This window comes from Diabrotica undecimpunctata, chromosome 7, assembly GCF_040954645.1.
Source record: "Diabrotica undecimpunctata isolate CICGRU chromosome 7, icDiaUnde3, whole genome shotgun sequence".
NCBI classification, from domain to species: domain Eukaryota; kingdom Metazoa; phylum Arthropoda; class Insecta; order Coleoptera; family Chrysomelidae; genus Diabrotica; species Diabrotica undecimpunctata.
The window spans coordinates 99281552-99425730 of record NC_092809.1 but is presented as its reverse complement, the minus strand read 5'-3'; the positions used below and the strand labels follow the sequence as shown (position 1 = coordinate 99425730).

General features: G+C 33.6%; 4 protein-coding genes across 6 annotated transcripts; 2 read left to right on the top strand and 2 right to left on the bottom strand.

The window, feature by feature from the left end:
- The first annotated feature begins 2667 nt into the window (after positions 1–2667).
- Positions 2668–9491, top strand: LOC140446896 (sepiapterin reductase-like). The gene is made up of 3 exons (XM_072539483.1): positions 2668–2967; positions 3030–3279; positions 9123–9491. The coding sequence occupies exons 1-3, from the start codon at positions 2701–2703 to the stop codon at positions 9404–9406; spliced, it is 801 nt and encodes a 266-aa protein (XP_072395584.1). The 5' UTR covers positions 2668–2700; the 3' UTR covers positions 9407–9491.
- A 5996-nt stretch (positions 9492–15487) lies between these two features.
- On the bottom strand, positions 15488–32134 carry LOC140446895 (uncharacterized). 2 transcript variants are annotated; one of them, XM_072539482.1, is made up of 3 exons: positions 31614–31756; positions 28433–28651; positions 15488–16051 (listed from the first exon to the last, which is right to left on the bottom strand). In XM_072539482.1, the coding sequence occupies exons 2-3, from the start codon at positions 28635–28637 to the stop codon at positions 15996–15998; spliced, it is 261 nt and encodes an 86-aa protein (XP_072395583.1). In that variant the 5' UTR covers positions 28638–28651; positions 31614–31756; the 3' UTR covers positions 15488–15995. The 2 variants fall into 2 exon arrangements, with proteins under 2 accessions (XP_072395583.1, XP_072395582.1); XM_072539481.1 differs by lacking the exon at positions 15488–16051 and adding an exon at positions 31971–32134 and having other exon boundaries at positions 28515–28651; positions 31614–31915.
- A 4556-nt stretch (positions 32135–36690) lies between these two features.
- SamDC (S-adenosylmethionine decarboxylase) lies at positions 36691–138775 on the top strand. 2 transcript variants are annotated; one of them, XM_072537859.1, is made up of 8 exons: positions 36691–36885; positions 47380–47466; positions 81891–82092; positions 85771–86001; positions 103916–104008; positions 109027–109047; positions 114373–114528; positions 134094–138775. In XM_072537859.1, the coding sequence occupies exons 1-8, from the start codon at positions 36764–36766 to the stop codon at positions 134229–134231; spliced, it is 1050 nt and encodes a 349-aa protein (XP_072393960.1). In that variant the 5' UTR covers positions 36691–36763; the 3' UTR covers positions 134232–138775. The 2 variants fall into 2 exon arrangements, with proteins under 2 accessions (XP_072393960.1, XP_072393961.1); XM_072537860.1 differs by lacking the exon at positions 109027–109047 and having other exon boundaries at positions 36698–36885.
- Positions 67438–70300, bottom strand: LOC140446894 (uncharacterized). The gene is made up of 2 exons (XM_072539479.1): positions 69979–70300; positions 67438–68415 (listed from the first exon to the last, which is right to left on the bottom strand). The coding sequence occupies exons 1-2, from the start codon at positions 70130–70132 to the stop codon at positions 67616–67618; spliced, it is 954 nt and encodes a 317-aa protein (XP_072395580.1). The 5' UTR covers positions 70133–70300; the 3' UTR covers positions 67438–67615.
- Positions 138776–144179: the final 5404 nt, after the last annotated feature.

Sequence of the window (144179 nt, the reverse complement as noted above, 5' to 3'; positions counted from 1 at the left end):
TCCCCTTTTCCCCTTTTCTACGCCTCTATAGAAATGCAGGTATTCGTTTATCTTTTCATTTCCTCTTCCTTTTTTCTTTACTTTAGTTAATACACAGATGTCTAGTTTCATTTTACTCAGTTCACGGAAGACCTCCTCCTGTTTTGTCCTTATTCCTTGTATGTTCCAAGCACCCAAATTCATAATCCATTTTCTTTGCGAATTTCGTTTATAGTTTAATCCGTCCTTATTCCAAGGCTTTTTGCTGAAATTTTTAACAATTGATTATTTTTTCCGAGTATCGAGGAGTTGGCCCGACGCCTCAACCCCCAACTTGGAGGACCAGGGTTTTAAATCAGAGTATCCTTCTCTTAGATAAGTTGCCTTCTCTACGGCTTAGGAGTCCTATCTACCCCACCTGTTGGTCCGCGGGTGGTATTTTATTTCCCACCTACCCGCCGGCCTAGCTGCAAACAGGCCGGTGAGGGCATTCCCCTATCCGCCACCTGGGGACGCGCTCTCTAGGGTTACAGGTTCCCCCGAGAGACATTCCTATCAATCTAGGTTAAATATACTCAAAATTCTGTTTAATAAAATTTGGGGCGCAGATACGAAAATATGAATAAACTTATATAAATAACTCATTAGGAGTAAACTAGAATACGGTTGCATTTGTTATAACGCCGCAAGCAAAACTACCTTAAAAAAGCTTAACAATATTCAATCTACAGCTTTGAGATTGGCATTTAGTGCAACTAGTCCCATTAGTAGTCTACAAGTTCTAGCTAAAGAGTCACCTCTAAACATAAGGCGGCAACAATTATCACTAAATTACATTGTCAAAATTTCAATTCAAAAAGAACATCCTCTTTTCTCTCAAATTTTCCTCCTCTCTTTTAAAAAGACAACAAACTGTATACTTCTTATAGAAAGAATAAAAGTCACAAATTTTAAAATGGATCTACTTAGTCTATTGCTATATACAAATGCAATCTCTCCTCTATGGACAACCCACCTACTGACCACTGACCTAACACTAAGAAAGTACCCCAAATCAAATACAAACTTCTCGATAATTAAACATCTTTTTGCAGAAATCATATCCCATTACCCCAACTACCTACAAATCTTTACCGACGCCTCTAAAACCCGAGATGGACATGCTGCTGCTTACTATTCTGATGAAGAAAACTCATACAGCATACACTTACCTACAAATTGTAGTATACTCACAGGCGAGACCAGAGCTATATTAAAAGCCTTTTTTCAAAACGAGTAACTCGATGAAATGCGTTATCATTACAGATTTACTTAATGCGTTATTGAAATTAAAGCAAATTTATAAAACAAATCCCATTATACAAGCAATAAAAAATGAATTAGAAATACTTCATTCTATGGGAAAAGACACAGCTTTTATTTGGGTACCATCGCACACTGGAATTTGGGGAAATGAAAAGCAGATCAACTAGCAGCTACAAGCCGTATAAACTTAGAAGATACTACTTCTTCTTAAAGTGCCCTCTCCTCAATGAAGGTTGGCTACTACAATTTTAAAATCTTCTCTATCTTCAGCTGTTCTTATTAGCTGTTCAAAATTTAGCCCTGTCCATTGTCGGATGTTTCTGAGCCACGATAGTCTTTTCCTTCCTAGGCCTCTCTTTCCCTCGATTTTTCCTTTCACTATAAGTTGGGCATATTGGTACTTATTATTTCTCAGTATGTGGCCTAAGTATGATGTTTTTCTAACTTTTACTGTGTTAAAAAGTTCTCTTTCCTTGCCTATTTTATGCAGCACTTCTTCGTTTGAGGTATGCGATGATACTACAAAAGATACTACAAAAATTATAAAATATCCATATAGTGACATGGAACATATGATTAAAGTTCATTGCAATAACATTTGGGAAAATTCAGCAACCAAATTAAACCCAATATTCCCAAAGGTGAACAGCTCCTTGAATACCCCCACAAGTAGACGAGATCAAGTAATTATAAACCGTTTAAAAATTGGTCATACTGCTGTCACACACAATTTTTTTATCAGTAAAGATCCACCACCAATTTGCAACAACTGCTCCACTTTATTGACAGTGAAACACTTCCTGCTTGACTGCCCATGTTTCCAAAATCAAAGAAGAATGCATGGAATTTCAGACGACCTCAAATCCATCCTGACATATAAAAATTTAAATGTATTAAATTATTTAAGAGATATAAAATTGTATTATACTATTTAATGTACATAATCATATTAAAACTATTATTGTGTTTGTCTTTCCACTAATAACCCTGCATGGTTGATATGGAATAAGTGTTTTAAGTAATAAAAAAAGTATTCTTTGTTTAGTTTCAGTTTAGTTTTATTGATATAATTAAAATGTATTGTTAAAGACAATATATTACTTTACTACTACCCAAATTTGTTTTCATTTATTAATAAAAGTGTAGGTTTTATTTAGAACCAAACGTTAAGGCGGAAATATTTGGCTCACTTACCTTAGTAAAATACTGTGGAGTTTAATAAATTGGAGAAAGTTATCTAAAAATATTAAATGGTGCGTTAATTTCTTGGAGCAGTGTATATCCTTATACAACTATGTATATCAAATATTTGTTATCATTACAGGTCATATGCTAAGGAAGATATCAAAATAGCAACACTTATTTTTAAATACTTTTATTACACTAGTTTTTTTACCTACTCGTTTGTTTTTAATTATGACTTCTAATACTACGATAGATTTTTCCAAAAAGTCTCTAGTCTTCATCACAGGTGCTTCTAAAGGTATTGGTAGAACAATTGCCATTGAAATATCCAGAAAATTGAAACCAAGTTCTATATTAGTTTTAATAGCACGATCTCGAGCTGGACTCGATGAAACTAAATTTCATATTGGTGAAATAAATAAATCACTTCATGTGGAAATCGTTACATTAGATCTCTCTAAACCAGACAGTAACAAATACAATGATATTTTCAAAAAGGTAATACTTATTATTTCTTTAAATGAAAAATATATAAATAATTTTATGGTTTATACTTTTAGGTACTAAGCAAAACAAATAGCAACGATGTAAACACTGGAATAATTTTTCATAATGCAGGGCATGTTGCAACTGTTAAACAAACAACAGATTTAACAGAATTGGCGGTTTGGAGAGAGTTTTATGATATGAATTTCTTCTCGTGTGTTTTATTAAACAATGTATTTATTAAAAGCCTTAGACTCGTTGTACCAAAATTAGTAGTTACTAATATTACTTCTCTTACTGGGCATGTTCCGCTAAAGAATCTAAGTAAGTTTATATTTGTTTCTTTATCATTGTATTTTTCATTCACAATATCTGATGTTTAGAGGTTGTTAAGGGTCTTGGAGGCAATAGGGTGTGTTAACATTCAAACTTTGATTGAAGCTTTAGGAGGGGAATGTAGAAATGGAATTTAAAATCGCTTACAAGAAAATTTGAAATCATTCTAAAAGAAGTCCGAAATATTAATCTAGGCATTGTTGCACTGACGGAGACAAAGAAAAAAGTAATTGATACAGAATGAAAAGGTGAATACGTATACCAAGTGAGTTTTAAGTATGGAGCGCCTTAATTATCTCTGAAACGGTTTGCACGAATTTTATAGATTTTGGTAGATCGATTCAAACTAAAACACATCAGTCACGTCATAGTTCCGACGCCTAACCGGCACCGTCTCGTCACAGAACTATTCGTTTCGTCTGTCCTTACACACCCAGAATGCATCATTTTTCGGCGACCAATCTATTAAAAAGAAGGCTAGATTTTCGGATGAAGAATTAGTAATAATTGCTATATATTTGGACGAAGAAGAAGAAGCGAAACCAAACCAAACTCTGAATGCAAAATTTTCTTTTGCAAGGTGGAAATTCTTTTTAAGTAGATATATTTTAAGTAGATTTAGTAGAGACATATTTAAAAAATATTTTAATTCTCCAAGGGTGTCTTTGCCGTGACAACTTGAAAAATTTTTACCCTGCGTTAGTGTGCCTTCATAAATAAGCACGAGAGGTGTTCCGGGGTATGTCATACCCCAAACTAAACTAAAGCAGGAAGTTAAAATTTTTAAATTTAATAAGTTAAAATGGTGAATCTTAGTTTTTTGCTTATTTATGATTCAAATAAATTAAATATGGTCCTGTAAAAGTCTTATATTTAAATGGTAAACATCATTTATCCAACATATTGCAATTATGCTAGTCAAAAAACTCGAGGGAACAATAATACACTCAGATATTATAAAAAATTTTATTGATCACCCAACTCTAAATAAACTTATAGTCTAAGACTCTACAAAAAAATTGTTGCAATTTGAACACGTCATTATTCCGTGTTCCAAACAAATTGGAGTATCACATCGCATGCATATGTAAAAAGTCTTCCTATCTTTATTTCTTGCACAAACAGAACATCTACTGCTTGTCCTACGTCGCTTAGGTCCCAATTAATGTACCTCTGGTTGCTGATTATCAGGTAGTGGTCGACGCAAGGAAGGGTTTATTCTTCGTTGGTTTCGAAACTCAGAAATCAGCTGCAAACCCAGTTCTTTCAAAAAAATTCGTCTTTTTAATTTATCCAACATAAGCTTAAACCACTTTGATTTGTCTTTATCTAAAAAGTATCTCTTACCATTACCATTACCTACTACCACTATCTGAACCACTTGAATATTCACTTTCTTCTTCAGCCTCCACTTCTTGAGAATCCTCCCTTTTGTGTGCTGTCTCTCCTTGAGCCCCTTCTTCCAATATGATTACCTCTTGACTTTCTAATGCGATTTGTTCTTCCTCAGATTCACTATCAATGAACGATTTATCATTGTCAGAAATACTGCCAAACTTTGCCCATAAACGTTTTAATCTTTCCTGTTCTTGTTCGTAAGACATATTTATTCTATAATTCAGTATCGGTGAAAGAAAAATAAAAATCATAGTACCTAGATCTCGAAAAAATATCAAAGATATCATGTAAATTTACCTCTGGAACACAAAACAACTAAAAGTTACAACAGTAGTGTACCGGGGTATCACACACCCCAACCGTCTTTGACTAACTCCTAATTCAAACTGAAATTGTATGTACATCTCGTAACAAGGTCATCGTGAGAAAACATGTATAAACTACAGCTACTAGTCGCTAGAAAGCGCTATTTCATCTACTTTTGATTTTATAGAAATAAAAGGAGTACCTGGAGTATGGTATACCCCAGAACACTAACCGAGGGTTAAAAACTATGTACAGCAAGGTTTATTTTTATGCGATTTTAAAGTTGTGCGGTTTGTATTTCATCCAAAAATTTCTATTATTAACTATTATAATATTAACTATTCACATCCAGATGTCAGTAAAGTGAGCCTTTGCAATTCGAGGATTCCCTTGTTATATGACGTCATTGACGTCCCTTTTACATCATTGCGAGTTTCGCATTGAAAGGTATAACCTGTTAATGTTTTAAAATAATTTTTCTCTTAGCGGTGCTTCGTTTTATAATATTTTATAAATTTTTCTGATTCCAAGTTGCAGTATAGTAAGCAGCACGGTTTTCGGATTACAAAATTTTAAGTAAGTGTCGTAAAGTTTTATTTTTCATTAGAAGAGGTTTTTGCCATCTCAAGATCGTAAGTCTATTTTTTTTTTATTTCTTTTTTTAATTTTATTTGGCCCAATGGAGAAAAAAAATATCAAAGACAATCAATTTCGTTGGAAACGAAAATTGCAATTTTAGATCGCTTAGGAAAAGGAGAAGGATCTACGGCAATTGGAAAACATTTTAATTTAGGCGAATCAACTGTAAGAGCAATTAAGAAGAATGAAGTTACTATAAGAACATCTTTAATTTCTGGTACAAAATTAAGCGCCAAACTTTCATCTTACTCAAGGGATGTATTATTAGAAAGAACAGAAAGAGCCATCGCAATTTGGTTTGGGGAACTAATTCAAAGAAGAATACCGGTAAGTGGTTATTTAATCCAGGAAAAAGCTCTTCAGTTTTATGAGTTAATGAAACAGTCAGAGCCACCAACTTCCATTTCCCAACTTGCTAAAATATTTTCAGCTAGCAAAGGCTATCGGCTTTATAAAAAAAGAAATGCATTTCATAATATCAAGGATCACAGGAGAGAGTGCTACAGCAGATAAAGCAGTAGCAAAAATATTTCCACGGAAGCTAGCGAAAATTATTGAAGATGGGGACTATTGTGCCGATCAAGATTTAACGCTGATGAAACGGGACTGTATTGGAAAAAATGTCTAACCGTACTTACATCGCAAAGGATGAAAAACTGCAAGTGAACATAAAGCAAGTAAAGATCGAGTAACATTATTACATACTTTGTAGCAATACATCAGAAGATAGGATGTTGAAACCGCTCTTAATAAATAAATCTCTTAGACCACGTGCTTTAAAAGGCAAAGATTTACTTTACAAGTAAAACAAGAAAAAGCAGTTGATGTTAGAAACTTGATAGGAAAACATTACGATTTCAACTGGAAGAGTATTGAAGAATTAAGCTATTTTAAACACGTTTTAGAACGAGACAACTCAGGAAAACATTCACCTGCAGACAAAGTTCATAAATAATTAGTTTCCTTTCAACAACAATACTAGTAAAATAAACAGGTTCCCCTGTTTTCCTGTTTATCGACACGATATGAATAAATATAAATGGTCACAAAAACGAATAGAAATATGGACCAGTCTTGTCATAGAAAATACCAAAATATACTTTACAAGTAAAACAAGAAAAAGCAGTTGATGTTTGAAAATTGATTGTTGAAAATTAATATCACAAAAACGAATAGAAATATGGACCAGTTTTTTTAAAACTTTTGTATAAATTTCTTTCAGATATTCGAAGTAATTTATCATGCAGCCTATTTATTTTAATTTCTGAGAACTTTTTTGTTTTTGTCTTGGTTTTATGTAATTTTAGAAGGAAATAGGACGTATCCCTACTTTTTCAAGGCAAGTAATGTCTTTTTTTATGTAATTTTTTTATATGCGCTTTTCTGTGGCACGTATCCACTGCATAAAACGAGACCTTACTGTATTTTTTTTTGTTACAGTGAAATAAAAACAATAAAGTGAGTTTCTGCTCTGATTTCTTATCAAATATTTTAAACTAATGTCAATGTGTTTAGCATGCGGCAATAATCATATAAAACTTATTTTCTCACACATTCTATTAAATGTTCGTCGTTAATTTTATTTTGTTCAGTTGTACCGTCCGCGTCCGTCATGTTTCCGACAAAATCAAAAAATTTCGTCGCGGAGATTATACAATCGGTCGGACATTAGACGGGTCGCAACCTGCTTTCTTGGAAACTGTTCGGCAACGAATGAATGTGAACGCCGGCGGAATATTTCTATAAAGAAAATTTTTTATGACGGATTATTCCGTTCGGCGCCGGAACTGTGACGTGACGGGACTGATGATGATGTGTTTGAATCGACCTGAGGGTCTTGTGATGCAGCCGATATTATGGTGGTATTTACATTGTTGTTAGATCTTCCGATTGTCTGGAAATCTAACGAACTTTCTTATTTCAGATGGATCACCATGTATTTTTTTGTCTTCTGAAGTCCGTAAGAAATACTGATTATTTTTCAAATGAACCAAAGGTAGAAAATATAGTTAGATTTATTAAAGCGCAAAAACTGAGAAGGCTGGGACACATAGAGAGAAGGAAAAACGACCTAATGATTAAGAAGGTCACCAGATGTAAGCCAGAAACTAAAAGACCACGAGGGAAGACCCAGAGAAAGATGGAAGGACTAGGTCATGAGAGATATCAAAATCCTGAAAGTGAGAAACTGGAGGGAACTATGCACATATCGAAATGAGTGGAAGAAAATTGTAACGAAAGCCAAGTTACTCAACAAACTTTGACAAGTTTGATTACTATTACGAAATGAACCCTTATTTCTCGAGAATCCCACTCCCAACCTAACATCACCTTATAAAGTTATTTTAAAAGGAATCATATGGTTAGTAATATCTGATTTGAAAACGCATTTTAGTCCGTAAACTTAACCTACATGATTAAAATTCTGGTCACGATTTTTTAGTTCTATTCAAAATTATCTGATTATGTTGTTCTTTTCATCAAGATATTGACTTGTAAATTTCTATTTCACATGTAAATTAAATCTGATACTTTCATAGCCATTACCTAATCGTCTTCAGATTTGGACTGAACTACTACTTGTTTTTGAACTACCGTGTGTTTCGACCCGTTTGAATGTTGAGTGAATTCAGGAATGGGTCATACAGTGTCCAAACAGTAAAGACGATCAGTTAATTCTAACTTCGTTTTCTTGCGGGAATGTAGTATTCAGTAAAACTTTTTTCAAACTACATTTCTCTCTCTACATCTCTTCTTTTCTGTCTCTTCTTCCTCTTAAGTTCGTGATACTGTTAAGGATTTCTACAGGTTTCACTGTATTCGTTGTCTCAAACGTTTCTCTAGCCAATCTACATCTTGAATATTTCATATTTCCATTGCCTCACATACTTTATCTGTAAAGGATCTTTTAGGTATTTATATTTACTTTTTTATATCAGACTGCATGGTTATTTTAAGTTTACAATTTAAAAGATTACTCATTTACATTTACATTCTCCTACACACCCGTATGAATATAAGTTTAATACTACTTCTTTTACATCACCTTCCTTCCATTTATTCACTTCATCGCAAGCAGGATAAGTAAGATTCTTGGCGAAGAAATAAATTTCCAAATTCATCCAGGTAACTTTCTAAGATTTCTTTTTAAATTTCTCGATCCAGATCAATCGATCCGTCAAAAACCAAATCCAAGAGTATCAGAGATGTATTCCGAATCCTAATATCAATTACCGCCATTTATCCTTACTATCTTTGTTGTATTCTATTGGATATGGATAATAAGATTAATTTCAGGGTAGGTCTATCTATCTATACAGCCCTTGCTGTCCAATTTTGGACATAGGCCTCCTCTCCCTTCTTCCACGTCTCTCTATTGTAGGCAGTTTGTATCCACTTCGGGCCTGAGTGTTTCAGGGTAGGTATGTATCAGACGTAATATAAAAATAATTCGAACCTTATAAAATATTATCAAATTGTTTTTGTAGGTATGTATGGATCAGGAAAAGCTGCACGCGAAATATTCTTTAAAGTATTGGCTCTGGAGGAGCCAAATATAATTGTTCTTAATTATAGTCCCGGCCCTGTAGAGACAGATATGTTTAATTGTATTGCTGAAACAGCTCAGTCTGAAGACCTTCGCCAGTCTTTCAATGATATTAAGAACTCAACCATTTTAACTACAACCAAGACTGTTAATAGGATGTTAGATTTATTAGAAAAAGGTGATTATAAGACTCTAGATACCGTCGATTTTTACGGCAGACTTTAATTTAATAGTAGAATAATAAACCTATTAATGTAAATATTATAAATAAAAATGACAATCGTACACAATACATATGCAACACACAATACACGAATACTCACATACACAAACGCATAAAGCACAATGTGCTTTATGTGTATGTCATAAAAATAATGCAGAAACACAAAGAATAATCAGAATTTGAAGTTCCATTGGACAAACAATCCACCCCCACATCTCTTCAGTCAGCTAACGCATGGCTGTTGCTTAGAACACCGCGGTAAAGCAAGTCAACTTTTTAACCTATTTAACAACTTTGGCGGATATAACATAGACGTATATATATATATATATATATATATATATATATATATATATATATATATATATATATATAAATATATATATATATATATATTTATATATATACATATATATATATATATATATATATATATATATATATATATATATATTTATATATTTATATATATACATATATACATATATATATACATATATATATATATATATATATATATATATATATATATATATATATATATATATATATATATATATATACGACTATAGACTATTATAGTAAGTTTATTAACTAGTATAAGATCCGTTCTTATACTAGTTCAGTAAAGAAAACCATTCAGGGTCAGTCAAGGACTGGTGTAACAAATGTACTATTTGTGCTACGAGTAAAGAGCCTCACCGAAAAAGGAGAGCTCCTATGAGACAATATAATGTTGGAATCCCGTTTGAAAGAATAGCTTTGGATATCGCAGTGCCATTTCCAGAAAGTGACAATGGAGGCAAGTACATGTTGGTAGTAATGGATTATTTCACTAAGTGGGTCGAGATTTACGCACTTCCAGACCAGAAGGCCGCCACCGTTGCAGATAAGTTGATCCAAGAATATATCAGCCGATTTGGAGTGCCTTTGGAGATCCATAGTGATCAAGGAAGGAACTTCGAAAGCGATCTATTCCAAGGAATATGTGATAGACTAGGCATGAAGAAAACAAGAACTACAGCGTATCATCCGCAATCGGATGGTATGGTAGAACGGATGAATAGGACAGTTGGCAAGTATTTGATAAAGATGGTGTCCGATCATCAGCGAGACTGGGACCAATATCTTTCGTTCTTCACAATGGCCTACAGATCTGCTGTAAACGAATCAACAGGCCAGACACTAGCCAGAGTCCTATTCGGACGCGAGATGCGACTACCTTGTGATCTAGAGTTTGGGTGTCGACCTGGAGAAGATGTAGCAGGTGAAGATTATGTGATCGAACTACGAAGACGAATGGACGATGTACACAACTTAGTCCGTTCCCACCTTCAGATCGCTAGCGACCGAATGAAGAAACGGTACGGTACACAAGCCAAAAAGGGTTGCTTTAAGAAGAACGACAAAGTCTGGCTCTATAATCCCAAGAAGCGAAAAGGTTATTCTTCCAAGTTGCAGCAGTTTTGGGAAGGTCCATACCTCATTATGGAGAAGATCAACGATGTCATCTACCGAATAAGCAAGATTCCGAGGGGAAAGCCGATGATAGTACATCATAACCGGCTGGCGTCTTTCGAAGGTGACCATGACGTAGATGACGAAGTGGAAGTAAACCAAGTCCTAGATCTGTCTGACCTCATTTTTGAGGAATTCATGGGTTCCTATGGAGGTACTGGTAAAGCAAGATATGGTGTTACCACTGAAGAAAGGCAAGATCTGCTCGCGCTTCCCGATGACTACTCACTGGCCCTTTCCATCCCGGCTAGTATCAAAGACGCACCCGGGTTGGTATCCGTCTTTCGAACGAAGTTCGGTCGAGTTGTAGAACTTCAATGCCAAGTTCCAGCTCCCGGGAAAGTCTTGAAACTCCAAGCTGCATCACGCTACCTTTTCTACCTGGTAACAAAAGACACTGCCCGTGACCAACCTACCTACCGAGATGTATGGGAAGCCACGTACTAGAGTTCGACGTGCAAAAGTTAGCCATGCCAAAGTTAGAGTGCCGCCAATTAGATTAGAGGGTTATCCGAAGTATGGTGGAGATCTTTAAAGACACCGAAGTCCAGGTGTTAGTCTGTTGCAATCCGCATAGTTACCGGTCGGAGAGAAAACTGTCCCTTGTCATTTCTATACAACTGGAAGTTGTAAAAGAGGGTCCAGTTGCCGATACCAGCATACCGTTCCAGTTCCAGTCCCGACAAGGTTCTAGCAGGAACCATCTTTTAAGAGGGCGCAATGTTACGATAAATATTATGACGCATAAAACTGTTAATATATTATTTCTAATTCTATTCTATTCTAGTAATTTCGCCACTCAGCTGAAAGCCTGTTTTGCCAGCCTGAATGGTCGAGAGGGTCGCCGTCCGATTTCGAAGGCATTCTCGATTAACGGCATTTTATATTTAAAGAGGGAATTTTGTTGGGGACAGTTAGTCTGAAAAATAACATCGTGTCGAGTTTTTTAAATGTAACGCACGTATTGTAATAAATGTAAATAAATTATATAATTATTAGTGTGAAATAAATTAGTTATATTGTACAAATAAAGACTTTAAATAAACTTGTAAGTGTTATAAATGTAGAACCTTTGATAATAAATAAAGACAATAAATTAGATTAATAAAAATATTACAATAGATTTCCAGATATATCTGTTTCTCCACGTATCTTCTTCACTTACTCTCCCATATTTTCATGACGTTACTAAGAATTTGATGGGACTTAATGAAATTCCTTCAGAACTGCTGAAGCTATTAGACGCAGAACAAATAAAAATATTAACTGAAATATTTAATGAAATATATAAGGCAGGAAAAATACTAGTAGAGTGGCTCAAATCGGAGTTCGTTCCATTGCCCAAAAAACCAAGACAAAAGTCTGTGAAGACTATAGGACCATAAACCTAATGAGCCGTCTGCTGAAGCTGTTTTTAAAAGTCATCCACAAAAGAATGTACCGGAAAGGCGAGGAACAAATTGCGCCTAATCAGTTTGCATTTGTGAACGCTGTTGGTACGAGGGAAGCTTTATTTAGCGTGCAGGTAATGTTTCAGAAATAAAGAGATATCAGCTGTGATGTTTTTGCATGCCTGATTGACTACAAGAGGCTTTCGATAGAGTCAGGCATGAACAAATGACGGAAGTGCTGAAGAGGACAGGGATTGACGCAATAGACCTAAAAATAATAGCTAACCTGTATTGGAATCAATCAGCGGTGCTCCGAATAGATGGAGAATATACAGATCAGGTCAAAATCTTAAAGGGAGTCAGACAGGGGTGCATAATTTTACCACTGATATTCAATCTGTACACGGAGCACATTTTTGAAGAGGCTCTAAAAGATATTGATGACGGCATCTCAATAAATGGAGTCAAGCTCAATAACCTGCGCTATGAAAATACTACAATAGTGTTTTGCAATACCACAGAAAGGCTACAAAACTGAATGAACAAAATAACGGAAACAAGTAGAATATATGGACTGGATAGTCCATATATTCATAAGGAAAACATAACTGGAGCAAATCTGTATGCGAACCAAATGAGAATTGAACGTGTCTCAGAATACAACTACTTGGGAACTATAATCAATGAGTCGTGGGACAATACCTAAGAGATTAAACGTCGCATTGGAAAGGCAAACAGTGCATTCTTGACTATGAGCTCTGTGTTCAAGAGCCATGACCTCACCCTAGAAACAAAAATAAGCCTCCTTAAATGTTACTTGTACTCAGTGCTTCTCTACGGAGTAGAAACGTAAACATTGAAGGCGGAAACTCTATCAAAACTTAAGGCTTTTGAGCTATGGTTATTCAGAAGGATCCTGAAGATACCATGGATAGATAAAGTCACCAATGAAGAAATACTACGGAGGATGAACCCAACCGCGGATATGATCAAAATCGTAAAGAGCCGTAAGCTGCAGTACTTGGGACATATAATGAGAAATCAAGGCAGATATGAGCTACCCCCATGCATTTTGGAAGATAAAATTGAAGGGAAAAGGGCCTCAGAACGAAGAAGAATATCATGGCTTGCTAACCTGAGAGCGTGGTATAGAAAGACCTCAACACAGCTATTCCGTATAGCAACCAACAAAGTCATCATAGCCAGAATGATCGCCAACGTTCGGATCGGACAGGCACCCTAAGAAGAAGTCCAAGAAAATTTATGGCGCTGTAGTTTTTTCACTGTTGTATATCTCCTTTTGTTTTTATAAACACTTGCTAATATACTGCTTCTTCATTCGTCTGGCGATTACCCCACTTCCATATTTCTATTAAACCAACCTGTTACAGCCCTATAACATTTTTTTATTAATAGTAGAGAGTACGCCTCTGTAATATTTCTGTGCAATATATTTACTGTATCACAAAAATTCGAGTTTTGTTAAATATCTCTAATGTACATATCTGACGCGTCTGTAAAACGAGATCAGACCGCCTTTTATCAGTATAAAACACATTTTAAACCAAATCTTTATACACCTGCATTTTTTTATTGTTCTATTCTCACTTAAAGCGATTTTAAAATATGTTATTGCTTTTGAATTTACAAAACTATGCCATAAAAAGATCGTAAAAATCTCCCCTGGCTTAAAATCTCTATAAGAAATTCGTTCACCTGCAAAATTAGAATTATCTCATTCTCAGTAGAACAATCATACTTTGACGCTCTCTACGCATATTATCTTTTCATTCCCAATTAACAATTATCTCGTCCTAAGTAGGGAAATCGTTCACTCTCTCTATGAATAATTTCTCACCTTCATTGCCTAACTGCCAAACCGCACAATGGTATGAACTCCACCATCACTTTTGTAATTGGTTTCTTTTTGCTCATTAGGAGGGTGTTATCAATAAAGGTATGGATAAAATTTTAAATATTTATATTTCTTCTTAACATTCTCATTTTTTCTTTTTTTCCTCTTTATAAGCTTGTTCTTGCTTGCTTTTAATCTGCTTGTTCATTTGGGGATTAATACCTCTATGGAAGGTTGTCACTCCATCTTTTGCGCGGTCGTCAGATACTTCTTTTGCCGATTGGTGACTTATCTCTTGCTATTTTGACGACATGGGTCTCCATTCTGCTTATGTGGTTATTCCATTCTTTATTTCTATTTTGTGTCCATTCAATCATACACTGTACGTTACATTTTCTTCTAATGTCTTCACTTCTCTTTCGATCTCTCAGCTTGTTTCTCTGCCTCTTGTTTCTGAGGCATATTTTATTATTGGACTTACACTGGCTTTAAAAATTCTTGACTTCATCTCAGTGTTAATGTGTCTGTTTCGCCATATAGTGTTATTAAGGCATCCTGCCAGTATATTTGCGTTTTGTACTTGATCTCCCACTTCTTTGTCCAGGTCTCCATAGCTAGACAATGTAATTCCCAGGTATTTTATTTCCATTACTTGTTGAATACTGATGCCATCAATTTCTATTTTAGATCTGGTTGGTTCTTTGCTGACTACTATTGTTTTAGTTTTCTAAGATGAGATTCTCATATTAAATTCTTAAATATTTTTAATTTCTTTGTTTCCCATTATGTATCCTCTTACTTTGTTAACGCTTTTGATGATTTCATCCATGATCAAATTGAAGAGCATGGGGCTCAATGAATCTCCTTGTCTTATTCCGCTGCCTATTTCTATAGGTTGTGTAAGTTGTCCATCTATTTATTCTGACTTCCATCTTGTTGTTTTGGTAGATACATATTTTCGATAGTTTTTCTAATATTTAGATGAACTTCTCTATTATATAAAAGATGGATTACATATTTGAGTCTTGCTCTGTCAAATGCTTTCTTTAGGTCAATCAGATACAGAAATGCTGGTATATTATAATCTAATGATTTCTCAGTAATGTTCTCTGTTGTTCATCTGCTAAACTTATCCTCTGATTTATTAGCGCTTGTAAAATTTTAGTTGTAAGTTTTAGCGTAGTATTTAACAAGTTTCTACCTCTGTAGTTTTCTGGCTGTTTTTTATCTCCTTTTTTAAATACATAGTAGAATTAGTTCGCTAGTTCTCCATTCTTCTATAACATTCTTTATACGATAAAATTAAAATGATAAAACCCTTATAGGTAGTTAATTTATATTTATTAATATAAAACAGAGAGTAGGTATTTATTGATTCTTTCAACATAGACTGACAAAAAAATGTTTGGATTAAGGCATGTCTTCAGTCAAATTGAATTGACCAAGAATCGCATTGCTGGTAACCTACTAATGCTCCAAAGTTGTTTTGGTGAGGCTATGCTGAAAGTAATTCGAAATTACAATACGAAATGTTTTTATACATAGTTTTAAAATATACATGTCATTACAAATACAAAATCCAATCATGAACCATCATTGAAATCACAATATTGAATTTCGTATTAACAATATACTTATATATTATGAAACAAAAAATTGAGTTGTAAATATTTTTTAGTAAAATAAGTGCATAGGGTAGGAGCGATAATCTAGTAAAATAATATTTGCTATACTGTTGCTCAAGTTACATTATTATACCTGCATGTATATACAGATAAATAAAACCTAAATATAAAATAAATCACTTCTTTTAACAGCAGTCTTGCATTATGAATATAGGTCAACATCTGAGACGTCGAATTCTTCAACTGTACTCCAAGATTCTAAAACAAACAGAAAATATAAATTAATATAGAATCTAGCCTAATTTGTCAAAGATTAACCGTCAGTAAAGAAATCAAAATACTCGTAAGTTAAACGTTTAAACTAAATATAAATTTGGTGTCAATTTAAAGCTAATTTTTGTGGTATTTCAAGCGTTCAAAGTTTCTTTAATTTGATTGCGTAATAATTGGTTAATCCAGGGGTTCCCAATTTTTTTTTTGTCTCGGGACCCTAATTAACGATAATTTTTTTGGAGGAACCCTAATTGACAATATTTTTTTTTGGCGGAAGCCTATTTTGATAAATAAAGAAATTATCTTGTATTTTGAATATTTTTCATGTAAGACTGTAAAAGAAGGAAGAAATTATGAATGAAAAATAATATTATAAGAAATACAAAATATTTATTACACAAAGATAAATACAATTAAGTAAGTAGCTGTAACTATTTCAATGCGAAGAATTAAATTTTTTCACACATTTTCTTATAATAATATTAAAATTGGGCTTAAAATTAAAATTAAATTTAAATTAAAAAAAATTAAAATTAAATTAAATTAAAATTAAGATTAAAATGTCTGACAATTGAATACGAAGATCCGGAACTGCATCCAGACGATTTCTGAACTTGTTTTTGGTATAAGCGTAAGCCGAAAAACCAGTCTCGCATCGGTAAGTCGTCACAAAAGGAAGTAGAACCATGATAGCTTTCTCAACGATTGCGGGGTATTCATCTTTAAGTGCAATCCAAAAGTCATTCAGATTAGAATCTTCTGATTCAAATTTTTGTTTTAGAAGGGATGAACACTTAATGTCGATCAAATTCTCATACTCTGGCATAGTTAGCATCGATGGCTTGGTATGTTTTGTGAATGGATTCTGAACCCACTTGATGTCCTGTAACTTCTCCGGGAAATAATCTTTCAAGGATTTTTCGAGGTTAATTAAATGTTTTATGTCTCTTTCCACACCTGAGGTTACTCCTAACTCATTCTCTTTCAGAAAGTTATTTAAAAGATTGTTTACATTGGTAATTTTTTTGTTGCACACATTCTATCCAGAAGCAAATTTTGTTTTTAAGGGACGATATTTTGTCTTTTACTACAAATGTGGTTACTGTTCTTCCTTGTAGGAACTGGCAGAAGACGTTGAGTTTATCGAATATATCAGCTAAATAAGCCAATATCATCAACCATTGCTCATCATGCAATAGTTCAACAAGCGTACTAACAGATACAGAAATGGGTTGTTCAGCAAAGAATATCGTAAGCTCGTTGTGCAATTCAAATAATCTTGATAAAACATATCTGTTTCTGTAATAAATTGTTAATGATCAGCAAACAACATTGATAAATAACCAGCAACAACAATAAATAAACTTTATAAATAATAAACAACAAAAATATTAAATGAAAAGTAAAAGTGGTCATTGGTAAGACTGTATTAAATAGGTTAGATAAATAAAACTTCCTTACAGAACAACCAGCAATGGCTTCTTATGAAATATTTTCTCTAGACTCTGCTGGTATACTTTTTCCAATGTCACGTTTCCAAGCGTCGGCTTTTAAGATTCTTTGAAGCCAATGCCGACCATTGGCGTGGAAATTAAGAAAAGGGATCAGTTCATCAAACGCATATTTTAAGAAAAATCATATAATTTTTATTAATTTTTACATAATTATATTCAGGAAAATTCAATTTTTGGCAGAAATTGTTTAAACAATTTTTTAAACAAATTCAAAATATCACCTTTTGTGCTCCAAAAAATATTTTTTAGGTTTTTGGGTGACTCTAAATAAGATCTATGTCATTTTTCTGAAAAGTTAATAGTTTTGGAGATATAGGCGATTTAAAATCCGAAAAATGCGATACCTAATATGCATTTTCGAGGGTTGAAAAATATGTAAATGAGTATTTTTGAGATTCAAGAGTATCTAAACTAAAGTCTCAACATTGATTTTGGTGAGAAATCGGGGCAATATTTTCCGTAGCAGAAAAAGGTGATCTTTTGAATTTAAATTGTTTCCGGCAAAAATGTCCGGCACCCTTCAACCTTCGATTTGTTTAAACAGGGCATTTTTGAATAGGACTCTTCAAAGGACAGAATCAGTTTTTTTTCAAATGGGAGCGGGCTCACAACATCGAATAAATAACAAATTAATTCTTTCAAATTAAAGCTTGTTAATTTTAGTGATTTATAAGAATATTGGACTTATTATTTAGTTTTTACATAAACCATAATATTTTTTTACAATTATCTGTAAATAATGGCTCATTGTGTCAGAAAATTTTAAAAGATTGTCTATCCAGCAATTAAGATAGTCAACTGAAATTTAATTTTTAAACACGGCCTACTGTTAATGCACAAACAGGGTGAATCTTCAATATTTTGCTTCGAGTTAGAGATTTCGGAAAAAGTTATTTGGAAAAGATGTTCCAAATATTATTATAACCCCACATAACAAAGTTTTATGTCAAAATTCGCACTTTTACTTTTTTCATTAATTGAAGAGCTTATTTCCAAAGTAGACTTATTAAACTTTATAGATTTCTTCAAGTCTAGAATAAAGTTATATGTACCAAAACAACTTCTTATTTACCATTTAAAAGTGCATATGAAAATTGTAAAATTGTATAATTTGTATGTTAAATTTGTATGAAAATCTGTAGTTTCGTGGATTTCATTATATGGATTTAAGACACTTTGGAAATAAGCTCTTCAATTGTAGTCAGGATTCTAAAACGGACAGTTGGCTGTCCCGAGATGCATCTTTAGACAGCCAATTGTAGATTTAGGATCGAGATTACAAATAATACTGAAAAACTAAAATTGCGAATTTTGTCATGAAATTTGGTATGTGCGGTTACAATAAGTGGAACAACTTTTCCAAATAAGTTTTTCCGATTTCTCTAACGCGAAGCAAAATATCGAAAATTTACCCTGTTTGTGGATTCGCAGTAAGCCGCGTTTAAAATTTAAATTTCAGATGACTATCTTAAAAAATGTGCACTATCAACATGTATGGCTGTGCAAAATTTCAAATCTGTATGTATTTTTATAGCTGATATATAGAGGTGTCTTCATCTTAAATGCGACACACTGTATAATAATGAATACTAGTGTTCAAGATGCATCGCGATAGCAGTAAAGAAATTAATTAGAAGGACTAAAAAGAATCGTCAGAGTCTTCTGAAGTCGAATCGTTCCCAGGTTGGATAACTATTGGTGCTATTGCCGGTAAAACAGGATATTCGTTTTCTATTTTTACAACATGAGCTTCGCAATTTTTCCACACATCGCTATTAATGCCACTAATTATTTCTCGAATATCTCAATGGTCACTGCGCTTAATGTTGGTGACTGATTATATTTTCGCAATCGTTTTTTACGGTACCCCAAACCATTTCAATTGGATTAAAAATGCAATAGTATGAGGGTAATCGCAAAAGAGTATGGCCGTGCCTGCTGCAAATGGTGTCAATAACGTATTCGTTTTTAAAATTCCGACTTTTGATCATTCTAATTAATTCTTTCTTTACTGGAATCTTTTTAGGAACAGTGATGTTTTAAGTTGAATAAATTTTAAAATTTCGTCCTTTTTCGTGTTATTATTAGGTATTTTATTTAATATGCGGGAATGATACGACGCATTATCCATAACAATCACTGAATTCGGCGGAATATTGGGCAAGAGTTGTTCAACAAACCACTTTTCAAATAAATCGGCTGTCATATCTTCGTGATAATCGGCAGAAGACTTTGTTATATTTTTGGCCGACAATGGCAATGCATTAGATACAAAACCATCTTTGCTTCCGGCATGAAGAATAATAACACGTTTTCCTCGTGAACACGGTGTATTTAACGCACACTTGTTTGTGTTGTCAACCCAGCCGTACTTGACAACATCATGCGTATCGAACCAGGTTTCGTCTAAATAGATTATGTTTCTGTTTGAATTACGATACTGTTTTATTTTACTCAAATACTCTCGTCGAAGTTCAATAATACGCCGAGATTCCATTATTACCATTCGATTATCTAATTTCTTATATTTAAATCCACAACTTATCAAAATCTCGCGCAGTGTTTCCAAAGATGTATAATTATATTCAGGGAAATCTCTCAATTTTTCACGAATCAGTTCTAAAGTAGGCACTCTATTTTCTTTGTAAAAATTGTAAACTGTTCGCTGAATAACGTCTTTTGCAGCAGTGTCAATCCTACCCAATTTTTTATTTGGTCGCTTTCGTTTTAAGGAATGATCTGTAACAGTGCCTAATTTAATAATTGTATATATCGTCTTATACCCGATTTTTGTTAATACATGAATTCTCGAAACAATTGCATTATCAGCCATCCCAATATTTTCTTTTTTCAAACACTCATACATATTTAAAACTATTCTTTGGGATTTTACGTGCAAATCTTTATTTTTTAATTCGGGGCTGTCATTAACATAATTGTCATTATTTATTGATAACACAGAAGTTGATGCATCTTGATCATTCGTATCAAATGGTCTCCAAAACGCAATCCTAGAAAAATATAAGAAATCGTGAATACAATTAAACAAAGAAAGCTTGAATATCTAGGCCACATATTGAGACACGATAAGTACCGTCTACTGCAATTGATTGTCCAGGGAAAAATAGACAGTAAGCGAGGGCCAGGCAGGAGAAGACACTCGTGGCTCCAAAATCTGAGGAAGTGGTTCGGGCTCACATCGGTCGAACTATTCAGAAGCGCCGCAAATAAGATCAGAATTGCCATGTTAATAGCCAACGTTCGCAACGGACAGGGCACTTGAAGAAGAAGAAGAAAAATATAATATTACTTACCTTATAATAAGCCTCCGCCTCTGATAGCTGGTTGCAAAATGTAATATTTTAGGGTGTCACATAGCGAGACAAACAGGTGTTCATTACGATTTATGGCTTTGCGCTTCGCTGTTGCCATAATGCATGAGTTTAAAATTAGTGAATATAACTTTAATACCATATTAATATATCTGCAATTTTTCATGTTTCCAGGTAAGGTATAAAATCAATGATATTTGGAAAAAAATAATACAATTCTTGAAACCGTTTTTGAGAACTTGGATTCTTAAAAGTTGTCTGATTTCCTAAAAGTCGATCATTATATCTATAAAAGTATTACCTCTAAATTCACTAACATGGCAACGTCGATATAGACGGAACGTTCAAATTCTCTCCAGACTACAATGTTGCCGATATTCGAAAATTACTTAGAGTATAAGTTCACGGTATAATATACAAAGTTCACGGTTGCTTTAATTCATTAGTGAAGAGTTCATGGAAATATTAGTACCTAGTTAATTAATTTATAGATATATTTTTTGAGAATATGTTCATGTTATTTTTTAAGAGTGTTGTTCGTTGACTAGCAATTGAATAATAACGAATAGAGAATATTTTTTAAATATAACCTTAGGAATTTTAGGAAATATGTCTGACAACCTTGATTTGAAAGGCGGTCTCTTTGATACCAGAATGAGGAATGTTTATGTTGGAAAATTATTAGTGTATGTACTATAAAAGTGATTGAACAATTTTGCTACTTGCAAGACGTCCCGTTTTGAGCCAATTATTCATTATTATAAACTGAAACAAAAAAGAAAACCTTAATTTAATAAAATATGCATATGATATATGCACATGACAGTTATTTTAATCGGTTCCTAAATCTTGATTAGTTACAAAATGTATACAATCGGTTCTTGATAAAAATAAGTAAGAACATCAAATTAAATCATTTGCATTTGATTTCGAACAATGTCCTTAAAAAATATTTACGAATAAGCAAAAACTTACCTGCAAAGATCGAAAATTCTAGTTTAAGACAAGAAAAATTAATATCCCTGTAACCTCTTTTCTTTACATTTCACCAATAACATGAACACATCTCGTCTTGTGTCGCGGTGATGAATTAAATAAGTAGTGGATAGGTTTTACAAGAGATACACATCTCATGTAAAACCTATCCACTACTTATTTAATTTATCATTAAGTAAGGTGGGTACACATATGTTCCGAATACCGTCTCGAACCCCGTCGCGTACAGCGACGCGATCAACAGAAGTTCGCGACGTTGTTACAGGGGGCATTGAAATATGTAACGAACCGAACATCCTGCATGTGCAAGATGCAAGATTTTCTCTCCGTAATCCAGATAGAAGATTGGTCATTTTTTTTACACTCATCCACTGTAATTTGAATTTTAGAAGCAATCTCTTCCCATGCATCGTTTTTTTTATCTTATTGTAGTATCTGGGATTATTTGTATCCCATAATATCTCTTTTTCCCGATAATTTTCGATTAAGAGTAAACTATTCTCTTCCGTCCATTCCATCTTGATGCACTCAACTTTAAAAACACCTTCAACCTTCAAAATAGTAGACTGACTATTTTGAATGACTGGAGATTCGATAAAAGATTCGCAAGCTAGTCCAAACATGAATTCGCGGTGTACATTGTCGCGCTCAAATTTCTTTTGATGCGAAGGCATTTTACCGACAACCGATGGATCGCTTCGGATGAATCGCACTTGAGAACGCGACGGGGTTCGAGACGGCATTCGTAGCATATGTGTACCCACCTCAAGGCCGCGTGATCACTGAGTGTTGGAGAGTTGCAGGGTTGTGATTGGCTGTCTGCAGACTTACATGCATTTGTAAAGGTGGGTACACATATGCTCCGAATACCGTCTCGAATCCCGTCGCGTACAGCGACGCGATCAACAGAAGTTCGCGACGTTGTTACAGGGGGCATTGAAATAAGTAACGAACCGAACACCGCTCCGTACCTTGTACCAAACATTTTAGCGTTCCAGCAGTAATTGAGTTGAATTTGCATGTTCAAGATGCAAGATTTTCTCTCCGTAATCCAGATAGAAGATTGGTCATTTTTTTTACACTCATCCACTGTAATTTGCATTTTAGAAGCAATCTCTTCCCATGCATCGTTTTTTTTTTATTGTATTGTAGTATCTGGGATTATTTGTATCCCATAATATCTCGTTTTCCGATAATTTTCGATTAAGAGTAAACTATTCTCTTCCGTCCATTCCATCTTGATGCACTCAACTTTAAAAACACCTTCAACCTTCAAAATAGTAGACTGACTATTTTGAATGACTAGAGATTCGATAAAAGATTCGCAAGCTAGTCCAAACATGAATTCGCGGTGTACATTGTCGCGCTCAAATTTCTTTTGATGCGAAGGCATTTTACCGACAACCGATGGATCGCTTCGATGTACGTTGTTGACGCGTCGAGGTAAGGTACGCGGTTGCATGACTCCGTCCACACTTGAGAACGCGACGGGGTTCGAGACGGCATTCGGAGCATATGTGTACCCACCTTAACCGAACGGGAGAAGTCGTGTACACAACGCACCGTATTAAATAAAATCAGTTTGTGTTAGATTATCGTTTGTTTTAAATATGGATGGAAATACTCTTTCGCCTCCAAGAAAACGGGCAAAAAAACAAACAAAATTTACTGTTGAAGAAAAATGTGTAATTTTAAATACATATAAAAAAGCATCTGAGGAGTTAAACGCATAGAAGGGCTGCGAAGGTTTTATTAAATTTACTGCTGAAGCTACAGGTAAATTGTTAATATTGTTATGTTATTATTAATAATAAATAAAAATAATTTTAGGTATTAACAAATCATCTGTTAATATTTTAAAAGAACATCAAAAGAAGAAGCAAAAATAATGGTGAATTTAAACCTCCAAAACCTTACCAAAGATCTAAAAAAGTGCTGAAATTACCGATGAATATAAGAGCATGATTCGACGAATTGTTCACAGTTTCTTTTTACTAAATGAGCTTCCAACGGTTCAGAAAATTATGCAAAAAATTTAAGAAAACCCAAAAATTCCAAATTTAAAAAAAAACAACTTTGAAAAAGTTTTGAAATTAATTAATTTTCGATGAGTACAATTTTAGTACCAACTAACTAATATTAAATCTCATATAAATAATAATAAACTGACTCAAAGACTTCGGTCGATAGTCTTTTGGTACATAGTACCAATAAAGTATAATTCTCTCTCTAATAAACCTTTTATCTGGACTGATTCATTCTGTCATTCATTCATTCATTTCATGTCGAAATAGTGTTTTAAAGTAAAAAAATGAAATTATATCATGGAGGCGACGATACTTGCGATCCATAAGACAATATATGCAGGAAGACCGTACTATTTATTATTTGGATGAAACTTGGGTGAATGCTGGTCATACTGTTGACAGAGTCTAGACTGACATGTCAATGATCAGTGCTCGACAAGCATATATTGAAGGCCTTTCTACAGGATTGAAACATCCTTCTGGGAAAGACAAACGAATTATTGTTTTACATATCGGATCTAAAAATGGATTTGTTTGAATCCAAAAAAAAAATGGTGACTACCATGAAGACATGAACTCCCACCTTTTTGAAAAGTGGCTGCACAGGGTTTTGCCAACTTTAGCTAAAACGGCAGTTATTGTCCTAGATAATGCGTCCTACCATAGCAAAAAATATGAAAAGATACCAACTAGTGCTAAGCGAAAAGCTATAACAAAAGTATGTGGTAGATGAAATTATGAAGTCTTCAGGCAGATGGACACGAGTAAAGGGTGAAGTTGTAAGAAAAAATACCACATATAAATTAAATGACGTAAAAGTACTTTTTAGCGAAGCACTGAATAAAGTTAGATCGGATTCCTAGAAAAATGCTATCAACCATATAGATGGCATCATATCCAAGATGTGGGAACTAGATTTTATTGTAGAACGGCAGTTAGAACCACTGATTATTAAATTAGGTGATGACGAATCTTCATCCAAGGACACCGATAGTAATTAATTTATTAATTAAGAATAAAGGTAACCTCTTTTTGTCATATTTTATTTGTTTACTTAAAATGGTTGATAAAACCGAAAAAAAAAAAACATTGATCAGCAATCATTACATCGTTGTATGCAGCATCCCTTCATAACTCAATTATTACAGTGAAAAATAGAATTAAGTTTTCAATATGTATATTATGGGTTTTACCGCATTCACTGCGATAATTGTATCTCTCTTCTTGACCTAGTGTAAATCGAACTTGTGACGTTGGGAACTGCAACTCGTAACCAGCTCATGGCGTTCACGTGATAATTCTATCTATTCTTCGGCGTCCCAACCAATAGTCCCAACTGGCCGGTAATAAACATGATATTGAAAATTATAGGACTGCTTGTAAACAATTAGTATTACCTAAACTATTTAAATGTCTTATAAATAATTTGTTAACATGGGATTGTAAAGATTTAATTCATGTTTTATGACTAATTCAATTGAACATAAGGGTTGACGCTATCTACGCAGACTTCTCTAAAGCCTTTGATAGAGTTAACCATGATCTGCTTATTGCTAAATTACAAGGCTATGGATTTGCATGTAAACTACTTAAATGGATAAGAAGTTATCTGTCTGGTAGGCGTGGGTAAAATACGGAAATTGCTTATCTCAGCGAGTATCTGTAACCTCAGGAGTTCATCAGGAGTCTCATACTGGGCCTCCCTTATTTAATATATTTGTTAATGATATATCAGTCATTCAAAGTAGTAACATTCTAAAGTTTGCTGACGAGCTTGAAATATTTCAAATACTTAATAACCTAGTTGATGCCTCTTTGTTACAAAATGATCTTAAAAGCTTAGCTAGTTGGAGTGAGGTAAATATGATATGCTTAAATATAAAAAAATGTTTTAAAATTACTTTTGGTAGATCAAGGGAGTTGGTAAATTATTGTTATTGTATAAATAATGTACAGTTCGTTCGCTGTATCTTTGCACATGTATGAAATTATTCACGAATTATTTTTAAATTTTGTCTCAATTCTACCCACAGAATATAAAATGTTGAAATTAAGCCGCTTATTATATTAAAGGCAGTGATAAATTCTCATCATTGAACCTGCTTATTGTCAACTTTACAGCGTTGTGGTGTTTACAAAAATTATATTCATATTGTTTAATTTTCCATTACATTTTCTTGCCTTGAGTTTATAAATTTTCTCAAAAAGAGTTGTTATAACGACTAACTGTTCACTTAGTGTTGGATTCTTTGATGTAAGTATAAATTTTGCAGTTAAATTTTCTTACCTTTAATTTGACGTATCATTTTTGAATCTGGCTAAAACTCAGTCTAACGAATCGATATAAAATATTATTTGTTGTCATAAAATATCAAACAAATATAAAACAGAATATTTTTTCAAGGTTTTTATTTTTAGAATATGCCTGGAAATACATTAAATTCTCAATCCCAGCAACTCGTGCTGAATATTTTGAGTTGAACAAAAGGAATGGAGGACCCTTATTGGCACCTTTGGCTTGTGTTCAAGAGGTATTGTAATGAATTGTATGTTGTTTAATAATTTACGTATCATGAAATTGTTTTTAATTTAAGAGAGTAGCTGCTGCCTTGAAAATATCACGGTGTACAGTATGTACAATTAAAAAACGAAAAGAAAGCAATCCTGTCCTTTCAAGTCTAGGCAAAAGTAGACGTCGTCGTAAAAGCAAGACAACAGACAACAGTATTTCAAATAGAGCATTTCTTCCAATAATCATAATAACGTTGAATATGTAGAAAACTCAAAATTACGTTCAAAACAATTCTATAATGAGTTTTTAACATCCAGTACAATAAATAAACAAAAACAATCACTATAAATACGTTTAACGGGATATTAAACATTTCCTAATTATTTCATGAATCTAGAAAAGACTTACGTTTGATTTAAATGCTTTGATTTAATTCGTACAACTATGATGTGCAAAGATACAGCGAACGGAGTGTATCTTTAGAGGCACGTAATAATATTAAAGATTTGGTTCTATTCTTCTATTCATTTTGATTCTAAATTAACTTTGGAATATCATATTACTGAAACTTCAAGTAAAGCTTTAAAGATGTTGGAATTTATTGTTAAAAACTGTAAATAGTTTTCAGTACAAACTTTAAAAATGTTATACTTTAGTTTAGTTCGATCGGTTTCGGAGTATGGTTCTCTCATTTGGCCCCCTTCATATAATATTGATATCTACAGTATCAGGAGAGTTCAAAATAAATTTTTGAAGGTATGTGCTTACAAGATTGGTTTTATTAAACAACAATACACATATGGTGATATATGTTTAATACTTAATATTTCATACTACATCATAGAAGGTTTGAAGCAGATTTATGTTTCCTTCCTAAGATTATGAATGGATATGTTGAAGATCGAGAGTTACTCAGTTTAATAAGTTTTTATGTTAATATGTACTAGAAGAACAGGTAATACTGAGATTTTCAACATTTAGTTTCACACTACAAACTATGGTCAAAATGAACCCAATATAAGAATTCTAAGAACAGCCAATGAGCACAACAATAGTTTCGAGTTATTTGGAATACCTATAACAACATTTATGAAATCAATTTAGGTTTTAAGTATGATTACCTAATAAGTTAAGTTCCTAATTTAATTTAGTTTATTTTAATTTTAGTTTGTTTGTTGTAACGCAACTTATGCTTTGTACAGGTTAAAGTTATATTTTTGTAAAAATGGTATATCCGTAAATAAATAAATAAAAATATAAGTATTTAAAATTGTCATGCAAACTATTTTTCTTTATTATATTTTTTGGAAATAATTGTTTTGTTCTTTTTTTAATATTTGTTTTGTTTTATTATTTTTTTGTTATTAATAATACAAAGACCATGACAGTCTAATAAACATAGAATGTATTTGCTGGTGATCAAATAATTTCAGCAGAAGATAAACAAGACATTGTCTACATGATAAAAAAACTGGAAGAAGAATTTGGAAGATGGTATTTGGAAATTAATTATGATATAAAATGCAATACATCATCATTGGAAACACTGACGAAGATCTGGAGAGAAATAACAACTTGATAAAACAAACAAATGAATATAAATACTTGGGGGTAACTTTAACAAATACTGGATCAGGTGAAATGGATATAATGAATAAAATAAAGAAAGGAAGGACAATAACACTACAATTATAATTACACTAGATTATATGGAGCGACGATATTAGAAGCAAAAAAAATCATATTTTTAAAATAATAGTGGAAAGCTGCTCACTTTTTGGCTCATAAATGTGGGTGACAAATAAAAAAAGGACAGTTATCCTGGTATTCTAATATGGACATATGTGAAGGATGGATAAGACAAGTTTTTTAGAAGTAATGTTTCAGGCTAACCCTAATTAGGATTTTTTGATAGCTCTATTATTTATTGATCATGATTATTTCTAAAATTACACATACTACTATATTAAATACAATATCCTTACCATTTGACGCATTATCATTGTCACCTAAATCATTTTCCTGAACGGCGTTCAATCGAGGAGGAGGATGTCTAGGCATCCTTCTTGTTTGAACATTGATATCTAATTGCATTCTGACATCTAACACCATAAAACCTACTGTTATGAGAAGTGGAAGACGATACCTACAGTCCCAAGCTAGTTTCAAAAGAAACAGCAAAGGTTTCATGTTTTCCTGTAAAACTAAATAAAAAGGTGTTTGGTTATGTATTGAATATTATAAATGGTTGTTAACGAAAACATTAAAAAGATATTGTTCAAATATGGGAATGTAAACTTTAAGTAAAATATTATAGTGCAAAAAAACAATATTCAAAAATGTTGAGACTATCTGTTTAGAATTTAAGAACAGTTTATTATGCTTTCGTCATATCTAAAGTGTATCTATTAATATTCCTTCTTTAAAATGGCCTTCAAACAGTCATTGTCAAAATGTTTTGGCATCAGATGAAAAAAGCACAGTATCTTTTATCTTTGTTCATTTTATAATTATCATAGTAAATAAAAAACTATTATATATTGCTATAATAGTTAAATAAATTCTAATTTAGAAAAATAAAAGTGTGATGCACAATTATTTTTTCATTTAAGGATGAGAATTAACCCATTAGCGCCTACAGTCACCATATGGACCCAACTGTAAAGGTATTGTTTAATACAATAAAATTATAATAAAACAGGCAGCCAACATTACATTTACCGCATGAATACTTTATTTAGACTTGTCTGAACCTGCGTTGATGAATACTCATCAGTGTTTTATTATATTTCACAAGCTAAGGAAGTTAGAAAATCATGTTATAGTAAAAAGTGTTTGATAATGGATATCTGATTTATGTAAGTAAATTTTCAGTACCGTTTTTTTGGAATACTAGCATCAAATCAATTTTACTTATTTTAAAAGATCTTAAAATATAACGTAGTGTGCATATTTTTGTATCAAAATTACAAGGGGCAGTTAAAAATTCATGTAAATATTGCTGTACCCATATGGACCCACTAGGCGGTTATGTAGTCAAAACATATATCTTTTTATAATTTCAGTGGAATTGCACTACAGGAAGCTCTAGATATCGCATATGAAGAAAATGATGTAACAGACATTTTTATTAAGCCGCCTGAATCAAATTTTCTTACGGATGAGGATTCAGGTGACGAAGACAAAGGTGGTGACCTGGATAACTTGAATCCTCGTCAACTTCGTGTAGGTGCGGAAGTTGTATTTGCAGACTCTGAACGTCTAGGAGGTGTACAATCAGACCTAGAAGCAAGCTATGATAAGGATTTACCTGAATGGTAATTTATCTGCCAGAACCTACAACTTAGAGAAGCCCTGACATGCAAAATATTCTGGTGTCTGATGCTATGAAACGTGACAGGTTTTTACAAATTTGTCGTTTACTTCATTTTGCAGACAATAATAATATAGTTAAAAATGAGAAAATGTACAAACTAAGATCACTTACAGATATGTTAAAAAAATCGTTCATAGAGCATTTTGTCCCAGAAAAAAATATAGCTTATGATGAATCGATGATACGCTCTACTTTGGGCGTCACGGATGCAAACAGTTTATCAGAGGAAAGCCTGTAAGGTTTGGCTATAAGGTGTGGTGTATGAATACACCTAGCGCATATTTGATAAACTTTGGGAAATGGGATTAAACATCAGGGAAAAAATCCTAGATCTAATGAAGAATATCAAAAATATTTCGGAAAAGCTGCAGCTCCCATGGTACAGATGATCGAAGAATTGGGTGACAAAGGATCTCTGAGATACAAGGTTTTCGTTGATAATTTATTTACCAGTACAAACTTGTTAAGTACTCTAAAAGCTAATGGGTATGAGGTTACAGGTACTGTAAGGGATAATAGAATTCCTAGGAATTCTCCACTTGTTTCCAAAAAGACGATGGAAAAGAGGGCATGAGGGGAATATTTTTTAACATTGAATAAGGAGACTGGTATTCAATATGTTCGCTGGAGGAACAACAAAGTTGTAACAGCTGCAAGCACATGTTTTGGTGTTCAGCCGGTCAAAAAATGTGGAAAGATATTCCAAAAAGGATAGCAAGACAATACAAGTACCTAGGCCATATCTTCTTTCGCAGTATAATACCAGCACGGGAGGAACTGATCTCATGGACAGTAATATATCTTGGTAAGATATAAAGAGCAATATTTATATAAATGAAAATATATGGGTAATTTTTTTTTTCAGCTACCAAGCCGGCATACGTTCCAAAAAATGGTACTGGCCAATATTTACGTACCTCATAGACGCAGCTCTTCAAAATGCTTAGACGATATGTAGAAAATCCGGGAAGAATATTCCCGGATTTAGTCTCTTAGAGTTTAGAAGAAGTATTTGTCAGGTAAAAGTATTTTTATACAAAACTCAGAAAATGTTTACGATTCATTCAATTTTTGGACCTACTTAACGACATATAAAGTCCCCGCTAAAATAACTGGAAAAATAGGTAGAGCAGCAGGAAGTGATTTCCGAGTGTCTGACTGCGTCAGGTTTGACTGCAAGGATCATTGGATTATCTCTGTACCTGAGGGAAAAAGAAAGTGGTGCGCCATGCCAGTTTGTAGTTCAAAAGGGCATACAATGTGTAAAAATGCAACGTTGGGCTTTGCATTTCATGTTTTAAACCATTTCATACAAATGGGACAAATTAAAGAATTGTTTCAATATTTGATCTTGTCGAACGCCTAGTGGTCCCGTACGGGACCACCTTTTTTTTCCAAAAAAAAAAGAATTTTTTTTATTTCGGTTTAAATTTAACAAAAATAAGTTGTTTTTACGTAGTTTTAAATAAAATTATTTCATATAAAAAGAATTTTCTTTTCTCGGTGCTAATGGGTTAAGTGACAAGTTTAACTGTAATGAATGTTGAAATACTTTCCATTATCAACACTACAAAAAGAACTAAGAAAATAGTGTAAAGGAATTTAAGCTATGAATACTTATACAGAATGTTATTGATTAATTATAATAATAGAAGCTTCCTAGAAGTTCTTCAAATAAATATACAATCCAATATAGAATCTTCAAAATACAGCTTGGGACATAACAATTGTAAAACTAATAAATACACTAATTGTAAATTAGATTAAATAAACAACAAAATAAACTTTACCTATTAGTTGTTAATAGAGTCTGTACTCCTGTTTATAGGTGAATCACCCTCTTCATTATCTAGCTGGTCGTACTTTATGAATTCTACAATCTCTCCTCGGTTTAAAGCCTGTCTTTGAGGGGCTATGGCTCTAAGTACTTGAGAATTAGCTGTAGGTTCATCTAAATCCAGAATGTCTTCATCAAAATGATCAATACCGTTACCATTAACACCGTTAAGCAGTTGCTCCATACACGCCTCTCTCTTTGCTGCCAATTGAGTTAATATGTTTGGGTCGTTTTTTATTTTTCTTAGTTTTTCTTCTGCAAAATCGATTATATTGTCAACATATTTTGCGATAATATTGCGCCAACTTACCTAATAATGCGAGATATTCTTCAGAATCGGGTAATTTGTTACTTAATGAGGGCGTGAAATTATCTTCAAATTCAAATTTTGTAATGTTATTTTCCGAAATTGTAATGTCTGTTTGACAACACATCCAAGGGTCCATATTGCTTATTAATTGACCTTGGCCGCATATACAAATACCTCCTGTTTCCTGCAGGAACTATTAGACTTGATTGTATTAGTAATCTAGTCATGTCTGATGTTTTTATTTTGTCTGTTAAATTAAATTGAATAAAGGAAAATTAAAATTGTTTCAGTAGAAGGAAGGCAAAGGCACACGAACACGATTCAATTAAATTCAAAACAAGAGTTCATTTGTGGTTATGTTTACAAGTAATGAAGCTTTAATAAATGACAAGTTAGACGTTAAATAAATTCAGTTTAATTGCAAACAATTAAAGAAAATTTTTTGTATATCATAATATATCGTAATCATACTTATATATTAATAAAGTGTATAGGTATAGGAAGATGTAACTTCATCTGAATGTATGCAACCAATAAACCATGTTTGTGGAAAATTTTTCAAGGAGAGGATTTTTGAAATATTTCTGAAAAATCCTATTAAAAAACATTATTTACTATTTAAATTTTGACGTGACAACGTCTTAAATTAGGTTGTGGCTCGGAGTCATTTAAGAAAAAGTGTAACGCCCGCTCACGTCTGTTACAGTGAGTCACCGAACGAGAGAGAGGCCCGCCGGACCGGCGAATGCCTTGCGTCTCTCTCCCACTCAAACATGATCGGTCCGCTGCGCGCGGCACTAGAGAATTAGGCGCGTTGAATCGCTAAAGTTGAAAATCGTTGAAAGTATCGTCAGCTGTGTCTGTAGTGAAAATGTGGAGTGCTTACAGTGTCCTATTTTAGGGGGAACCACCAGTATCAGATATAATTTTAGGAAATTACCTAGGGACCTATATTCTTTTATAATATTGCTATGGATTTATCCATTTAATATTGGGCAATGATTGTAAACATTCTTTATAGTTCAAACTTCAATGAAAATTATTAACTGTGTCTAAAGACATATATGATATGAGGTATTTTACCCAAGAGTATTAAGTATAATGAATATACATAAAAACATAATTTTGTTTTCTTAGGATTTAACATTTTGTCAGCACATTATCTCAAATTCACACTTAAATCAATATGTTTTTACTATTAGGTCTGTTGAGTGTTTGTTCTTTACACAAAATTTAGTCTATACTTCATATTTATTAAAGGCGGTAAAATATACATTACAATTCAGTTGTTTATAAACCACTTTCAAAGCATAAAGAACCTTTTAAGCTTTGTTTATATTATTTTGTGTATATTAATTGAGTTAATTGGAGTAGCCCACTTTGATACAAAAATACAGTCAATTTATGGATATTTCAAGGTGACAATCTAAAAAAAGCTGATTTCCTCCCATGAATTTTATTAGAAACACTTGAAATTTAAAAAAAAATTTAAAAATCGTAAGATGTAAGACCTTAATCGTGAGATCGTGAGATTTGTCTTCAATTCGTGAGTAGATTCGTCATTTACAACAACTACAACAATAAAGGTAAATAATTGTACACTAATATTTCATTATCGTAAACTATGATTGATTGATTAATTGTTAGATTGACACAAAAGTTGAGAAACTGAGTTTATAGCGGCAATTCCTTGTTCCTATTGTGCAATTTAATAATATTCATATCAATAAATATTCTACCGAGAAAAAGACGTTGTCACGTAAAATCTTCGCCCGTAAAACCGACTTTACAGGCAACCGATTTTTTTTTAGACTTTTTTTATATAAAGCAAAAAGTGATTTATTCTGTTTAAATTTCATACATTGCGAAATACATTAAAAGTAGAGATCTCCATACACTTTTGATTCCTACAGTTTTTTTTATTTGAAAGAACACTCTTGCATTAATGTTGTTAATGTTTCATTATCTTCTATCAGTTGCTTTGGTTTCTCCGGTTCAGAAAGTGTTTCCATTAATTATTCTTGTCATTTTCTTTTTATTGTAACTCATTGAGGTTTCATTGTTTCACCCATTTGCGATCACTATTACATTTTCTAGCCGTTGTATATTATTTATTTTATTCACTGATCAGAGCATTTGCTTCAATTCTTAATAAGTTTACCATAAAGTATAATATGAATAATATACATATTATTCATTAATCGTCTTTGTTTCTGGACTTTTGTTCTTGGATGATCGTATTCGTTCATTCGTAAACTATTCGACTAATCTTTGAAATTATTTCTGTATGGGAATGTATTTTTACCAATGATGTAAAATATTTTTCTTCAAACGTCAAATAATGATGACATTACTTATCTAACTTGATCCTGACAAAGTTTGATGTCTCCGCCGGCAGCAGTTTTTTTTCCCATTTCTTTACGTTGTCACAAACAAACATGTCACAAAGCAACAATACAAATGTCATTAACAACAATTAAACATCATTTTTATTTATAGTAATATTAAAAGTACAATTAGTTAATGAGGCATTTTCAAAATTGAAACCGTGCAAAAATGTTCCCGACTCTTGATACGCATTGGTAATTGTTGATGATACTGATGGTCGAGAACAACTTTCAGCAATCATTCCCGATGTTGGCGGCTTGCGAACAACAATAAGCTGTCTTTAATAATTGCAAACAACTGTCAAACAACTGTAACCAGGGAGACGCAAATCCCACCGACGACTTAATTATTTTAATTTCTAACATCTAGACGACTTTGATAGTTGTCACAGTTAATTTCGAGTAAAAATAGCGTATGAATTGTACTATTTATGGTTGAAAATTGCTACGTTTGAAGAAAAAATAGTATACTTTATTCGGCAAAGAAGCGACTTTTCTTGACTTGCCCTCTATTACGGGTCTCACTTCGTTCGGCGCGTAATATCGGGCGCGTCAAGAAAAGTCATGGTTCTCCGCCTCATAAAGTAATATACTATTATTATACGTCATTGATTTTTACACTATTTTAGGTTATCTTAACTCACCTTTTTTCACATTATTACTTGTTATTACTCTAATTGTTCATTAATATTTTCATACTTTTTTATGACCCTCATTCTATAAAATAAAATATCAATCTCATAACAGTAAAATATAAAATATTTTTTGCCACTTTTAGAAAACCTTCATCGAAAAATGTGTATTTATAACTGTTAATTATAGTAAATGTAACATAAGAAATGTTAAAAAATAGGTCTTAATTTACGAATCCCTACTTAGCCAAGGTTTTATTAGACCATTACGAAGGTGAAGGTGAAGGTCGTCAAGTTCTTTTCTTTGGCAAGCAGATTGATAAGTACTTAGTTATTCAAAATAAATTGATGGATTTAAGAACCAACAAAGGAAATATTATTTAGGCGTCATATGGATATTAATTCCTGCTTTAAATTTTTATTTGATAATTCACCCAAAAATCATTTTTACATTGTAAAGGATCTGGCACTAAATTCGCGCGTTTTATTTAAGGCTATGTTGCCAAACTTATGGCAAAGAAATATATATGTCAAGGCAGTGCACCAGAATTTTGAAAACAAACTTTTCTCCCGATTTCTCTTTTCTATCTTTACTTATAAGAAGATTCTTTAAATAACACTGCTAAAGGTAATTAAAAAATGGATAAGGTTTTAAAAAAGGGTAAACAAATAAAAAGAAATAGACCAACGAATACATGGTAGAAATAGAAAAGTTACAAAAAGCAAAATATCGGAATAAAATTTCAATGAATATTAATAAATACAATTGGGATATCTAAGTATTTTTTCAAGATATTTTTAGAAAGATAATTAAATCTCAATAGATTTGAAGCTTCAAGTTGAGGTGTTACCGTCGCATGTTGAATATCTTCGGTGACAGTACACATAGGTCATTTAATGAGAATGTTTAAATATTGCTTACTGCGGGTAATTATTAAGACAAAATACAAGGAAAACGCTGAGATGAAAATGATGAGATAAAGACATAAACAGCGAAATAAATTCACACCACAATCCAATAGTCGGCAGCTATAAGAATAAAAATAAAAACCAGAAATTTTGAATTAATACTGAAAATAAAATGGTGCTAACCAAATATGTATAATAAAAGTTATATTTTTATATAAGGAACCGATAGACATCCGTAATTACGTAATGCATGCGCTAAGTACATGGATATTGAAGCAAGATTATATCAACAGACTGAATATATTCGAAATGTGGATATTCTAAGGGATATAGCGAATATATTGGACAAGCAAAACCATTAACGAAGAAGTAATAAATAGGTAGGATCGAAGAAGAGAGTTAATTTCCAGCCAGTTCCAGTTGAACTGAAAATTTGACCAACAGTACAAAATTAATTACTAAATTTATTAAACAGTTGGGAGTGAATTCAGGAATAGAGTGGATCTAAGGTATCCTTCCCGTAGTTTATTGCTTATATAAAAAAATAGAAGGCTGAAGGTGACCTAGTACACAGTTAATAAACAATTTTTAAAATTTAATTTAATAAATCCTTTATTTTTTCTCTTTATTTGCTAAAAAATCTTGACACGACTCACCACGAATGTAAGTTTGATATCCACAATTCTTTTAAAATTGATATTTTATTCATGCTTTGGCAACAACGAGATGTTTTGTTTACATATGCGCGTTCGTCCAATGTGGTAAGCCGGCGTTCTACCAGCAAGAAAATACCGATCTGCACATTGCTGACTTGATTCTGAAAATTCATTATTCCGTGAGCGTTTTAAACGAGTGGAGGTGCGCAATGGCAGCTACTGAAGTGTTAAACGGTTTGCAATTTTTCGAAGGAGTTGAAAAACTTCTTGAAATTTGGTTTACTACAAGTGATGGTAATCATAAAACAGCTGACTTAAGAAAAATACCCAGGTAATTTAGTCACATTTTAAGTTTAAATATGAGTTATTCAAAATTGTCTTACAACCGGTGTTCTACATTGATTTTTCAATGCATTTTTAATTTTGATTAATAATGACACTTTGGCCGTCAGCTGATTTTTGCATTGTTATTGTTCGTCATTTTCTAGATATCAAGGAATGTCTGGTCACCAATTTTCCATTTCAGTAAACATTTTAACTATAAGATGCGAAATGACCTACGTTGCTATAAATTTCATCACAAAAATATAAACCATTTTAAATATTTTCTTTTTTTTTTATTTAAAAAAGTAAACAAAATTGGAGAATCTAAAATTTTTACTTGTAATACTCGTTAGATTGGGTTCTATCGTGGTCTAGCTGGTAAAGTGCTAAAGCTGGACTTAGATTTTATCTGAGATCTAATGTATGATAAATGGCTAACACTAGGGTGAAGTTCATAATATTAAATATTGCATTTATATATTTTTACAATCTTTATGAGAAACGTTCAATGACCATGCATGTTCCATTATTTTCTTTTACCAATGTTTAATAATTTTTAGGGACAACATTGCAAAAAATCCATTCAGAATGGTTTTTATGAATAAGCTTAAAATGATTTGTAATTATAGCAAATTATTTCTAGGTCCACAAAGTCTTAAGCAATGGATGTATGCAGTCTGCATTATGTTTCTCGCTAAGACTTTTCGTCTAACCTTTAATTCAATTAATCTTTGTAAATCTTTATCCTTGATAGAAAGCTCATGCAATTATATTTTCTGGAGTTCTTTTTCCACAATTCATAAAATAACTTGACCTTTATATCAATAAAATACTTTTACTTATACTTTATTTTTTTGCAACTGGCAGCTTATTACAAATGCAAATATTCATTAATCTGCAAAACCCGTGGATTATATACCTAAAAGGTATGAAAATCATGGGCCAGTGTTGGAAATCAAAAAGGGACAGATTTATATGTTAAGTAAAATAAATGTTAAAGCGGATACATCGTCTGAACATTTAAGAAATGTGCATAAATTAAACACTTATTAATTTACTTATAAATTATGGATTTCCATCTCTTCCTCTTCTTCTGTGTCAGATTCGTTGTCCGCCCCGATCGGAATGATTATAGATTGACAATGTTATCAAAGGTCCACAATCTTTGTTCCTATTTTTTACGTGGTTTACGGCATTGGTCCAGTTATCTTTCGTTGCGTTTTTTTATGGAATTTTATAAATGTTGTTTTGACATCCTTCAATTTAAAATTTGTATTTTGTCTGGACAATTCACCTTTTACCTGAGCCCATATTACCTTTTATCACATTTTGTCATATCGTCAATGACATATATTTTATAGTACGATTTGTGTTGCCTTGCAATTGGTAATAATTCCGTTTTAAGCATAGTCTCATCATACGGTATTGTTTTGCGTTGGGGCCAGTCAAATATATCTACTTTTTTCCATGAGACCGTTGGTAACTTTTCCACTAATTTTGAGCGATAGCCGGAGTTATTGAAAACGACAGCATTATTTAGTAGAATATTCAATACTCGAGAAAAGTAATCCTCAAAAACCTCGAAGTTCATTTTTTCGTGGTAATCTTGACATTAACCCTTAACCTCTATTTGAAGATATACTTTAATAATACCTAATACCAGTTCTGTCTCAGGTTGTATCCATATTAAATTTTCTTACTCTTAGAAAATTCATATAGGAAGTCTCTTTTGAGTCCTTTTGATTCCTATTTTGAGTCAAATAATTACTTTTTTTTTACAACTCACAATATGGATTCAGAAGTGCTCGTTCTACTACGAACGCGGTATTTAATGTTGTGAGCGAGGTGATTGAGGGGTTTGAACGTGGCAATCGCATAGCAATTTCTCTTTGCGACTTGTCGAAGGCTTTTGACTGCATTTCACACGACATTTTGGTCCACAAATTAAATTACTATGGAATCAGAGATATCCCTCTTAAGCTTATAACTTCTTATCTATGTGGCAGACACCAGGCGGTAGTGTCCAAAAGTCATCTCTCCGATTTTCTATCCGTAAAACATGGAGTCACACAACATTCGGTCTTAGGACCTCTTTTGTTTAGTATTTATGTCAACGATTTGCCTAAATTCACATCTCTGTACAAATCCGTACAATTCGCAGATGATACGACATACGTCATGATACTACATATAACTAACAAGATAAGTCAACGCGCATGTTCTTGCATCTCTCTCGCACACGTGTGACGTAAGCCCGAGACAACTAAAATGATGCCAAGTTAAATGCTCTATCTGTTGCTATCCTGTGTGCTTCAAAACGTAGTGAATGATATTTTTATTTATTCATTGATGTAGTAAAGACTTTGTATATTATATTGTTATATAAATTTTGTGGTGAAAACATTCAGTCTACTGTGTTAATATCACCTAATTTATTTATCGTACGCAACTTCCTCTCGACTACCTGTAGCTACTTTATAAAGAAGACTAATTATTTGGTTGCCATAATGTATTGTGCAGTGATGGGTTGTTTAAACAATTATAATAAAAAAAGTAAAACTTTTTCGAAGTGTCGTTTTTTTTTGTGTTTCCTAGAGACAAACAAATGCGTAAAGTATGGGTCTTCAAGTGTTTTCAGCGAGACAAATTTAATGTAGAAACCGCGAGAATATGATCAAAACATTTTACAGAAGCTAACTATTGTTTAAAAGAAAAACTATTGAGATTGCCTGACAAACAATGGAATATTGCTACTAATGGTACCTATAATTAATTATGAAATTGTCACTGAAGAGATCTTTTCCTCGCTAAACCTTCCTAGTGGTGATACAGAAATTAACCCTGAAGCTTTAATTGACAGTCATCAAGATTTTATTAATTCTGATATAAAAAGACCTGAAATGGGATGGATTGGAAAATTTAGCCGGTTTCATTGCATTTAAGTTACAAAAAGAAAAGAAATACTTGGATATATTCCGGACGCTAACGATAAATCGTTTACTTGGGTAAACCACGTTTCTGAGGGTGGTTTACTCAAACCAACACTGGAATTTGTAACTAAATGTAGTGAACTGGAACATATTTTTCGTAGTTATAATGGCGACACATTAAAAATAACAAAAAATTATTTAAAAAACTTAATAGAAGCTGCAAAATATGTAAATGTTAGCGAAGATGTAAAATTACTTTTTTTAGATGTAAAATGTATTTTAAAATACGAATTCTAAATAAAAATATTAAATATAATTACAATATCCGCAAGAGAAAAATCACAAAGATTGTAAAATAAATATCTAAATTATATTCATAAAGTCGCAAGTATGACCCGCTTTTCCTTTATGGTTTAAATTCTTTATATTTTACCGGCCTTTTATATTTAATTTATGTTTTGTAGCAATATTTATTTTGTTTGTAATACACACAATCAAATCGTAGAATCGTATATTTCTTTAATTCATTTTCAAACCACGGTTTCACAGAAAGTAATTAGTTATGACTTCTTAGTGCAAGATATGGCATCGAGGTATACTTACCGTTAACAGTTTAAGTTTCGAAGTTGTTCATTACAGTAATGGAACAACGTTGCCATATGATGCATCGTTAACATAAGATACACACAAGTCCCCTGGCTTTGTCTCGCTATGACGTCATGCGTAAAGTCGATCAAAATTAGAACGGCAAGTGAGCATATCTTGTCTGTTATAGTATCATGGACATACGTTATATCAGGAAAAAATAATAATGATTTAAAAATGTGTTATGAGGAAATTTGTACTAAATCTAGCACATGGTTTGCTGCAAACAAGTAGTTGAATAAATAAACTCTAAACTTTCTGTAAGCCATTTAAAATAGTTTCTAGTTTTGTTTTATTTCAAAACTCATGTAATTTGCTCCCTGTACTTCATTTATATATTAGTTATACAGTCATTAAATGTTTTGTTAATATTTTCTGAAAGTTATTCATGTCACGTTTTCCTCTTAGTACCTATCACTATAATGTAGTGCCTATCATTTATATGTATTGTGTCCCCATGCGAGAAGGAGAGGGTGAGAAACGAGGAAGTCCTAAGAAGAGCAAATACTGAGAGAGAATTGCTCAGCTTGATCAAGGCACGAAAGATTGGATACCTGGGCCACATCCTGAGAGGGGAAAAATACGCAATCCCTCAACTAATTATCCAAGGAAAGATTGAGGGCAAGAGAGGAGTAGGTCGCAAACAAATGTCGTGGCTGCGAAATATAAAGAACTGGACAGGCGTAACTAACACTGGCGAACTTTTGCATGCCGCAAAAGACAGACGTCTGACCTTAAGATAATTCGCCAACGCACTATAGGTGCACGGCACCATAAGAAGAAGCGAGAGATGCATACGTTAGTATCGGTAGTATGATACTATTTATTAACATCATTTTTGTTTTTGTCCTTAATTTACTTTTTCTACTCGTGAGTCCTCTTATTGACGCTTTTGCCATGTTGGTTTTTTTATTGTGGCGTCTACGTGTTTTTTGAATCCCTTATCCATTATGATTCCCCGGTATTTGGTTCGCTTTTCCATTCGATGGGGTTGTTTTGCACTGTCAGTTGTTCCTCTGGTTGTTGATATCTCTTTTTGAAGAACACCGCTTCCGTTTTTTCTGAGGTTATGGCGATATTCCATTGTATTCGATGTTTTCCAACGCCGTTTGCAAGTTATTTACTCCATAATCTACATTTCTGTGTTTGGCCGCTATCGCTGGATCATCATCATGGTGTTCTTGGAACATCGGTGGTGTATATCGTGTACAGTAGTGGTAACAGGACCGCTTCCGGGGTTCCGAAGTCGGACAGGACTTGTCCTATTCGAACTCTAAATCTCCGGTTGCTCAAGTACGAATAGATTATTCGCGTCATTGCCCCCACTGTATCAATAACCTATCATGTGCTGATGGTACAAGCAAGCAATTTAATTGAACGCAGCCTGTGAGACTTGTTTACCTCTTGGAATTACGTTCGGGTGTAACAATTCATTGGAGCGAGGTGTATTAACTCGGATAAAAAAGGAGTCACTGCACCGCGCTCCAATGCTCCAGATTATCCCTTTCCCCCCTATAGCACTCTGATGCGCGATAGGGGCACAACTATCAGCCAAATGCTCTTCATATGGCAGTCCTGCGTAATAGAACTCCAACATGGTACCTTAACCGATTTAATTTCAAGCTAGCGTTAGGAGCTTTAGTCCCGTTATCCTCTTTGTGCTGATGGTATTGCTGTACAAGTATTTAAATAGGCATCCGCGCACTGCTTCGACTCTGCTATGATATGATCGGTTGGCTTAGGACGGCAACGGCACGATATACTGAAAGACGAAAGAGGCAAAAATTGCCGATAGCCGACAGTCTGCATCGAGAGTGAGTGTGGAATTTAGTATTTAGTTTTTTTCTCAGCTGTGTGTCTATTACTCTTAATTATGTTTGACGAATTGTTAATTGAAACTGTTCGTAAATGCGATTGTTAATTAAAACTGTTCGTAAATGCGGAAACAAATGGTAAAATTCTCCGTATGTTATCCTTTTTAGATTTATTTCATGAATCCAGAACCTTGCTTTTCTTTTTTCTATTTCATTACATGTCAATGCGATTATGACATGTTCTTCAGAATCTGATGAAGAATCCAGTAAACCTGTAAATTATATTGAAAAGTGACAGAATTTTACTGAAAAAGTATAGGAAATCCTTTAAAACGAGAGTTTGTAAAGTAATGTTGTTAATTTGTTGTTTAATTACTGCAAAATAGCTTCAAAAGCCGATTTTTTGAAAATTAATAATAACTTTTCTAAAAATACACAAAAATCTTTATTTCGCGCGACAATAGAGAAAATACCACATATGTATTTAGCTATTAAAATTTCAAGAAGTTTCGCTTAACAGTTATTGCAAAGTTGAAATTTTTTATCCCAGAAAGCTTTTTTTCATTGCAAAATTATCCAAAACAAAGCAAAATTTGAAAAATATAAAGTTTCTTCACTTACGTATGATCTGAAACACAACATACTTTCTTTAAACATCTAAAGAGGCCATATTGTGGTGCAATGTCATATATTTGAAAAGGCAGTTAAAACTTTCAAAAATATAGTTTGGTATTTATTTTATGTCAGACAGACTTGTTTTGCGCTTATTTTTGATACTTTAGTACCATTAGCTTACCATTGTATATCTTTGCTGTCGAGTTTTGGAAATTATGTCTTTAACACCGTTCATAAAAAAATAAACTTATAATAGTATCATGAATGTATTTACAATTTTATAATTTTTTAAAATAGTCTGTGGGAATACTTTTATATAAACTTTGTAAAGTAGCAATTTTTTTTTATTTACCTCAGCTATTTTTTGTATACAGGTTCTATTAGAAGAGTATATGTATACGCTTGAAGTATACAATGTAAGTTTTTCTGTTTGATGTGCTTGATGAAGTAAATAGTTCCGCATTTTAAAACTCTGGCTACTGTACTAATTGCTTTTATATTTACTTTTTGTTGTTGTGTGAAGAGTTTGCTGTAATTAAGAAAACTAACCAATATGCATCTATTTGTATCGAATATAAAGGAAGACATATACATTTTCTAGATTTAAAAATTATCAGACTTAAAAACAAACATGAGTTCTCCGGATTTCATAAACCTACCCATACTGACACGATACGACACGACACGTATATCAAAAGAAAAAGCACTTACACAGTGGTGTATACAAACTTAAACGTGGCGACTGTCCAAAACTTACATCGATCAAACTGGGAGAACTTTTAACAAACGTATAGCAGAACAAAAAAGAGGTTTCAATTATAGAAAAACAGATTCTACGTACGTACTTCACCTTCTATAATATATATTATAATCATTCTTTTAATGACTGATTTCAAATTCTTCAAAATAAAGGCCTTAAGCTATCTTTGTTAGAATCTATGGAAATCAACAAATTAAAAAACACAGACATAATTCTGAATCACCAACTTGAGACAAACAGGTTTATCCTTTCTCAACTTATTCAGTTGGAGACTATAAAGTGTAAACGCATACCAAAAATAGATCACTTGATGAATGCACTCTGCTGAAAGTTATCATTACAGCTGTTGAAACAGCTGTAATGGTAATAAATTATAATAAATTTTGTGGAAGTGTTTAAAACAAAAGTTTTTAGTGTTTTATTGTTAGATAAAAGATTTATACTTCGAAGATCCATTATCCGTTTCGGAGATACGTTTATTAGTCCAGGCGATATCTGTACGTTGGTTGTGAAGCAGTTTTTTTGTATGAATCACTCCAAAAAATCACTAAAAATGATAATTTCACTATGCGTGAGTTGTAAAATTTGGGCTTAACTTTTTATTAAAAAAAAAATTAAAAAAATTTGATATTTTTCGTCCTTTTTGCGCGTATGTCTCAAGAGCTATTGGTTTTCGAACAATTATGTATCAAAAATAAATGTTTTAATTGAATTCTACATAAGATAATGCTAGTTTCAAACCTTCATAATAGGTATTTTTATTGAAAAAAAACGCTAAAAAAACACAAAAAACGTTTTTTTTGCTTGTTTATTTCCCATACTAAAATCAAACTTAGAACCTTCATATTCCTAGAAAGAAAACTTTTTATTATGTTTAATCATCACAAAATTTCATTAAAATCGATTCAATAGTTTTTGCAAAATAAATTTGCAATCTAAATTAAAAAAAAATGAATAATTTTCAAAATTATTTCAAAATTTTAAAAACTGAAACTTCTAGATACATGAAAATTTTCTTATAGAAGAGCATTCAACATTTCAAATCCATTTTAGTCCAGTCGTCAGTGAGTTGGCCCCTAAAAATCATACGAACAAGCTGAATTTTGCCGAAGAACTCCAAAAAAGATGCAAAAAAGTTTACCACTTTCACCCCTTTGCTTCCCCATAACATTCTTCTCGTAGGGGGGTAAAAACGCAAAAAAATCGATATACCAAGAATCTGTATGCCGTAGAAAAAATTTTTCAAATAAAAAATGTAGCTGAGATAATTTTGAACAAAAATATTTATTAGCACATTTTGTGTAGAATAAACAGTTCTCTCAGAAACAAAGCTTGAAACGTGGCGCGATTTTTGCCATTTTTTACGATTCTCGTGAGATCAATATTTGTCCACTTTCATAGACCAGTCGTAGTAAAATTTTCATTTTTAGAGATCAATCGTTAAAACTTATGGCATGAAATTTCAATTTTGAGTTGTGGCAACAAATATGAGGCATTTGAAATATGAATAAAAAACTCAGAATTTAATGTTCCACATTACAAACAATCGCACATTACGGGAAATGCCTTCAAGAAGACGGTTTTGGGTGAAGTTTATAGCAGAAGTTTGGTTCTTTTGAAAAACGTACTACTGTAATTAAAAAAAGTTTTAAACATTTTAGATCGTTTGTTATGTGAAAATTTAAATCGAGCGTTTTTTAAGCATATTTCAAATTATGCCTTATGCCTCACATTTGTTTCCAAAATTCAAAACTAAAATTTCATGCTATAGGTTTTGAAGGTTAGACTATAGTAATCAAAACTTTATAGTGGTTAATCAATGAAAGGGATAGATTGTATTGATATCATGAGAATAATAAAAAATGCCAAAAATCGCGCCACGTTTCTTTATTTCACACCTTTATAAAACCTTTGTTTATTTGCGGCAAACTACAAAAATTTCATACGAAAACAAAATCTTTATCTCTTTAAAACTCATCTGGATTTTTTTCCATACGACACTTAAATCAAAAGATATCGAATTTTTATCGTCGAGCTGATATTCACGCTGTGACATTCAAAATCGACGGTCGCTTCAAGCGTTGTTTGTGAGAGAGCGGTTCATTCTACACAAAAAGTGGTAACCATTTTTGTTTCAAATTATCTCAGTTATATTTTTTATTTAAAACATTTTTTTCTACGACGTACAGATTCTTGGTAAATCGATTTTTTTTTGTATTTTTACTCACCTACGAGGGGGGTTTTGGAGGGAAGTTCGGGGTGAAAGTGGTAAACTTTTTTGCATCTTTTTTGGGGTAACAAAATTAATATGCTCTGCAAAATTTAGCTCGTTCCTATGCTTTTTAGAGGTTCAGTGGCGTTTTGGTCTTTGACGACTGGAGTGTTTTGAAAAATTACAATCCGTCGATTGAAAAAGCTTGGGGAATTTATAGACAATTTAAATAACTTCATCAATAATTGTTGATAAATTTTATAGTATAAATTTTTAAAACGAGTATAGCCTTTTCCTTAGCAAGACTATCGGACATCATTATAATAAGTGAAGAAACCTCTTCTGATTTGAACCATTTTGTTGTGGAAGATACATTACTCACCCTGTAATTGTATTGCAGTAAAGTGCATTGGGCATTAATGCTTCTAATAATAACTGTCTGGAAATAAACTTACCGCTAATGACATATCGCGATAATCAGCAACAATTAGGTCTGGAGACTGCCAAAGGAAATTGTTTGTCTTTGTTAATTTATGACATCGTTAAATATTTATTCCAATAGAGGAATAGATGAATAAATATTAATTATTCCGATATTTATTCGTCGTTATATTTATTAAGACATTAACCCATAAATCTTAAAGATTAACTTATATAATAATTTATTTGCTTATCAATATCAAGTTATATGTCATGTTTTTTTATGTAATTCCTGCAGCTTCGGAACTTGTTAGTGGTTTTTGAGGAAAAATGACGTAAACAATGTTTAATTTCTTCATAATTTTCCTTTAAGGATTTCACAGCATCGGAACGAGCAGACAAAGAGGTTTCACAAATAGTGATGTGGTGTCACAAATAGGTTTAATACTTCTGAGTTTGCTGTTACAAAATATTTGTAATTCATTCCACCCGTGTTTAGCACTTGAAAAAAATATATGTACAATTTCTGAACCATATGGGAAAAAAGTGGTCATTTCCATGCAAATTGGACGATATGACGCTAAGATAGGTTCAATCATCATTATTTTTGAGAAACGGCTGCACCAATAAAGTGTTTCTTGGCATGAAATTTGAGCAATAAATTTTTGACCGATATCTTGATTTTTCCAGGAATGAATTTTCTGCTATGGGGATGATGGGGTAGTTTTTGAGGTTTGGTCAATGTACCAATCAACAGTAATTAATTAGCAATAAAATATGCCGCCAAGATGGGTCCTGTAACTTTTTTCATTGCCAAGATATAGCTATGGCTATGCTAGCTTTACCGTAAAGTTAGCTTAGCCATTGTTTCTCAGAAACGACTACAGCAATATATTGTTCCTTTGCGTAAAACTACAGCAATCAATTCCTTGCGGTTGGCTTTTTGGCCGATATATCTGTTTTCCAAGGGTGTCTTTGAGCTAGCGGATAATGGGATGGTATTTGGGCCCCAAAGGTTGAAAAACGTTGCCTTAACTGTATTCTGTTGTGATAAAGTAGATTTGATGGTTTACAGAACATATTTTAATAACACTATTTTTTACAGAGTTAAATTGGAGGCGCTGATGAAAATTGTCCGATGTGAAATAATAAGTTTTGTGAAAAATGATCAAATTGATGCTTACGTATTAAGGTAAGGTTATTTTATCTATAATATAATTTTTAATATTAATAGAGCTTAGGCTTTATTAATTTATTATACTTAAAAAAATTTACCTGAAGGAAATCTGCTCCTTCCCATGAATATCTTTATATATCGATTAAAAAAAATACTGGCTTTAGTCCGAAACAATTAAATACGATTAAATGAGATTTTCTCATTAAATAAATATTTCAACTGCATTATGCAAAATTAGGTAAACAATTGCTTCCGTTAATGAAAGTATTTTTTTATTCATTACACAATAAGATAGAAGAGCATTCTTTTACATATTTCTGATCGTCATATATTTTCCACTGTACTAATAATAATTACATGCCCACCAATTTATGTAAAGATTCCGATAAAGGACAAATTATTAAACTCACTATCTTTAAAGGCGGACTCAAACGACTCGTGTATTTGGCAAGTACACAATTATTTGCCTACTTTGCAAGTGTACTCGATTGCGATGACAATCAGGACGCAAGATGGGCACACGAGCGTGATCAGACATGGCAAGTACGCAAGTGCAAGTATGAATACAGTTTTTTTTTAACTGCCAATTATGTATACATTTCGTTTGAGCGCCTCTGCAAGTCTGCAAGTATAGATAAGTATGTACTTCGCAAGTGTACGAATAATCGTGATCCCTTTGACTCGGGTCATTTTCACCGACAACAGATGGAAAACCAACGAGTGACAAATAATTATACGAATAACCCACTCACACGACATGGCAAGTATACGCAAGTGATGATTAAGGTCGATTCTCACTATACGTTCCGTTTACTTTCCATACCCGTTCCATATACCTCCCATTATTTTAACCACAATTCTCAGTAGACGTCGCGTTTACTTACAATAAGTTTGGTTTTTCTCAATGAACTTTAAATTAGAGTGGAAACAACTTCCACGTTCAGTTGTGTAGACAAAAATTACTTTTTCTAAGTCATCCAGTATCACAGTTGCTAAGATTTTGCATTATACACATAAACAAACAAATAATTTAAAATTTACTTACCTGTGGCATCGAGTTATTTGACAATAGCTGACCAAATATTGTCTTTAAATGAATTATCGCTATATTTTTTATTTTCAAAATCATATAAGGCAATATTTTGCCTGACAAGTTCTATCAATTTTTCGTCATTCATATTTATCTTAACAACTTAGACTGAACCGCGATGTAATAATATTCGCACTATCCATACCGTACCCGACACGTCGGCGTCGCAGAAAAAATACGTGGCCGGTAATCTTGAACGCGAGGCTTCGGGAATGGTAGATAAACGGAACGGAAAGTGGGCATATACTATATGATTTGTGTTTAATAATATTTTATGTATATGGAAAGCCACGGATATGGAAAGTAAATGGAACGTATAGTGAGAATCGGCCTTAAAGGCCGATTCTCACTATACGTTCCATTTACTTTCCATATCCGTGGCTTTCCATATACATAAAATATTATTAAACACAAATATTCGCCAAGTACACAAGTCGTTTGAGTCCGGCTTAAAAGATATTGAGTTTCGACAGGCGAAATATCTGTACACAACGATCGTAGTCATTTTTAAGATATGTCATAAATATATGACATCAGTGGCTTTAATCATCATATTGAAATCATTTAATCATCATATTAAAATTTCTGCTCTAATTTCATATACATTGCATACGAGCTTTTACGCTGATTTTTACATTTTTAAAGTGGTGTGAATCAACATTTTTTGCTACTTAACTACACACGCTAAGGTTCATTGGTCGGAAGAATAACTAAACTTGCCTTTTTAGGAGTTTAAGTACTATAAATAAGTAGAAATTTGGAACGCATGAAATATCAGTCAAATGAGTCTGTGTATATTTATTTAACAGGGTTGTAGAAATAAATGTTATACTTACTCAGAATCTATTTTATTAATAGATTGTAACAAATTGTAACTAATAGAGTTCTACCAGATCTGTTATAAATCATCATCATAAGTGGCTCGACAATCCGTTGTGGATCTTGGTCTGCTCACAAAGAAGTCGCCACTCCTGTCTATTCCTTACAACTTCCGTTCATTTTCTGACCATTAGAATCTGTAGGTCTTCTTCCACATCATCAAGCCATCTCCTTCGTGGTCGTCCTCTACTTCTTGTGCCCTCTAACTTTGACAATATTAATCTCTTCGTGTATTCGTCATCTGACATACATATTAGCAATGCGTCTATGAATTCTAAGTCTCTGCACTTTAACGAATTTCACAATATTTGAATCGATGTATAACTGATATAGTTCAAAGTTGTATCTTCGACGCCATAATCCATTTTAATTTACGGCCCCAAAAATCTTTCTAAGAATTTTTCTCTCAAAAATACCAAGAAGTCTTTCATTGTTTTGAGATAAGGTCCACGTTTCAGCCCCATATATCAAAATCGGTCTTATTAAGGTCTTGTATATATTGCACGTTGTATATTTTTATTTTTTAAATGTTTCTGGAGACCATAAACAGTTTGTTATTGCTATGCGTATTTTTATTTCGTCACTTGTCGTGTTTGTTACGTTTACTAGCGATCCAAGATATGTGAATTCTTTGACTTACTTAAAGGTATGGTTGTTAATTTGAATTCTTTGTTGGATAATTCGAGTGTTTTTAGAAATCAACATATATTTGGTTTTTCCTCGTTTAACACAAGTCCTAATTCACTTGCTGCGTCCGCAAGCCTTGTAAAACACTCATACTTCTTCCCGCCATTGCTATATCGTCAGCGAATGCGAGAATTTGCGTCGATCTATTAAAAATAGTTCCATTCATTCTAATATTAATTGTCTGATTGCCCTTTTCCAAGGCAATATTAAACCATTAGACCATTATTAATGTCAAAGAAGTTAGAGTTTTCTCCTTCAATTCTAACGCATGAGCTTAGGTTTTGCATTGTTAGTTGGGTCAACTTAACTAACTTAGGTGGGATCCCAAAGTCTATCATTGCATTATATAATGCAGTTCTTTTCACACTGTCATAGGTAGCTTTAAAGTTGACGAAGAGATGGTGTGTATCTATGTTACATTTTAGTTACTTTTCTAGAATCTGCCTACGTGCTTGAATTTGATGTGTAGTTGACGTTCCAGCAGTAAATCCGCATTGATATTGACCAACAATATCCTTTGTAAAATTTTTAAATCTTTAAAACAATACATTGCCAACGATTTTATACGCAGATGCTAACAGAGAAATGCCTCTTAAGTTCTTACACTCCAGTTGATCACCTTTTTTATGAAACGGACATATTATTCCCTTTAGCCACCCTTCTGGTACCAATTCATTCTGCCTTATAAATACTATTAGTTTATGGATTGCTGCATGAAGTTGATCACCACCTTTTTTTATACATTTCCGAAGAGATTTCATCGATTCCTGGAGCTTTATTGTCTTTGAGTTTTAGGATGGCATTTGACTCTCTTGTTGGGTCTTCACTATATAGTTGACGTTTTAGATTTTGTTGATTGTCTATGTATTATCATGTAGAATTTCACCGTTAGTGTCTTTACAAATTTTTAATCATTTAAAATTTAAATTCTCGACGGCTATTATTCAAAGATTTGTAGTATTACCTCTTTCATTTTCATCGAATAAACTTCGTATCTCATTGAGAGTGTTCTGTTCGTATTCCTTCTTTTTATGTCGATGGATACGTTCTTTCTATTTGTGGCCGTTTCTCACTCATGATCAATCCAATAATTTCTTTTTCTGACTTGGTTTTGCCCAATATTTCAACCGATTTCTGTAATGTCTCGTTCTTCTTCTAAGTTTTCTGTCCTTATTTGATCTTCTATTTGCAATGTCGTGATCTTTTTGTTTATTAATGTCGATTTTTTCTCTCCTTTTCTTGATCTCCTTTTTTAAATTGGATATTCACTCTTTAAATCGTGCTCTAACTAAATAGTGATCACTATCAATGTTTGCTCCTCTAAAAGACTTAACATCTAATAAGTTAGAGCAGTGTCTTGCATCGATGATTATATGATCTATTTGGTTAATTGTTTCATTATCAGATTTCGAAGTTCTCTTAGGTATATCTTTATGGGGAAATCGTGTCCCAGCTATTACCATGTTCTTAGACATCGCAAAGTTTATGATTCTGAGACCATTATCATTAGAGTCTACATGCAGGCTCTCTTTTACGATGGTGAGCGAAAATATATTCTCTCCTCCGACTTTGGCATTTAAGTCTCCTGTTATTATTTTGATGTCATTTTTTGGGCACTCATCGTACTCTCGGTCTAGTGCCCCATAGAGCATGTCTTTTTCATAATCCTCTTTTTCTTCCGTCGGAGTTATTTCCGTATGTTATGAATATTGTCAATATATTACATATGCATGGTTTGAAGAAATATATAAAAAGAACTTACAATACTGGTTCAAGTTGTAGTTAAGTACGCGCATATTCAACGCTCATTTATGCTATAATGCTGTCTGATGGTCTTCAGCTTCATCACACACCGAAAATTGAGGGATATGTCTTTAGGAGATAGTTGGGAAGCAACCTATTGTTGTTATGATCAAGAAAGAATTAATTGATGTGATTGTTTGTCGGACAAATGTCAGATTATAGAAGAAATAAAAACACAACATATTTACTGATGCAACAGGGGCATAGAACCCGACAAGCAGCCATCAATTATAGTTGATGGATATATAATTGGATGAAATATTTTTAATAACGAAGAAATCAGATAAATCCGATATTTTGTTTGTCCAATAAGTCGGTCTACCTGTTGATATTGCTTCACATTTCTGTTATTTTATGGCAGCCAGTCACTCTTTTTCTTTAGTTGTTGTCAATCGTGATCCCCATTGGGCGTGCTTTACATTAAAGTCACCTCCAATGATATATATTTTCCCCAAACTTTTCATATATTCTACATGCTGTTCTTTTTTAATGGAATGCTTAGGGGACTATAAATTGAGCTTACATTAATTTCGTAATTAGTTTCTGGGAAGCAAAAATAAAATTTTCCAAAAGTCGACATTTCGATAACTGTGGTTAAGTCACAAAATACGTACATGCTTTCGTTTTAACAATAATAATTTTTAAGAATACGTATAAAATCGTTGTAATTAGGTATTATAGATCTTTCAACTTAATTTATACAAGCCATGGTGTGATTTATGCAATATGTATGACTTAAAATTTATATTTAAAAGGACTACCCCAGAGTACAAAGTATTATACCTGCCCGAGAGGTTAGGATCGGTCGTTGGCCTTAATGCGGCCCTGATTTTTATATCTTCTCAGATCAATACCGAAAATGCGTATCTACCAGAGTTTTTTTTGAGATGATTTATATCAGAATTTTCTTTAGCGAAAATCATGATTTAGAGACAGGTCCCGTCTATTATTTTCGAAGGTTTATTGACCTGTTAATTTTCGCTTGAGCTAAGAATGTTCAATGCATGATTGGCAATATTTTAATAATGGTGGTTAAATAATATAAAGAACAGTATACACTTACTGAATATTTTCTATATTATATAAAAGTAACAGGTTGTCCCCTTTCCATTTTAAAGATCCAGAAGGATCAAACCCACGGTAACATACGCCTGTCCATCTATCTATCGTCCGTCGGCAAATTCAAACAAATACCACCGTTAGTCCAGGCAAAATGAGATGTTTTAACCAAATAATGCTTCAAATATAATGTGCAGAATAATTTTCAATTCGGTTCAGCTAATGAACTTGCTTTTTTTGTCCTTAAAACTAGAAAAAACTTTAATTTCTCTTGCTTAATATTTATCGTCTAATAATTTTAACTGTACTAATATCATATGCAGGTGTTTACTTTAGTTCTACAATGACTAATTTACAATGAGTAATGTGATTATTAAAATACAGGTAAGTACTTAGCTTCTACCAACAGCTGGAGATAGTATATGACAATGCGCCCAAAAATGACATCAAGATTATAATGGGTGATATGAATGCTAAAATAGGCAAGGAGCCGCAGTTCTATGGCACAACAGGAAATCACCCACTGTACAATGAAACAAGCGAGAATGGGTAGTTTTTGATAAATTTTGCCACCAGTAAAAACATGGTTATAAGTTACACATGCTTCCTACATAAAGACATACACAAAATGATATGGATTTCACCAGATTTAACCACAACCAATCAAATCGACCATGTGCTGATAGACAAAAGGGCAGCCAGTAGTATCTCAGATGTGAGAACACGACGAAGAGCATGCTGTGGATCAGACCACCTTTTACTAACCTTAGATGCAGAGTTAACAAAGAAAGAAACGAAAGACAACAAAGAAAAAACAAACTGAACCTTAAAAAACTGAAGATTCAGGAATGTAAAGAGAAGTTCGAAGAAGTCGCAAATGAGTTAAGGACGCTAGAACTGCACTCCATAGAGGGCAAATGAAATAATACAAAACAGCAGTACTGGATGGAAAAGGAGCATGGTTCGATGACGAGTGCAGACAAGCAATAGAGGAAAGAAATGAAGCACACAAAATGTATATAGCAAGAAGAACACGGGAAAAACGAACATCATTAGAAGTCGCAAGACGGAAAGCAAACAAGATATGTAGAAATAAAAAAAGAGCCTATGAAAATGGACAAATAGAAAAAATTAAAGAAAATTTCAAAAACAACGAAATTAGAGGGGCTTACGAATACCTAAAAAAGATAAAAAGTGGGTATAAATCTCAAACAAGTCTATGTAAAGATGAAAGTGGGCAAATAATCAGTGACCAACAGAAAGTCACAGAAACCTGGAAGCATTATTTTCAGACCCTACTTGGTACACAAGTAGACATGGAAAATGACATGGGTACGAACTTCGTAGAAGCGAATGAAGTAGAGAATGGAGTAGAAGCTCTAACCATAGAGGAAGTTCTCGAAGCTATTAACCCCAGAAAAACACAAAAGCCCAGGGGGTTGACGAAATACCAGCAGAATTGTATAAAGTAGGTGGCGATCACCTAGCAAGTCACATCCACGCGCTCATCAAAGACATATAGTATGCCCGATCTAAAAAAAGGAGACAAACTCCAGTGCAAAAACTATCGTGGAATTTCTCTGCTAGGTACAGCATATAAAGTCCTCACGTATATTATAAACCAGCGGCTCCAACCACTAGCAGAAAATATTATTTGAGAGTATCAGACGGGCTTCCGACGGGGAAGATCGACACTGGATCAAATATTTATAGTCAAACAGATCTTGAGTAAATCATGGGAACATGACATTGATGTTCAAAACCTGTTTGTAGACTTCAAACAGCCATATAACTCAGACAACTCAGTCAAAAGGAACAAACTCTACAATATATTGGCTGAATTGGCAATACCACAAAAGTTAATTGGACTCATTAAAGCCACAATGGATGAAACTCAGGCATGTGTACGAATACAAAACCACACCGGACAGACTTTTTCAAAATTTCGCAGGGACTAAAGCAGGTAGATGGGCTGGCTCCAACTTTGTTTAACCTGGCACTGGAGTATGCGGTTAGGCAAATGCAAACTGGACGAAGAAACCTACTGTTCAACCGAACGGTTCAACTGGCCTCTTATGCCGATGATATTAATATTATGAGTAGAACATCAACAGGAGCACAGGAAACATATGCAGAGTTAAAAAAGCAAACAAAAAGGCTAGGTCTGGAAATTAACACAGAAAAAACAAAAATAATGATACAGACGAGAAGAAATATAGTCCCACAAAACATTATACATGAAGATGACATTGAAACGGTTGGAAAGTTTACATACCTGGGAGTAGAAATATATGCCGACGGATCAGAAGATGGAGAAATACGGAAGAGAATAACGCAGGCAAACAGAGCTTATTTTGCCCTCTCCCATATATTTCGGTCTAAAAATGTCCACCGAAATACACAGATGAGAATCTATAAAACCTTAATTCGACCAATAGCATGCTATGGCAGTGAAGCATGGGTCCTGAAAGAAACATCCAAAAGCAAACTCGACACATTCGAAAGGAAAGTACTGAGGAGAATACTAAGACCTGTGAGGGAAAACGGAATCTTCAGAAATCGATACAACGAGCTTTATCAATTTTATAAAGAAGCACCACTGTCAGACTTCATTAGAATACAAAGATTGCAATGGGCCGGACATGTGATAAGAATGGGAGAGGATAGGCGACCAAAAAGAGCACTGAATGCTAGAATGAAGGGAAGGAGACCGGTTGGAAAGCCAAGAAAGCGCTGGGAAGACAAAGTAAACAGCGACGCACAAGCGCTTTTAGGAGATCGTGTATGGAGAAGATCAGCCACAGACAAGCAAGGGTGGAGGCAAAAAATAAAGGAGGCCAAGGCTAAATTTGGGCTGTAGTGCCATAGAAGAAGAAGAAGACTTATCTTTAAAGGGACTGAACTTACAAATTTTTCGTTTAGTTGTCACCTTTGGTTGTTTAGAGATGTGCATTCAATTTTTGAGTTGTGTAGAAATTTGTTGTTTGTTTTTTGAAACTGTATATCTGCGTATAGAGAAAATATTTAGACCATGAGAAAAATCACCTACATTTTTTCGTCCATGGGAGCAAGAGAACCCAAGTAGTAGCGAGGAAGGTGTAATAGTCGATAATCATTTAAGTGATATAAAAAAACAATGATACTGAGACTGGAACTGTAGAAAAGAGTTGACGACTTGCAAACAAGGATTGTTTTGAATGAACAATCCAAGAAAATTTGTATCAACGTTTCGTCAGCGTTAAACGCTAATAGAAAATGTCGATGTATCAGATGCCGATTGATAATCTTTTGACATTTCACTTTTAACCATTTAAAAAACGAAGAAATATACCGTTTTGATTTTTTTCCAAAATCAAATTTCTTACACATTATTATTTTATGATTTAATACTTACATCAATAAATTTGTATGGGTGAAACAACAAATATCGTGATACGTCTCTGCAAAGCAGCTATTCGAATTTCTTAAACATTTATACCGCCATTTGAACGATAGAAATATGAAGGCAACTTTACACGGTTTATATATTTTAAGTCAACGGGTTAGTTTTGTCTGAAATTTGGTTAACCAAAAGCTGCCACCAACACTTTGATCTTGTCGACTCTGTCGACATCTGTTAGATGTTGATAAATGAAAATATTACTATTTGCATAGTGTATTTTACTTATTATAATGGTATGAATGAATAAAATTGTTAGACCTTGGATGCTTGGCAACGCCTTTCAAAATTCTGCCGGGTCCTTCGATAGTCCTTCTATAGTCCCTCCTCTGGTTTGCGTGTAGCTCACGTCTATTGCTATCCTGGGCGTACAGTACCTATGTACAATAATAAAGGAATAATTTAACAATGTAAAAACTACAGGATCATAAAACTAGTTATATAGTGACACCATGAAAATATGGGAGAGAAATTAATGAGGAAAATGAAATGTTTCAAAGCAAGACATGTTAACAACAGCTGCAATTGTCATTGTAAGAATAAATGATGGAAAATTTAGGAATAAAGAAACAATTGTATATATAGTATTGATTGATTTTAAGAAAGTTACTGTGAATTTAGAAACTATACTGGACAAGGAGAGACATTTTTATTAGAAGTTAATTTGTGTTTATTTTGCAAAAGAATATAGAACACATAACACATATCAGTTTTGTGTTTTGTTTCAATTTCAATTGTTACTATAATAGAAAAAGTATATCACATTTAGCAAAAGTATATTTCAGTATTATGGACATCATTTAAATTGTTTTTAAAGTAACTTGGGTGAAGTCAGTACTTAGCAAATATCTGGAAGTAATAGAAAACTATAATAATGCAGTTTTTTAATTGTAATTTCGTTATCAGTAGTTATATATCGGAGAATAGTAAATAAAAGTGTATCAATCAAATTTTAAACATTACTCATATTCGTAGAATTATACTTTATCTACACACTAAATGTCAAGGACAATCTCGGCGATGAACCTTATATATCGTTACGATTTGATTGTACATTTTAAATATTAGATAATCCAATTGATAGCAACATGTTAAAAATAATTTCCGTTGTTCTTATATCCTATAGTTAACAAAGTTGTAATTTTCTTAAAAAAATTATAAATTAATTTGTTGTAATAAATATTTATATTTTAATTAACAGTAATTATAGAAGAACTCAAAAGAAACATTTTGAGCTTGTGAAAATGTTCGTAGGTTTATTTTTGTCAAAGATATCGGTATTTTTATAGCGCGCTTTGAGGCTCAAGATCGCGCGCAGTATCGTAAAGTTTTATTTAAAAAAAACATCAGATAATAAAATTTGTTGGAAACGAAAATTACAATTTTATATCGGTAAGGAAAAGGAAAAGGATCTACGCCAATTAGAAAACATATTAATTTAGGTGAATCAACTGTAAGAGCAATTAAGAAGAATGAAGTTGCTGTAAGAAAATCTATAATTTCTGGTACAAAATTAAGCGCCAAATTTTCATATTACTCAAGGGATGTGTTATTAGAAAGAACAGAAAGAGCCATCGTAATTTGGATTGAGGAACTAATTCAAAGAAGAATTCCTGTTAAGTGGTTATTTAATCCAGAAAAAGCTCTTCAGTTTTATGAGTTAATGAAACAGTCAGAGCCACCAACTTCTACTTCCCAAGCTGGTAAAGAATTTTCAACTAGCAAAGGATGGCTATATAAAAAGAAAGGCTCTTCATAAAGGTCAAGATTACAGGATAGAGTGCTACAGCAGATGAAGAGCAGCAAAAATATTTCCACAGGAGCTAGCGAAAATTATTGAAGATAGGGACTATTGTGCCGATCAAGTATTTAACGCTGATGAAACGGGACTGTATTGGAAAAAAATGCCTAACCATACTTACATCGCAAAGGATGAAAAAATTGCAAGTGGCCATAAAGCAAGTAAATATCGAATAACATTATTACGTTGTAGCAATGCATCAGCATCAGGATATCGGATGTTGAAACCGCTCTTAATAAATAAATCTAAATTTAAAACAACTGCCAGTGCATTGGATGACTAACAAGAAAGCCTGGGTGACAACAGCTATTTTTACAGAATGGTTCAATAATTGCTTCGTGCCAGAAGTAGAAGCTTATATGAAGGAAAACTCTCTCGATTTTAATGTTTTATTAATTATTGGCAATGCAGCAGGTCATCCACACTTTTAACATCCAAACGTTCAAATAGTATTTCATCCCCCTTATTCAGCCATTAGATTCAGCCTAACAAGCCTTATTCAACCATTAGATCAACGCATAATTGTAGCGTTTAAAAAATATTACATAAAAGCAACTTACAAATCCATCGTGAGTAGATTAGAAAATGAGCCCGTAAAATGAGCCAGTAAAAAACGCGTGGAAGCAGTTTTCTATTTTTGATTGTTTGATTCATGTTGCATCTGCTTCCGCTCAAATAAGACCAAGAACTTTAAATGCTTGTTGGAAAAAAGTGGTCAGCATGTGTAGCAAGCAATGTAACCACTCAAACAGCGATACTATCAGATGAATTAATTGATTTGGCACATAAAATTGCCGGAGATGGTTTTGATACCTTCAGCCACGATGATCTAGATGAATTGCTTGTGGATGATGCATTAAGTGACCATGATATAATTCATCAAACTTTAGATCTAACTTTAGATGGCGTCGCGAGTCTAGAAAATGATAATGATGAGGAAGAAAAACCAACCCTCCTCATTGCCAAATTAATTCGAGGTCTTCAACTGTGCTTATTAATGACCCCTATTTTGAACGAGCCTTTAAATTACAACGTGAGCTGCAGAACTGCATGTCAGGGTATCGTGAGCTACATAAAAAATTACTAGCATCATCATCGCAAAGTTTAATTACTAATTACATTGTTAGAAAAGGAAGAGCTAATGTGGGAAAATCCATCGCCTTTACCGCAAATATCTATTGCAGAGACAATTTCTTCTGACGATGAAAATGATTTTGAGCCACTTCGCAAAAGTTTTCTTTAAGCTTTTGTATGAATTTCTTTCAGATATTCGAAGTAATTTATCACGCAGCCTATTTCTTTTAATTTCTGCAAACTTGTTTGTTTTTGTCTTGGTTTTATATAATTTTAGAAGACTACGGAACGTATCCCTACTTTTTCAAGGCAAGTAATGTCTAAGGGGGTCTTTAAAATATTGCTTTATTTTCTAGGGGTTCGCGGACTAAAAAACATTAAAAACGCTGGTTTAGAAGATATTCACAAAGCCGTTACTGTTCTTTTCCCTTCTTTTTTGTTGTTTTGCGCTTATATCTATTTTGTTATCTCTTTATTTTACTAGTTCCTTGATCTCTGTTGTTCAACTTATTGCCCATCCATTCTGAGCAGTTATTTTTTTAACTTATGGAATGGTGCATTACCATTTATCATGACAACGTTTATTCTGGCTCGGGACAGGCAGTGGTGTTAGAAGTGACTCCTGAGCTACTCAATTTATCTATAACATTATTTATTAATCTATTATTATTATTATTATTATATAACAAATAAGTCCAGAGGAACGACCTCCTATTATGCCCAAAAAGCAAAAAAAATATCCTTTTAAAACTAATACCAATTATAAAGTTAAGTAAAGTTAAACAATTAAGTACATCATACAAAAATTGTGAAACACTTAATAAATAATGCGGTCCCAAAAATAACACAATTCTATAAATAAAATAAGGCGCTATCAAGTTTATTTTTAAAGATGTTAACACTAGTTGCCGTAGTAAAATAAATATTAGGTTTGAAAATCAATATTAGTAAAACCAAATCCATTAGAGTAAATGCAAGAAACAACACGCTATTTACCATCAACAACATGCAGATTGAAAATGTGGAAAACTTTACCTATCTTGGAAGTGTCATAACAGAAAGCGGAGGTACAGAGGACGATATTCGTATGAGGATACGAAAAGCTCAACAAACATTCAGCATGCTCAACCCAGTCAATATGAGAGTCAAATGTCATGTCTGTTCTACTTTACGGTTGTGAAACTGGAAAGTGACAAAAACCCTTACAGATAAACTGCAGGTCTTTATTAATAAATGTCTACGACGAATTGCTCGTATTTTCTGGCCTAACATCATCGGAAACGAAGATCTACTACACCTGACCGAACAAAAAAGGGTAGAACATCAAATAAAATCTAGAAAGTGGGGTTGGACTGGTCACACACTCAGAAAAAATAATTCCAGTATTGCAAAGATTGCCCTAGAGTGGAAACCCCAAGAAAGAAGAAAAAGAGGTCGCCCTGTACAAACTTGGAGAAGATCCATCATGGATGAGAAAAAAGGTCAAGGAAAGTCTTGGAATGAGGTGAAGGCCTTAGCGCAAAATAGAACCCGATAGCGCGTTTTCACTGAAGCTCTATGCTCCACTTCGGAGTTCAAGAACCTTATGGTCTTGATCCAAATTGTTCCAGATATTGAATATTCTATTTGGCAAGAAGTTCACCCTGGGCCTTGCAGTAGTTTGTTCCCTCGTTAATTTATAACGATGGCGTCCTAATCTTTCGTCTTGATTTAAAGTGAATATGGTGTTAAGGTTCCCAAAATTATGTTTTAAAATACGGAAGGACATAATTAGGTCACCTCGAAGACGTCGCTGCTTGAATGTCGTAAGATGAGCCATGCATAGTCTATCTTCATAGTTAGGTCTTACATTGCCGTATGCCAGTCTTATGGCTTTACGCTGAACATTTTCAAGTAGGATTTTATCGCGACTGAAATCTGGATTCCACACTGGCCTGGCAAACACCAGAGTAGGTCTAACGTATATTGAGTCAAGTTTACTAACAGAGGTTAGAGATATACGTGTAAAACATTTACGGATCAAAAACGGTTTCGAGTTTGCTCGTTTACACACCGACATTATGTTATCAGACCAATTTAAGTCACTATTAATTATCACTCCGAGATCGCTGTGGGAGGTTACCGAGTTTAAGAGATGTCCATAAATAAAGTACGGCAGTGATGGGTTATTTTTGCCGATATGTAAAACAACGCATTTTTCAATGTTAAGCGGAAGTACCCATTCTGAGGACCATTTGAATATTGCATCAAGATCGTGTTGAAGAACGTGTTGGTTAATAGTTGGTTTCACATATAATTTCGTATCATCAGCGTAAATGAAAACCTTACTTTATACAATGAGCGGAAGATCACTAGTGTAGCCACAAAAAAGTAGCGGTCCAAGTACTGATCCTTGTGGGACTCCACTCTTGATTGGCTTATATAGTGAGTGATCTTCCCCTACACGAACCGTGAAGTACCTATCTGTTGGATAGAAAATCTTGAATCCAAATGTTTTACTTTCCGCGGATACCATAGTGATCCAATTTAGCTAGTAATCGACGTTTTGGAACACGGTCGAAAGCTTTGGATAAGTCTAAGTAGACTACATCGACAGGATGCCGATTGTTTAAAGATAATGACCAATCATTTACACAATGAAGTAAGTTTGTGATCGTTGAACGACCTTTGATAAAGCCATACTGTTGGTGAGGGATGACATTTTCTTGAAGAAGAAACTCAGACATCGCTTCCGAAATAATCGATTCCATGACCTTGCCGACAATAGGAACCAGGCTGATTCGACGATAAATATTGCAATCAAGTTTATTTTCTTTCTTGAATATAGGAGTAACTGAAGCCAATTTACAGGACGAGGGGAGAGAACCTTGACTAAAAGAAGCATTCATTATGAGAGATATAGGGATGGCTACAGATTCTGCACATTGTTTGAGGAAAAAGGAGGTGAGTCCGTCTAATCCAGGTGATGAATTATTGCGTAGTTTCCATCAATGATGTTTAATTGCATCTCGTGTGAAAGATATATTGTCAAGATTTTTAAACAAACGTGGGCACATTATTTGAGGAATGGTATCGTTAAGTTCATCTATAAAAACCTGGGAAAAAAATAACGATAAACACTCCGAAGATTCGTTATTCGAAGAACATAAAGACCCGTCAGCTTTTTGAAGTAATGGTATGGAGACTTTAGAAGATAAAGATGTGCAAATGTACCGATAAACTTTAGCAAAGATTGTTTGACTCGGTTAGAAAAATTACGGTGGGCGAGAAAATCATAAAGGGAACCAGTAAGTTTATATCTTCGCCAAAGCTTTCGCTTATGTCGAATTAAATGGATAGCTGAGAGGTTAATCCAATGTTTTAGTCGATTTTTGTATAACTGCCGTTCGGTTGTATGATCAGAAATTGTTGTAGTAGCAGTATGAAGAAAAGAGTCCCACATTGACGATGGATCAGAGTGATTAAGAAAAATAGATTGCCAGTTTAACTGGGATAAAACTGAATTTACATTAAAGAAATCAGTAGTGGGATACGTTACGAAATTATCTATATTATTATAGTAGAAATTAATTGATCGTCATTTGTGAAAAATAAGTCTAAAATTGAAGGATTACTGTTGGCTCTAAACCTTCTAGGTTCAGTTATCAGTTGTAATAAATTTGAGTTCATGATAAAGTTTTTAAACAAATTTTGGGAATTGATAGTATCAGTTTTGGAAATAATGGGCCAGCTAATCTCTGGAAAATTGAAATCTCCAACAACAATGAGATTTTCAAGGGATGATAATTCCTCAAATTTGTCAATAAGTATATTGTCCTGAGTAAGTACTGTATCCGGAGGTCGGTATATGCAAACTATATTAAATATGAAAGAGTTACTAGTAATAAGTAAGTGGGTAATTTCTATACGGGTACGTCTATTGTTTTATTGCCGATGGAAAAAGTATTGGTAATTTCATTTGCTAAATAGATGCATACTCCTTCCCCTCGACGAGTACTTCTATCTCTACGAAATATAGTAAAATTATCAATGTTTAGAATAGCATCGGGGGTAGAAGAATTAAGCCACGTTATGTTAATGTTCAGAGAATAATGTGAGGTTTTAAAAGTTGAACAGTACTTATAAACTCATTAAATTTGGAAATAAGAGAGTTTAGATTAGTATACTATTAAATCTAAAAGCCTAACACGAACATCAAAGATTAGAATATATAAAATGGTGATTAGACCGGTGCTCATGTATGGGTGTGAGACGTGGACCCTAACCAAAAAAACTGAAAGAAAACTTAGATGTTTTGAGAGGAAAATCCTCAGAAGAATCTTTGGGCCTTATCACGACATTAATAGCAACCAATACCGAATGAGAACAAATGCTGAGGTCAAGCAGATGTATAGAACGAACGATATAGTCCAAGAGATTAGATCCCAACGTCTAAGATGGACTGGCCATGTCCATAGACTCCCTAATAACCGCCTTGCCAAGTTAATATGGGAGGAAGCCCCCACAGGAAGAAGGCCCTTAGGACGTCCACCAATGCGATGGAGAGACAATATATGGTCAGATCTAAGAACAATGGGGCTACCCACTGACTCAACTATGATGGACGACCGTTCAAGATGGAAGCAAGTTGTGCAGTCAGCCAAAACCCACCCCGGGTTGTAGTGCTACGAGAAGAAGAAGAAGATTCGTATACATAAAAAGCCAATCCGTAAATTTTGGTGCAAAAGAATTCACATATTTAATCGTAAGGTCATTTTCTCCATTATTTTTACGAGTTTCAAGCTCAGTACGAAGTTCCTTTAAACGAAATTGCTGCCTACGTGTCTTGTCATCAATAACAGAATAAGTTTCAGTAGATTTGTTTTCCAAAAGTTTATTTTTTTTACGAAGAATTTTTCGAGTGTAATGTTAAGAACTCATTATCACGTTTATCATGCGGGGATAACGTTTATTTTGATTTGGTTTACCGTTTGGTTTACCTGTCGTTCTATCATTTAGTATAGATTAATTAATTAAAATGTAATTAAAAATCATCATATGGAAAATTTTTGTGCAATAAATTCAGTTAAAATTAAAGATAACAGTAGTATTGATGGTAGTTGAAATGAGATACACTGAATGTAAATAGTTTTGGTGATTTGCAAATTCCAGGAAAAAGTTGCAAAGAAAAACCGGAAAAATAAAAAAAAGGCTTTTAAGAAACACTTAAAAAAATTGTGTTCTAAGATCAGATTAACATTGATCTAAAAAAGGAAACTACAGGATGTTATTTTATGTGTTAAGCTTTTTTTTTAGTCACGAAGAAAATACGAAATCTATTTTACATTTTTCATAAAATGATGATATGGATTTTCCACATTTGTGTATTATGCAAGAATCATAGGATATGGCAATATACCTACAATATAAAAGTTATTATATGATCCGCAAAATTGTTTTTAAATGTAAATCGATACATAAAAGAATTGTTTTTTTTTATTTACACGTTCTTTCTTACAGTGCTTACTAGTATAAATATTGTTATTATTGTTAATTTTGTTATTTTACTTCTCTTGTTACCAACCGCAATTATTGTTTATCTACGTAATAAATTGGCCTTTGTACACGAAACCTAATTACGGTTTCTAATTATATAAAAAAGGTAACAATAGAAAAGCGGTAAATATTTAAATAATTAAAACTATTATTTCAAATTTACCTTTAAGGCTCTTTACTTGTGACATGTACTAATAAACTATAAATTGCATTTTGTCAAAAGCTTTCGATCTGTAAATCAAAACGTGACTAATATATGTTTGAACTAACATGGGTAGTAAAAGTATAGTGTGTAACATGTACCAGAAATTTAATTTCTTCTCACTTGTTTGAACGTGATTTTACATATTTAAAGAGAAGAAGGAAAATCTGCATACACACACCTGTGACTCGTAACCTGTGACGTAATAACCTAACGAAGTTGTGCCAGGACGAGATGCCTAAGGGAGTTATACCTTTGACACTTCGTCCCGTCACCAGTCCGAGACGCTCGGCGTCCAATTATAAACCTCTCCTCTGTCACTCCATACATCAGGATGGAATGGCTGGTTAAGGCAAAACATCACTCCTGATACCGTGCTATCACCCGATTCCCATTCTTTGTGCCTTACATTTATCGGCCCACACGAACCACAAAGCCTTTCAACCCCTTGCCGTAGCAAGGCTGTCATCTCTATCGCGTCGTATGTCTCTCATTCGCTCCTATTTCGGCCTGCGACAGTCCGAACCCCACCGAGGTGCTACTCGCTCGTTTTAAAATTCTGTTGCGAGTACCCTCTCCTCTCGTTATTTTGAAAGGCACCCATCGGACTTACACCTCCTAAACCTGAAAAGGTAGCTGCGGAAGCAGCCATAGCCTGTGAGCATTTGCGTCAGATAATAATCCAGCTGCCTATGCCCACAGTCCATCCAGCTTCCAAGGTTCGGGATTAGCGACTTCGTCCACTCCGCCACATCACGTGTTGCCATTCTTGCTGCCACTGACCGATTGAAACTAATCTCTAGGCCAGTCTTATCTCAGTTATCTCTCGCTCTCCAACGTTCGGCCCTATATTTCTTATTATATGTCTATATTATCTATTATTATATGTCTCCGGCTAGCATTTTTCTACTATATACTAAGCAGTGGTCATCTGTTTTACATAAGTAAACTATATCAAATAACATGCATAAAACGTTTTAATGTAAAAAAAAAATATTACTTTTTTAAATTTTTTACCTGGGCCAATGTTATCCTTATGTTAGGGTTATGATATTTTCACTCAATATGATTTTAACTACCTAAATTAACCCTTCAGTAGACACTAGACACTGGTCTAGGAGACCATTGGGAGTCAATGACGGTCAATTCTAAAGCCAATCGGAAGCTTTCAAGTTTCTCCGGCTCTGTACCTTCTTTTGATAGATACATTTATCGATTTGACTGTGTATGTATATCATTATCATGTATATCAAGTTATTATATGATCCGCAAAATTGTTTTTAAATGTAAATCGATACATAAAAGAATTGTTTTTTTTTATTTACACGTTCTTTCTTACAGTGCTTACTAGTATAAATATTGTTATTATTGTTAATTTTGTTATTTTACTTCTCTTGTTACCAACCGCAATTATTGTTTATCTACGTAATAAATTGGCCTTTGTACACGAAACCTAATTACGGTTTCTAATTATATAAAAAAGGTAACAATAGAAAAGCGGTAAATATTTAAATAATTAAAACTATTATTTCAAATTTACCTTTAAGGCTCTTTACTTGTGACATGTACTAATAAACTATAAATTGCATTTTGTCAAAAGCTTTCGATCTGTAAATCAAAACGTGACTAATATATGTTTGAACTAACATGGGTAGTAAAAGTATAGTGTGTAACATGTACCAGAAAGGTAATTTCTTCTCACTTGTTTGAACGTGATTTTACATATTTAAAGAGAAGAAGGAAAATCTGCATACACACACCTGTGACTCGTAACCTGTGACGTAATAACCTAACGAAGTTGTGCCAGGACGAGATGCCTAAGGGAGTTATACCTTTGACACTTCGTCCCGTCACCAGTCCGAGACGCTCGGCGTCCAATTATAAACCTCTCCTCTGTCACTCCATACATCAGGATGGAATGGCTGGTTAAGGCAAAACATCACTCCTGATACCGTGCTATCACCCGATTCCCATTCTTTGTGCATACTTTGTGTGGCCGTCCGCACATTAAGCTACTAAAAAGAAACTAAACTAGTTGGTAACTAGAATTACCAACTGTTTACAAACTGCGACTCGCACACTACGCTACTGAAAATTAATAGAAACGAGTCACTTCTTGCCTGTACGAGTAGCTTTGTTATAGGGTGTTTAAATTTTAAACCTTTATATTATATTATTGAGTGTTATTATCGCGTTAAGAATGTCTAGTGACTCAAGTGATGAAGATATTATTCTTTATTATTATAATAGAAGACGTAAAATGCAGAAAAAAAGAAGGTATTGGGTTCATCCCTACATTGCAAACAATATAAATTGCAGAGCTTTTGTTGCTGCAAAAGAATTACAAGAAAGTGATGCTAAATTTCTTGCATTTTATAGAATGTCAAAAGAATCTTATTTACATTTAGTACAATTGCTTGTACCTGCGATTCAAAAGAAAAATACTCAAATGCGAGAATGTGTTGGGGCGGAAGAAAGGATTTTAATAACCCTCAGGTAAGGAAGTAACATTTATTTAATTTCTTTAAATGAAAACATTCTAAATCACTAATTCTAGTTAACTACTTAGTAATACTTAAGATATCGGTAGCTAAATTAAACATTAGTATTATTTGTATTCATTATATTTCCTACAAGTTCATAATAGACTTTTTGTGGATGTTGTGTACTGTGAAGAGAAGGGGTATTTGCTTCTCTTATCGCTTGGATCGGTAAATATGCAGATTCGACCCCTGTCGAGGCTTGTGTATCTGTAGAAATATTTGAGTTTGGGCTCAAAATATTCGAAGTATTTTCTAATATATTGTCCATTAAATCGATGACTTTTCGCTTAAATATTCTTGTTTGGTGGCACGACATCATATTCATATCGGGTAGCAAGCTCAACAAAAACATCTTATTGGCATCTTGCACAGGATTCATGCTGGCTTCAAGTTTTTGTTTTTTTAATTTGAAATATTCATCGAAGTTTTCATCTGAACCATCTTTTGACTTTTTATTCCTATCTTTGCGCTTTGAAGATGAGTAATTTTGATGAACCGGTGATAATGGAAGTGGGATTTCAGGAGGAAACGACTGGGGAGATAGCACTGTTAATGAATCAGAATTTTGGGACGAAGCTGGTAGGGAAACGGATTTTGGAGATGGCTGTGCTGTCTGTGAATCATCATCCCAATTTTCTTCTTCTTGGTCATCGCGTATTTCTTTTTCTGCTCGCCTTGGTAAATTCCCTGACGTGGCGGAATTTAAAACTTTTACGTATGGTAAAGTAAACTGCATTACATCAGTAAGGTAATAAGGCTTTTTTGATTTAGCTGACGAGCCACTTGGCGCTGATTTCATATGTCGCACAAATACAGCTCTTAAGTTTTTCCACTTTTCCTTGCATTCGGTTCCTGAAACAAAAACATACCTATTTAGAAATTATATGTATTGCTTTCAAATGTGTCTATTTTCCTTATTTAAGTTTTTTGCGCCATAACTGTAAAAAATAAAGAAAAGAATAAAATCATGGCAGAATTATTAATATTGAATGTATACATTAATTACTAGGTGCTACTAGAGTATGCGGTCTGCCTTATCTATATACCTCTCTGAGGTCCCTTAAAAATGCGAGAAACAGATTTTTCTCGCTATTAGTTAAGACATAACTAATTTATGTAAACTTTCCAGGTCATTTTATTTGAAAATAGAGGTTTTTATTTAGGCAAACCATTTTGGAAAAGATTATACTGTTATATATATATATATATATATATATATATATAATAGTAAAGAAATAAGTTTATTGTATATTCCGTTTTGTTGTCATTTATTTATCGTTTATTTTTCTCGGTAGATCGCAACCTATAAGATAAACGCGACGTAGACCGCATAATATAATGGCACCTATTACTATTTCTTTTAAAGTTCTTTAGAATGCGAATGTCGTTCTTTTAAATGCATTTCTATTCCAGATATCTAGCAACTGGAGGTACATTCGTTAGTCTTGCTCTATATTTTGCAAGAGGGGACAATACCGTTTCGCAAATTGTAGCCGAAACGACAACTATTATATGGGATACATTAAAAGAAGAATATCTACCAATTCCAACTATAGAACAATGGGAAAAAATTGCAGAACGTTTTTATTTATTATGGAATTTACCAAATTGCTTAGGGGCTATTGACGGGAAACATATTCGCATAGAAAAGCTGGCCAATACCGGATCAAGTAATTTTAATTACAAATCGTACCATTCCATCATATTAATGGCATGTTGTGATGCAGATGGCCTATTTACATTGGTTGAAACTGGTTATGCTGGCAGAAATAGCGATGGTGGAATTTTCCGTGCGTCAGCTATTAAGCATTGGATTGAAAATGGCGTACTAAATTTTCCGCTATCTTCAAAATTACCCACCGACGAGAGCAATAATAAATTCCCGTACTACTTTGCTGGCGACGAAGCATTTCCCTTACTACGCTACTTAATGAGACCATATCCACAACGTGGATTGGATAATAAAAAAAGAATTTTTAATTATCGATTAAGTCGGGGAAGACTTACAATAGAGTGTGCATTTGGCATGATGGCTGAAAAGTTTCACGTTTTAGATACTCCAATCAAATGTCACTCGCTCGAAAAAATTATTAAGATAACACAATCTGTTTGTGTTCTACATAATTATGTACGAAAACGGGAAGGAATACCATATAAGGCGCGGACATTTGAAGACAGCAATAGTGCGGCTGGAGATCCCGATATAATACATCCACAAATCAATGAAGTCATCACTGACCAAACGTCCGCATATAACTTAAGAGATTATTTATCTAATTACTTTACAACTCCAGGAGCTGCTCTTCCATGGCAATGGAAATATAGTGTATAGCTTATTTTTAACTAATTTAAATAAACATATATATATATATATATATATATATATATATATATATGAGTATAGTAAATACATACCTGTTAAATTCAATTCTCTTCCTATATCATTCCAAGCCTTTTCGGTAATGTCTTTACGTGAATATTCATTTAATGTGTAGTTGTATAGGCAGGGATGTTTTTCCACTTCTTGCACTAATTTTATACTAAACGACTGTTCTACCAATTTCGCCATTTCGCGTGTAAACTTTAAAAATATCACAACAAACTAGAAACTAGTCGCCAAGCGACCTGCACGTCCAGTCCGCTGTCGACTGATCACTGACGCATTAGAGACCGGTTACTAACTAGTAGCGCTGTGTGCGGATACTCATTAAAATACATGGGCAGTAACTAATAAGCAACTGATTGGTAACTAAAGTTACCAACTGGTTTCTTTTGAGTAGCTTAATGTGCGGACGGCCTACATTTATCGGCCCACACGAACCACAAAGCCTTTCAACCCCTTGCCGTAGCAAGGCTGTCATCTCTATCGCGTCGTATGTCTCTCATTCGCTCCTATTTCGGCCTGCGACAGTCCGAACCCCACCGAGGTGCTACTCGCTCGTTTTAAAATTCTGTTGCGAGTACCCTCTCCTCTCGTTATTTTGAAAGGCACCCATCGGACTTACACCTCCTAAACCTGAAAAGGTAGCTGCGGAAGCAGCCATAGCCTGTGAGCATTTGCGTCAGATAATAATCCAGCTGCCTATGCCCACAGTCCATCCAGCTTCCAAGGTTCGGGATTAGCGACTTCGTCCACTCCGCCACATCACGTGTTGCCATTCTTGCTGCCACTGACCGATTGAAACTAATCTCTAGGCCAGTCTTATCTCAGTTATCTCTCGCTCTCCAACGTTCGGCCCTATATTTCTTATTATATGTCTATCTTCTTCTTAAGGTGCCATGCATTTCTGCGTAGGCGTCCACCGTACATCGTCTTGTCAGGTGAGATGTTAAATAGTCAGGATTAAATAATTCTGTTTTTAGCAGCATTGCGAAGCATTTCATAGCTGTGGATTCCTGTCCATTGTCGAATATTGCGCAGCCATGACATTTTTTTACGTCCGAGACCTCTCCTACCCTCTATTTTCCCTTCGAGTATCAGTTGCTGAAAAGTGTATCGTTCTCCTCGTATAATGTGCCCCAAGTATGCAGTCTTCTTACTTTTTACATAATTAAAAAGTTCCCTATCCTGTAAGCCCGCTCTTCTGAGTACTTCCTCATTTCTGACCCTGTCCGTCCATGATATTCTGAGCATTCGACGCAGGCACCACATTTCGAACACTTCAAGTTTGTTAATGGAACTGGCCTTTAACGTCCATGCTTCCATTCCGTACAGGAGAACAGGCCACACATAACACTTAAGCATCTTGTATCGGAGGTTGAAGTCCAATTTGCGATCAGTCAGAAACTTACGAAGCCTCAAAAAAGCATTTCTGGCTTGTTCAACTCTGCTCTTTATTTCATTCTCGGGGTCCCAACCCTCATTCAGTAATATATGTCTATATTATCTATTATTATATGTCTCCGGCTAGCATTTTTCTACTATATACTAAGCAGTGGTCATCTGTTTTACATAAGTAAACTATATCAAATAACATGCATAAAACGTTTTAATGTAAAAAAAAATATTACTTTTTTAAATTTTTTACCTGGGCCAATGTTATCCTTATGTTAGGGTTATGATATTTTCACTCAATATGATTTTAACTACCTAAATTAACCCTTCAGTAGACACTAGACACTGGTCTAGGAGACCATTGGGAGTCAATGACGGTCAATTCTAAAGCCAATCGGAAGCTTTCAAGTTTCTCCGGCTCTGTACCTTCTTTTGATAGATACATTTATCGATTTGACTGTGTATGTATATCATTGCAATTGCAGTGTTTATGCTCGAACTGTAAGTTTGTAATTTGTAAAACCGGTGCAGTGGACGGTGTTGCTTCTAGAGAAGTAATAGAATTTTGTGACTTGTAAGTAAAGGTTTTATAATAAAACTTTAGTTTTCAGATATTATGGATTATGAAAAAGAGCAAAAAAGATTGTTAGCACTTTTTGAAGTTTTGACGAGTGATGAGTATAATGATGAAGAGGAATCGGGAGAAGAAGATCAGGTAGAAGAAAACTTGGAGGGAAGCGATACGTAACAGGAAAATGAGGAATTAGATGATGAGACAGATTTTGCCATTGGTCCATATTTTTTGAGCAAAGATAATAAAACAAACAAAAACCGATATTTTAATATCTGGAACAATCTATTTGATACTGATATGTTGCAAATAATTGTTGATGGGACCAATACAAAAATAGAAGCAGAAAAGCAGAAGTTCAGTCGCGATCAAGATATATACCCAACAAACATTGATGAAATTCGTGGACTTTTACGTCTTTTATATCTTGCAGGTGTAGGAAATCATATTAGCATATAACAGCACAAAAAGCGGTGTTGATACCGTAGATAAATTATGCGCACAATATGATGTGGCACGTTGTAGTAGAAGATGGCCTATGGTTGTTTTGTACAGCCTTTTAAATGTTACAGCAATAAATTCCTTTGTTATTTACAATTGTAGCATTTCAAATTCCACAAAGACTCGACGAGAAGTTTTGACAAATTCATCAAATCGAAGCCAAAATGTCTATATACCCAAAGACAATAAGGATTCGACTAAAGGAGATCTGTCATTTGGATAAAGATGTCGTGCCAGTTCAAAGAACTCCGGGAGCAATTGTGAGTTGTGGTGACTGGATGGAAAAAGAATCGAAAAACGAAATATTTTTGTTCGATTTGTAAAAAGTCTCTTTGTTTGGAACATGTAAATCCAATTTGCAATGACTAACAATATTCCGGCTTAATTTTATTATGTTTTTTTGCCATCTCTTATATTTTTTTATAAGGCTTAGTGACATAATGTTTTATTTTGTTTAAGATAGTTCTTACTGATATGTTATGTTCTAATGTTAAATTAGTTGTAATTTGTTTAGTAAAAAAGATAATAAATCAAACTATTACAAACATTGTGGACTATTTTTTGTGCTACGTAAATAAACATTTTAAATAAACAAAATATGTCATATTTTTACATTTACGTTTACAAGTTTCATTTACGGTCTTGAGTTCTTTACTAAAACCAGGGTAACTCCTAATAACATTAACCAACAACTCTTCTTCTTCAAGTGCCCTGTCCGTTGCGAACGTTGGATATCAACATGGCAATTCTGATCTTGTTTGCGGCGCTTCTGAATAATTCGAACGATGTGATCCCGAACCACTTCCGCAGATTTTGGAGCCACGAGTATCCTCTCCTGCCTGGCCCCGCTTACTATCTACTTTCCTCTGGACAATCAATTGCAGTAGACGGTACTTATCGTGTCTCAATATGTGGCCTAGATATTCAAGCTTCCTTTGTTTGATTGTGCTCACGATTTCTTTCTCCTTTCCGATTCTTTGGAGTACCTCTATGTTGGTGACATGTTCGGTCCGGGATATACGAAGAATGCGTCGGTACACCCACATTTCGAACGCTTTCGAACCAACAATTAACCGGAAAAATTCAAGATTCTGTTTTCCACTGGACAGTTACCATCAATATGTAATAAAGATTGCAGCAAAAATTTCACTTTTTACTCTTACTTTATACGTATAACAAAATAGCTTATGCTTTGTTTTATACAGAAAATAAAAGAATTTAATATTTTGGCTACAAAATTAATTTCCATAAAGTGCTATTTGACTCCATTAATTGCTTGTTATACATATTTCATTTACAACGTTGAGAAACCTAGAACGGACCTGCCTATCGTTATCGCATTTCCCGTCTCTTCCAGTTTCCAGACTTGTTAAAATGCCTGGAACACGTTTCTAAAAATAAACTCTAGCGTCTATATCAAACGCAATTGCGCAATGCACTTGACAATATAAATACAGGTGTAGGCTAGCCAGAGATACTTTTTCAGGGATTATGGAAATCAACTTTTTAGATATACATAAACTATTTGTATCTATTTTCATTAAACATACAAATATTTACTGCAATGTAGTAAAAGATGCATTTTTTGAGTGATCAAAGTAAATAGCAACACAGTTACGGGGTACGATAGCAAAGTCATAAAACTCTTATAATAGAAACTGCAAGGTACGTTTAACACGTTGAGTGCCACCACACACACATAAAAATGATCCCATATACCTTTATCCTTTTTTGACGTAAAGGCTTCTATAAATGTGTGCCCCACATGGATATTTGCTAAAAATATGTTGTTTTATAGAATAGAAATATGCTTTATTGTCACTGAAAATTGTACAATTTTATGGACAAAGCTTACAAAAAGAAAAATAACAATAACAATTTTAAATTTACTGAAATTACGTAAATCGTCGATATCACAAAATAAAAATAATAAAATACACAATCCATTGCAAAATTTAAATAAAGTGCAAATTGCATAATAAAACCTTACGAACTAATAAGTTTAAGTTGCTGCATGTGATACCCAAATATATATAAAAATACTTTATTTACTTATACATAAACGTACTGTAATTTCTTAGCTATTCGTTACGAAACTCTTCTACTGAATAATATTGTCTTTCAGATATATAGGCTTTTGTCATTCTACGGAACTTAAGGAAAGAAGTTGCATATTTAAGTTGCAAAGGGAGATGGTTGTATAATTTTTTTGGCAAATATAATATAGATTTCTTTACTAACTCAGTGGACGGGATCGGTAAATACACATCAAAGGTTGAATTTCTGGTGGAGTAGTTTCTAAAATATATAAAAAGGGAAGAGTTAAAATCCCGTGATTTTGAAGTAGTTTCTGCAATGTTTTATTCTACTCAGGTCAAAAAGATGCCGTATTGCCCTTTTTTGTAATTTAAAAATAACATCATATTGGGCAGCTGTACTAAAACCCCAAAAAGAAAGACCATATCGAAAATGAAACTCGAACAAAGAAAAATATGTTAATTTGAAAGATGCTAAATTGATTTCCTTCGGAACAAATCTTATTGCATAGCAGGCTGAGGCTAGTTTCTTACTTAACAAATCGACATGAAGGGGCCATTTAAGGTTGCTGTCCATAAAAATAATAAGAAATTTTACAGAATCAACGATACTGATCTGGTTGTTATCAGTGGCGCACCGAGGGGGGGGGGTTTGGGGGTTAAACCCCCCCCCCCCCCAGACCCTATTCCGACACTGTTACTTACACATTTTAAGGACTCAAAATGGAGGTAACGTCAAAAAAAAATTTTGGTGACCAACCAAACACCCCCCCCCCCCAGAGGCAAATTCTAGGTGCGCTACTGCTTGTTATTAAGAAGCAAGGGTTGAAGAGCTCCTTTATAGGATAAAGCCACTGTCTTATCCACGTTAAAATAGAGTAAATTAGAGTCGGGCCAGATTTTTTATTTTAAGTGGATCAGAAGTTATAGTTGCATGAGGATTTGCAATATTAGAGTACCTCTAGGCGATACTGGTATCATCAGCAAAAAGAAAAAAATTTCCATCGATTTTTAAGTTAGTGATGTCATCTATAAAAATAAGGAAAAGTAGAGGACCTAATACTGAACCTTGTGGTACTCCACATGCGTTTGTGACTAGAGTCAGTATCATTTACTCTAACTAGTTGTTTCCTATTCCTCAAGTAAGATTGGAACCAATTCAAAGAAATACCTCGAATTCCGTAGAAATTTAGATTTTTTTTTATCAAAATGTCGTTTACACAATTAAAAGCTTTGGCATAGTCACAAAAAACAGTGGCAGTGTAAAGATTATTGTTTAGTGCTTGATAAACCTCATGTAGTACAGAAAACATAGTATCACTGGTGATTAGATAAAAAGTCGAACTGACTTTGTGATAAAATGTTGTTTTCAACGAGAAAGGATAATTTCGGCTTTTATAAGTCTCAATAATTTTGGGTAGGACCGGTAGTAAGGCAATAGGTCTATAGTTGCAGACATTCCATTTTTCACCACTCTTATGAAGAGGAATAATAATGGCTGTCTTAGGGCACCCTGGAAATATACCTTTTTCAAAGCAATCATTAATTAGTGAGACCAAGACTTCCAACACATTTTTTGAGAGATTAAAAAATAATTTATGATATGTCGGAAGAACAATGAAGCATGGCAACAAAAGTGTAACATGATAAATGCACACCTATAATAGGAGGACGAAAAAACACAGAAAGTTGGAGAGTCTTAAAATCTTTACGACAAGATAAGAAGAGAGACATAGTGTCAACAATAACAATGGATGACTGAGACCAATATTTTGAGAAACTCCTAAGGGAAGATAGACCACAATTTAAAAACAGCAACGAAACAGAAAATATAAATATTTTAACTTCGCGCATACGAATAACAACGAAAGAAGTGGAAGATGTATGTAGATCTCTAAAAAATAACAAAGCACCGGGTCCAGGTATTATCCCTGCAGAGTTAATTAAACACGGTACAACCAAACTATATACAAGTCTAGCCAAACTGTTCCAAAACTGCATTAATGGAATGACAACCCCAGAGGAGTGGAAGACATCATTCATATCGACTATACACAAAAAAAAGGCAGAAGGGATGAATGTGACAATTACAGAGGCATTGCCGTGACAAACTCAATCAGTAGAATATACGAAAAAGTTATTAAAAACAGAATAGAAAGCGAATATAAAGGCTTAGAGGCTGAGGAACAGGCAGGATTTAGGGCAGGTAGATCTACTGTTGACCATTTGTTTTGCATTACACAGATTATTGAAAAGAAAATAGCCGTTAATCAAGAATTACATTTATTGTATGTAGACCTACGAAAGGCTTATGGTAGCGTACCACATTATAAATTATGGGAAGCGTTAGAGAAAACAAACATAAGCATTAATTTAATAAATGCGACGAAGGAACTGTACGCTAATACCAACTCAAAGGTAAAGGTTGGAAATAATCTGTCAAATTCCAACTGAATAAAGGCCTTAAGCAAGGCTGCTGTCTCTCACCGACATCATTGAAAATTTATCTAGAACAAGCTCTAAAACTGTGGAAGCGCAAATGTAGAAATATGGGAATGCCGATTAACAACAATAGCATATACACTTTGTCATTTGCAGATGATCAACTAGTGATAGCACAAGATTACGAAGATATTGAGTATATGACTCGAAAATTAATCGAGGAGTATAAAAAATGGGGACTTGAAATCAATATCCAAAAAACCGAGTAGGTATATGTGAATCGGCGGGAAACAACAGGACCTTATATTGGAAAATGGAGAAGTTATCAAACATTGCAACACATATAAATATTTAGGTATGATCATCACAAAAGAAGCCAACGTAGGCGACACAATTGAGGAGAAAAACAACCAAGCAAGAAAAGCAATTTCCCTTCTCAATAATATCCTTTGGGATCAATCAATCTCTAATAATAACAAGCACAAGATATATAACACAATCATTCAAATTATAATTACCTACAGTAGTGAACTATGGCAAATAAAGGAAAGATACAAGAGAAAACTTGAGGCAACGGCAATGGATTTCTGGAGACGTTCAGCTGGACAATCTAGACTAGAAAGAGTAACGAAAAACAGAATAAGAGATATTATGAAAGTAAAACATACAATAATAGACGATATTGGTACCCAACAACTCAGATTTTACGGTCATGTACAGAGAATGTCTGAAGAACGTCTCCCAAAACAAGTCTTAATGTGGACCCCTCACAGTAGAAAAAAAGAGGAAGACCCCGCCTTCGTTGGAGAGAAGGCATCAATAGAGAAATGAAAGACAGAGACATAGAAGAACACTTATGGATGAATCGAGAGCAGTGGCAACTGGGCATCGGAAGACGTAGGAGAACGTTTTAAACCGATCTATATATAAAAAAAATTTTGTGGATAGTCCATCAATACTACAGGAAGATTTGCTTTTGATACTACTGATTGTTTGGATCAGTTTAGATTTATAAACTGGTTATATAAAGAATGAATTCGAGACCTTTTTTGAATTGGGGAGATAGGAAATAGGATTTGAGAATTAACGTGCATTATGAAACCATACGGGAAACCATACCAAAGAAAAATTAGGTAGCACAAGCAACAGCGTAATTAATATTCAAGTCATTGCATAGAATTTTTCTGCTTTTATTGGGCAGATCGTCTAACAAATTTAAGCAGGTTCTGAAAAAATAGCTCCGTGGAAGAATTAGGTGATCTATAAATGCAAAGAATGTATAGATTAAGATTCTTGTTATAAACCAATGAAAACTCAAAAAAGGCTTCATTCAACAGAAAGTCAAATTTTGTTATAGGAGAGAAATCATTATTTGTAAAAAGAATTAGGGTACCACCATGAGCTGAACTTGGATGATCATACCTAGCAATTGAGTATATATTTTTCTACAAAAAAGGCTTGTTGACTTCAAGCCAGTGCTCGGTAACCGCAACTATCTAGAAACAAAAATAATTCATCTCAAGTTTTGACTTGACTCTACCCTGGAATATAGTTACATCTTAGATATTTATTATTTCTACTTTTGGAAATAGAAAATCACACCGAGAAAAATCTAGTGAATAACAAGTTTAACAATAGTTGTGACAATAATAGTTTAAAAACTGCTCTACAGAAAATGCAGGACAGAATAAGGCTTATCATCATGAAAAACGCGGTAAGCTTGTTGTAGATACTGTAAATATTTTGATTTTATTTTATACAATGATATACTTGTATTTTCGGTATACAGCTAGATGCTGCTTTCACAGCCACCTTCACCTGTGTTGGTCCGTTTCCTCTTCAATTTGTCTGCGCGGTATTGCCCGCCTGATTCACTCTCCAAAAGATCGTCAGCTTTATAAAAACTTTCATTTGCTACAAGCATACGAAAGCTGCACTCTTCATCTTTAAAACGCATTTTGATTTTTGTCAATAGGACACTCTAATCAAAATATATCGAATTTTGACCATAGAGTTAATACAAATTTTCAAATATTCAAGACATTCAAAATCACCGGTCGCTTCAAGCGTTGTTTCTGAGAGAACGGTTCATTCTACAGAAAAATTGCCAATAAACATTTTTATTCAAAATCATCACAGTTATATTTTTTGTTTGAAATATTTTTTGTACGGCGTACAGATTTTTGGTAAATTGATGTTTTTCGTTTCCCCCTAGGAGGGGGGTTTTAGGAGAAAGCCCAGGTTCAGTGGCATTTTCGTCTCTGACGAAAAATAAAAGAATGTACATACATAAATGATATTTTGAAATGAACGGATAAATTATATATTATATAAATATAGTTCCGGATCACCACGTGCCTGGTGTCCCACAATTAATCTTGAACACAATAAAACATTCCATAACCCCATTTTTAAAATCCAAGTTTTATACTTTTATGTTGATAAAAACTATTAATAACGAATAATTATATCGATAAAGATAAATCCGCGTAAACTCTAGTTCACATAATATTGGAAAATTATCTTTGTTTTGCCGGCATTAAATATTATTTTTAGTTCCGTCTATTTTAAATTAAAACTATATGCACTAAATTATCTTGAATACAAAGTTATAGTTTTCAGATTTTGCTTATAGTAAGAGAAATTTCAGCTACATATTCACTATCTGTTGATTATACTTTGACAAGAAGTGAAGGAGAGTTCACGTTGACAAATTCTAGATCTGATGCAAGGTGAAATAGAAGATGTAGATCAATCAAATGATGATATAAAGAAGACTAAACGAAACGGAAAGGGAGTGCTGCCCGACCGTTCTGACCCATAAAGAAAAATTAAACCAAAATACCAAAGAGCTAGTAGGTAAAAGAGGACAGCTGACGGAAAAATACTGCTCCAACTACACAACAATGAAGAAATTAAATAAAGATATCCCCCGGTCAATCAGAAAAGACGTAACAGAAAACAATACAAGAGAAATAATTAAAATAATTCAAGAAAACAAAAGTTTAAAAGTTTTGAGGCGAAATACGAACAACATAGGCAACAAAAATATGTACAAAATAAAAAACAAAGATGGAAACATTACTACTGATAGAACCAAAATCCGTGAGGTTGTCGAATCCTTTTATCGCACCGACACTTTTATTATGAGAGCACCGACGAAAGGCAAGATCAGCCCCTGCCCAAAATCACAAACCAAGGATCAGAATAATTAATGCCAGAAATAACTCCATACGAAATCAAAACGGTACTTTTAGAAATGAAAAATAACAAATCCCCTGGCGATGACGAAGTAGTGATCGAAACGATCAAACTAGGTGGAAATAAAGTTATCCAGGCCAGTTGGCCAAGCTTTTCACCGAATGCATCTACCAAGGAAAAACTCCTCAATGGAACAATGCATTCATTATTTTATTACACAAGCAAGGAGACATACCAGATCTAAAAAACTACCGTCCTATCAATTTGCTTTCACATATATCTAAACTTTTCATAAAATTATAAAAAAAAAGACTGGACGCTAAATTAGACTTCTATCAGCCTAGAGAACAAGCTGGATTTAGATCGGGATACAGCACTAACGATCACTTACTAGTGATAAAGAACCTGATAGAGAAGTCTGCAGAATGCATTGGCACTGATATTTGTCGGGTACGAGAAAGCATTCGATACCATAAGCCATCAGAAAATGTCCGAATAGACCATCGCTATACTAACATAATCAAATCAAAACCAAAACGCCACAGCTAGTGTAAGACTATCTGAAGAAGAAACAAATAAATTCTGTATGCAGCGAGGAATACCGCAAGGAGATACCGTCTCTCCAAAGCTATTGACAACGCTTTTAGAACATTGTTGTAAGAAGGCACATCTGAGAGAAGCTCAGTCATTTGAGATTTGCAGATGTCGTCCTTATAGCCGATCGTATGGATGATGCAATAATGTTTGAAAAATTATATTACGCTTCCTTGGAGGTCAGACTAAAAATTAATATGAACAAGACGCACATAATGACTAATCTGGTGCTAAATCAAAATATTGCTGTTGATGGAAGGAATATTGTGCAGACTACATCGTATAAGTCCTTAGGACATGAAATTTGGTTGGGCAGAGATAACCAGACATGTGAGCTCCCACGTCGCATAGGATTAGCCTGGACAGCGTTTGGTAAATTAAACTATGTATTTAAATCGGATCTACCCATATGAATAAAAAGGAAAATCTTTGATCAATGTGTATTACCTGTACTCACTTATGGAACGGAAACATTAACACACAAAAAAGGTAGTGAATAAGATTCGCGTGACTCAGAGGGCCATGGAGTGCCAGATGTCTCTGAGATACCGAATCCCAAACGAAGAAATACGTAGTAGAACAAAAACAACAGACGCTATCGAAAAAATCGCGTCGCTAAAATGGAATTGGGCAGGACACGTCACCAGATTATCAGACAACCGATGGACAAAACGTATTGTCGAGTGTAGACCAAAACAAGAAGCAATACGGAGCAGAAGACACCCACCAACTAGAACCTGAAGCTTGTTAGCAATAACTGGATGCAAGCCGCACAAGACAGAGACAGATGGAAAGACCTGAGGGAGACCTATGTCCAGCAGTGAACGCATACAGGTTCATGCTGATGATGATGAATCAAATAATATTAAAATTACTACCCAATTTTGGAAGGTAGCTAACCTAATTATTCTGCATCAAAGTTTTCAAAAAACAGATCTGCTTTTGGTCTCTTGATAGATTTTACAGAGTGAGATGGACATGATTAATTTGAGCTTCATTCTCTACTTGAGTAATGGAATATGGTTCATTTATTTCAATAGTGGCACAAATTGCAATATTCTGTTAAATACCGCAAAATATTCGTCAGAATTGATGAGGCCCTTATTATATTATAACTGCAGCTCTTTGGCCAACTATATTGCGGTATTGCCGCCATAAAAGATGGTTATTGGTCTTTTTTATTCATTTTTGTTTCTTTTTGTTACAGTGAGAGTTCTATGTTCGTCTCCAAGAGACGGTTTATTTTGAAGACATGCGGGACAACAACACCTTTGTTGTGTTTGGAGCCTCTTCTGCTAATGGCAGAGCAATACGCGGGGTTCACGGAAGTTGAAGATTTATATTATTCAAGAAAAAACTTCAAACGGCCTGATTTACAAGTGACACCCCATCAACACTTCGATCAAGAGGTAATATAAATATAAAGAGCTAATAATTTTTTTTTAATATGGTAAGATATCGATAAAAAAAGGGAGGTAGGGAGAAGAGCTAGTTTGACAAAACCGTCTTATATAATGTGTATTGCTTTACACGTTATTGTTGTCAGTTATATATTTATTAAACAGCAACAATGTCAAGCAAAAATTCAAAATACCTTATTTATCTCCAGGGAAATTTGGGAATCCCTAGAGAGTAAACAACATTTAGAGAATATAATCTTGGAAGATTACTTCTTTTGTCCAATCTAAAACTCAATTTTTCACTTACCGCTGAAATTGAATAATACCATAATAACGGTGACTCATTTTTTCAAAGGGGAGCTTACTTTATGGATGTATGAGATCAATGGAATATATTTCGTTATGGTTTCAATAAACAGGAGTGCTTCGCTTGGCGGCATTTTTAAAGTTTTAGGGTACTCGAACTAATTCATTCACGCATTGAAAAAACTTTGTATTTTGTTGACTTGTTTCTTATTCGTTGGTAACCTTTCTTCTGGCTATATTTAAAACATGGAACTTATCTAGAACGAAGTGCATACTAATATCGTTAGAGAAGTTTTCTACAGTTTTCAGCATCTGATTTATCAAGCATCAATATACAACAAGATGATTATTGACCACAACAGTATTGTCTGCGAGTTCATCGCTAGACAGAAAGAACAACAGAGGACTCAACGAGTCTCCTTGGAATAAGCTCCGGTTAATTGCGATATTTTCGGTTTCGATACTGTTTTCACCATTTATTTGGTGAATTTTAGTCTTCCAATCTATCAAATGTTTTAAAAAGGTCTTTATATTACCATCGACTATAGATATCCTTAATATCTATAAGCAATTTATGCGGCAATGAGTCAAGCTTTCTTATAGTCGATAAAAGCAGTAAAGAGGTTCTTTTTTTGGTGTATGCTTGGTTATAAATGACTGAGTCGATGATAAGTCGTTCTTTGCTACAGCCCTTTGAACCCTTAGCGCATCTTTTCTAATGAGGCTCTATGATATTGTTTAAGAGTACAGTGTTGGTAGATACGCTGGGTTGGACAGCATATAACCAATTTATACAAAATTGGAAAACGAGTAATTGATTGGATTTTGGGTGTTATTTTAATCTTTCGGTATTAAATAAGTCGTTCCCTGAGTTAGGAATGATGGTATTTCCTGCCGATTAGAATTAGCATTATTAACTAATGCCGATAAACATTCATGAAGACTCCAGAACTTCTTTAGCTAGCAATTTTGAATTCGGTCTGGTCCAGGAGATTTCTAGTTATAAAGCTTTTTGATAATATTTGGGACTTCTTCAATAGTGAAGGGTTCGTAGGAAATAGTACTATAATATTGACAGTTCTGAGTCGTATTACCGAGCAACTGGTGTGGAAAGTTGATTTTCCCAAAACTTCTGAATTTCTTCTTGGTTTGGGTAAGACTTATTGACACTTTTGTACAGTGGGGTTAAGTTTCCGATAGAACGCGTTTTCAGCATTCTCAAAAAGTGCATTGTCACATTTTCTGTTGTTACTAACTTTGTACCTCATTATCGACCTGAATAAATGAAGTGTTATTGTTTAAACGTATTTAGGCACTGTTGGACACTGTGGGTGTGTTCTCATTATCTTTCTGTAGGTTTAGCCATATGGCTTACATCTCTCTAAAGGGAAAAGTCACTCATTCCAGATTCCTACGGTATCAAAAGGATTGAGCCCTGGTGGGACTCTTTCTGTGTTATCAAGCCCTAGGTAACTCAATACGCCGGAGTATCTTAAAAAAAATTTTGTACGCATCTGGAGGTCGAGAGTAGCACAGCTTTCTGCATGGTCTTGTAGAGATGTTCATTCAGACCCAGGTTTGTTATGTTTTCTAGGAGGTTCTTTGGAATTACTCCAGTAGTAGAAAGAATAATAGGTATTGTCAAAGTATTCTCAGTTCTCCATTGTTTTCGTATTTGTATTTCCAGATCTCTGCAAGTGGCGATCTTTTCGTTGTATTTAACACGCAGTTTATTGTGTAGATTATTATGTTGTTAGGTATTGCCACATCGATTAGTGTTTTTTGTCTCACAAGTTTATTAACTAGTAGGAGATTTGGTCTGTGAGCACAGTACGGTCCCAGTATAGCTTGAAGTGGTCATTCTCAAGCATACTCTTTGGAAGATATTGATAATATGGGAGGTGGTGTGCTTAGAAAAGTCCCAGTTTCATACCTATCTCTTAATGAAGGATTTTTCCCACTGAATCATGCCGTTCCTTATATTCAGTTGCAGCAAATGCCCGGTAAGATGTTGGATGGTTTCTTGGGCTTGACATCCATATCGGTATTTGTGGTTTTGGACCTGAGGTTCTTTGACGATATACTTGAGGTAATTTTTTGTTGGTATAACTTGATCCTTAAAACAATAATACGCCCAGTGCTCACATACGGATCGGAAACATGGGCAATGACGACCCGAGATGAAGAGTTACTGCGAGTCTTTGAAAGAAAAGTATTGAGGACCATATATGGCGGAGTAAACGAACAGGGTCTGTGGAGAAAGCGATATAACTTTGAACTCTATAGACTTGTTGGTGATGCAGATATTGTGAAGACCATCAAAATAAACCGCCTAAGGTGGGTGGGCCACGTTATGCGGATGGATGAGAGTGATCCCACTAAAATAACTATGCTAAACAGGCCGGTTGGAAGAAGAAGAAGGGGGCGACCTAAACTCAGATATCTGGACGATGTACAGGAAGATCTGAGGGAGATTGGAGTGAGGGGCTGGAGAAGACAGACACTCGATAGGGAAGGATGGAAGAATGTTTTAAAGCAGGCCAAGGCTCACGAAGGGCTGTAGCGCCAACTGATGATGATAACCTGATCCTGAATAGCGAGTAATAAACCTTCTGTTTCAGGGAACATCTTTCCTGATGTCAACCAATAGTTCCACGTTATGTTCGACATAGTCTTGACTGACTTCATTGGGATGTCGCCCACAGGTTTACCCATCCAGGTGCGCATTTTTTCGTCCTTAGTAAAATGGTTTATGCGCATTTCTGGTTCCCTCAGTTTGGTTTGCATCTGAAAATAAGTTCTTAAATTAGTAATCTGCTTTTCTAATTACACACTTATGTCCATCAGTCCTCGTCCTCCTAAATACCGTGGTAATGTTCTTTCTACTGCACTTCGAGGATGATATTAGTGTTTTTCTGAGGTGTGTTTGTACGTTTCGCTGAAGATTTTCTATATCCGTCTTTGTCTTTATCTTTCTTATTATTAATATTTTATAGCATGAATTTACTTTTTCTTTTAGGGTTTTTGCTACAGGTAATTTATATTCATGGATAACTATGTGTGTTTCTTTATTGAAGGTTAAAACTCAACTCCCTTTAAAACTAACTAACAAATACTGTATCTTTTTTATCTAAGTTGGTGTGTCAGATAACAAAACACTTCTTGGATCACATAATCACATTCGACCACTTGACATCTGCTGATGCACCTGGCTAGTTCATCCCTCATAACCCCATAGGCCTCACCATAGGGATTCTGATTTGTTACAATTTTTATTATTGTGTGAGATAATTTGCAACCTGCAAATAGATGAATAAATTAAGGAATATATTTCAGGTAATTGTTTTGAATCCTTTAATCATTAATGTATTTTTTTCATAGGTGGCTTTGTTAGACACACTGTTTCCGGATGGAGCTGCCTATTGCTTGGGAGCGGTAAATAGAGATTGTTGGTATCTCTATACATTAAATCCGATTCCGCAACGCCTACCCTCTTTACCGAATCCGGATGAACCGGACCAAACGCTCGAAATTATGATGACAGATCTCGATCCGGAAATCATGTCTATATTCACAAAGGAGGAGTGTTTGAATGCAACCGAAGCTACGAAGGTTTGTACAAATGTTTGTTCTATATAGTACGTATATGAAAGGGAAAATCACATTTATCTTTTGCAGTGCAGATTCTGTCATAGTAATGGTTTGAATACAGTATAAAATAATTTAAGACACAACTGCATGAAAGGTCTATGTGTCATTTATAAGGTTTTTGAGAAAAGTGAAGTCAAAGCTTTTAATTTAGAACTTTTTTACTAGCACACTTACACATATAAATTTGTTGTAAATAATATCGTTAACAAAAATTAATATTTTACTATCAGCAAGATATAGCCAGTCGTAAAGCCACTTGGGTTATTTATCCACCAAAGGAATTTAAATTGTCAATTTCTCCTTTAGACATTACCCTTATTTTCTATTACTTGTAAATTAATCTCACGATTTTCTGTATCTCCTTTGATATTTCTTAATATGTCTTCTTTAAAAAAAAAAGGTTGTATGGATCAAGTTTACTAATGTACAAATATTTATCATATTTTTCAACTCGAATCCATTTAGGTGATCTCTAAAACCTATTTTTTCTCTACTTTAGTTTGTTGGTTTAATTTGTTTTCAATCTTCGCAATATTTTAAAGTGTTCCACCATGTTTATCATACTCGAACTTTTCTTAGTAGCTTCCTTAATAACATCTCTATACTGGTGTACACTAAACGTGTCATTTTCCAAAGCATTTTTCTCTAACAGCACATCACAAATGCGTCGATTCTGTTCTTATCTGCTGTTAAATTCTCTAATATTCCTCTACGTCCCATTGTCAGTGCATACAACTGCTCTACACAACCATTGGCCAAGTGTTTGGCCAAAACTCTACAACCTCTCGCCGAAAATGCTTCATCCTTCGTCAAAAATTCTTTTCATATCATCGAACTTTTTAAACAATACACTATCTCACCGTCAGGCATTCTAGTACGTTTCGATATCGTTTCACCCTTTACAAACATTCTGAAAACTAAATACAGTATCCAGCAAGACCACTTATCTCTCATTAAACATTGTATGTCCAACACTTATTTCACCTTCCAAAATTAATTTTACAGACAAAAAAATGGTGCTCCCCACTATTTTCAGTAATTGCCAAAATCTTTATGGAAGACTTCGAGACCCGAGCACTATCCATATCAATGCTCAAACCCACATGTTGGCTACGATATGTTGACGATACATTCTTCATTTGGCCCCATTGCAGTGATGCCTTGGTGTCTTTTCAAACCCATCTGAATGGTATACATCCTAGTATCCAGTCCACGATGGAGGTGGAAACTGATTCATCCCTACCTTTCCCGAAGTTATCATAAAGAAAAACAATCCCAAGGTTTTCAACACTCTGTTTATCGAAAACCCAACCATACCAATTGTTACTTGCATGCTAACTCTCATTATCCACCTTCACAAATTAATTCAGTCATTATTACCCTTGTCTCCAGATCAATACCCTTTGCGATGATGCAAGTAGAAACGCTGAGCTCTCCAGTTTAAAACAAGCCATCATCCAAAACGGTTACCGCGAAAATCACGCTAATAGGAGCATCCACAGACTTCAATCTCTCACTCAATGTTATTCCAAAGACTCAGACCCTCATCATACGAAAGCTTTTTTTGCTTACATCAAAGGTGTGACTGACAAAATCGACAAAATTCTTAAATCAAGAGGAATAAAGGGAATATTCACCTCCCAACAAAGCATTCATCTCTTGTCCGATAAATTAAAGACAACATTCCAAATGAACAACACGAAGTTCATAAAATTCCTTGTGTAGACTGCCTCGATCGTATATAGGCCAAACAAATTTCATTCCATTCCATTCAAATTCCATTTCTGTTCGTAATTTGGATTAAATTTCAGCTCTATGTCAACACCATCTTCATACAGGTCACAAAATTGATTTTGAAAACTCCAGAACCATAGCCCCCATCCGCTTCTATAAACCAAGAATTATCCGAGAAGCCATAGAAATTGAAAAACGGCCAAATTTTCTCAATAAAACAGGTAAGGGCGTACGGTTACCTTCGACATGGAGACCTCTCATAAAGAAAATATCGTCCGCTACACCTGTCAATCAAAATCCTACTGTCAGAAATGTTCACGCCAATCCCAGCACCGATTCCCACGCTAACCCCACGTTAACCTCCACCTAAACCACGTCACCATCAACGGTATAAATGAACCGTCCTCTGTTGCCAGTTGCAGTAATGAATTGATTAGTGATCAGTGTACTAGTGTCTGGGGGCTCGGGACACTGAGACCTCCGAAGAGCTGAAGAAGACATCAGAGAGGATATCGAAAGCTCGGCACAATGATAATCAACGCGTTTCAACCCCAATAATATATATAATAATATATATATATATATATATATATATATATATATATATATATATATATATATATATATATATATATTATATATATATATATATATATATATATATATATATATATATATATATATATATATATATATATATATATATATATATATATATATAGCAAAACTGGTAGGATTATCGACCGAAAACGTAAATAAACAATTGTAATGGAATATCAGGTATTCGATCTGTTATTTGGAAATAAAACTCGTGTGTCTTTATTGCTCAGTATTTCGCTAATTATTTGTTAGCATCCTCAGGAAAAAACTACAATGTATACGATTTAGAGTAAAAAGTTTTCAAACATTTAAAAATGCAAAAAAAAAGAACTGTTCCGGAAATATATACATCACCGCATTGTATTCTTGCACAATACGATTTTAACCGATAATACTTGTTATATAAATGCAGACAATATGATATAACGAATTGTTGAATCGGGTGCGTCACATTGCACAAATTACCCCAATTTATCAATAGAACCGTCACTTAAGTCAATTTACATTGACCTTGATAACTTCTGTCGTGTTAGAATTGCTCCTATGGCCGAATACGTATAGTGTTGTTATTGGGAAAGCTCAGGGTCGAGACCTTATCATTTTTTAAACAAAAATTATCAGTTTTACTTTTTGAATAGCATATTTAAGACACCATACACATGTGTCTAAATACCACTGAATAAACGAGAAGAGCACACAGTTTAGGGTGCATATTGACAATTTTTTATCTTATGCAACGTACCTAATAAAAAAATAACAGGTTCATTTATGAATCAATATGTCTTCAAAAAGAAAGATATTTAAAGTGTCAACCACTCTATAAATATGTGAGAATAATTATTACTTGTAGACGGATATTTGTATCTCTCCCTGTAGTTCCATCCCCCTTGTGGAGAATTGGGCGCTTATGCGTTTCTTGGCCAAAAGTGTAAATTGGTGGATATCATTTTGAATATAAAGTAGAGTATAGTATTTATTTAACTACATAACAAGTACAAAGATTGTTGGTAGCAAGTCAAAAAAATACATAGTATATAAAAAAGGAATATAAAACGTAACTTAAATATATACAAACAAAAACACATATTAAACAGTAAAATATTTATGGCAAAGATACGGTAAGTAGTTCATTGGATGTTCTGCAGTGAGTCATATATTCTTCTGAGCAATAAAAACAATGTTTTAAAAGACATTTTTTTATAACTTTATCGAAACTATTACAGTTTAGCTGTTTAATACTTGTTGGTAAAATATTGTAGTAGTTATAATTAAGGCTATTTTGCACAGCGATTTGTTCGTAGGTATAGACAGTTTTGTGTATTGTGAACGTAGACATCAGACTACTTTATTAAATGGACCCGTTTTCTGTGAATTTCAGTTAGAACTTAAAATATAAACAGAGTAGGTAGCGGCATAATTTTGTATTTGATAAAGAAAGGTAGTGTTCTAAATAACTAACCCCTACTAAAATCCTGACGGCTTTCTTTTGCTCATATGATTACACCATAATTTAGGTGTGAGTGAATAAAGAAAAATATGTCATTACTAATGTTTCAAAGTTGACAACCCTTGCTAGTTGGCGAATAACAAATTTAGTAATGAACTTGATAGCTTTTTCTTAAATTGTGATATATGAGCCAACCAGTTCAGTCGATTATCTATGGTTATTCCTAATATTTTAACAGTCTCTTTGTGGGGATTCAACAAATAATGTACTATTACGAATTAATAGTAATTAAATTAACAGGAACTATTCCTTCGATAGCTCTATCAAGATAAATGAACTTTTACTCATAGGTGCAAATAATTATCAAAATTTAAATGGTTGCGATAAACAATCAAAAAAACAATTTAAAGGCTGAGGTAAAACTAGGTGAAGAACTTACCGCTAATTACCATGATTTGCACTACTTTACGAAACAACAAACAAAACGAATTCAATATGAATGCCTCGGTCACTAGCGGGTTGCGTCCTTTCTTCTCAACGACTTACGCTCTTCTTTTTTAGCGGGGTGTATTCCCGAGCCTCAGCGGTACTATTAAGGGACCGTAAGAATACAGGGAGGACAAATGTATTGATTAATTCACACAACCATATTTGAATTAAAACACTCTTTGTTATCTGAATCATTGTGTAAATTACTTGCAGATATAACCAAATTTTGCGTTTTATCAGAGTTAAGTTTTAGTTTTTTTGCAGCAAACTATGAGCTAGATTTAGTAGAAACTTCGTTATGTGACATTTTTAAATCATCATTATTTTTCCCTGATATATCGTATGCCGTATCATCTGCGAATTGTACAGATTTCTACGAAGATATGAATTTAGGCAAATCGTTGACATAAATATTAAACAAAAGAGGTCCTAAGACCGAACCTTGTGGGACTCCATGTTTTACGATTAGAAAATCGGAGAGATGACCTTTAGACACTACTGCCTGGTGTCTGCCACATAGCTAAGAAGTTATAAGCTTAAGAGGGATACCCCTGATTCCATAGTAATTTAATTTGTGGAGCAAAATGTCGTGTGAAACGCAATCAAAAGCCTTCAACAAGTCGCAAAGAGAAATTGCTATGCGATTGCCGCGTTCAAGCCTCTCAATCACCTCGCTCATAACATTAAATACCGCGTTCGTAGTAGAACGAGCACTTCTGAATCGATATTATGAGTTGCTAAAGTAATTATTTGACTCAAAATAGGATAAACTTGTTTTTTGATAACCAATTTCAATCACTTTACCAATATTAGAAACTATGCTTATGGGCCTGTAATTGTCAGTTTTTGATGAAACACCTTTTTTGTAGATTGGTAGTACTTTTGAGTATTTTAGTACTTCTCTAGTTACTGAATTAAATTAATAAGATGAGTGAAAGGTGTTAAAACTATTTGGTTAGTTTTTTTTTTAATTTTGCTATTAATTTCGTGAACGTCCCTGCAATTAGAAATACTAAGATATTTTATTATTTGAGAGACCTGGTCTTCCACAACGGGATGAAAAAAAAAGCACTTGCTCGGAGAAGGATAATTTCCATAATTGAAGAGGATATCGACATTAATAGTGCCAAGAGATGTAATTATATTCTCTGCAATTGTAGTAAAAAATGGATTTATTTCGTCTGGAGGTAGATCAGGTTGTATCGGACTGGATCTTGTGTTGTTTCTTTCGAAATTTACTGTTTTTCAGCAGTCTCTAGGTTTATTATTGGAATTAGCAATAAAATTACAATAAGCTGACTTTTTAGCAATTTGTATTTGCCGATTATATTCAAATTTTTGTTGTTTATATACTTTTAACAAATCGGGATCCTTAGTGGCATATGCAATGTGTTTAATAAGAGAAAGATTTGATCTGTAAGATCTTAATTCATTATTAAACCATTGCACGGGTGTTTTTTCAGCAGTTTGCCGTACTTTTTTTAGTGAAAAATGCTTTAATATTAAATTGTTATAAGTTTCGGCAAGAAAGACTGTCAACAAATCAGGCTCATTATTAATATCGTAGAAAAAGTCCATATTTGTACTAGCTAGCACACGTTTAAGCTTCTGTAAAGCAAAAGAAGGAATAAACCGTTAAAATGTTTGATTAGTGTCAATAACTTTATGCTCAGAGCCAATAAATAAAAATTGAGCTCGATGGTCAGAAAAATAAGGTTCAAATACGCTCGCTCTGTAGATATTTTCAGAAAAATTTGTCATAATGTTGTCGATGCAACTACTGGACTGGGATGTGATTCTAGTATAATCGTTACTTTTAGACCAAAAAGATGTTAATAGATTTTGAATATCAAAAGAAGGGTCAGATTCGATTTTAAAATTTATATTAAAATCACCAAGTATGATCAGTTTGTCTGCGTTAGTAAGCAAGGACGTTATGACATTCTCAAAATTCATCAAAAACAAGTCAAAGTCACACTTACCCAATCTTTATACACTTAAAATATTGGTTTTTATTGAAGGTACGTAAATTGCACAAAACTCTGAATTTTGTTCTACATTATATTTATTTAGATTAAGAGAAGAATACATAAGATTTTCTTTTACATAAATTGCAATTCCGCCTTGTTTCTTTTTTACCCTACAAAAGAAATTAGCTAATGAAAAGCTGGATATGCTAATTAATTTTAAATTTTCTTCATTTAGCCAGTGCTTCGAAAAACATATGACGTCATATAAATTTTGATCCGCAAGAAAGGCATTGATTATATCGACTTTATTTAAAATACACTGCAAATTAACATGAAACATGCTTACCGTACCTTGTCAAATTAGTTTATTTTGATAAAAGTCATTTTGTTCATTGACATTTAAGTAAATAGCTATAGCTGATGAGTAAACTGTTTGGAATTATGAATTTAATAATCTAAAATTTAGTTCATTTTATTTACTTTACGTTTAATAAAGTTTCCTATTAATGTTACAAATTTCGTTTTAATGAAGTTTTTTACATGACCGAAAATTTTGACACCAGTAAAATATAGGCGTTACTGATAGTTTTTCACAAGAATAGAGTTACTATCGAAAAAAATATGAATGTCTGAATTCTCTAGCGAAATACCTGTCTAACAATGTGCCATACATGTTATATTCTCTATTTAAAATTTAAGGGTTGGGGTACTGGAAGGGAGAGGGTTAACAATTGACAGATATCTATATCGTTAAAAGATGACCCCTTTAGAATAAAATTTAGCATTTCCATAAAATCCGATGAATGTTGCCAACTATCAGGGTGGACTCTTTTGAGTGACCAACCATGTATAAACTTTGTAACCTTAGTTTTAGTTTACCTTTATTTTGCATCACCTCGTCTTAATTCTTTTATTCTTTTTTTATTAGCATCATTAACCAATATCTCATCTTCTTCGTCCCCGTGCCTTTCGTACCCATTTAATAAAGCAGTCTGATGTTCACGTTCATAATACGCGAAACTGTCACTATCTACGAACAAATCGCTGTAGATTACATCTCTCAGATAAAAATTGCCTTAATTATAACTATTACAATATTTTACCAAAAAGTATTAAACAATTAAGCAAGGGTTGTCAACTTTGAAACATTAGAAATGACATATTTTTCTTTATTCACTCACACCTAAATTATGGTGTAATCATATGAGACAATTTAACAAATGCACTTCAAATTTTTAGAATGCAAAAGAAAGCTGTCAGGATTTTAGCAGTGGTTAGTTATCTAGAACACTGCCGACCTTTCTTTATCAAATACAAAATTATGCCGCTACCTACTCTGTTTATATTTCAAGTTCTAACTGAAATTCACAGAAAACGGGTCCATTTAATAAAGCAGTCTGATGTCTACGTTCACAATACACAAAACTGTCTATACCTACGAACAAATCGCTGTACAAAATTGCCTTAATTATAACTACTACAATATTTTACCAACAAGTATTAAACAGCTAAACTGTAATAGTTTCGAAAAAGTTATAAAAAAATATATTCTAAAACATTGTTTCTACTGCTCAGAAGAATATATGACTCATTGCAGAACATCCACTGAACTGCTTACCGTAACTTTGCCATAAATCTTTTTCTGTTTAATATGTGTTCTTGTTTATGATATATTTAAGTTACGTTTTATATTCCTTTTTTTTACTTGCTACAAACAATATTTGTATTTATGTAGTTAAATAAATACTCTATTCATCTTCTAATAAGAATAGCACACATACTTTCCTCTTTTTAATATCAATTTCGATTGACACAATTCAGTGGAGATCTGGAGATCGTTGTTTAAAAAAGACCAGCTCCGCAACTTAGAGCTACTGAACATTCCACTGCGGATTAATTTTTCGTTCCCTTCCGATTCAGCAGACAGTTCTAGGAAACTACAACTTTTCCGTTCCTCTTTCGGTTCACAAACAACAAAGTTGTGTTTATTTCTTGTAATGGAATTATTTTGTTTTGTCTTATTCTATCAAACTGTAACTTGTTAATCAATTAATAATAATCAATCTGGAAGTATTTTTCGATTTCTGTGGAAACTTTGAGGTAATTTACTATTTCTGGTTCACCGACCTTTTATCAAACCAATTAACTACGTATATAAGTGACTATATTTATTCTGATTGATCGAATCGAATCTAAACGTTAGAACCTTGTTTAAGCTTATGCTTCTTAAAGGAGGGGCTGCTCACTTTTTTTGTGGGAGCTTTTGGGGGAGGCGAACAACGTTAGTTGCGATTAGTTATAGAGCGGGGCTTAGGTGGTGGTGATGTAAAAAACAAGCGCTATGAGGGAGAATTTAGAGGATACGCAGTCCAGTAAGGTATGGAAGTCCAGTAAGTCCAATTTCGATCAGGCCAAACCCGATTGAAGGCTTTTTGGACATCGCGGAAGATACCTATGGCGTATCTATTTGTTTCATTGAGGGCTTGTGATATGAAGGTTGCTGCTTCACTTGCAATCAATGCATTTTGTGCAGATTGTTCAGCTCTAAATAAAAATTGGAAGTTAAGGATGAGAAGATGCGCGTCTAGGAATTTTATGAATTTTTCCTTTAGAATCCTTTCGTAGACTAGTGGTTGATGCACGACTATATTTATATATTACTAGTGATTTCGCCCGTTGCCTTGCGACGGGGGATCCAATCAATTACCATCTACAGTCACTCAGTTTTTTCTGACCTTCTTTTATTTTATCGTGTCTCCCTCTAATTTTTACTGACACCCTTCTGTTTTATCGTGCCTCCCTCTAATTTCTTCTCTTCACTCTTCATATCCTTGCTCAATAATTTCTCAATTCGGGAGTAAACCCAATTATGGGAGTAAACCCATTCACGTGGGTAAACTCACTCGCATGAGTAAGTTCGTTGAACTTTGTATGTAGCATGTGTGAAATGTAGATCATATATGTAGATATATATATATATATATATATATATATATATATATATATATATATATATATATATATATATATATAAACTTGCGTGCATAGAAATCGGCCCACTGTAAACTTTTGACTTTAACTATATTTTTTTCAAGAAATATTCATCACAATACACAGATACAATACACAAATCACAAAAACAAATATACTGTTTGAAAGACAATTTAATATGCTTTAATGTGAGTATAAATTTATGAAAACTTATTTCGGCTTCCTATGTTTAACATAGTGAAATGAATTCATTAAGCAAATTAAGCTTTTTTATTATTAACATAAATAGGGTTATTGACAATTTAAAACTTAACACTTAATTTTTTAATAATGGGTATGACCTCCTCTTGCCCTAATAACATCTCTCATACGACTAATCAAGTTCGCTATTGTTGCTTGTGGGATGTTAAGCCACTCTTCTTCTGCTGCAAGAATAAGCTCTGGGATCGAGTCTGGGGTATGAAGTCTAGCTCGAATTCTTCGTTTTAGCTCATCCCATAAATGTTCGATCGGATTTAGGTCAGGACTGTTTGCTGGCCAGTCTATAACCTGAAAACCGACTTCTGCAATGTAATCTTGCACGATTCTTGCGGTGTGTGCCCTTGCATTGTCATGCATAAAGATAAATTCGTCTCCAATGTAGTCGACGTAAGGTACCACATGAATTGCTAAAATCTCCTCGATATATCTGGCAGCCGTTAAACCTCTTCTTCCGTGAACACGGTCGTCCCTACGAATGAACTCAAGATCGGTTCGTGCTCCTATAGAAATTGCACCCCAGATCATGCAGGAACCACCCCCATAAGCACTCCGCTCTTCAAAGCAGCATTCTGCAAATCTCTCTCCTGGTCTCCGGTACACTTTCCTTCTTCGGTCGCTACCATAGACACATATTTTGGTCTCATCTGAGAACAGAACAGATCCCCATTGTTCCAACGTCCAATTCCGATGATCCTGTGCAAAACGCAGGCGTGCTTGCCGATGAGCTGGAGTAAGTTTTGGACCAATCGCAGGTGTTTTAGGGGTCAGGTTATTTTCCCGCAGTCTTCGTCTCACTGTCCACTGACTAACAGCCACTCTTCGCACCTCACGGAGCTGTCGTTGCACCTGAACGGCATTAAGGTGACGATTTCTTAATGTTGTTGACACAATAAAGCGGTCATCACAAGCGGTTGTAAATCGTCGTCTGCCTGTTCCAGGTCGCCTATGAAAGGATCCAGTCTCCTCATAACGTTGGCACACTCTTCGAACCGCTGCGCGTGTCATATCCAATTGTCTAGCAACAGCTCGCTGACTAAGTCCATTTTCGATTAGAGCAATAACTTGGGCGGCTTTTTGTGGTGTAGTATGCATTAAACTAACACACTTGAACACTGCTGAGATTATGAAAAACGAATAATATGCAAATTTCACTTGCAAAGGCAATACTTTTACAATTAGACAAATTTGTTATTTTCGTGACAATCACCACATAAACACGTTTCATTTGTTTACCGGTTACTACGCATGTAAACGATAAGCCTTCTTGATAAATTTATACTCACATTAAAGCATATTAAATTGTCTTTCAAACAGTATATTTGTTTTTGTGATCTGATGAATATTTCTTGAAAAAAATATAGTTAAAGTCAAAAGTTTACAGTGGGCCGATTTCTATGCACGCAAGTGTATATATATATGTTTAAATTCAAATATGGTTGTGTGAACTAATCAAAACATTTGTCCTCCCTGTATTCCTACGATCCCTATAAGTACCGCCATCGGGCTCGTGGAATGTTTCCCTTTAAGGGAGAAGAGCACCAGTCGTTGAAAAGAACAGACGCAACCCGGCACGGGAACCCATGCACGCATATTAAATTGATTTCGTTCGTTGTTATGTAGTGCAAACCCTGGTAATTAGACCCAGCGGTAAGTTTTTACCTAGTTTTACCTAAACCTATAAATTGTTTTTGATTGTTTATTGCAACCATTTAAATTTTAATAATTATTTGCACCAATGAGGAAAAGTCCATTATTCTCGCCAGAGTTATCGAAGGAATAGTTCTGTTAATTAAGTACTATTAATTTGTAATAGTACATTTGTTTGTTAATACCCCACATTGGCCTATCTAGCCGGATTTGAACTCATTTATTGAAAAAATATTTTTTGTTATATTTAAATTTGAATGGTTGGTTTCGTCTCGTCGTATTTTTTATCGTTTTGAGGGTTCTTATCTTAAGTTTGCGTCTCTTGTCGTGGCTCGAGAATAATTTATGACCTTTTTGTAAAGTCGACCATATGGCACTTTTTAGAAGGGAATTATCGTCATTTTAATAAAGTATCGAATTACAAATCGGTAATTTCGGGGTTTTAGACCACATTTTTGTACACTTTCGTTTATATAATATTATTGGAACTTGTTAAAAATTTAAAATGGAAAAACTTGAAGAAAAGAATAGGAAGCTCAAATTTTTAAGAAAAACTGCTTTAAATGATATTCAGTTAATTTTCGATTTAGGTTTTAAGGCCCTTTCAGACGTTTCTATTCGCCCTTTATTTAAAATTAGACTGGAGGATTTAGATTCGATTCGCGAAGAGTTCTTAAAACATCACACTAATATTATTAGTAATATTCTTTCTGTACCAGACGCGGATACGAGGGTTGAAGAAAATGTTCGGGAATTATTTTTGGAACAATTTTATAAAATAAAACTATTTAGTGCGGAATTATCTGAGCCACAATTTGAAACTCCAGAACCGTTTAGATCAGTAGTAGTTCCACAATCTAATATTCGCTTGCCTAAAATAGAGCTGCCTAAATTTAAGGGTGATTTTAAGGAGTTTAGTTCGTTTTTAGACTTATATAATTCGGTTGTACATAATAACGCAGGCCTAGCAGACGTAGAAAAGTTTAAGTATTTGAAAGGATGTTTAGAAGGGACTCCACTTAGTTTGATTCGTAATTTGTCAATAAATAGCGATAATTATCAAATTGCTTACGATCTAATTGTTAAACGCTACACAAATGTTCGTCGTTGTGCGACCGCGCATTGGGATGCGATCTTGGGCGTACAGAAAATATCGGTAGTTAATTCGAAAAATCTGGCTAAATTAGTAGATACGTTTTTAGAAAATTTAGCCGCATTGAAAACATTAGGTCTTCCGACAGAACATTGGGATTTTATTATGTTTAATTTACTTTTGTCGAAATTAGACGCGGATTCAGTAAAATTATTTGAGTTAGAAAATAAATCGAATAAAATCCCGTCATTTCAAAAATTGGTAGAGTTTATTGAAACTCAGTACATTGCTTACGATAATTTGAATAGTAGCGTAAGTGAATCTAAGAAAACAGCGCAGGCCCCAACTTATACGGAGCCAAAGTGTAATTATAAACATTCTAATGTGTCAAGGCATAAGAATAGTTCATCCTTTGTTACAAATTCGTCATCAATATGTTGTGCTTTATGTAAACAAAGTCATTTTCTTAACCATTGCTCGTTGTTTTTGAAAAAATCTCCAAAAGAAAGATACCAATTTTGTAAAGAATCTTCCTCGTGTTTTAGGTGTCTTAATCAGGCTAATCATTCTGTCAAGTCGTGTCCAAAGGCCTTTAAATGTAGTAAATGTAATAGTCACCTTCATAATAGTTTGTTGCACTTTGATAGAAATCGTTGCAATAGTCAGTCGTCCACAGAAAATACTAATAATTCAGGGGCATCGGGAGTCGAACAAAATTCGCCTGAAATATCACATTGTGCTGCTAGTTTTGTAGGGAAGAAAAACGAAACAAAAAAGGAAATCTTGCTCGGTACTGTTTTAGTTCACGCGATTGATAGTAAGGGATGTAAACAGCCCTTGAGATGTCTTCTAGATTCAGGTTCAATGAGTTCGTTCATTAGTCACAAAGCTGCCAGTAGATTAGGCTGGCCTAAAACTCTTTGTTCATTTGAAGTTAACGGACTCAATTCGATGCAAACGAAACTGAGTCAAGGTCAAATAAGTTTTTCTATCCAACCTCGTCATCAGGAGTCACCGGTGTTTCACTTGGAGGCTATTATTACAGATCGGGTTTGCTCGGATTTGCCGAGCACCAAAATTGACATATCGACGTGGAATTATATTAAAAATTTGAAGTTAGCCGATCCCGAATTTAACTGTAGTCAATCTATAGATTTGTTAATTGGTTATAGCATATTTTCGAAGGTGTTGTTAGAAGGTAAAATTGAAGGTAAAGCGGGACAACCAGATGCCCTAAATACCGTTTTTGGTTATATTTTGTTAGGACCTACTAGCACACCTAACCTTTCGTCGACTTCGCTTGTTTGTCTTTCAAATATTGAAGACCCACTAAATTCTTCGTTAACGAAATTTTGGGAACTGGAAAACGTACCGGAAAAGCCAGTTTCAGAACCAGAAGACGTTCTGTGTGAGAACATTTATCTGGAAACGCATAATCGGGACGTCTCGGGTAAATATGTTGTATCTTTGCCTTTTCGTGAATCGCCGCCTTGTTTGCAAGATAGCTATGATATTGCTTTAAATAGATTGCTATCATTAGAACGACGCTTATCTCGTCAACCAAGTTTGAAAAAAGAATATTCTTTTCATATGCAGGAGTATCTTGATTTAGGTCATATGCAGTTAGTCTCTAATGCCGAAAAGAAAAGGGGAAAGTATTATATTCCACATCATTGCGTTGTGAAACCAGATAGTGTTTCAAGTAAAATTCGAGTTGTATATAATGCGTCTCAGAAAAGTCCCAGTCGCGGTAAATCTTTAAACGACTATTTACTGGTCGGTCCTAAGCTGCAACAGAACATAGTCTCGTTGTTGTTGAATTTTAGACTTAATCGTTTTGCGCTGTGTGCGGACATTCGTCAGATGTATCGTAATATTTTAGTCGCTCCTGAACACACGGATTATCAACGCGTGTTATGGAGATTTTCTAGCGCTGAGGAAATTCAGGAATATCGTTTATTAACCGTTACTTTTGGAATAGTATCTTCGCCGTATCTCGCTTTAAGAACTCTCCAACAATTAGCATTAGACGAAGGCTCTCGTTTTCCTAAAGCCGTCTCGCTTATTCGTCATGCTTCGTATATTGATGATTTTGTTTTTGGTGCTTCGACTCTCGAAGAAGCACAAACTTTAGTTGACGAATTAGTCGCTTTGTTAAAGTTAGGAGGCTTTGAGTTACGGAAATGGTGTTCGAATGAACCCAAATTGTTGTCGCAGTTTCCTGAATCCCATATTAATCCTCACTCCATTAATTTTGATCCAGAAGCAAATGGTCCTTCATTAAAAATCCTTGGTTTGAAGTGGATTGCACAGTCCGACGTCTTTCAATTTTCAGTCAAATTGCAAGACGTCCCTTGTACCAAAAGATCGTTTTTGTCCGACTTAGCTCGAATTTATGATCCTTGTGGTTACTTAACACCTATTACCTTTTTCATTAAACATTTAATCCAACAACTTTGGGCAACCGGTCTTAAATGGGATGATCGTCCTCCTTCGGAAATAATTCGTGTATGGGAACAATATAAGAGCGAACTATCTCTTATTTCACAGTTCAAAATTCCTCGTTTTTTGAATATTTCCTCATGTCCCATCTTAGAGCTTCATGGATTTGCCGATGCTAGTGAAAAGGGATATGCTTGTGTCGTTTATATTCGTAGTATTGATATTCGTAACCTAGTTCAAGTTAATTTACTGTGTGAAAAATCGAAAGTAGCTCCTATAAAACAGATTACTATACCTCGATTAGAATTGTTAGCTGCTGTTCATTTGGTAAAACTTATGTCGTTTGTGTTAGAGTCGTGGAAGCATATAATATTTCAAAATGTATATGCTTGGCTAGATTCTCAAATCGTATTGCACTGGATTAAAAGCTCCCACTCGAGATTCAAAACTTTCGTCGCAAGTAGCATTTCGTATATCCAGTCCCATAGTCAAAATTATTCTTGGCATTATATCGAATCTCGAAATAATGCAGCCGATGCGCCTTCGCGAGGCATGCTACCGGCCGCTTTTCTATCAAAATTAGACTGGTTAACAGGTCCTTCGTTTTTGTATAATATTCCATTAATTTTTCCAGAGGTTCCTCCCTCATTGCAGGAAAAATCCTCTTTGGAAGAGATAAAGAAAGCTTTAGTGTTTGTTTCCACTCGTGAGGAACATTTTTTGTCTTGTTTGTTAAAAAATAAATCGTCTTTTACCTCGATCCAAAGAATTTTGGCTTTTATGTTGCGATTCGCGCACAACTCTCGTTATAAAAGGTCGAAACGGTCAGGACCCTTGACTTTCGTAGAATTCGAAGACTCATTGATTATTCTTGTCAGATTTACACAAGAAAAGTATTTTGAAGAACATCTTCAATCAAATTCTTTTCCAAAACCATTTCGTAAGTTGGGAGTATTTTTAGATGATAGTACTCAGTGTTTAAGAGTAGGTGGTCGTCTATCTCAGTCTTCGTTATCGTATGAAGCAAAACACCCGTTTTTGTTACCAAAAAAATCTCGTCTTACTACTCTTCTAGTTCGTCATTATCATGAGAAGTATTTACATGCTGGATTTAAGAGTACTCAGTTTTTGGTTAGTCAAAGGTTTTGGATAATGTCTTCTAAACAAGCCGTTAATTCGGTATTGTCCAAATGTATTAGATGTTGGAAACAATCTCCTAAAAACTTACAACCCCCTATGGGTAATTTGCCTAAATTTCGTCTCGGTGCCATTAAACCCTTTTCGATTTGTGGGTTAGATTATGGTGGACCGTTCTCGATAACCATGTCTCGTTACAGAGGAGTTAGAACTCAAAAGCCCTATTTGTGTCTATTTGTATGTTGCGCTACAAAGGCTTTAAATCTTGAATTAGCTAGTGATTTGACCGCGGAAGCTTTTTGGCCGCTTTACAACGTTTTTATTAATTTTGTTTTGTTCGGCTTTTGTCAATAAAACCGCGACGAAACCACCATTTTAATTTTAATTTTTTTATTGTAGTTTAAGTTTTGAATATTTGTTTAAGATTTGTATAGGAATTGTTTGTATTAATTATCGTTTTAGTTGTTTAAGTAATGATAGTATTTAGAATTCGTTTTGTTTTTTAAAGACCTTATGGCCTTTAAAGGGGGGAGAATGTTTAAATTCAAATATGGTTGTGTGAACTAATCAAAACATTTGCCCTCCCTGTATTCCTACGATCCCTATAAGTACCGCCATCGGGCTCGTGGAATGTTTCCCTTTAAGGGAGAAGAGCACCAGTCGTTGAAAAGAACAGACGCAACCCGGCACGGGAACCCATGCACGCATATTAAATTGATTTCGTTCGTTGTTATGTAGTGCAAACCCTGGTAATTAGACCCAGCGGTAAGTTTTTACCTAGTTTTACCTAAACCTATAAATTGTTTTTGATTGTTTATTGCAACCATTTAAATTTTAATAATTATTTGCACCAATGAGGAAAAGTCCATTATTCTCGCCAGAGTTATCGAAGGAATAGTTCTGTTAATTAAGTACTATTAATTTGTAATAGTACATTTGTTTGTTAATACCCCACAATATATATAAAGTAACATCAAGCTTTAAATTATTTTGCTTAATAAATCTTACCTAAAAATTACAGTAACCAATAATTTTGGCAAATTTTACGAAAAAATTAATTACTGAAATAGTAGTAAGTAGTAAAATTTCCAAGTAAGGATATTTGAATCATCAATTTGTAAAATTAATTAGCAATAAATCAACCAGATCGTTTCAAGAACAAAATATGATTGTTTAAGACTCAATAAGTTGAAATTTCAGTTTTCAGATTTCTTTCCAAGGAGGCGCAGAAGCTATCGTCCCGCACAAACTGCCTTTCCGTGTGACGCAATCATATCCTTTTATTAGATTAAATAAGAGTGAGTTTTTGCCATGTATGCCATATTAACCTATAATAATTAAATTTGAAAAGGAAACCGGGATGTGGCATTCAGGTAGTGACCGATGGGGAGAAACATATCTTTATTATCGTCTACGCATGGAGCTATGGTTTTTAATTTAATTTACTTTATTTTTTTATTTTATTTTATTAAGAAACACGCATGAGACTGCGTTTACTACTCCACTGAGTGCGTGGTCTCGCGATCTCTCGTTAGGGTCGTTTCATTGCGTTTCAGTCGTTTTGATATTATCATAACCCTGCGCGATCCAACGCGCGCAAGATCCGTGGATCGTGCAAGAAAACAATCAATTACAATGAAATAAGAACAAATAATGTGTGTTAAAAAATGAATTTTAAATTGATGAGTGAAATATATATTAAGGAAAATCTAATGAAAGAATGTATATAAAGGTGTTTAGGTCATACTGAACGTAGCAATCAAAGTCACCGATTAGAAAAGTTGTTCAGCATTGGGTCCGTGAAACGTGTTAGAGAGGAAAATAGTAAGAGATAGTTAGTCAAGAGATGCGTGTGAAAAGGACTTAAGAACTCTGTTTTGAACGGTCTCGAAATCCAGACGTAGGCCCAGAATAATGTTAAAAGAGAAGGAATGATTAATCTTCTAATACTCGTTTAGTAATTATTCTTATACCATATTGTCGATTGCTATGATTACTTTGAAAAGCTTGTAGCAAATGAAAAATATTTTATAGTTTTATAAATTGTTAATCTATTATTTTCAGAAAGCGGGGATTGACAAGATAATTCCCAATATGATAATTGATGATTTCCTCTTCAATCCTTGCGGATACTCCATGAACGGTGTTACTAAAAATGTAAGTTAATTTTTCAGTTTTACTAATAGCATAGTATTATAGTTCGTCTCACCTTGACTTTGCAGTACAAGCTCTTATGGCCAACGACGCGACGATTCCAAATTTTATCAGAAAATGGTTTGAAGAAAATGTGCATATTTGTAGTATAGTAAATATAAAACGATTTTATTTGACGAAACTACTATTACGACATATTTTTTAAACATTATATTTCAAAAATATATCTCATTTTTAAAAATATGTCCTGTAAATAAATGAAAATGAAAAAAATTTCCGAATTTTTAATTAAAAATACTTGAAAAACAGTTTATAAAAATTACTTACCTTCTGACGAAATCAATTATAATCGGTAAAAAACACTGTCTTTTCGAGTGCTTGCAGAATTTCTAATTTTTTTCGACCAATTTCTGTACTGTTTAATTTAACATAAGGTTTTTTTGACACCTAATGCATAAATTCAAATTAGTTATGTTATTTTTCATACTTTCATTAAAAACATATGATAAATAAAAAGGTAGCCACTTGGACGCACATTGACCTTTAGTCTTTTTATTCCGCTTCGCGTATAACTTCTCACAGTTATACGGTTCTAAGCGTTCGGCGCGTGTGAATTAAATGAAAATAATCATGTATACATTTATATTTAAGAACTTAAAAATGTTAAATCGTAATAAGTATACACATAGTTATAATATATTTCAACTACATACTTCAGTTTTTATTCCATTCTTGGTAGCCTTGAACGTTATCGAGGCGAAAGTAAGGAATGTCCTTATCGAGTCCAAAAATTGCCAAATTTGCACAGTCGTGGTTTTGGCATTGTACTACATTTTGGTCAATTTAACTGGTTCAATGAACTAACGAAAATTAATTCAACTTTGAGAATTAAGACTTAGTTTTAATGAGTGAGCGAATACAGTCAGCTGATGACAGTTTATTGTAATGACAAAATGTCAGTTGTATGAAAAAAGTTGATTTTGATATAATATATCAAAATTTATACTAAGTTTTGATTCAAACTGTCTAATGTTCGATTACAAATACTTTTGGATAAAATTGTTATCGCTACGCTAAAAACTCCATACCAAGGATGGATTGGACTGAAATTGCCCTGTTCCGTAGACTGAAAAGTCGTGGTGAGACGGACTATGACTTTGTATTCTTATGTTTTAAAAGCAATTATTATAACACATTGAAATACGTAAATTGAAGGAGAGCAAATGTGCTATGAGTATCTTATTATTCACAAGGAAACAATTCCTGTAGTTGGCTGTATACCATGTACCACAAAAATTTTTATTTAAAAATTCCTTTATAAAAGGTATAATAATAAAAACCCTATCGTGCTACATCACAAAACGTTTTCAGAATAACTATTCCATCATCAGTGATATCTGGATGTACAGCTGGTTCCTAAAAAAACTGATACGACTCTTAAGCGTATGTTACGAATAATTAATATTTTTTTTATCATGAAACTTCAGAAAACAAACTCCGATTAGGGAAAAAATTTAAATAATTTAGAAGACAGCAAGAGAACAGTAAGTAATGGGAATTAATTAGTTTTTTATATTGTTAATTTTATATATTGTAGGAATTTGAGTTGTTTTTTCGCAAATAAAAACAGTTTACTACAAATTCATCGATTGCTGGCTGTACAATAAAGACAAATTCCCAACAGCGTATTTTGTAGAAAATTGAGCAGTGTATTTTGAAGAATAAATACTTATTATTTACATACTGTCACTGTCACTACCAACTCTTAAAATTTGTCAGATTACTTATTCTGTTCAACCTCAAAAAAGGCTCTACATGCTAACAAAGAACAAAAAGCAAGAATTGTAACAAAATTAGAAGATGGTTGGCCACTATCTGCCGTAGCAAATCATTTTAACGTGAGCAGAACAACAGTTTTTAATAATAATAAAAGATGGAGATAACAAGAAACTCTCGAACGAAAGCAAGGTTCTGGAAGACCAAAAATATCTACCGCTCATGAAGATCGTACGCTTTTGGAGAGATTAGAAGAGAATCCTTTTGAAGATGCGAAAACAAGAATTATGACACAGTTTCCGAGAAGAAAGACAACAATTTGGCGCAGAATTAAAGCATTGCGTCTTAGGTACCGAACTGCAGCAAAAAAAAAACAAGTTCTTACACAACAGAAGCAATCAAGACATATTTGCTTTAAACCATCAGCTGCAAAATCAAGATTTTTGAGACAGGGTAATATTTACAGATGAGAAAATTTTTTAATCTTCTAAAAATGGCAAAATTGGGGTGTATAGACCAGATAATAATAGATTTAATCCTGTATATGTTGATAGATATCGAGCAGCTGGTCATTTTAGCGCCAATGTATGGGGATGGATTTCATCTAGATGAATGGGAATGGTATGGCGTATTTATGGCAGGTTTGTTGGGCAGACTTATCTGAATATTACATTACCATGGCCCAGCTACCGTCCAGGTTTAAACCCAATCGAGAATGTGTGAGGGGTCTGAATCCATTTTGATAATCACCAATTATATTTTCGGAGTATTCTGACAATCTAGTGTAGATAATGCCAGAAAGTATAAGACCAACTGCCATTCCTCCGGCATTTGTTCCTTGGTCTATACCAAATTTATCAGGTAATAGATTCTTCCCCAGAGTTCGGGTCCTCCATATTTCAAGAATTCTGCCTAAACTCCGTCTCTTCCTGCGCTTTACTGTTTTTTAGTTTCTTTATTATTTGAACTACTTCATAACTCGGATTTTGATCATTTAAATTGTCTGCATTTAGGTTTTCCTCAAAATATTCTTTCCATCTAAATATATTTTTGTTTCTCTGTTAGTAGTTCTCCGTCCTTGTCTTTGCATATTGTCAATTTTGGTCTAAATGACTGTGTGCTTTCTTTTATTCTTTTATAGAATTTTCTGCTCTCGTGTCTGTTGTTCTAGGATTTCTTGTACTTGTTTTTTCAAAACCTCTCTTTTTTCTTCTTCATATTCTAGTCGCTTGTATTCTCTTTTTGTTATAAGGGAACGTGTGGGGGGTTATTATAAAACGGTTGTATCGGCGTAATTTTATACCTCAAAATGCTGAAGAGCTGTGGCACGGTATACAACAGGTTTGGAAAGAGCTCTCTGAGAAGACAATTTCATAGTTCCTTTTAGGCAGATTACAAGTTGTTATCAATGCTGATGGAGGTTACTATTTAACTGGGAATAAGCCACAATTAAAGGTTAAAATACGTTTATTGACGTTTCAATTTCCACTTCGGAAATCGTTCTCAAAATACAAACATTAGTAAATTGAATTACTAATGTTTGTATTTTGAGAACGATTTCCGAAGTGGAAATTGAAACGTCAATAAACGTATTTTAACCTTTAATTGTGGCTTATTCCCAGTTAAATAGTAATTAATTTAAAATGCCACAAGAAAATAGCTTCAGAACAATACTGATGGAGGTATTACAAAATATTAATTTTATTTTTACATACCTAAATTTAGTATAGTTTTGTTCCAGACCCTCGCTTTCTTTCGAGAGTTTCTTGTTCCCTCCATTTTTTATTAACAGAAAAACTGTGATTCTGCTTATGTTAAAATGTTTTGCTGCCTCTGATAGTGCCCACTTATCTTTTAATTTGGTTACAATTTTTGCTTTAATATATTGTTGAGTTAAGTCGTTTGTTTTATTCCTTAATAATAATAAAAATAATATTTGTTAAAACTATCATTTATATACTCTTTGCCCTATTTTAAGTAAAAACTATTATTTATATACTCTTTATAAAATGCAGAAATTCAAAATAATATCAAAATTTATTAACCTTATACCTTAATAATTATTACAATTGATGAATTAACATATGTAATCAATTGTTTGTTGTTTGTTTGTTTATTTTATTATTTGTCTGTCATAATAAATATAATATAATGTCAGACCAATCAAATACACTGCTCAAAATGATCAAATCTCAAATGATCAAAGAGTCGTATCAGTTTTTTAGGAACCAGCTGTACATGTTTGAAGCCACTAAATATGTCGGTAAAAACCCTTTAAATGTAGTTTGATTAACTTTAATCTTTGATAATTAATCTTTGATAATTAATCTTTGATAATTAAAAACTATGATGTTTGATTTACAAAAGGAATTAATCACATGGCAACGTCGTATTCGTTGATTTTTTCTATGCATTCCTGGAATGGATTTGTTGTACTACGATTCGACCTTTTCCTTTATATATAAGTCGTTAAATGGTTAACTTTGCAATTTCAGTCATTTTGAACATATTTTCACCGAGTAATCGACACTTTTTTAATATTTTGGTGTTAGTGTTCTACTACAAAATAAGCTTTATAGACCTTTGTTCTTTACTATGACACTTTTGAAAATGTTCTCAGGTGTGCTGCTTAGCAGAGTGATATGAAGTTAATTACGGAATTGTGACGGGATGTAAATTCTAAATTAAAAAATTTCTTAGTATTACGGTTTATAGTAAAACTGCATCATTGTTTCGCATTTTTCCAAGGATAATTTCACATAATAACATAATAATATTTGAAGGTTTTAATCTTCTGATTCTGTTATTTGTATACCAAGTGATTATAACGCCAGTTTATTATTCTTTCTTAATTTTCATATATTTTCCCAATATTTATAGGTTATTTCGCAGAACTGCTGACCATTTTATATAAGAAATATTTTCCAAGTCATTCAACAATTCAAAGAATTTTAAAAACGTTTGAAAATACTGGGATCGTAGTTCCTAATTGTACCTGTACAAAAAATACCGCTGAGGTACCAAGAAATTTACAAAATCAAAACGAAATCAATGTATTAACAGCAGTAGTTGAAAATCCTACAATAAGTTCTCGAATCATTGCAGACCAGCATTTTGCTTACGTATAGAACTGATAACACTAATTTCTTAAACTAAACAAAAAGACATTGTTTAAATATTTGCTTTTAAAACTTTGGCAGAAAATTGGTATGTTTATATTTATATTATTTTTCATGCATGCACAGATATGTTCAGAACTTGAAGACGTAAGTAACATAACCCGTAAGCCTTAAACGAATGTTCTAATCATTTTTACCTTTTCAAATAGTTACAGTAGTACCTAGGGAGGTAAACTGCTTACTATTCCCGTAATTGTAGTCCAGGGTTCATGTAATTTTGGTTAAAACTAAGTTTGATCCATTGTGTATTGATTACGTATAAATAATATACGTAAATATTAGTTTTATATCAATATTTTAGTCGCATCTTGTTATTTTTATTTTAATAATTTCTTTTGCATGTATTATGAATAGTCAGACTAATAATTATAACATAGTTTGTCTGTTGTATATTTGCACAAAATTCTCTGTTGATGGATCTGTCTACTTTAATTTCACTATGACAGGAAAACTTAAACAAATAGCTCTCAGTACCGAGCAAACTTTAAATTCAAAGGGTGCGAAGAATCCCCCGGCTTGCCACAGTGAAGTTAATAAATAAAATAGCGATGAGACCATGAGACAAAATAGACAAGATTCGCAGTATACACATAGAGTTCTTCTTCTTTTGGCATCATAACCCTGGATGGGACTTTGTCCGTCTGGCTATGTCCTTCCATTCAGATCTCTCTTGGCCTTTCTCCTCCATTGTCTTATATTCATGGTTTTCAGGTCGTCTTCCACGTCATCCAACCATCTCGTCCTGGGCTTTCCTTTTTTCCGCCTTCCTACCGGTTTCCACTGTAACATTTCTCCTGATTCTCCATGTGCCGTCTTCCTCTTGCACCGGGTCATATACTTTTCTCAGTATCTTTCGCTCGAATGTCATGAGTTGGGCTTCCTCTTTTTCGTCATTACCCAGGTTTCACAACCATACGTTACTACGGGTCTAATCAAAGTTCTGTAGATAGTAATTTTGGTTCTTTTGTCTAATAATTTCGATGTCATCAATCTTTTATTAGCATAGTATGTACGATTTCCATTGGAAATACGTGCATTAATTTCGCTACTTACGGAATTCTTCTGATTGATTTCTGTGCCCAGATATGTGAAGGCATCCACACGTTTAATAGTATATGTCTATTGCTATATTATTTTCATTCACAGGTATTCATTTGATGGTCATGTACTTAGTTTTTGTTTCGTTTATTTTAAGCCCTATTTTTTGTGCTTCAGGATCGATTTCTTTGAACGTTTCCATTAGTCGTGTCTTGCTTCTACTAATAATGGCGACATCGTCTGCATATGCAGTAATTTGTACTGTTTTGGTGTTTATATGGCCGGTTACATTGGTTTTTCTGATGACTGCTTCAAGAACTAGGTTGAACAGCATGGTTGGAAGTGCGTCTCCCTGTCTCACCCCCATGTTAATGTCAAACAGGGGAGACAGTTCTCCATCTACTCTAACTGCGGCTTTTGAACCCTGCAACGTCATTTTTATGAGGTTGATATGTTTTTTTGGTATACCTATCAAAAGCTTGTTTAAAGTCTATATACATATTATATAGTTCTATGGGGTATTCATAATCTTCCTCTTGTATTGTTCGAAGTATGAATATGTTGTCTGTAGTGGCTCTATTTGGTCTGAATCCATTTTGATAATCACCAATTATATGTTCGGAGTATCTGACAATCTAGTGTAGATAATGCCAGAAAGGAGTTTGTATATTACATTTAGCAATGTAATTATTCTGTAATTTTGGCATTCCCTCTATCTCCTTTTTTATATATTGGCTGTATAAGACCACCTGCCCATTCCTCCGGCATTTGCTCCTTGGTCCATACCAACCTGGTATTTTCCATGTTCTTTGATGTTCCTTTATACACATGGAGTAGGTATCCATATAAAAAGCTCCCTAACGAAGTACATTAAAAACGTAATATCAATATCCGAGAGAATAATTATATTATAGATAGAAAGCAGCCGATGAATATAAATATAATTCTAGTATATGCTTTTACGGCAGATAAACTAAACACAGAGGCCGAATACTTTTACGAATAATTGCGAAATGTTACCAACAGTATAAAGCCAAGAGAAATTAAAATAACCCCCGGCGACTTTAAGGTCAAAGGAGGAAAGTGGGCGGTAGATGATGAAGGACATTTTGGACTGGGGCAATAGAGTTAACGAGGAGATATGTTGGTACAGTTCTGTCAGAAAGAACTTATCATTAAAAACACTTACTATATAAAATCTACCACCCAGAAGATTATGTAGCATTTTTTTTCACTCTGTATAAAGTTTAAATTTACGAATCTTACAAATATTCGAAAGAGAAACGCTTAAGAATTGCGCCTCAAAAGTTTGGAACGAGAATAAGAATAAGTGTTTGTTTCTACAACCAGATGCCTCTGCCAAAATAGCTTTTATTTGATTGCGCTTACTTTCATAATATTCACTTGTGCTTTAAGCAACACTGCTTAATTGAATGCATCAGCTGCCTATTTTACAATTTTTTAAAATCAACTGTATAATTTCTTGATTGTTTTATAGAACTAAGTTTAAAGCTAAAACTGTTTATTCTGCGGTTATGTTTGGCCTTTATGACTAGTTTAATACATATTCTATGGCATGCAGAAAATTAAACTCAGCACATTAGAGGAATTTGTTTTTCATAGTTCAAAATGTTGATTTATAATTATTATATCAAAATAGACGCGAGATAGTCTTAGGACTCTCGGGACCTTTTTTTTTTCTTCATTAACTACAATTCCTTGGATTTTTGGCAGCTCTATCATCTATAAGCTTTTTACCAAAAATCTATAGACCTTTTATTTGGCCCCGATATAGCCAGAGCTTTTGTATAAGGCTAAATAAATCTGTTTGACTAAGGCTGATTGGGGTCATTAAGTGGGCGCTCATAACGAAGCGTCGACCCTCGCTCCGACCATAGGATCATACCTATTATCGATCGATAGATAAATTAAATGCATTATTTTAAATGTGAGCGTTCACTGTCACTGCTATGCTCTAGACGAGGATACGATGCGATGGCCTCCGTTATGAAGGTACCCTAAGACTTATTTGGGGCAGAGACAGAGTACACGTGACGTCGACTCTAGGGTCGTTCCGGTTATATTTTTATTCGTAGACTCAGAAGAGTTACTCATTTTTGAGTCCTCTTGTGGGTTATCTCTTTTTGTCTCCGTGTTCATTTTGTTCCTACGAGTTGGGAGGAACTGCTCTCATGCAAGCTCTCTGGTACATTTTCCCCCTGTATGAATCAGTTGTAGTGCGGAAGCTTGGTTAATTGCTGATTGAAGATGGTTTAAGTGTGCAGAGTATTGCACAGCAATTTGAAACGGGATCACATTAAGAACACGTACTCCGCATTTTCATTGTCCCCGAGACAGGATGGACACTATGGAGAATCGTCATGTTTAAAGCGATAAAGATATGCTCAAAAGCAGCCATGTCCTGAAAGTATCTGCGCAGATAGTAGTTGACCTCGCCATGTTTGCGGTTAAACCAAATATTCACCTGTAATATAAGACAATGCGTCCATCTGTCCCTTGTTGCGGAATCCCACTGTAATTGCCATCGATGCATGCTGTTTTGCCGTTCTTTTCATAAGTTCATCTAGACACAATGCAGTTGTAGTTGACTCCCTTTGCCTCTAAAGAGTCCTCCTTTCTTCAGCTAACACTCCAATGGGTAATATCCCGGCTATGACGTATATTGCATTCTCAGATACTGTGTGTAATTCGCTGGCAACTCTTAAAGCGCTCAGAAGATATACTAATGCGGCCTTACTCCGTGATTCCTGGGTTCCGAGGGTATCAGCTCAAATTGATATTCTGTATGTTAATACTGACGACAATAACATCCTCCTGCTTTCGGCATTCTGACGCTGTAGCACTGACATGCTCCATTTGCTGCTTGACGCTGAGTCTGGCATCAGTCAGCACTCCCAAGTACCGAAGGAATGGTTGTGATGCGATTTCATGTTCTCCAATGCCCAGTGTTAGGGTTTCCACCTGTTTCCGACTAGTAATAAGCACTGCTCAATTTTGTGCTTCGCGAGTTTTAAATTAACTGTGTTCATCCACTGACAGATTCTCTCGAAGATGATGCCGAACGTGAGATTTATTTCCTCAAGGTGCTTTACGACGATCACCACAGCCACCACATCGGCATATGTCATGAGACTAGCATCTCTTGGTAATTCTAGCTTTAGCATCCCATCAAACATAATATTCCACAAGAGAGGGCCTAGCACAGAGCCCTGTGGTACTCCCCCAGTAATTTTATATTCCTTCGGACCTAACTTTGTGTTATACTTCAAAAGTCGATAATTGAAGTAGCTAGTCACTATCCTCCTTAGATATGCCGTTACTCTCATTTCGGTTAAAGCTCGTATAATGCAATTTAAGTTGACGGAGTTGAAGGTCCAGTCCAATGTGGCCGCCAGACAGTATTTCTTCGTACCCCTCTTCCATCTGGTCCCTGCGATAGCCACTTTAGCTGTGTTAATGACAAGGTTAATCGTATCTAGTGGTGGTTGCCTTTTTCGAAGACCACAATGATTGCTGTTGAGCAGCGGTTTAACTGCTGCTTCGATTCTTTGATGGACTATTCGTTCTAATATCTTGTCAGCTGTATCCAGCATACATAGCGGACGATAAGATGATGGTTCGTCTAGTGGTTTCTTCCCTTTTGGAAGAAGCACTAATCTCTGTTACTTCCATATGTGCGGGAAAGTACCCTTCTTGAGACATGTATCGTAAACATCCAGGAACATTGCTACTGATTCTTTGATGACTGCTAGCGATTTTTGGGATTCCATCTAAGCCTGGAGCTTTATTATTTCCTACTCTATTATACGCCTCCATCAGTTGATCTTCCGTGATCGGCGGGATTTCTTCAGCCTAGCACTCCTCGATTGGATGTGTGTGTGTGTGTGTGTGTGTGTGTGTGTGTGTGCGTGTGTGTGTGTGTGTGTGAATGTGCGCGCGCCAAGGTGCATGCGTGTGCCAGGTTTAAATAACAAATCTACAGTTAATGACATACATACCTCAAGCACAGTATATTGTTTAATAAAGAATTCTTTATCAATATTCTGTGGCTCAAGGCTGTTTCTGAAGCTGAAGAAAAGCCTCAAAAGAATTTCTGGCAGTCATTCAACTTATTAAAGCCAATATTTTAAAAAAATTTTATCAGCCGTATTTTAAATATGGAATTAACAATGCCTTATGAAACTGACTATTAAAAATTAAATAAAAATAACAGCTTCAAAGTGATTTTAGTTTTCTGCTAATAGTTATACGAATTTGCATCAAAATGAAATCTTATAGATATTTAAAACGCGTGCAATGGTAGAATACGAATGTTTGGCATTTAGAAATAATATTATTTTTTTTATCCATTAGGGTTGCTACATGACCATCCATATTACTCCGGAACCTGATTTTTCTTATGTTAGTTTTGAGACAAACGTTCCTTCCAGTTCCTATAAGGAAATAATCAGTAAAGTCCTCGAAACATTCAATCCAGGGAAGTTTACTGTCACCGTTTTCTCAAATCAAGTAAGTACTTTTTCTACATCATACTTATTTATTTTATTAAATATTTATTATTTTTTAACTTTAACCAACTATGACATATAATATAATGTCTCCAAAATGTGCAAATTTTATAGTTCGGAACAGATCAAGAAGAAGTAGAATAATTTTACTTATTGCGATGATCTTCAGACTATTTTCGCCATCCACATTTGTCAGAACTCTATAAAAACCGTTTCCGGTTAACTATAGTATCGATGTATTTCAGTAATAGCAAGAACAAAGTCGTTATCAATATACCAGTTGTTGATAACATATAATAGGCGTTCCCAAACAATTAAAAAAGTGAAATTGTGTTTGAAAGCAAACTAAAGATCTATTGTTTTATGTTTAAATGTAAAGTTTGAGTAAAATCTGGATAAAAACACTTTCTCTCGTAATGTGATAAAGCCTTGACAAATGTTTTGCTGATAGCGTTTTGAAATACATGGTTTTTCAGCAAAAACATATTTAAATAAAAAGTCAGACTGTATATGCTATAGATCTCCTAGTAGTGTTAATAGTTTCTTTGAATCCTTAGAGGCGGTGTTGGAGAAGTATAGTTAAACCTTACATATATTTAATTTATCTAACATATAAACCTAATACATATTATAAAATGACTCATATAAAACGAATTCTAACTACAACAAACTTGTAGACATATTTTTACTGTATCAGTTTACTGATAATATCTTTTAGCCAACTAGAGTGGCAAATACCTCAATTTCATATATCGATCATATTTTTTCAAATTTCACTTTGTAAGATCCTACATGTGTACTTGACAATGTTGTTAACGATAACTTAACATCAAAAATGGTTTTATAACGGGTTACTCAGGACGAATTTTATGAAATGCTAATTAAAAAACTGAAAAATACCAGATCTTATGGATCTGGTATATCGCTATTCCAGGTTTTATCACAAAATTTGTACCTAATTGATACAATAATTTCAACTCTTACATATTTTCACGTAAATTTCATTCTGATAAATTTAATTATTGTATCTAATTTGAGCATACTGTATGCATATTGTGCCTCTTTGCTAGTCCATATATTCAGGTGTCAAAATTATTCAGTTACTTTATATCCCACATATTTGTTTAGAAATTTCCTAGCACTAGGGAGAGAAAAGTAGTACATATAATTTGTAAACAAAAACATTTCTTCAATACAAATAGCACTACTTCTTACTCTTACAAAAAAATTTTGTACGTCACTGGAAGACCAAGAATAACTAGAATGTACATTTCCTGGAATTCAGTGTCTACAATTTCGAAATTATACTATACTCCAACAAAGAAATAATGAAATGAGTCATAGAACGCGTGATATCGTAAGTTGTAAGTTATCATATAATTTAGCTGTCCTTATGAGTTTTACCAAGAAACGTATCAGTAGCGGAGAATTTATTTTTTATTTGGCGTATGGCATATTAAGAAGTCATAATTAAAAGCGATATTTTATAAAAAATGTTAAATGGAGTATTGCAAACGAACATCTAATATCTCAATATAATCTAAAACATTTTCGGTCTCATTCAGGAATTCCATATTCTCGGTTTTTCTTGCTGTTCTGTCAATATATTACTCTCCTTATCTCTTTACTTCTTTTGTTTGAATTCCTTTTTGCTTTTTTTTTAGTTTCTGGTAAAATTTTCTCGTCTCTATTGGCTTACTTAGATCTTGTAGTTATTGAATAGTTATCTTTGTTCATAGTTTCTCTCTTCTTTCTGTGGTGGATTTTCTTTTTTTCCTTGCGTAGTTATTTATATTCCTCCTCTGCTTGTTGGGTTCTGTAACCCTGTTGAGTCAATACATATGCTCTGTTTTTTCTCTCTAATATAATCTGATATTCTTCGTCAAAACAGTCATTCGTTGTTGTTCTTCTTTGCTCGCCTTTCATGACTAGTAATTCTTCTGCTGCTTTTTTCATGATGTTTCTGCACCCTTTACACTCTTCGTTTATGTTTTCATGTTTTGGTCTGTTTTCTGATTTGCTGTTTGTATTTTCTTTATATTCTCTATTTTTGTTTGTATTTTTAAGTCCTTCTACATTATATCGTTCATGTTTAGAACCTATTTCCTTTTTTAAACGTTTAAAACTCTGGCCCTTACCCAACTTTAGATCCAGTAGTGATCAAAACCCACATTTGCTCCTCTTCTGATGCAAACGTTTTTAATATTGGATTGGTGTCTTACTTTTGTCACTTTTGAAATCAGATCATCAAAAATATTTAAAATTCGTTATTTCTCAAGCACCCAATTTTTTCATTTTGTTGGGCAGGACATTGATTAATTCCGTTATTAAATAGACTTCTCGGTTATTTGACACTCAAGAGAATTCAATTTTTTTTGAGACATAAACTTCGAATCTTGATAATTGCGTTTCGTTCTGTTTACTACCGTAAACGCAATATATAGTATTAAGTGCGGGGAGTATTGTATTTGTAACAATATGATTCATGTCATGCATGACTTGATGTATAACTTCTTCCAAATAAACACGTTTTGGTTTTTTTTAACGACATTATGTACATACAAACCAAACAAGCATCTGCGGTTTCTAGCACTTTTTATATTGAAAGACTAAATAATTGAATATCGGTCTTAAATAAAAAGAATATACTAATTTGAGTATTTTACATCTTTAGGTATATATTCGACTTGCGCACATCCGCTCAGTCTACACATTATTAATGTGAATGAAAACTTATTTTATAAACTAGATCTAATGTATTATTTTTATTATTATAAGCAGAAATATAATATTCTATTGTTACAATGTAAAGTGACCAGCAAGGAAACATATTTTCTTCGGCGCCGCCAATGATCGAATTCAAAATTTCCGAAATAGCATGATAGACATGTCATGTCGGCTACTTTTGACCACTTACGACGCGTGATTCGTGATTTATAGTTTCATTTAATATTTGCCAGACTTATATAACAGCCCTAATGAATATACTGTCAAGAGAAAGCCACAAGATAAGCATGAAAATGAATGCTTCTAAAAATAAAACAGAAATCCTCACAATCAAATTATAACCGATATAAATGTAGATCTCATCACCATTAATAATATACAGAACTACATCTATCTTGTCAGAGAGATACATAGCCTATTAGACTATTCGAAAAAATTAGAATATGCATCGAAATGCAAGATCTGGCTGTATGAACATGTACTCTGTATTCAGAGTCCTCTGGACGAAGACTGTTATAAATTGGATTACCATTAATCTTTGATTAAACGTCCACAATTGCCTCTTATACAAGGACTCACCGCTTTGGAGGTCTGGTGTTAGCAGGCGTTGCTGGAGATCAAAAATAATAGTTTTCATTTTAGCATGATCCTTAGTTAGAAATTTATCTTCTTCTTTGCTTTGACATTCTTGATCAGCTTGTAATGGTGTTCGTTTAACTCTTCTTTTAGTTATATTATTTTGTTCTCATTCATCAGCATCATCATCATAAGTAGCTCGACAATCCGTTGTGGATCTTGACCTGCTTACAAAGAAGTCGCCACTTCTGTCGATTCCTGTCAACTTTCCTCCATCTTCCGACCCTTAAAATCTGTAGATCTTCTTCCAAATCATCAATTCATCGCCTTCGTGGTCGTCCTCTACTTCTTGTGCCCTCTGGTTTTGAAATTATTAATCTCTTCGTGTATCGTGATCTGACATCCTAGCGATGTGTCCAGCCGATCTAAGTCTCTGCACTTTAACGAATTTTACAATATCTGGATCGGTGTATAACTGATATAGTTCAAAGTTGTATCTTCGACGCCATAGCCCATTTTCATTTACGGCCCCAAAAATCTTTCTAAGAATTTCTCTCTCAAAAATACCAAGAAGTCTTTCATAATTTTAAAATAAGGTCCACGTTTCAGACCCAATATATATATATATATATATATATATATATATATATATATATATATATATATATATATATATATATATTGTTATGATATGTAAAATCGAGAAAAATATTATTTGTAAATAAGTTTTAGGAAATTTATAAGTATAGGTAAAAATTTGTTTGTTATCGAAATGAAAAAATGGGGGAATTGTGACGAGTTGTGATTGGCGGAGATTGAAAAAGGTGGGATAAGTATGTAGGAAAAAGTTTAGCGAGAAGGAGGAGAGAGAAAAGATAGAGTCAGTTGGTTTTCCAAATCTGTAAGAGGAACAGGGATTGTTCTCTGGCGGTTCCTGAAATGTAGCAAGCAGTAATGTTGAATGTTAGTGAGTTTTTGTGGAGTTAGTGTATCTGACAGAAGCTGAAGCAGCAAAATATTGTAAGTCATATTTCTCTACTTATATTCCAAGAGTCACTGTTCAGGCCAACGAGAGATTCAGTTTATCGTAAAGAGAAGATATTCCAAGAGTCATTTTTCACTCGGGCCAACGAGAGATTCAGTTTATCGAGAGGAGAAAGGCTATCATAATTTGAATGATTTGTGCTTTTGAAGGAGATCATTAAAGACGATATACTTGCAACAATCTGTTGTAAGATTGCTGATTACATAGGGAGCGGTTGAGAGGAGATAATACAGTCTACAAGGAACAAGGATTTGGACCACTCATCATCAGAGAGAGATATTTTTGTTTTCTGCAGTTTTTTTCTTTTATTGATAACACAATTTTTACACGTAATTTAGAAAGGATATAAATATTTTGATTAGGAGAGTTATAATAGTTAGGAATTTTGAGTTTTCAATTAATATTGTTTGTACCATTAATTTTGATTGTTCACGTACGGAGAACAAAATTTTGAGAATCCTTATATGAGATTTGTTTATTGAAAACTTTTGAGTGTGAATTATTTCATTATTTTTATTTCAATATATAGTGTTAGATCATATGTTTTTTTATTATTCAGGTATTCTCTGGACCTTACCTTTCACATGTAATAGCATAGATATTGAAGCACGAATTTAACCCTGAGATAAAAGAATTAAAAATTGTGATAGAGTCATAATCATATCATTTAAATAATTTTAATTAATCAAAAAAATTAATTAGCTAATTATTGCTTGGCGCACCAAGACTTTAAATATCACAATAACTGGCTTCCAAAACGTGGGGCTTGAAAATATCGCAGCTTTACATTTGAAGGAAGGGAAAGAGATCTGGAATAAGTACAGGTGATCCAGAGATAAAAACATATAACATTGAGGGAATTTGAATTTGAAAGTATTTTGACAATTTTTCCAGGGAATATAAATTTGATTTATTGATTGATCGTAGTTAGTGGATATTTACTGCTATTGAATTATTTGATTTTATTTTGTTTACCAATCGTACATTTGATATTTATTTTGAATTATTTGAATTTTACTGATTGCATATTTGATATTTGTCGTGAAAATTTAATACATTTGGGGAGAAATATTGTCGTGTTCTGAAACATATAGAGTGTTGTAAAATTTCACATTTGGCGGGGACAAAAACAATAACAAAAAGTAACAACATGTCTGTCACAAGGAGACAAAGTAAAATGCAGGAAAGGAAGGAGGATAACAGAGAAGATGAAACAATTTTGGAAGAAGTATCGGATAATGAAGGAAATGTGACAATAGTTGAGGAGAGAAAAGAACTATCAGGAATAGATAAAATATTACAACTAATGCAACTCCAGTCACAAAAAATGGAAGAAACAAAACAAACAATAGAGAAAAACCAAAATGAAACATCAAATAAAATGGATAGAAATCAACAAGAAACATCACTAAAAATGGAAGAAAACCAACGGGAAACAAAACAAACAATGAGCAATATAGAGCAGCGTCTGGAAAACTATGAACAGGAAATTAGAGGATGTGTTGAGGGGATAAAGAAAGAACTGATACAACAAATAGAACTTTGCGGGGATTTTTAGGAATGGTAAACTATTTCAAAAAGCTGATACCAGACCTCAGTGCAAAAGAAATACCGCTAATAGCATTACTTAAGAAAAATGTCAGATGGAAATGGGGAACGGAACAAGAAATCGCTTTCACAAATTTAAAAGGAGCGTTTTCCACAGCTGTAAGAGTGCACCACCCAAGATATGAGCAACCTTTCATTCTCAGGACCGATGCTTCCATAAAAAAATTTGTAGGGGTGTTATCACAGATACAAGACGATATAGAGGTGCCAATATGTTTTGTTTCACGTGTAACCAAAACGTATGAGAGAAAATACAGCGTTACTGAATTAGAGTTTGCCAGTGTGTTATTTTGTGTAAACAAATTACGTTTTTACCTACTTGGGGCAAGATTCACCATTGAAACGGACCATGCAGCGTTGATACACATAATGAGAAATAGGTTGGTAAATAATAGAATTCATAGGGGCATTCTTTTACTCCAAGAATATGATTTTGAATTTAAATATATCAAAGGAACGGACAATATTCTGGCTGATGCGTTGACGAGAGATGAACAATTCCGCAAAGAGGATCACAAAACTCTCCACGTAGGCATGAACATAATGAGAGAAGAAGCAGGCTTATTTTCTTTGGCCAAAATCAGGGAAAATCAGGAAGAATTGAATGAAAGAGAAAAGCAAAGGGCTGAACAAGAAAATAACCTATATTTTAAGAGGGTCGATGGTAAAGAACTCTATGTAATCACGGAGCAAATGGCAAAAGAAGTTTTTTTAAAGTTACACTGTGACAACGGACATATTGGAAGTAGAAAGGTGTGGCTTATGTTCAGGGAGAACTACATTTGTCGACAGGACTATACAATAGCCAAAGAGGTGACTCGAAATTGTGTGACATGCCAAAAGGGTAAAAGTAGGAACTTTAAAAATGAAAACGTCACAAAAAACGTCGTAGCTCGGAAGAAACTGGATATTGTTGCTATTGATATGTTGAGCGATTTGATACCAACAACTCAAAGGAATAAACACATATTAGTTATGGTGGATCTTTTCTCAAAATATGTTAAATTGTACGCATGCAGAACCACAAAAGGAATTGAAATACTTAGGAAAATAGACAATTTTATAGAAACGGTGGGAAGACCAGACAATATTTTATTGGACAATGCGACATATTTTAGGAACGAACGTTTTAAAAGGGAATTAAGAGAGAGGGGCATCGATACAAAATTTATAAGCATCCGTCATCCACAGAGCAACCCATCGGAGCGTTTTATACAAGAAGTCACAAAATTTCTACGAATTGCCGCGGAAGAACATCATCGACATTGGGACAGAAAAGTGTTTGAGATCGAGACCTATTTGAATTGTGCTCCAAATACGGTTACCAAAGAGACGCCTTTATATATAATGAAAGGAACAATGCCTACAAGACCGTGGGAAGACACCGCCCCCAGACAATACGAAGAAGTGATCGAGTTGGTTCAAAGAAGATTGAGACGAAGTGGAGAGAAATATCTCCAAAGACAAGAAAGAACCCGAAGAAGAAGGCCGATCAAATTCCAGAAAGGAGATAAAGTCTTAGTGAAGGCACTAAGGGTGTCGAATTTACAAAATGGTATTTGTGCTAAATTGATGCCGATATTTGAAGGTCCATATAGGGTCAATACGGAAAATGGGGTAAATAGTTATGAATTAGCGCACATAGAGACAGGAAATATACGGGGTATTTTTAACATTCACGACATCTATCAATATCATGAATAGATTTTAATAACATAGTGAAATAATTTGATCCTAGAAAACTTTTGTCATTTTAAAATTTTAACAAAGAGTTTTCGGCAGATCAAATGGCGGGGATTTGTTATGATATGTAAAATCGAGAAAAATATTATTTGTAAATAAGTTTTAGGAAATTTATAAGTATAGGTAAAAATTTGTTTGTTATCGAAATGAAAAAATGGGGGAATTGTGACGAGTTGTGATTGGCGGAGATTGAAAAAGGTGGGATAAGTATGTAGGAAAAAGTTTAGCGAGAAGGAGGAGAGAGAAAAGATAGAGTCAGTTGGTTTTCCAAATCTGTAAGAGGAACAGGGATTGTTCTCTGGCGGTTCCTGAAATGTAGCAAGCAGTAATGTTGAATGTTAGTGAGTTTTTGTGGAGTTAGTGTATCTGACAGAAGCTGAAGCAGCAAAATATTGTAAGTCATATTTCTCTACTTATATTCCAAGAGTCACTGTTCAGGCCAACGAGAGATTCAGTTTATCGTAAAGAGAAGATATTCCAAGAGTCATTTTTCACTCGGGCCAACGAGAGATTCAGTTTATCGAGAGGAGAAAGGCTATCATAATTTGAATGATTTGTGCTTTTGAAGGAGATCATTAAAGACGATATACTTGCAACAATCTGTTGTAAGATTGCTGATTACATAGGGAGCGGTTGAGAGGAGATAATACAGTCTACAAGGAACAAGGATTTGGACCACTCATCATCAGAGAGAGATATTTTTGTTTTCTGCAGTTTTTTTCTTTTATTGATAACACAATTTTTACACGTAATTTAGAAAGGATATAAATATTTTGATTAGGAGAGTTATAATAGTTAGGAATTTTGAGTTTTCAATTAATATTGTTTGTACCATTAATTTTGATTGTTCACGTACGGAGAACAAAATTTTGAGAATCCTTATATGAGATTTGTTTATTGAAAACTTTTGAGTGTGAATTATTTCATTATTTTTATTTCAATATATAGTGTTAGATCATATGTTTTTTTATTATTCAGGTATTCTCTGGACCTTACCTTTCACATGTAATAGCATAGATATTGAAGCACGAATTTAACCCTGAGATAAAAGAATTAAAAATTGTGATAGTCATAATCATATCATTTAAATAATTTTAATTAATCAAAAAAATTAATTAGCTAATTATTGCTTGGCGCACCAAGACTTTAAATATCACAATAATATATATATATATATATATATATATATATATATATATATATATATATATATATAAACACGTCTTATTAAGGTCTTGTATATATTGAGCTTTACTGCACGTTTTATATTTTTATTTTTTAAATGTTTCTGGATACCGTGAACAGTTCTGTTTGCTATTGCTATACGTCTTTTTATTTCGTCGCTTGTCGTTTTTGTTGCGTTTATCAGAGATCCAAGATATGTGAATTCGTTGACTTGGTCAAAGGTATAGTTGTTAATTTGAATTTTCTGTTGGATGTTTCGGGGGTTTTTAAAAACCAACATATATTTGGTTTTTTCCTCGTTTACCACAAGTCCTAATTCACTTGCCGCGTCCGCAAGCATTGTAAAACACTGCACCATGTCTCTCATACTTCTGCCCACTATAACTATATCGTCGGCGAATGCAAGAATTTGCGTCGATCTATTAAAAATACTTCCATTCATTCTAATATTTAATTGTGTGATTGCCTTTTCCACGGCAATATTAAAGAGGAGACACGCCAGCGCGTCCCCCTGTTTTAGACCATTATTAATGTTAAAGAAAGTAAAGTTTTCTCCTTCAATTCTAACGCATGAGTTTACGTTTTGCATTGTTAGTTGGGTCAACTTAACTAACTTACGTGGGACCTCAAAGTCTATCATTGCATTATTTAAGTTATATATGCAGTATAACTGCAGTATATATATGCAGTTCTTTTCACACTGTCATAGGCTGCTTTGAAGTTGACGAAGAGATTATGTGTATCTATGTTATATTCTAGTGACTTTTCTAGAATCTGCCTAAATGCTTGAATTTGATGTGTTGTTGACTTTCCAGCAGTAAATCCGCATTGATATTGACCAAAAATATCCTTTGTAAAATGTTGTAAGTCTTTCAAACAATAAATTGCCGAAGATTTTATACGCAGATGCTGAAAGAGTAATGCCTCTATAGTTCTTACACTTCAGTTGGTCACCCTTATTATGCAACGGACATAATTATATTATTCCCTTTAGCCACTCTTCTGGTACCAATTCATTTTGCCATATAAATACTATTAGTTTATGGATTGCTGCAAAAAGTTGATCACCTCCTTTTTTATACATTTCCGAACAGATTTCATCGATTTCTGGGGCTTTATTGTCTTTGAGTTTTAGGATGGCATTTGAAACTTCTCTTGTTGGGTCTTCACTGTGTAGTTAACGTTGTAGATTTTGTTGATTGTCTATGTTGTAACCTCCTTCAATATAGTTTATATTTAGATGTTCGCTAAAATGTTGTGCCCATCTGTTAAAAACTGAGTTTTTATCATGTAGAATTTTACCGTTAGCGTGTTTACAAATTGTTAATCGTGGTTTAAATTCTCGACGGCTATTATTTAAGAATTTGTAGTATTTCCTCGTTTCATTTTTATCGAATAAACTTTGTATCTCATTGAGAGTATTCTGTTCGTATTCCCTCTTCTTACGTCGATGGATGATCTTACTGTGCAAGAATGAGGATGTCCTCATTCTTGCACATATTAATGTACTGGATGTGTCTTTCTTATCATCCACAAGGAAACTAAGTTCCTGTAGTTGGCTGTATACCATATATTAAAAATTTTTTTAATAAAATCCTTTATAAAAAGGTATATAAAAAACCCAGTCGGGCTATGTTAAATAGACAAAACGTTTTCGGAATAAGTATTCCATCATCAGTGTCAGCTTAATACATGAATGTAGCCACTAAATATGGGGGTAAAAACCCTTTAAGAATTACTAAATGAAATTTAGTTTACATTATGTCTTGTTTAAAATGAAGATGGTAAAGTTACCGTTGGATTGGTAACATAGCGACATATGACTCTACATTAAGTTGCAAGTCCTGAGACGGTATGTCTACGAGGACTTTATTAAAGCAACTGATGCAACTGTCTTTCTTAGGTTTCTTTATACTGATGTTCAAGCTGTAAAATATGTTTTCGTATATTTTACTATTAATAAAATTATCTGGGTATATCTTCTTGTGAGCTTCATGAATAGCAGTGAGTGTGTAGTGTAAAGGTACTATGTACTCTCTTAATTCTTCCTAGTTCCAGGCAATTGACAATGTTGTCTACAACGCACAACCCTGTTGTTTGGTACATCACTTTGTATTTATTTTAATGTTTTGTAATGGAATTATTTACGGGATGCCTATGTTCAGCAGTAGACGAAAAACGGCTTATGATGATGATGAATGTTTTGTCCGTATTAAAGATTGTTTATTACTGATATATTTCTTGTGTACTGTCAATGTTGTTATTTTTCAGTAATTGCATAATTGGTTTATCATTTACTGCATTAACAACTTAATCCAGAAATCAGGCAAAAATGTCTTGGTTTAATTCTAGACATCGCCGTAAGATATTAAAAGCAAATAATGCCTCTCTGCTCTCTATTCCAAATCCAAAATATTTTGACTTTGTCTCCTCATTTGTCCATGTGCCTCCCATTTAAATAACTAATATTTGACAATGATATTATGTAGAATATAACAATACAATTAATTTGATTATTTAGAATAAAGTTAGTTTTTAAAATCTTTAATTGTTTATTTAGATGAGTTATCTGACAAATTGACATTTATGGAGGCATTGCTCAATTTTGATATATTCTATATTTATCACGAATAAAGTTGAATTAATCTAAATTATACATTTTTTGATAAGAGATTTTATTTTAAGAAATTTTTGGAAATTAATTCAAATGTAGGAAAAATACCACAACAATTGTGAAATATATTGTTTATTAATGTTTCGACTATCAAAAAACTGCTTCCGATATCTAAGTGGAATCGTTAATGAAGTATTTCTTTTAGTATACGATAATTAGCCCAGGGCGGATCTGTTTTTAGGTGGGTGTGAGAGGTGGCATTCGGATTTTTGCAGAAAATATTCAGTAATAATTAACTTATCCTCCCTGTCAAGTAGGTCTGGAATATAGCAATGAACTTATTCACTGCCAACTTTTTTTTCTGTTTTTTTTTTGTTAAAAGTTTGCTTTTTGTCTAAAAAGATATATGGTTGATATGATTGAATGAAATTTAAAAATTGGCATTTTGTCAATTTTTGTGTTTTTTTTTGAGTGTCCCAAATGGGGATCGTGGCAGGTGCCATTAAAAAAACGGTTAATTATCAAAAACATATTTTATTGAAGATAGGCATTAATTTACACTGAACTCAATATATTTACGAATGCCATTTTACCATACATTCTATATGTAATCCGACATTATATTTGATGCATCGTTTTCTTACATTAGTCTTACATATTGCATTTTCTCTGTTTTCCTTGGTTGGTCCTTTCCAAAAAATGACCTATAGGATCTTTACTAATTGAACACATTTATTGTCTTTCTATATGACACCAAACACTTCATTTTTAGTAACAAATCTATAATCTATGGCACCTTGGTCTTCCTTCTTCAAGTCAGTTTCTGACTTCAGCGGACAATTGTTTATTCTGTTAGATCTCATTGTGCCGGTGGCTTTTTTCAGTGTTTAATTCGGTATGAAAACAATACCCACTTTCGGTGCAACACATTGTCCACTGTTTGAAGCCAAACCGAATTGGCTTTACCCGAATAAATTGTTTAAAATAATGATGCCCATAGTATCAGACCATCTGTTCATCAATACTTATATTTTTTGAAAATTTGCCAAATTTCAAATATTGTTGATTCATTTTAATCAACGGACTAATTTTAAAATCTGATTTACGTGACTTTTTATTTAGACAAGCATTATCATTGAAATGTAAATTTCTTTTTATTTCTAAATAAAAATAACGTTCTGTTTCCAATACATTTCTTCTTGAGGTAACGAGTGATAGCCTGTAAGCATAAAAAATCCCAGAAACTTTCTTAGACAATCCACCGAGAACGTAAAGTCATGTCTGTTAGTCTGTTAGTAAAAATCATAAAGTCCAGCATATGTGATAGATTGTTTTACTATATCACATTATAATGTCGTCATCAAATAGCATCTTGAACACCTCTACAGGAGTTTTTCCCTTTAGCGACTGCCTTATCTGTTCTTTAGCTTGTACAATATCCGTATTATCACCAAAGTCTGACCTACATTTTTGCCAATCTGAGTTTGGTTTAAGTTTCCGAGCTTCAGTTTTCTTTTGACGGTTCTGTGGAATTTCGTTTTGAGTCTTATAAGGAATCTCATCAGGTGTCTTGTTTATCGGTGATAATGATTCATTATGTATAGCAGCTGAATGTGTTTCACTACATCTTTAGGGCACGTGTCTTCTAGTATGTCGTCATCTATTTCTTCAACATCAGACACATCATCGACGTTATCAGGTGGCAATTCAACAATATAAATTCCATCATCTTCATCGTCATTCAAGAAATGGGGGTCATTTATAAAATCCTTTAATTCAGCTAATGTATAAAATCGCCTGGTACACATTTCTGAAAACAAAAAATAAACGTCTGCAAAAACCATTCATTGAAACCTATTATTATATTATTTATAGTCAATATTATTAGAGCATAAATATACTAAAATCGAAATGTATTATTACAGAATGTTATACGTAAAAAAATACACAGCATTAGTCACGAGCCCCAAATGGGTATAGCGCTAAAAATCCTAGTACAGTCCGGTGTGTTTTGCAAATGTGATAACTGACTAAACATGCCTAAAATTAATTTAAAGCTAAAAACAATACGAAATCAAATACTATTAAAATAGTAATATTTCTCTAAACAACTTAACCATACAATTTCTACTTTGTGCTTTGTTTATTCGAAAAATTATACACAGTAAGTAAAATACCTCCACTCACTATCTAAATAGAATTATTGTAGTTGACACAAAGTGATTTATCTTGAAATTTATGATAACCGCTGCCAACTGATACAAAAAAACAACTTGATTCCCAAATGGGGATTAGAAACTCTCAAATTAAAGAACTTTTTAAGATCTACAACTTTTATTTAAACCATTTTTTTTTTTCTAAAAATGTATAAGAAACGTTTTATAGGTAAAAAATGATTTTTTTAAGAAGATACTGTGAGAAAAGATACAGCAAGCGATAAAAGGTAAAATCGGGGAGGATCAGGCAGGCTTCACGGCAGGAAGATCATGCATAAACCACATATACACACTGGAACAACTGTTGTAAACTCATATACCTTTTAGAAAATTTAAAAACCTGTATACATTTTTTTAGCTATTTCGTTTTTCTTTACTGGCCTATATGTACTGTTTCTGGTCAGGTATTACTGACGCAAGGTTAATGACGTATATAAGATATATAAGAACTGGGATAAAATGTATATCAACTTTACAACTCGACACGGTAGAGAAAGAAGTGTTATGGTGATTCTTTATTTGATCATTAATCTCATACAATCTATTTTCTAGACATAAAGTGTGATAAGCCTGACCCCAGCTTTTTGTCTACTCTTTAGTAATAAAAATGATGGTGAAGAATATAAAAAAGATAAATCTAAGGTCATATAATTATTAATAATCTCAGTTTGAATTAAAACAAAATTTTAATGATATTACTCGTGTTAAACGTACTAACTTCCTATGCTAATTTAAAAAGTTTAATCAGTTAATTTTACCACGTACTTTAGGGTTATCGGTTTAATGATTTTAAGTTTTTTGCCCTCCTTGACCTCCTTTCCATGCTGAAGAGGCGAAATCGTTATATGGGCCTCTCTTTAATTCACACTTGACAATGCACACTTTTTTAATTATTGTCATAAAATGAACTGATCATTTTTTGTGAATAAAAAAGTATTTAGTGAGTTTATTTACATCTCTTTGATCTTAAAATAACCGAAAAATGTTTAAATTGGAAAAAGACTGTATGACTTATACAGAGTGTCCCAAATTGGTATGTTTTGCCGTGTATACCGAAAACTAGAGGAAATAGAAAAAAAGTATTTAAGATGTCATGACTTCTTTTTTCGTTAAAGTATGGATTGCTCGAAGAGTAAATGTAGTAATTGTAACGAAGAGATTAAATAAAGATATCCACCGGTCAATCCGAAAAGACGTAAGAGAAAACAATACAAGAGAAATAATTAAAATAATTTAAGAAAACAAAAGTGTAAAAGTTTTGAGGCGAAATACGAACAACATAGGCAACAAAAATATGTACAAAATAAAAAACAAAGATGGAAACATTACTACTGATAGAACCAAAATCCTTGAGGTTGTCGAATCCTTTTATCGCGAAATGTATGAGAGCATCGACAAAAGGCAAGATCAGCCCCTGCCAAAAATCACAAACCCGGGATCAGAATTAATGGCAGAAATAACTCCATACGAAATCAAAACGGTACTTTTAGAAATGAAAAATAACAAATTCCGTGGCGATAACGGAGTAGTGATCGAAACGATCAAACTAGGTGGAAATAAAGTTAATCAGGGTTTTTTCCAAGCTTTTTACCGAATGCATCTACCAAGGAAAGACTCCTCAATGGAACAATGCAGGCATTATTTTATTATACAAGCAAGGAGACATAACAGATCTAAGAAACTACCGTCCTATCAGTTTGCTTTTACACATATCTAAACTTTTCACAAAATTATTAAAAAAAGACGCTAAATTAGACTTCCATCAGCTTAGAGAACAAGATGGATTTAGATCTCGATACAGAACTAACGACCACTTACTAGTGATAAAGAACCTGATAGAGAAGTCTGCAGAATTCAACAAACCATTTACACTGATATTTGTGGACTACGAGAAAGCATTCGATACCATAAGCTATCAGAAAATGTTAAAAGCATTGACAGAATACCGATAGACCATCGCTACACTAACATAATCAAATACAGGGTGATTGATTAGTGTGAGGAAGCACAGTAGATCTGTTATAGTAAAAATTATAAAAAAAAATTATTGGCAAAAATTGTAGGAAGCTTTAAACTCCACATTTTAAAATTAGTTACAATCTTACAGGGTGTTCCATAAGATGGTGGCAGACCAAACTTATGTTTTTTTTTTAATGGAACACCCTGTATTTTATATCACTATCGAACAGTACTAATATCGTACTTCAAATTTTATGAAGTACTCCCTATACCTAAAGTTATCAATTTTCTAGATATTTTTATTGTTCCATCAAAGTATTAATTTGGTAGATACTTTAACGTTTACCATAATTATTGTGAGTTGGCCATGATTGATTTGTCAGAAACTGACAGTTTGACATTATTGTTTATTAATTCAGTAACGAAATAACGACACATAAAAGAAAACAATCTATTTCAAATAAAATTTATAAAAAATAACCGACGGAAAATTAAAAAAAAATAACAACGCAGAAAAATAAAAAACAACAGTAATTGTAACTTATCTTACTTAAGTAAGGTGTTCAAAATGACCTTCCAAAACATCTATGCATACTTGAAAGCGGTCATTGAAAGAGTTACTTACACTACTAAGCATTCGTAAAGAAATATTTTGAAATGCAATTCGGATTCTATTTTTTATATCATCCCTTGTTGTTGGAGGTATTTTATATACATACTTGGTTCTTAACGTGACCCCAAAAAAATGAGTCCATTTTATTGAATTCTGGTGACCTTGGGGGCCACCTTACCGGTCCATCCCTTCCGATCCATCTTTCACCAAACTGATCATTAAGTTCACCACGTACTAATTCGTTGTGGTGCGCAGGAGCACAGACATGTAGAAACCACATTTGTTCACGTATATTAAGTGGAACTTCTTCTAATAATATCGATAACTGATTTACGATAAAATCTAAATAAATCTCACTATTTAAGTTATCTTCAAAAAAATATGGTCATACTACATGGTTACCGACGATACCTCCCCACACATTTAGAGACCATCTTGTTTGACTATGTGGTATGGATTACTTGTTGAATAGTAGTGAAAGTTATGCCTATTAACAGAACCGTTTCGATGGAATGTGTAACTTCATCACCAAATAGGACATAATCAAAAAAATCTCTCTGTTCATTAATTTTTTCTAAGGCCCATTCACAAAATACTATTCGTTTCTGAAAATCATCATTATTTAATTCTTGGTGATTTTGAATATGATAAGGGTGCATCTTGTTTTTAGATAGAATGTTTTGAACAGAGTAGTAACTAAATTCTTGTTCATTGGAAATACTCCTTATACTTGTGTGTGGGTTTTCTGTAACTGCCATCAACACACTCATTTCGTTTTCCTCTGTCACACTAGTTTTTGTTGTTCATGTTTTTCATAATTCACTGAACCAGTGCGGTTAAATCGATCTTTCAATTTTTCAAATGTATCTTGTCTAGGTTGCCGCCTATCTAGAAACCGTTCTTGATAAATTCTAGCTGATAGCAATGAATTTTTATTGCATTCCCCCAATATCCAGATCATATCTACCATTTCATCAGTAGTAAAATTCATTATTGCTAATTTAAATTGAATTAATTACTGAATTACTAAATAATAATTGTTGCTAATTTACGGTGTACCCCAATACTGAATTAATAAACAATAATGTCAGACCGTCAGTTTCTGACTAATCAGTCATGGCCAACTCACAATAATAATTATTGGTAAACGTGAAAATATCTACCAAATTAATACTTTGATGGAAAAATAAAAATATCTAGAAAACTGATAACTTTAGGTATAGGAAGTACTTCATAAAATTTGAAGTACGATATTAGTACTTTTCAATATTGATATAAAATACAGGGTGGTCTATTTAAAATTACCAAGAAAATAATGTACTTGCATTTTGACTTACCCTGTATTTGATTTAACGAATATTATGAAAACGAATATGTTTTATAATTTTTAATAATTATTAAAAAACTATGGTTGCAACAGATCAATGTTCCTGTACTCCTTTTTAATTATACAGGGAGTTAAACTTGATACGATTTTCAGGTAATATTGGTTATAACTTTTTAAATACCCGGTATAATAAAACTTTACATTGTTGTGATGTGTAAGTGAAGCAGATTTCAAATTTAAAATAATATACAGGGTGTTCCATTTAAAAAAACATAAGTTTGGTCTGCCACCATCTTATGGAAGACCCTGTAAGATTATAACTAATTTTAAAATGTGGAGTATAAAGCTGCCTACAATTTTTGTCAATAACTTTTTTTTGTAATTTTTTACTATAACAGATCTACTGAGCTTCCTCACATTAATGAATCACCCTGTATATCTACCAAAATGACCCAGCTAGCGTAAGATTCGAATAAGATAGCGAATTTTGTATACAGCGAGGAGTACGACAAGGAGACACCGTGTGTCCAAAGCTATTCACGACGCTTTTAGAACATACTTGTAAGAAGGCACATCTGAACGAGCATGGTATCAACATAAATGGAGAGAATCATGTTTGAAAAATTATATCACCCTTCCTTGGAGGTCGGACTAAATATTAATATGAACAAGACGCAAATAATGACTAATCTGGTGCTAAAACGAAATATTGCTGTTGATGGAAGGGATATTGTGCAGACTACATCGTATAAGTACTTAGGATATAAAATTCGGTTGGCAGAGATAACCAGACATGTGAGCTCCCACGTCGCACAGGATCAACCTGGGCAGCGTTTGGTAAATTAAACTATGTATTTAAATCGGATCTACCCATATGCCTCAAAACTACCAATGTATGTTACCTGTACTCAATTATGGAGAGAAAATATTAACACTCACAAAAAAGGTAGTGACTAAGATGCTCGTGACTCAAAGGGCTATGGAGCGCTAGATGTTGGGTGTCTATCTGAGAGACCGAATCCCAAACGAAGAAATACGTCGTAGAACAAAAACAGCAGACGTCATCGAAAAAATCGTGTCGCTAAAATGGAATTGGACAGGACACGTCGTTCGATTATCAGACAACCGATGGACAAAACGTTTTGTCGAGTGGAGACCACAAGAAGCAATACGGAGTAGAGGACGCCCATCAACTAGATGGACTGTCAACCTGAAGCGTGTTAGCAATAACTGGATGCAAGCCGCACAAGACAGAGACAGATGTAAAGAGCTGAGGGAGACCTATGTCCAGCAGTGAACGCATACAGGTTGATGATAATGAACGATTGCTCAATCAAATCATCAATAGCTCCCCAAAATTTTAAAAAACTTTATTGGAACATTACATAGATATTATTATGTAAGGGTTCAGTGGCACACAAAATTTTGGCAGTCACATTAAGAAGATATAATACCAACTTATGTTTTTTATATGGGACACCATTTATATTTTATTTTGGTTTACTTTTTTAATTCTCTTTCACTTAATATGACATTATATATATATATATATATATATATATATATATATATATATATATATATATATATATATATATATATATATATATATATATACTTTTTAAATGTGATTTTTAGAACTTTTTAGAGGGGTTTCATCCCTACGACAGAGGCATTTTCCTTTTAATGTTTTTTATGTTGACAACAACTTCCATGAGGTATTTATAAGCTCCTATAAGACGGAGCAATGAAGATGGGATGTGACATGCTGAAATTACTTAGCTGATTTTAATAAAAATTTACACACTATACTATATTAGACACTTATACTAAGTTTTTTGAGTACATACACCTGTTGCCGGTTTGACCTAAATAATGTTTATGTCAAAAGTTTTATGCGAATAATAGTAATAGTAGTAAAAGAAGTGTCTAATAATTGTTTTATCATTTTAGTTGTCACCAACAAAGGACACATCAAAGGAGCTACTTTTCCTCAACCAACTGGCCGACTGGCAAAGACGAGATGTTCAGCAATGCAGTATCAAGAACTACGATCTCGTGTACGCGTTCTTCTGTCGTTTTCCAAGCTGAGGGTGTCCGGGCGAGCTGTGTGAGTGCACAGCTAACCGTACCCTTTCCCATCTCCTTTCTTCCAATCCTTTACCTTCCAGAATTTTTCCTCAACATTTCTTTTCCACTCTACCTACCCCTCGTAAATCATCTCACAATCAGATTCCTCACCTTTTACTTCATTCATTTCTATTACACTTTAACAACAACTTTGCCGTAGACGATATAGAGAAGAATTTGCCTAAATCTGTTGTACCGAGCTTCCTTTTCTACTACGGCTACTCTGTGATGGCTTGCGCACTTTTAATGAAGTTCGGACTTTTGAAATCGAAGAACGTCAACCCCAACAACCATGACTGTAACACGCAGCCAGCTTACAATACTTTATTTGGACCTTTTTCATTCTTTTTTCTTTATTTCACACTTTTCGCGCCAGTTTTCAAGTTCACAGATTTTGAGTCGCCACTTGTTCTTTTTTCTTGGTGGCGCAACAAAATATCGTGAGAACTACTGAAAAAACTTTCACAGTAGGTAGTGCATTAGAGGGCTTGTCTTTTCATCTATGAGGGTGTTAAGAATTCTTGATGCATTATAATCTTTGTCCTGATTGCCCTACCTCCTTGAAAGTTTTAGCACTGGTTTATTTCCCATTATGAAGTAGATGGATTTTCTTTTTGTAAAGAGCCTTTGAATGAACAACTCCAAAATTTTTCCCCAAAAATATCAGGGTTGATGTAGGTCCATTCGGTGTAAAAATAAGCTCTAGGTGTTGAGTAGGTAAAACTTTATTAAACTGTTTTTGATAAAACACTAGAGGCTTATTTTATTTTATTACTAAATTACAGAAAGATTTATTGAGACTTTATCTAATGGAAATTGGACAGATTTTATTGAGCATGTAGTAATATACAATAGTTTTAAGATTAGAATTAGGAATATTTGCTTTCATTTTAAAACATATATATTTAGAGTTCGAATTATTACTTTATTTTTGACCCAAACATGACAAATACTGAAAATTATATGATACTTTATTTAAATGTATATTAACCACATTACCCATTTTTGGATATGTTTTCTACCAATTTATATTATGTCTTTCCCAATAAATAAATCAAAAGCAAATTTCTCTTAAGTCAATAGATCATACTGGGTATCTCAAAATTGATGATAGAAAATTAGGACCGGTGTTTAAAAATATTTAAGAATTTTCTAAACACACCGCTTATCGCCACAATTAAAATAAAATATATTCAGCTATTATTGAGGTACATAATGATTTCCTTTGCTCGTACTCCTATACGGTGTTGACTCTTCTGATTACATTTCTTGAGATATTTCTATCTTATACTTCTATCATATTGATCCCTCGTTTTGTCTAGCCGCCTCCAATCATATCTTTATTGGTTTTACAACCTTATCTTTGCAGGATCTTGACACTCGACTATAATTTATATGGTATAATTATCATTTTGATATTGAACGTGCTATAACCCCTGCTCCCTGATTTTGATGTGATCATTGCCACACCTAGATTTTCCCCAAATATGTTAATATTTAAATTTATCATCGTACATCATAATTTAAATTTCACCACCGTTCTTTTAAGATTTATCTTTACCGGTCTATTTTCTGATATGAGTCATTTATTAAAAAAAAAAAAAAATGACAGCTGACGCCTGGCCTAAGCAAAAGCACTTAATCGAAAACATGCCGTGAAATAATGCAAGTTGTTGCTTTTTTTAAAACTTTTTTCGTTTCTGTTATTTGCAGGAAACTTGTGTGACACGATTAATACGAGGGCGGTCCTATAAATACTTAGCCTGCAAAAGAAAAACGAAAATGTTGAAAAATTGGCGATTTATTTCTCAACGGAACCTCCTTTTAGCTCGATACCCTTGACCAAGCGATGTTCCAACTTCTTTAACCAGTCAGAAAACGGATGGGGCAGCAGTTCGTAGCGCCAATCGACCAATTTGGCCATGGCGACAGCGGAGGTGTGAGCCGGTACATTGTTCGAAAAGCACTTATTTCTTCTCCAAATGTGGCCGTTTTTCCTGCAATTTGCCCCCCTTGTGAATTCCAGTAAATGGTGGCCATCACCTTCTCGAACTATAGGAAAGTCTTTGCCTTCTTCGGAGCACGTTCTCCGAGTTAAGTCCACTATTTCGACTATTCATTGGTCTCTGGTGTGTTCCAGTGGATCCATGTTTCGACTGTAACTCCTTCGGATTGCGCTTAAACAGTGTCAAACATTGTTCTGAAGTAGTCTCACGGTTGCGCTTGTTGTCGGGAGTGAGCAAACGCTGTCTTATGTCCCAAATGCCATGCAGGATATGACCTACACAGCCTGTTAAGATGCCTACTGTCTCAGCTATGTCACGCACCTTCAATCGGCGGTCTGCCAATACCAGATCGTGGACTTTTGTCACTGTGGTATCCATTTTCGGTGCATCTAGACGTGACTCATCATAAACCGATGTGCAACCACGATGAAACTCGTTAAACCAATTTTTGACGGCCTCCATCGAAGGAGATGAGTCACCATACATAGCATCCAAGCGCTCTTTCATTTGCAGTGCGATTTCCATTACAAAATCAAGAATCAATTCACTGACTGATATTGTTCTTTTATCATTTTTCTAAAAACGACCGACTTCCTCTTGCTATAGTGGCATCACCGGACGGTGAGGCTAAGTACTGTCGTACCGCCCTCGTAGATTACACGCCTAAAAAAATTTTGTCGCCTGTACCTCGTTTCTTTCAGCATCTTTGGTAATGCCTTAGAGTAACTCAATAAGTTAGTCAGACAATTTTTCATTCTTAACTTTCGATTTGCCAGAAAAAAAAATCCCAAAACTATCAGCGTTAATTTTGAGGTACGCTGTATAAAGCTTTAGTACAATTGAATATCAATCATTCATATTAATCTAATAACAAAATATGAATATAACGATATAACGTTATATCAAACATAAAACAACTTGCTCAAAACCACGCTTAAATTTTATTTTATATTTCTCTCTAGCTCTAGTCTCCCCGTTTTGGTGTCTGGTGTCAGTATTGGTGACACTCTTTACTGTACCTTAAGTAGTGTTAGGGAAAATAGAAGAAAACATATCAATTATTATAAAACAATATTATAAAGATTACTATTATCCAACTCAGATTTAATTTTCCAAATTTATGTTCAGTTGTTATTTTCTTCTCTCGAAAATTTACCTTCGAGCCATTTACATATTACATTTGCTTCGCTGACTATTAAGGAATAATACCTCATAGTACAAGTAAAATCTTTAAATAATTCACTGAAAACTTTCCAGAGGCTCCATACATCTGCGATGAAATTGCACAAATTTACTTTGCACAAGAAACTGGTGATCAATGTAACATTTTCTTGTAAAACATCTTCTGTGGCGCCAATTTGTTCACAAGTACATGAAGCACATTATCAAAAAACTGTGTTTCGTTCTCACAACTTTTGCATAAAAATTTTACGTTGACACTTATTAAACCTTTCTGATGTATGTTTGTTGATACAGCAAGCACCAATTACTGCAGCCGGCTGCGTCAACCTTGAGTAAATTTCTCCCACCGACGAAACGATTGGAAGCTCGGCATTAAGTCAGTGGCGCATCCGCAAAGTATTAGCCATATCCTCTATTTTAGACAATGCCGCTAAAAAGTACTTGTAAAACCTGTGTGACAAAACTTCATCATGATTAGCGATGGATTATGAGTGATATACAATTTCTCTTCAGACTGTCTTAAATAAACAGCCCAATTTCTAGAAAAAGCAATATGTACTACAAGAAAGCGAAAAAAGTAGATTTTCTGGGTGCATCCCATGAATAACGAGCGTATTTAAAAGGACAGTTTGTGGCAGTGTATTCGGCACATTAATGCACAGTCGGTGCAGAAATGCGATATAATGAAGTCCAACACAACTTTAGGTAAAAGCTAAGTGTTTAAAAGTGCTGACGTGTGAACAAATTCTCGAATAACCATTTGTTTAATTTCAACTATTTTTTAACGGAACTCATAAATTATTCGTATGAACGAGGCCTAACCAACAGAAAATATCAATTCTAATTTCAGATTAAAAAAGCGTTTATACAGAAAACCCTTTATTACACATTCGGGAGTATAGGGCTTTAAGTTGGTGTTACAGGATCTTAAAGATGCGATTCTATTACGGCATAAAAAATGCTCCTTCACTGTTTTATTTCATTTGATTAAATAAAGAATTTACTTTGTTCTGTGTTGTATCCATAATTTACAACGAAAATTATTATATACTTCCCCAACTCACTTTTATTTTAAGAATCCATAATAATGCATATCATTTTATTGAATTTACTTAATATATACGCCAGTAAAATTTGTCTTGTTTTCAGTATTAGATAGTTAATTTTTAATTAGCGAATTTAAATAATTGTGAAACTTGAATCAAAATAAGTAGAAAAAAAATAGTTGTTCAGAAGTATCTATATATTTACAAAATGTTGATGTTACTGATTATCTGAAAGAATAAATATAACTTTAGTAGACAGAAATGTTTTATTTTAGTTATCCCACTCTTTTATAGTTTACACTAAAAAAAAGAAATGCTAAAACAAGTAAGAAGAATTGCGACTGGCAAACCTGGGATACTATGGCCATTTCTATATGTAAAAAGACAGAACTGTAGAATCAACTAGTATTAATTTTTATACGGAAACTTTTAAAAGCTACATAAACCTTGTTCTGAAGCTAGAAACATGAAAAATGTCTAAGGAAGACAAAGTTTTTTTCTCATATATACATTAATTTTAATTGGATTTTAAAAAGTGATATACCGTTATAATGGATTAGTCAGCAATTAATTTATCTTAATTTCAGTGTAATATGATTTCTCTATGATAAAATAATCAAACAAAAGTTTAAAATGGACATTTTTAACATCTCTCCCTTCAATCCTGACCCACCTGAGGGAGTGTAGTGGTTGGTCATTGTGATGAGATGTAACACAACAAATGTGTTAAATAAGATATATTTCCTCCAGTAGCATTAATTACAGCTTGACACCGCCTTGGCATGCTTAAAATTAAATAACCAATTTCGTTTTGAGGTAATAGGATCAATTCCTGTGTAAGATCTTACAATACCTTGTATATTATGAATATTGTGCAGATGTGGAGCAATCGGTATCTGAAGCATATCCCATATATTCTCGATGGGATTAAGATCTGGCGATTGTGCTGGATACGGTAAAAGTACCTCATACTTCATTATAAAACCAATCTCCTACTGTGGCTGCAGTCTTTGGTCTTGCATTATACTGCATGTAACGCAAATCAGAACCTGCAGCAGTGGAAAATGGAAGGGCAACAGGTTACAAGATACCATCAGTATATTGATATTGATTCAAACTGCTTTCCACAAAAACGGGAACAGTTCGATGATGAAAAATTATTCCAGTCCATATCATAACTTGTAGATCACTATATGGAGAACACCCTGTACATGCCTGAGTTTCTCTTGTTGATCAGGTCCTCTCCAAACTCTCACTTTTCTTGAATCAGGGTAGGGACAAAACCTAGCTTCATCTGAAAATAACAAGTCCAATGTTTTCTAATCTGAGAAATACTTCCATGTGGAAATAGAAACGTCACAAAAACTTATTTAAAGTAAAATTGGGGTCCATTCACAATCACAAAAGGTAAGCTATATAAAAACTTGGGAATCAATAAGTAAGAGAATTATGAATGGAGAGATAATTAAAAATCTGCAGAGATAATTCAAACCTATCTCTTCAAGTTTGGCATGTCCCATCGTATCACTTGATGATATTTCCCCCCATCATCACTTACATCAGATAACTACTTATCTTAAATAGTATCTCAGGTAAGTACTTCAACTAAAATACAACGTTAATGGTATGGTCGCTATACTACAAAAACTGCAAAGCAAAGTGTTCTAGGCGAATATGTGAAACCACAGAATACACCACCCAACAAGAAGCGAAACGAAGGGCTTTTTAGCAATCCAAATTTCTGTGAGAATCCGCCATGTTCTAAATAGTTTAGAACATGGCGGATTCTTATTCTAGATTTTTAGTATAGTAAAAAAAGAGTAATACTGTTACACATTTTTGTATATACATATACATATTTTAATACAATAAAAAAATCGTAAAAGTAATAGAAATCGACTGATTTTCATTTCTATTTTGAAATTAACTCTCAAATTCAATCGTTTTTTATCGGTTTTTTAACGTACTAAAATACTTTTAGTACGTTAATTTGTTTAATCTTTCGATATCTTTATCGATATTTTTGACTTAAGACCTTTTTACTTATCAGTACAGAATTGATATATGGGTTATATTAAATTTTACAGTCAAAAATACAATTCCTACCAAACAGATCTACACAAAAAACATTAGTTTTAATAATTACTTTCTTTCTCACTGTAACTATAACTTTACTACTGTTTTGACAGACTTACTCATTATTTTTCTTACTTACAGTGCAACTATCATTCTCTCTCCGAAATTTCTGGCCTACGAACATCAAAGGTACCGACAAAGCTTTCGCTTCTTGTTGGGTGGTGTATTCTGTGGTAAAACCGTAACGCGGAGCTCTAACTTATACTCCGAGAGCAAAGGCTATTTAAACAATGGCAAAGGCCTTAAATTGTTAGGTCTTCTTTGACTCCAGCATACCGATTGAAGGTTAACATAATTAACATGATTTTTAGTAATCATAAAGGTTATTTGCCGGTAATTTTTCCGCTAAATATTATTAAACGCATTTTTAGAGCAAAACTCCACGATAATTCACATAACCTCGAGATATTAGAGTTATTGAAGAGGTGTTTTATATCGTCCTGTAATAAGAGCAATACGCATGCGCAGTTTTGCGTCCTATATACAGGCCGTTTGTATTAAATTTAATGCAGGGATGTAAGTTACCATTATTTTGACGTAACCTGTCAAATTACGTGTAGAAAGACGTCTATTCTAACTTCACAACGCTTATATATTATTTGATCAAATTTGTTGTATGCTCTGTTTTATTTAATAAACATCGTTTTTAGTATTATTATTATTCTTAATTAGTAAACTTCATGATTATTCTTTTACTGTATGCCGATAATATTCATAAGTAACAACTCTATTTCTTCATCATTTGCGCCAGCTAAACTAGCTATATCTAATGGTTCTTCCAAATTGTAATATGAATATTATATATTATAGAATTTTTAAATAACAATTAAATTAAATTCAACGTTTTACTTTTTTCAATACTCGTATTTTAATTTTTAATCTAGGATTAGGTATATAAGTAACGCATAGAATCTTATAGGCATTTATAGGTTATTTTTATACTATACAACAATATTTAATGTCATTTGTCAAAATAAAAGATTTCTTTAACATGATAGCAATAACTTTTATTTTGTACTTTAATCCTGTAATAAAATTTCAATAACTCTCTATTATTTATAAGTGTTTTTTAATCCCAAAAATGATCGCCCCTGCTCGTTATGCAACCAGTAATATAAGTTTCTTAGTGACAGTATTTGACGAATTTCTAAGGTTAAACTAAAGCATCCACCAAAATTTAGACTGTCAGAAACAAGTCTAAAATAAATGTTTAAATGTTTATTTTTGAAATTTTATCGTCGTTAGTAGACTAGTACTTACAATTGGAAAGTTTTACTCAAAATTAAGGAAGAAACACTTCCATTACTCATAATTATTCTTCTTTTTTTTTAACTAAAGAAGTTTTCAATAGTAAGTTTACTTCAGCTCATAAAAATTAATGCTAAGCATTTTTATGTTGTATGTTTCCGACAACGAGAGGTAAAATTGCCTTTTTCGAGTTCCATTGTTGGAATGGCGCGAAGATCGCTCACTCCGCATACTTACAGGGATAACTCACTAACTTCTTGCATAATAACTTGCGAGTATGTTAAATAGTAACGGGGAGAGAATGCACCCTTGCCGCATCCCTCTTTTAGTTTTGAGGTTCTCCGATTGTGTGTTATCTATTTTTATGAGCGCCGTCTGGTTATAATATAAGTTTTCTATTATTCTTATATCTCGCTTTTCTAGAATAGTTTTTTTCCTTTGTTGTGAGCTATGTCGATACCTTCTACCTTTATTATATGTATATATACCAATAAATTCATTTTTAGCGTTATTATGCACTATGTGAAAAAATCCTGAAACAGGTTGATTTTTATTGTTACATAGACAATTTACAGTATGAACATATTATACCCTTCCAGCACTCCCTTTGAATTATAAGTGCCCCTTCGAAAATTTTAAATAACAAAGGGGGTCGAATGGCACCTTGTTAGAAAGGGATTTTAGTCCTCTGTTCAGCCATATAAAGTTTTTTAAGTTTGGTGCAATCATAACTGAGAAAATTGATTTTTAGGATGTAAAATTTTGATAATTGTCTCTATCACAAAACTTTAGGTTTAATGAAGATAATAATGTCACATAATATTTAGAATGTATTTTTCAATGTACTTTACAATTAAAATATATGTCCAAAATGACTACCATTCACTTCTTGACAATAACCGAGGCAATTTTGGAATTCTCCAAACAAAACATTTTGTACGACCTCGGGGGTTATTTTATTAATTTCTTCCGTTAGCTTAACTTTTAAATCAGCAATACTGTTTAGTCTATTAACATATACTTTAGATTTTAAATAACCTCATAAGAAGTAATCGACAGGAGTCGAATACTTGGAGCTCCGTCTTGTTGGTAGTAAATAGATCGATCAATCTCATTTGGATGATAACATCAGGAAAAAATCTTCATAATGTAGGCACCAAAAAGTTAATAAAAAAATCTAGATAAACCTCACCATCAACTGTGCCTTCAAACAAATAAGGACCGATCATTTTATTGTTAATGATACCAACCCAAACGTTAACTTTTTTATGATATTGTGTGTGAGTCTCACACACTAAGTGACGATTTTCTCCGCTTCATCAGAAAAAACTATTTTGTTTATGAACTGCAAATCTGCGTTCATTCTGTCGATCATCATTTCACAGAATTCTTGTCTTCTATCAGGATCATCTTCATTGAAATCCTGAACCAACTGAACTTTGCAAGGATGGTATTTTTCTTTATGCAAAACTCTCAAAATAGATGATTTACTTACACGTTGTCTTATGCGGATTTTCCTCAATCTCTAGAAGTGGATCTAACTTTTTTTTATCAGTAAATTTAACATTTCTACCTGGTTTTTCAATATTGTTTACATGTCCAGTATAACGAAACTTCTTTTCAATTTTGCTAACTGTAGACTGCGAAACTTGTTGACCAGGGTATTTATTATTAAACATTTCACAAACCCCCTTTTGAGTTCTTGTTTTATCACCACAACCAATCATAATTAAGATGTTTATTCTTTGAGTCTCGGACAAATGAGCCATAATTAAATTTAATACACAAATATTATACTGAGGTCTTTTAGTAACTTTAAATAACTAAATGACAGCAGCCTACTAGATTCATATAAATTTTTTTTTTTGGCTTTTTGACTAATATCTTATTATCTTCAAGTTTTTTCCTTAATATTTAGCAGAACAGATACGAAAATACCTGATTATTTCTAAAGTATATTTTAATAGACAGGCAATATTGCTGATTTAAAAATTAGGATAAAGGAAGAAATTAATAAAATAACCCCCGAGGATATACAAAATGTTGTACGAGAATTCCAAAAACGCCTCGGTTATTGCCAAGAAATGAATAATGGTGGTGAACATTTAATTTAATTGTAAAAATCAATTTTCTCAGTTATGATTGCACAAAGTCAAAATTATATTGCTGAACGGAGGACTAAAATCCCTTTCTAACAAGGTGCCACACGACCCCCTTTGTTATTTAAAATTTTCTTATAATTCAAAGGGGGTGCTGGTGGGGGATAATATTTTCATACTGTAAATTGTCAA

Coding starts and splice junctions, on each gene's coding strand:
- LOC140446896 (XM_072539483.1), top strand. CDS start 2,701: ATGACTTCTAATACTACGATAGATTTTTCCAAAAAGTCTCTAGTCTTC. Junction 2,968..3,029: donor ACAATGATATTTTCAAAAAG/GTAATACTTATT, acceptor TTATACTTTTAG/GTACTAAGCAAAACAAATAG. Junction 3,280..9,122: donor TGTTCCGCTAAAGAATCTAA/GTAAGTTTATAT, acceptor TTGTTTTTGTAG/GTATGTATGGATCAGGAAAA.
- LOC140446895 (XM_072539481.1), bottom strand. CDS start 32,106: ATGGACCCTTGGATGTGTTGTCAAACAGACATTACAATTTCGGAAAAT. Junction 31,916..31,970: donor AGAATATCTCGCATTATTAG/GTAAGTTGGCGC, acceptor TCGATTTTGCAG/AAGAAAAACTAAGAAAAATA.
- SamDC (XM_072537859.1), top strand. CDS start 36,764: ATGGCAGCTACTGAAGTGTTAAACGGTTTGCAATTTTTCGAAGGAGTT. Junction 109,048..114,372: donor TATGTTCAGAACTTGAAGAC/GTAAGTAACATA, acceptor TTTATCCATTAG/GGTTGCTACATGACCATCCA. Junction 114,529..134,093: donor TCACCGTTTTCTCAAATCAA/GTAAGTACTTTT, acceptor TTATCATTTTAG/TTGTCACCAACAAAGGACAC.
- LOC140446894 (XM_072539479.1), bottom strand. CDS start 70,132: ATGGCGAAATTGGTAGAACAGTCGTTTAGTATAAAATTAGTGCAAGAA. Junction 68,416..69,978: donor AAGAGAATTGAATTTAACAG/GTATGTATTTAC, acceptor TTTTTGTTTCAG/GAACCGAATGCAAGGAAAAG.